Source organism: Melitaea cinxia, chromosome 29 (genome assembly GCF_905220565.1).
Source record: "Melitaea cinxia chromosome 29, ilMelCinx1.1, whole genome shotgun sequence".
Taxonomy (NCBI): Eukaryota; Metazoa; Arthropoda; class Insecta; order Lepidoptera; family Nymphalidae; genus Melitaea; species Melitaea cinxia.
In genome coordinates this window covers 2,009,806-2,153,984 of record NC_059422.1, presented here as the reverse complement: position 1 = coordinate 2,153,984, position 144,179 = coordinate 2,009,806, and the positions used below count along the sequence as shown (strand labels likewise).

At 35.7% G+C, this 144,179-nt stretch overlaps 1 protein-coding gene across 1 annotated transcript; it reads left to right on the top strand.

Moving 5' to 3' along the window:
• Positions 1-29,795: 29,795 nt before the first annotated feature.
• LOC123667826 (R3H domain-containing protein 2-like) lies at positions 29,796-102,095 on the top strand. Its single transcript, XM_045601666.1, has 31 exons — positions 29,796-30,206; positions 73,647-73,962; positions 75,443-75,521; positions 75,934-76,161; positions 76,980-77,137; positions 77,230-77,324; positions 78,105-78,171; positions 78,816-78,871; positions 79,356-79,485; positions 81,602-81,732; positions 81,802-81,895; positions 82,530-82,650; positions 83,091-83,186; positions 83,847-83,949; positions 84,931-85,029; positions 85,623-85,723; positions 87,152-87,226; positions 89,682-89,751; positions 90,268-90,362; positions 90,578-91,087; positions 92,085-92,193; positions 93,367-93,440; positions 95,126-95,225; positions 95,467-95,530; positions 95,936-96,044; positions 97,060-97,245; positions 97,689-98,002; positions 98,996-99,081; positions 100,513-100,622; positions 101,209-101,257; positions 101,814-102,095. The coding sequence occupies exons 3-31, from the start codon at positions 75,453-75,455 to the stop codon at positions 101,864-101,866; spliced, it is 3,552 nt and encodes a 1,183-aa protein (XP_045457622.1). The 5' UTR covers positions 29,796-30,206; positions 73,647-73,962; positions 75,443-75,452; the 3' UTR covers positions 101,867-102,095.
• The last annotated feature ends 42,084 nt before the right edge of the window (positions 102,096-144,179 follow it).

The following is a 144,179-nucleotide window of genomic DNA, read 5'->3' as shown; positions in this document are numbered from 1 at the left end:
AAACACCCAGACCACGGCAAACATCTGTATGGCCAATACAAATGTTTTTACAGTTTACACGGATTCTAATTATCTTTTACGAATATAGTTTTATTAGATTAATCGTCTAGATATTCTGTTAAAGATTACTATTTATTTATGTGCCTTATTTTTTTTTTAATATTTTAACCCAATTCTATCAAAAGAATTTAATGTGTCTGTCTAACGATTGTTATATTACAGCCCTAAACTATGGTCGTATTTATCCTAGAGCCAAAAGGGCCGTCCCGGGGCATACGTACTAGGGATGTGAAAAATTAATCGATTTTTACAACATTGGAAATTAAAAAAAAGCGCAGGCTAAATATATTTCCCCTTGACTTGATTATTTTACAGAATTATGGAATGGGCGGCCTAAAAACGATCAGCCGAAAAATATCACCGAAAGTAATCGATTTTTTACTAACACACTTAAAATGCATACGCTGCTTTTACCTTTTTCTCTTAATTTATGTGGCGGCAATAAAAATAGCCCGCGGTACTGAATTCTGAATTATGAAAGTCGGTTGATTTCTGAATTAAAGCTATCTAGTTTTTCAAATCATTTCATGTTATTTATTTTCATTTTTTTTTTTTTTTTTTATTAAGCCCTTGCTTGTCACGTCTTTCTTGTCTAAGGCGCATGCTGTAGCTGCCTTTAAGAGAAATTACATGTATACTTATTAATACTTAAGCATATAACTTATTGTATTTTTTAATATGTAATTCAGTTAGTGGTTCTTATTAAATAAATAAATGTAAATTTAAAAAAAAATTACAAATTTTTCGAAAAAATTGAAACAGTTTTTAATAGTTATCAATAGCTAAATATTAATTTTCACACTGTTAATTAGCCATTCCCATGGGGTTAGTACCCTGTTCCCTAAACGAAGGGGGTTTCCTAAAAATTCTTTTTAAGATGACGTGTCTTTATACCCGTATCTAGTTTTTTTTTTTTTTTTTTTTTTTTTTTTATAATAACGTCTTTTTAAGATGACGTGTCTTTATACCTGTATCTAGTTGTTTTTTTTTATAATAACGTTTTTTAAGATTACGTGTCTTTATACCTGTATCTAGTTTTTTTTTTTTTAATAATAACGTCTTTTTAAGATGACGTGTCTTTATACCTGTATCTAGTTTTTTTTTTTTTTTTTTTTTAATAATAACGCTTTTCGATTCTTCGCCGCAGAATCTACATTCCAAATCCGAATAAAAAAATTAAAATTGCTTTTGAAAGTTACTCGAATATAGTAGTTTCGATTCTGATTTTGATTTTTAATAAATTTGAAAGTTAGAGATCCAGCACTTTTTGAGATTCTGTCAGTCAGCTAATGAGAGAGTGTTCTTGTATACGTCATTTTAACCGTTTTGTAAGAAAGGATGAGATTCTCAATTCAACTGTACTTTTTTATATCTATTACGTTATAAACTTTTACGGGGTGAACCGATTTGGATAATTCTTTTTTTAATCTTTTGTTTGTAGCTGGTGCTTGTCATATGACTTCATTTTAATTTTATCGAGACCTAACGAGTAATTTTGACCTTATCCCCAATAATGCGTATTTAAATAATTATTTTTTGAACTACCTACATTGTAATGTAAATCGTAGTCGGTTTTTTTTTTTCGTTTGCGAGCAATTACAATTGTACTAACATAAAAATGTATACTATACGTTATATGTAAAACAAATTTTATGTTGAATTCTGTTTAAAATAAGTATATATTGAGGTAAAGGTGTTAATTTTTTGTTGAATTCGTAAAAGCTAGGATGATGTCACCGGAATTTAAAGCGTATTTGTTGTATTAAATGGCGCCGACGAAACAGAATAGTGCTGTTACTAGCAGATCCGGCTAATAACGTGCCGCCATATTTTTTTGGTGTATACACCGGTTTTTATTTTTAATTTTTAACCGTTACTTCGAAAAATGAAGACGGTTCTTAATTCAACGGTACTTTATGTGTGTATTACTTCATAATATTTTACACATTCAGCCTGCCATCTCACTGTTGGGCATAGGCCACTGTCCATTTAGGAGAAGGATTGGAGCTTAACCCACCACGCTGCTCCCTAATATATCTATTCCCTACTATGAGTAACGATCGCTATCAGGTATTTATGACAACAAAGCCCTAAATAAATATTTGTACAAATACAAATATACAACACGAGCGGGAATCGAACCTGCAAACCGTTGTTTTAGGTGACTACTCGCATCACTATAATTTTAACAGGATGTACTGATTTTGATGGTTCTTTTTTAACTGTAAGCTGGTGTTTGTCGTGTGTTCCCATTTCAATTTGATCCCGTTCAATTTGAATTATTCTAAATAATGCTCATTTAATTGAATATTTATTAGACTACCCGTGTTGTTATTATTGTTTTCGCACAAACGAAAAAAAACAACTTCAATTACATCGACCAGTTATATATCGTAGTAGACGAAAAAGTAATCAGGTAATTACGCATTATTAGAAATAACTCAAAAAGTACTCATCAGATTTCAATCAAATCTAAATAAGACCAGACACAAAATAATCACCAAAATCGGTACATCCTTTAAAAAAGTTATGAGGTACCTACAAAGTAAAGCGACGATAAAATAGTCGAGAAAATAAAATACAGTCAAATTGGTAACCTTCCGCTTTTTTGAAGTCGGTTAAAACCACCTACCATCCTACACTAAAACTAAGTAAAACATAACAATGTTACAATAATAGATGAGCTTCGACGATTAAAATTATTTATTTTAATATTTCAAGATTCTGAAATCTTAAAATGATTAAAGCTAATCTAGTAAACCGCGAGAAATTTCTTGTTTAGTGCTAAACCTACACGTAACTGTATTTCAATAAGCTCAATATTATGATTTATTTCTTACGATACCTGTACATAATTTTTTTGCAAATTTTCTGGCCTTTTTTAATTTAATTATAAAATCTCTTTGCATATTTATGTGTAATAAACTTATTTTTTATCTGTGATAGTATTAAAAAGCTAATGAGTACCTATCTTAAGTAGATATCTACATTGCCCAGGTTTTAAAAACGATAATAAGTCAAATTAAAAAGAAATATTACTCAACTATTTATAGATTTATAAGCACTTCTGACTCGTTATTGTAAATATTGTAATATGAAACTTTGAATAGTTACGGTTTTCTGCAAAGAACTTACTATAGACGGCGCCACGGTCGCTTAGACCGAATATAAAATCATCATATCAAATATTTCTTCAATGTTATTAAAAATATTAATTTTTAAACTAAAAATTTATATATATATATATTAAAAATATTTTTACGATAGATTTTTGTATGATGATTGCGGCATTGGCCTATGTTCAGCTGTGGACTGCGATAGGCTGAAGAAAGAAAGAGATAGACAAAAAGAAAGAGAGAGTGTATGATTTTTTAAACTGGTATGAAGCAATGTACGATCTGCCTGATAAACGAATATCGTAGCCTATGGGCACCTATAACGCCAAGAGGATAGCAAGCCCACGCTGAAACTACAGAAACGATCATCAGTGGCGTAGTGTAGGGGGTGCCTCACGAAAAAGGGGCAGAAAAATCACCACAATTTTTTCAATTGACAAAATAAAAAATCAAAATCTCATCCGCAACACATAAAAATACAGTCGAATTAAGAACTTCCTTTTTTTGAGTCGGTTAATGAACATAATGAAAATTGCGCTTTCGATGACTTTATTAAATTAATTTGATGCTAACCAAAAACTCAAACACGGCTAGACCTAGTCTATACTTTTTTTTTAAAGTTTATAACACTTAGTTGGAGGTTCTTGAATGAAAAATTAAGAAAATTACGGAGAAAACTGGAAAAGTTTCCAAAAATGTACGATTATTCACTTCACGCGTTTGACAGTTTAACTGAGGTAGGGCACAGCCAATAATTTCCTGCTCAAAATATGGAGCAGCCCGACTGGGGTAGTACCTCGACCTTACAGAAGATCACAGCTAAAAATAAAGCTTTCAAGCACTAAAGCTTTCAGTCACTAAAGGTTGTAATTTATTAATTAAGGAGAAACAGGTTCTAACGTCCTATTCAACCTCTTTATGTTAAAGTCTAGTCACAGCTTATTTGGCGGATAATATTTATGCACAACTGGTGAAAGAGGTCGTTAGAGCGTGAGAAAAAAAAAGATGAATTACATCAAATAAGCACGTAGTTTTTTTTTTTTTCTCTAAAATAATCTCTAATCGCGGTTTTTCTAGCCAGCTACGTCAGCTGTTAAATAATAAATATTTGTAACTCAATTTGTAGACCCAAACTTTACATAGAGTGTTTATATCAGGTATTCAAGTAATTACTAGACTTCAATAACATCGACCAGTAATATAACGTAGGTAGATGAAAAATAGTCAACAAAATACGCAATGTTAGACATAACTCAAAAAGTATTGACACATCAATTAAATTTAAATGAGAACTTGAGAACACACGACAAGCACCAGCTTTCGATATTTAAAAAAAGTACACACGTAAAAAAAAGTTGAATTTAGAACCTCCTTCTTTTTTGGAACTCTTTGAATTAGCAGATAAAATAAAATTTTAAAACATACTGGATTATAAAATCTATGAAAAATATCTGTAATCTATATTTGTCTCACAGTAGAAAATTTTAATGAAATCCTACTATGGTCTAAAGTACCTAGTCAAGGCCCCCCGGCCTTGAATGGCCTCTTTCTAGGGCCTTACGTAATATACATATATTAATTTTTATTAACATTTGTTAATTAATTTATGTCCGCCTAATGATTTAAATTGCCTTAAAAAAATGTATATATAATTAATTGGACACAGAATAAAAAAGTATGTTTTTTTTAAATTAATAATATTCTTTGACATAAATTGTCCTTTTTTATATAAAATTTTTTTTATCCGTTATTCTAAATAATTCAGATAATAATAATATTTTAGGAAAATATTATTATAATTATTTTAATACTATTATTAAAGTTTATATTTAATTATAAAAGTTATATTTGTTATCAAATCACATAAGAATGGATGATCAGATTTGGATGAAATTTAATACAAAGATAGGTTATAATCTGGAATAGAATTATAGCACTTTTTTTTGAAATAATGTTCTAAATATGCATTATAGCGAACGAAAACGCGGTCTTCACCTAGTAAGTCATTCATTACCTACTAATTACTTCGTACATAAATTACATATGTAATGTTATACAATATTGTATATTATGAACAATGGATCATATTTAAAAAATATTGTATTCATTTTATTTACATTCATATACATTTACATATAAGAAATAAATACTAACTTAACGCCATGCATACATTGTCTAGATATAATAATATTAAAATAAAAACTTTTTTAAATCTAAAACGTCGTGTACATAATTTTTTATAATAAAAAAAAATGTTATAATCACAAATGTACAAATTATTATCATTTAAAAAATGATTCTAAGTTAAAATCTATAATACGTAGCAATTTATTTCAAGATATTAAAGTATAATTTAATTGTTATACGCTCACAAATTACTAGATCACGGTTAGAGAATTTAATTAAAAAAATATTAAGAATCTATACCAAAAATTAAAAAAAAAAAACGAATAAAATTGCAAAAATAAGCGTAACAGATAAAATATAAAAAATACATACCTCAATTCGAATTCACTTTAAAAAATATTAAACATTAAGGCGGCAACACACGTGGCGTACACACAGTATCACATTCATAACTGAGTATTAGCACGTCAAGGCGAGATTTTCAAATCGATACGTCCTCTAAATAACTATGAATTTATTAAAATTATAAACTGGTATAATGTTAATTATACAATGGCGCTTGTGGATGAGCGGGACGTTAGACCGCGGACCGTTGCCGGATTTAAAAATAATATTAAAAAAGAAAAAAAAATATCCGCGCTCAGAGGGATCGCTTGCGTGTGGAGCGATGGAATTTTTATTAATGTATTGTTGTTAATGGTTCCGCATACAAATTAATAAATGTCTAATAATTTTATAGAACATTATATTACACTTAATAATATAATAATATAAACCTTTTACTTTAAATTTAATAAATGTCAAATTGAATGAACAAATTGAAGAAAAAATTGACAGTTTAATTCATTTTCTCATCATCACCATCATCATTATCACATCAGCCTTTCATAGTCCACTACTGGACATAGCCTCCACAAGTTCACGCCAAAAATGGCGTGAGCTCATGTGTTTTGCCTATAGTCACCACGCTGGACAGGCGGGTTGGTGACCGCAGGGCTGACTTTGTCACACCGAAGACGCTGCTGCCCGTCTTCGGCCTGTGTATTTCAAAGCCAGCAGTTGGATGGTTATTCCGCCATCGGTCGACTTTTTAAGTTCTAAGGTAGTAGTGGAACTGTGTTATCCCTTAGTCACCTCTTAGGACACACACGGGAAGAGCTATATTATTTAATGCCGTAACCACTTATTTTATAGCATAGTTTTTTTTTATAAATGTTAAACGCATAGACTGACAAGAGAACAAAATTGACAGTCTAATTTTTTTATCGAATAGTTTACGTAATCCGTCTATAAAGCGTCGAGCTGAAGTATAATTTATACATTATACACATCTTGATACAGTCCAAGGTTTTATTCTAACGATGAGGTTACTTGCTAGATGTTTCGAAATACTGCTTCCGTTGCGAAGTTAACGCTTTTATGGTTAAATATTTTTGTAATCCCACAAACATTATTAAAAAATAAGTTTGGATGGATTTGTTAAACTTTAATGCAAAAACTAATAAATAATGATGTAAAATTTTTCTTGATGGTTAGTAGTGATAATATAGAAAGTATTGCAGAAACCAATTATCTCATAACGAATAACAAGAACAGAGCTTTTTTAAAAAAGTGGTTGACAGAAAGCTTCGTTCAGATTTTATAGTAAAATTTAATGAAACCTCGATTTTCACATTGATTAACACCCGTTTGATAATATAACTGATTTAAAGCAGTTTTAACCAGTTGTAACTGTTAACCGAATTGAATGACGATTCGAAAGTACTTTTGAAACCTACTCGTATTTGAATAAGTTATTTTTGATTTTGATTCTTGATAACCAGTTGGAAACAGGAAGCAACACGACACACGACGTATATACAAATATTGCAGATTAAAATGGACAAAATCACGTAGAAAAAATACTAGATGGAATAAAAAGTATCCTACGTGTTTTTCTGAATCTCAAGCTCTTTATGTGCCGAGTTTCATTACAATCGGCTAACTAATTTTTTCGGCCAACCCGCAGAGATGTAGCGTGATGGATTAAGCTCTGATCCTTCTCCTGGATGGGGCAAGAGACCCGTGCGCAGTCGTGGGATGTTAAACGGCGAAACGCTAATTTTTTATGGAAGAACACAAGTTTATACTCAAACTTTTGCATAAATAAATAAACGCCTTATACTCATTGGCTCTAGTAATATTTAACTACTGTATCGAGAGTTCGGGAAAACAAACAAGCGCTCAGACTACGACAAACATGTATATAACCCAGTGACGTAGCGAGCTTAATTCGCACCCGGGGCACAATTCCCCCCCCTCCTCGAAAACCATATATTATGTCCAGCAATTTTTTGTTTTGTGGACCATTTAGCGGCCCTTTATGAGCTGCGCCCTCCTAGATCCCTCCTAGCTTTGCCACTGATATAACCTATAGAAATGTTTGCCATGTGTGGGAATCGAACACTCGACCGCAAGCGCAGTGTAATTGCTGTGCAAAGTCATCGTCAAATAATATAGAAAATGTAAAAACTATTTTATTATTTCTTTTCAAATTGACGGTTTTTAATTTTTCACAAAGGAACCCCATCTCCCTTCTCCAAAATGTCATTGTACAAGGTCAACGTGAGCGACACTCGACAAATGTCAAATGCAAATAATATGGCAACACAGACACACGTAGAACATATGTATACTTATTTAGTAAATTTAAAGTAAAGATTTTTAAGATAAAATCAATTAGATATTTATAAAAAGAGTATTTTTTTTTTCGAAAGCCGATATGTCGGAGTCTAGATTAAAAACAAATTTAAAAAAAAACTAAAATTCTATGAACTGGAAAAGTATAAGGAATTCTTAAACACAGGCAGACGTGAAACATAATATGCGTACTTATTTATTCATTTAAATATGTAAAGATTTTTCCTTTTTGTTATCATAGACATCTGATGATGATTTGACCTGAGCGATCTTTACTCATAAAAGGGAATGTATCCGCCAATCAGCAATGGAACATCGTTGTGGGCTGACTAATCTCGACTGTACTCCTATGTGGAAAAATAGGCCTATGACCAGCAGTGGAATGCTACAGACTGAATCAAATTTTCATAGATTTAAAAGTTAAATGTTAATGATCAGTACTTCGTTCATAAGAATTTTAAAAAGTTTATTAATTTTTTTAAAGACTTCTTATCTAATATATATCTAGATTTAAAATATATATATATACTTCCGACAGTTTTTTTTTATTATTATAAATAATTACGTGGACATGTGGATGTTGGTCACACAATAAGGAATTTGTTAAGCAGTTTGTCAAATAAAGCGACAAAAAATATTACTCACTTCAGTCTATCACATTCCACTGCTGGACATAAGCCTCCCCAAGTTCACGCCAAAATGGCGCGCGAACTATGGGCAAAACATGAGGTTTTGCCCATAGTCACCACGCTGGGCAGGCGGGTTGGTGACCGCACCCGGCTTTGTCGCACTGAAGACGCTGCTGCCCATCTTCGGCCTGTATATTTGAAAGCCAGCAGTAGGATGGTTATCCCGCCGTCGGTCGACTTTATAAGTTCTAAGGTGGTAAGGTTGTAGGTGGAACAAAGTTCCACTACCACCTTCTGTAATGAAGGTGGTAGTGGAACTTTGTTATCTTTTAGTCGCCTCTTACGACACCCGTGGAAAAACAGTGGATGGCTATATTCTTTATTGTCGTAACCATCCAGCATAAGAAAGAAAAAAAATTATAAATAAATATAGCTTAATTTATATAAACAGGGAAATAGTAAGGACTTCTTTGGTAATAACAAAATTATTACATTATTGAGTTCTGTCCTGATGTTTTTTTTTTTAATTTCTAACAAACCAATAAAACAATTTGTATGATTGTAACTGTACTAGTTAGGTACAGCCTTTGTCTTTTGTTCATCATCTCATCATCATCATCATTCCAGCCTATTGCAGTCCACTGCTGGACATAGGCCTCCACAAGTCTCCAAAAATGAGTGAACTCATGTGTGTTGCCCATAGTCACCACGCCGGGCAGGCGGGTTGGTGACCGCACGGCTGGCTTTGTCGCACCGAAGACGCTGCTGCCCGTCTTCAGCCTGTGTGTTTCAAAGCCAGCGGTTAGATGGTTATCCCGCCATCGGTCGGCTTCTTAAGTTCCAAGGTGGTGGTGGAATCTTGTTATCCCTTAGTCGCCTCTTACGACACCCACGGTAAGAGAGGGGGTGGCTATATTCTTTGGTGCCGTAGCCACACAGCACATCATCTACCTTATCTTATATCTTTATCTGCAGTAAGCTGACGTGTAGTGTAAGCAGCGCCTCCTTTGATAAAAAGACACATATAGGCACCTACTATGAAAAATACACATACAAAACACAAAACATCAGTCAAATAGAAGCAATTGTTTATATTCAGTTGTAAACTTTTTGACTGAAATAAAATGAATAAATGGAAAAGGAAGGATGAAGGAAATTTCCTGCTCAAAATATGGAGCAGCCCGACGGAGTAGTACCGGGGTACTTTACAGAAGATAACAGCTAAATAATACTGCTTTCAAGCAGTGCTGTGTTCTTGTTGGTGAGAAAGGTCCTGGGGAATTGGGTCGGCAACGAGCTTGCGATGCTTCTGGTGTTACAAACGCCTATAAGTTACAGTAATCGCTTACCATCAGGTGAGCCGTATGCTTGTTTACCAGCCTGGTTATATAAAAAAAAATTGTGTACAGTTCAGAATAGTATGTAGTATGTGTACTTTAATATCTCTCGCTTGTATCTTCTCTGGTAGCTAGTTATCTGAAACATAATATAAAAAACATATTTGCCCTAAAGGCAAGCTTAATACTAACAACATCTTACCTGCCTACCTTAGGACGTAAAGAGGATGCTTGTGTCGTTGCTGTGTGTGTGGGTGTAAAAGAAAAAATTAAATGAATAACATAACACATGTATTGGGCATACAGAAAATGCGGAAATATTGTGCCAAATATATCGATTTGTTTGGTGTAGTGATTGTATATCTTACTTAGCCGTAAAACTGGCGACACATCAAAAATACAGTCGAATTGAGAGCCTTCTCCTTTTTTTAATACGGTTAATAATATTAATACAAAGTAACGTTGAACCAGTTAGCTTTACGATCAGTTCGCGCCATTTTTACCATACATTTTTTTCAAAAGAGGTTCTATTACGCTAAAATCAAAATGAAAAAGTTGATCGAACAATGCACAATATTTTAGTATCGTTATTTATACAAATATTCTTTACTTATTTCGATTTATATTTTAGTTAATATATAATGAATACACATTTATTTTTGTAAGCGATTTTGTTAAGTAGTTATTTAATTTCAATTGACGACAATTGACGCAGTGGTCAAATCAGACCACCAACCCAGGATTTCGCTCCTAGGATGGAGGATTATCGGTGTAAGAGGTTATTTAATTTTGTTATTATGTACTTGAAAACAGAAAGTATATTCAATGTATAGCTTATAATAATTCTAGTTTTTCTCTGACTTAGTCGTTAGCGAGTAACGTTAATTGCGCTGTCATGTTTGTTCTATTAATTATTATTAATAATTATCGACCTTATTAACACAATTAGCTAGATTTTATTTGATGTTGTAATACCTATAATGATGTCAAGATTGTTCGATTTTTATGGCTTTTAGTTGTCAATTTTAAATTTAATTATTTTCTCAATGTCACGTAGAGAATACACAGTAAAGATTATTGGGTGCGGTCGGGAATTCAGTATTAATAAAATATTTGGAGCATTTTATTTTTTGTCAATTTCATTATTACCTCACAAATAAAAAAGTTATGAACTTTGAATTATCATTTTACAAAGAAAAAACAATTATATATTATTATAGTTATAAAATTTATAAATTACATTCTTGTCGACCTCCCTCCAGTTTGAAAATAATGTAGGCTTACAGAGAAGACCTGGTAAGAACTTCAACAATTATTAAAAAACAAAAGATAAAACGTAATTAGTAACAATTAAAAATAATTTTTAACAAAAAAAAACCGACTTCAAAAAGGAAACTAAAAAGTGAAAAATAAATTTACTTAGTACAAAGTAATTCGTATTTTGATTTAGTTAATCAGAAATGATTAAATAAATATTTTATAATTTTGAAGTCGGTGCCAAGTAAAACAATAACTACTCCAGTATCTACTCGTAAGTTGTATTCAGTGTTCTTTCATAATTTGTTTCATTGACTATTAGGTTGAATACTGTTATTATTCTGGTATTGTTTTGACATATCTAATAATATTTTTTGTACTTGTTTGTTGTGTGTGTGTGTTGTTTGTATTTGTTATTGTAGCCAGGTTGTTGTGATATTTACTTGGCACCGACCTAAAAATTATAAAATATTTATTTAATCATTTCTGATTAACTAAATCAAAATACGAATTAGTTTGTACTAAGTAAATTTATTTTTCACTTTTTAGTTTCCTTTTTGAAGTCGGTTGTATTTTTTGTTAAAAATTATTTTATTTTACAATTTTTAGTGATGGGTAGACCTAACAAGGATGCTTTTTCTCTTATGTCGGGGGTTCGGAAACATACACAATACACAAGCACAAACACCCAGATCATGACAAACATCTATATGGCCAATACAAATGTCTGTCGTGCGCGGGAATTGAACCCACTAACGCCAGCGCAACAGCCGGTGCTGTGACCGCTGCGCTAACGCGTCGACATACTATGAGTAAAGTTCGCTATCAGGTGTACGTAATAACATCCGGGACTGACAGCCTAGCGTGTTCTCCGAGGCTAGGTTGAGAGAACCACAAGGATTAACAATTAGATCGAAAATAAATATTTGTATAAACATAAATATCCACTCCGAGCGGGAATTGAACCCGCGACCGCCGGTGTTTAGGCGCCGCCGACACGGCACATGCACCATTATATTAAAGCGGTCGTCAAACAGCAAAAGGTAACTGCTGTAAATTGTTGAGAAATTCCCTCGAGTGTTTATGGGCTCCATCATCAAACCTGGTCCTACGACACAGATGATCACACAGCAGGTAATTGCTATAAGCCGTTGAAGAGTACCCTCGACTATCTTTCGTCTCCATCATCAGACTGAAATGGCACTTATAACTCATATATATGCAAAGTTCTCATCAATAGAAACGAATTAAGTTCAAACAGCAGGTAATTGCTATAAATCGTTAAAGAGTTCCCTCGACTATCTTTCGTCTCCATCATCAGACTTTAATGGCACTTGTAACTCATATAGGTGCAAAGTTCTTATCAATAGAAACGAATTAAGTTCAAACAGCAGGTAATTGCTATATATCGTTAAAGAGTTCCCTCGACTAACTTTTGTCTCCATCATCAGACTGTAATGGCACTTATAACTCATTCAGGTTCAAAGTTCTCATCAATAAAAACGAACTAAGTTCAAAGAGCAGGTAATTGCTATAAATTGTTGAAGAGTTCCCTCGACTATCTTTCTTCTCCATCATCAGATCGACTCCAGACCTTTATTAAATAGTAGTGCTTTATAGTACTTAATGAAAACATGATTAAATTTACTAGTCACCCTTACGATTTTTGAAAGTTTCCCTCGATTTCTCTGGGATCCCATCATCAGATCCTGGTTTCCTTATCATGGTACCAGACTATGAATATCTCCTTTCCAACAAAAAAAGAATTATCCAAATCGGTTCATAAACGAAGAAGTTATCTCCGAACATACATTAAAAAATATATATATATACGGTCGAATTGAGTAACCTCCTCCTTTTTTTGAAGTCGGTTAAAAACAATTTATATAAAATATGTTTTCAAATCAAAATAAATAGAATTCGATTTTTAAACTAGCCACGCCCAGGATCTTTGCCCAAATAAGTCAAAATCTCTAAAATTTGTAGATAAACATTTTATTACCGCGGGAGTGATGGTTTTAATCCACCTGCGGATTAGTTACTGGTTATTTATATTTTATACATAATGAGAAAAAAGTTATTAAAAACACTTAATCATTATCACTATTACGGGAGACTAGTCCGTTGGAGCAGTTTGTAATGACCCTGCTTTCTGCTCCGGGGGTTGTGGGTTCGATTACCACCCCGAGTCTGGGTGTATTATATATATTTATTTATATATTTGTGTGTATAATTTATAAGTATGTTTATCGAAAAAAAAACATGTAAACATTTAGCATGTAACTATACCAGTCGGCAGTTACCTATAACACAAGCATTAAGTTACTTACTTTAGGAACAGACGACCGTGTGTGTGTTGTGTAGATATTTATTATTATTTATAAATATTTAATAAATAGCTAGAAAAATCACGTAAATTTTTTATTTGCAAGCGCTTTTTTAACCGCCATTTTGACGTTTTGTAACTGCCATCATGTCTTGTTTTTTTTTTTGAAGAATGAACAAGGTTTTTCCATCACGTTGCAACTAGTCTTTAAAATTAGACGATTGCATTAGTCTACAGATAAAATTAAAGGTTAGTCGTTTGTCTAGGTCATTCAGCGTGGGCTTAATCTAAGCTGTATAGTGTGGGTGTTGGTATTTGAAGGAGTGATGCCAAGCTTTCTGCGGCCAGAAAGCTTGGCATCTTAAATAAGGTTAAGCGATATTTCACGCCTAAACAGCTTCTTACGCTATACAAAGCTCAAATCCGACCGTGCATGGAATATTGTAGTCACTTGTGGGATGGCTCAGCTAAATATCAACTCGCCACACTGGACTCAGTGGAACGCAGAGCCAAGCGGCTTATCGGTAATGCCAGTTTGGTGAAATCTCTTCACACTCTGGCTCACCGAAGAAAGGTTGCCAGTCTAACGGTCTTTTACAGGTTGTACTTTGGAGAGTGTGCCCTGGAGCTGCACGAGCTCATACCCCCATCTCCTTTCTTCCATCGGACTTTCAGACGTACCGCAGGCTTTCATTCCTACCTGATTGATATACCTTTCATACGTATAAAGCGCTTCGAATCATCTTTTTTAATGCGCACAGCCAAGGAATGGAATTCCCTGCCGGCGTCTGTATTTCCGAGTTCATATAACCCGAACATATTTAAAGCGCGAGTGAACAGGCTTCTTCTGGGCGAACTCGCTCCATCTTCGACCTCGTCTGTGCTCTAGGGCTAGACTGAGGTCAAGAGCAAGCCCATATCGTAATAAAAAAAAAAAAAAAAAGAGTTAAAAATATATATGTTCTGGTCAATTTTTTAAGTTTTTAGCACAGATTAATAATTATTATACATATTATTTTATATTAAAAAAAAACAATTCGTATTAGGTGTACCTAATATTAATTTGTATAAAACTAATTCCAATTATATATTTAAAAAAATTATGTTATATAATAAAGAAAAAGAAAAAAACGTTTTATTGTTACTATTTTTTTATATGTGGCAATTAAAATTTATTTCCAAAAATGGCGGTAAATATTGTAAATAATACGAAATAGTGTGAACGTTAGAGAGGACGGATGGCATATTTAAATTCGATCCCACCGGATGGGGCCGAATACCGATGTGTCTTAGGTGTTCTGTTCGGGATCCGCGGCGAAAATTAATAAATCTAGTTTTATAGTAGTATTTTGTCTTACATAGTTTCAAATGTAGTTAATATGTTAATTATAACTTAGTTTAAATTTTCTAATATGAAATTATTGATGTTTTTTTTTCTCTCTATTTATGTAAAAGATTTTTAATTTATAAACTCGTTTTGACATTTCTTAAGCTGGATAAAAATTATTATTTTATTCTTATATAGTAGATTTAAATTTACATGATACATACAGTGAAAGTAAACACCTTAAGGAAACCAAATTTCGAGAAAATTCAAACATTGAATAACCCACACCCGAAAGGTATAAAATTAAACCACATATATCTTCATCATTACTTCAGCCTATCGCAGTCCACTGCTGGACACGGGCTTCCATTACTTCGCGCCAAAAACGGCGTGAACTCATGTGTGTTGCCCAGAGCCACCACGGTCGGCAGGCGGATTGGTGAACGCAGGGCTGGCTTTGTCGTACTGAAGACGCTGCTGCCCGTCTTCGGCCTGTGTATTTCAAAGCCAGCAGTTGGATGGTTATCCTGCCACCGATCGGCTTATTAAGTTTTATGGTGGTATTGGAACTAGGGTTGCCAACCATACTTTATAATAAAGTATTCTACTTTATTTTTGGTAAATATACTTTATACTTTTGCATACAAATAAAGTATATGAAAATACTTTATTTTCAATCTTTACTGTGATGCGTGAAACAAAATACTCATTATGGGTACTTAACTATTTAACGGTACACATAAGGTAAAACGGATGATGGAAAGGATTTAAAATTACTGAACGAAATGTTAGATGTCAGATGTGGTGTTTTGAATGTGACAGGACAGGTGACAATCTGACATTTGTCACAGATGTCACTACTCACTATCAACGATATTGTAGAAAAATTGACCGTTGGCTTTGTTTATATGTAGTTAATAAGGAATCAACGATTGGAAAAATGGTTTGACCTTAGCGAAGATAACTGGCTTTCAATACTTCCTAACGTGTCCTTAAAAAATGCGGTTAAATTTGAACATTTTGAAATGATAATTATAAAAACTAAATTACAAGACGGATTAAATATTAAGATGCAGGATATATATTCCGAATGTATAAGACAAAAAAAATCACTAATGATGATAAAGAATTTTCAGTGAAAAGTACAGTTGAAAAATGGCAATATATACTTAAAAAAAATGCACCTGATAGCTTACCAAATATAAAAAAAATTCTTACTCTCTGTTCCCACTACTTAAGCTTTCACTGAAAGGGTTTTTTTAGTAATGAATCTAAAGTAGCGAGAAGAGAGAAATATAGCGTCAATAAATTTAATTAGAAACGAATTTTTATTTACATAAATTTAAATATTGATTGTTAAACAAGTTTGAAACATTTAAACATAACAAAAAATTGTTAGCATGTGCTAAAGGCACACAAAAATAAGTTTTTAAAGCAATAAAAACATAAAATTTAAAAAAATACTTTTTTCTTCTTCCAAATACTTTATTTTTTCCTATCCAAACCATTTTATACGTTTTTTTTGTCAAAAAAAGTTGGCAACCCTAATTGGAACTGAGGTATCCCTTAGTCGCTTCTTACGACACCCACGGGAAGAGAGGGGGTGGCTTTATTCTTTAGTACCATAGCCACACAGTAAAATAAGTTAGTATGATAAATATCAAAAATGGGAAGTTAGTTGACGCGGCAAATTTCATACTGCCATGTAATTTTTCCTTGGCCTTATACGTGTATTTATATTTTCATTAATTCCTTCTTGCTTGGATACTCCGTATAACTAATTACAAAAAAAAGTTACGGAACCAAAGATAACATTTTTTTGATATTTTTTCAATCGAATACCACAGAAACGTTTTAACGATTTTTATAAAAAATAACAAAAAGAGAAAAATATAATGAAATATGGACGGTGAGTATGTGCAGTACAATGTTGGGGTAATTAAAATGTTTTGTTGCGTTTATTTGCAAACTAGCGATCGATAAGCAATATGCATGCAATAAAGTTACACGTTGGCGCAGCGATCACGGCATTAAGTTTCGCGTTAGTGATCTCTGGTTCGATCCCCGCTCATGACAAACATTTATTTAATCCATACAGGTTTTTTACGTGCTCTGGGCTTTTGTGATTGTGTATTTTTTGTGTTTTTGGACGCCCGGCACAAGAGTAAATTTCTATATTATATTATGTATATAGTATAATAAACATTTATTTGTTTAATTATATATCCTTTTATATTTCTATTAAAATATCGTAAAATCAGGTTTATAGGCCATAAAAAGTCACCCCTGATAAATACCAAATTACCTAGTTTGGGAAATCAGCCGTCATTTAATCTTTTTTTTTTTGTTTATTTTTTTATATTAAAAGTATATATAACTATTTAAAAAATTATAAAATAGTAATAATTATAATAAATATGTCTAGATAGCATAGTCTACGATCTAGTAAGAATGTGTTAGCGCATACATAAGCTGCTGGTTCATAAATAATGTATGTACCCGGATGTATGGAAGTGCGGGAGCTGTATGGAAAAAATTATATATAATCCATTGCTATATATATTTTTTTAATTTTTGTACTTAAACTATATAGCTGATTATAATTAGGTACAATCGTCCAGTCGATTTTTTTAATTTGGGCTTTAATAACGCAAACAATAGGTATGCAACTTTTTTTTACTTTAAGAACGAATGATTTTTATTTTTAATGTTTTTTATCACTGCGTTTTCACAGCTTGATCATAGAGCCAGTTCTGGGTTTCTGGAATTCGAAGGTGGGGAATGATGTCATGTCCACCTCTGAGCCACCTTCAAACTGACGTATTTTTGCATTATTGTAGAATAATTAATAACTGACAATAACAATATACAGTGTAATATGACAAAGGAAAATAGAAAATAATGTACGGACTCATTACAAAGGTTTAGGTTGTCACACTAAAATTTTCAAACCACGAACGACAAAATACGCTGTGAGATAAAAAACAATCAACTACAACACAAGACATTTTTCCAACTTTCATAAACATTATTTTATTTAGACATGAAACGGAATATATAAATACACACAGAAACAAATGTGCAAGAGTAGGTTGCAAGTATATCGAAATATTTATTAATTAATTAATTAATAGTAGCAATAACTTAGTTGACGCGGCAAATGTCGCACTGCCATGTCATTTACTTTGGCCTTATGCGTGTATTTATATTTCAGGATTTCATTTTTATTTACATCGATATCCCGTTCTACAATTTTAGGTTAAACTACATAAACGTTACATTTTTCCCAATCAGCTCCCCGCCTATAATCTCAATGTAAGTTGGCGCGTCGTGATGTCATTCAGGCCTCGCTCGACGTTCACAGACTGACGTAGAACGTTAGACGTCTCGGACATAGCTATAAAAACGTATAAGGCATTTTATAGCCAATACATAAATCAAATCAAAGATTTCGGGTACATAATAATTGAATTTACCTAAATATATTTTAGATCAGTTTCAACTGAGGTAGGGCACAGCTGGAAATTTCCTGTTCAAAATATGGAGCAACCCGACTGGTGTAGTACATTGACCTTATAGAAAATCAGAGCTAAATATGACTGTTTTCAAGCAGTGTTGTGTTCCTGTTGGTGAGTAAGGTAACCAGAGTTCCTGCGGGAATCGGGAATAGGGTTGTAGACGCGCTTGCGATGCCTCTGGTGTTGCAGGCGTCTATAAGCTACGGTAATCGCTTACCATCAGGTGAGCCGTACGCTTGTTTGCCGACCTAGTTCTAGAAATAAAAAAATTGTATTTTTACGTTTTAACTACCATATTATCAATTTTAAACCAGTAGCATTGGGTAGAACTTAACCGACTTTGCTAGGTTAAAAAAAGGTAGGTTAAAAAATTTGGGGCATCAACATAACTTCCACAAACGCTTATACCTAGATCACGTAGAATATCATTGTGACCTATTCATATATTTATAATTAGCTATGCCCGCGTCTTCGTCCGCATGGAATTTAACAAAAAAAGTTATTGTTCAGTTCGCAGAGTTATAAAATAGAAGATAACATAATAATTAACGCTATTCTATTCTGTTCCATGCTAATCTATTCTATTCTATTCTATATATGTTATTTTGTTATAATTATGTACTTTGAATACATCCATATACATTTAGTAAAAGCGGTTATTTTAATATTACAAACAGAAATTCCAGTTTTATTTATTTGTATAGATAAGCGCGAATCGAAACCGCGACAAGGCGTCACTACGCGTCGTTAAAAATTATGAATAAAAAGTTTAGTTTACATTTTTACTCACACATTTAATATAATTTTTTTAAATTTGTAATGCAATCCTTTCTGATCCTACGTCGGAACTGGCGATCAAGGTGTACTGGGTGTTTTTAAGACTGGTTAGATTAATTATTAGTAATAGGATTAATGGGTTTGAGGTTAGATTAAGAGTATAGTGATTTTTTATGAACAATGGGGCTGACATAGTCGCTAAGCGACCAAAGCCTCTTATACAAATAAAGATTAAAAAAATATATGATTTTTTTAAGGCTCAACAACTACTTTTTTAAATTTTTATTTATTTATTTATAATTTAATATTTATAAAATGAAATGCAGGTATAATAACGAGCACAAATCGCTTCACAATGATCATAAAAATCTATATAATATAATTATAAAAGACCATGAGTCTTCAAAATTTATGTGTATACGCGCATAACACTCGAACGAACGTCCCAAGTTGGATAATTCTTTTTATTTTTATTTTTTATTATTATCTGAACAAGGTCTGTAAAAACTAAAATCAAAAAAACAAGCCTCCAAAACATAAATCATACCCTCCAAGAACGTGGCTGTACCTACAAAGTTCTATGGGTCAGTCAGCAAAATATTGTATCGAATTTAAACTAAAACTACTTTAGTCTTTATCTAGTGGTGAGACTAGCGAGCGGAGTCGTAGACTAAAACTAGTATTATAACTTGTTTGTTCTCGTTGACCTCAACATAGTAACTGACGTAATTCTTACCTGAGCTGAGGTTCGCAGAAGGATTTTAACTGACTCCGAATTAGAAAATTTGGATATGGTAAAAATAATAATACTTATTATTGTAAACACGCTGACCCGAACGTTATAATAAAGCTATTTAATTGCTATATTTATTTTCACACCGTCAAAAAAACCGACACCCTGAAGTTAGCTAGTCAACGAAAAGGTAAACAACATGAAACTAGCTAGCCAATAAAGTATAACTTCTTACGTGTGTACATAAGAACACACATACTTTTTTTCTGTAACAACATTCCACGTAATATTACAAAACATAAAATAAAGAATTAGCTTACGCATACACCGACAATCTTACGTACATACTTAGATCGTCGGTCCAGCGGGCCGCAGGACGTCCCACACTGCGTTTGCCAAGACGCGGTCTCCACTCCAGGACCCGTCTACTCCAACGGCCATCGGTCCTGCGACACAGATGACCAGCCACTGCCACTTCAACTTGCTAATTCTGTGGGCTATTTTTATTCATATATTTACATATAAAGTTTTTGTTCCTGTACTTATAAACTATGAAACTGATTTGAACTGAAGTACCTCATAAAACAGTCACAAAACTCCAATACTGGGCAAAGTGACTGCTCTAGTGTGGGTCGATGGATAATCTTCTATCAAAGTAACAATTGTTATCAGATTTATTGATTTACAGGACAGCAAGGAAAAATTTGAGTAATGAATGCCTCTGGAGAGGGTCAGAGGTAGTGTCTTTGACCCACTTGCGATGCTTTTGGTGTTGCAGTGTCTATAGGCTCCGATAATCGCGTACCATCAAGTTGGCCGTACGCTTGCCGTCCTCGTTGTATAAAAAAGTGTGTGTGTACTTATGTACGCACATAAAAAGTTATACTTCATTGGCTACCTAACTTCACGTTGCTGACTTCTTCTTCGTTGACTGGCTAACTTCAGGGTGTCGGTTTGTTGCATCCTAAAAATTTACTCTCATCATTTTTCCCTAACACGCCAAAAGAAGTATAACTTCAAAAATGTCTAATGACAGATCACTTGATAGAAAGGTGATGTCTACCATGACACTAGAGATCAATTTATTGATTATTGTTTTTAACTTAAGGTTATTGTATCACGTGGTTCAATAAGTCCCGAGACTAAGTACTAAAAAAAGGTCTTTTTTATAAAATTAATTTTTATTCATCAACATAGTCTCCTCCAAGAGCGATACAGTCCCTCCAACGCTTTTCTAACTTTTCTATCCCATTTGTTAGAACGATTTGTCTTTGGCTTCAAAATAAGCCTCCGTTGCTGCGATAACTTCACTGTTTGAGTCAAATTTCTTACCCTGAAGCATTTTTTTGAGGTCTGCAAACAGCCAGTAATCGCTGGGTGGCCCCAGTCCCAGTCTGGCGAATAAGGGGGATAAGGAAGCAATTCGAAGCCCAATTCGTTAATTTTGGCCATCGTTCTCACGGACTTGTGACAAGGCGCGTTGTCCTGGTGAAACACCACTTTCTTTTTGTTCATGTGAGGCCGTTTATCCGCAATTTCGTACTTCAATCGCTCCAATAAGCACATGTAATAGTCACTATTTATATTTTGCCCCTTTTCAAGGTAGTCGATGAAAAGTATTCCATGCGCATCCCAAAATATAGACGCCATAACCTTACCGGCCGATTTCTGAGTCTTTGGACGCTTCGGGCGGCTTTCACCAGCCGCTCTCCACTCCGCTGCCTGCCGATTGGATTCCGGAGTGAAATGGTACATCCAGGTTTCATCCATTGTTACATACCAACGTAAAAAATCCTTTTTATTATGATTCATCAGCGCCAAACATCGCTCTGAATCATTGATACGTTGTTCCTTTTGATTAGTTGTAAGCAAACGCGGCACCCACTTAGAAAAAAGCTTTTTCATGGCCAAATTTTTATGTAAAATAGTGAAAACACTACCAGCTAGCGTGGATTCGATGAGGGTCGGATATGATAGAGGTGACGTATCTGATAGGTACGGTTGCCTAATGGCCTCCAAGTACAGTGAGGTCATAGTCTACGAAGACAGGGGGGAGGATCTCGGATATCTAAGACCGAAATCCATAACACCAACACCTCCTGCATCTCCGGCCGACGACGAGTCCACGCTCTGCGGCTCGGAGCGCCTACAACAACGGATCGAGACCCAGAAGGCAGAGCGAATTAAGGCAAAGGCCACACCTGAACCTAAGCCGAGCTCGATGCCATTGGCGACCTTTATCCACGCAACCATCTCCCCAAAACCAGGCAAGCTCCCGCATCACCTCTCTCCCAAAAAGGCTGGACAGGGTGAGCGGCAATCGGCGGCGCTGAGCAGGTTCACCAGAGACAATAGTCCGAGGCACCCGGAGGCGTCACCGGCCGCTCGTACTAAGGCCGACATGGGACATGTAACACCGCCGAGACTTCGACCTGCCTCCACACCGCTACAACATGCGGAGAACGCCCTAATCGAGTTCCTGGCGATAATAAAGGCAAACCGCGAGGTAAGCCTGGCCACCTGCAAAAAGATCATGCAGGCCTACCAGTACGATCACCAAAGATTACTGGAGGTGGAACTCGAGGAAGCCGAAGCGGCCATATACAACAGTGAAACCCGACAAATACTCAAGGGCAAGATGTCGGGTAGGTATATGGCAGCATATAACAGCACAGCAGGCTTCGTGAGCGCAGTCGAGTCGGAGGGGAATGACGAGGAGCCACAAACCTTCGAAACACCTGAAGGGGACCCAGTGGTGGTAGTGGCCAGATGCACGAAAGTAATGCTGGGGGACCGGATGCTACGGATGGCGAAAACCATCTCGGGCGACCGGGACGGCTTACCGACCGTGCCCTGGGAACTACCATCACTGGAGTGGATAAACGGGGTACCGGGATGCGGCAAGACAACTCGCATAGTCGGGGACTTCGATGAGGACACGGAGGTCGTGATTACGACCACAGTCGAGGCGGCCAAAGACTTGAAAGAAAAACTGGCGCACCGCTACGGCAACAAAGCCAAGCAAAAGGTGCGCACTATGGCCTCCGTTCTAGTTAATGGGTTCAACGAGGGTTCAAAAATCAACCGCCTAACGGTGGACGAGGCCCTCATGAACCACTTCGGAGCCATAGTAATGGCCGCCCGACTATCGGGAGCTCAGAAGGTAGTCCTTATCGGAGACATAAACCAGCTGCCGTACATCGACAGGGACAACCTGTTCGAAATGCGGTACTGCAGACCAACCCGGATAACAACCATCTCGTGCGAGTTGTCATGCACGCATCGAAATCCCAAAGATGTAGCCCTTGCCATCAGCGAAGTTTATAAAGACGTATACAGCTCAAGCCCAAAGATCCGATCTTTGCGAGTGGAGAGCCTCACGGGCGCGCGTATTCCTGCAAGAAGAGACCGAACCTTATACCTGGTCTTTACGCAAGAGGAGAAGAGGTTGCTGACTGACCAGGGATACGGATCCGGGGAGGGATCGCGCGTCTTAACCATCCACGAGGCGCAGGGCCAGACCTACGAGGACGTCATTGTCCTCCAGACGAAGGCGAGGAGGCTCAGGATCCACGACAGCGTTTCGCACGCTGTAGTCGCGGTGACTAGACACACCAACACCTGTGTCTATTACACCGACGACCGTGACGACGCAATTGGTCGCTTTGTGGCGAGGGCAGCGGAGACCGCGGATAAGAAAATACTCGAGCACAGTCTCAAGATGGCGATTCATCACAGAGATGCCGCCGTCACTGAGAGTGTGCTCGACATGTTGAAAACTATTGACGTGTGAAGACACTTGTTGAATAAATAAATAGTGTGTATATAAACATAAGTACTAAGTGCTAAATTAAATACGATTAATTATATAAATATAAATAATAATTACTAAATTAAATAGGATTAATTACATATAACATAACGTGTACAAATTATTTATACTTAACATGTGTAACAAATTAATTAAGATTAATTATATAATATTAATTTAAAAAAAAATACATATATGGTGATAAATATATAAGAATATATATAAAAAAGAAACAAAAAACGAAAAAAAAAAAAAAAACTTACTAACAGTAACCTAGGCTAAGTGTATATTGTAAGTAGGCCAGTAGGCCATAAGTGTATATATAAGGTAACTAGGAAATAAGTGTAAATATATGATAACTAGCATATAAGTGTAAATATAAACTTAGATAATAAAAATAACAGTATAAATACAAAAATTTCAAGAAATGTACACAGCTTCTACCCCTGGACAATTGTAAGATAAAAGTGACGAAAAGGAAAAAGTAATAATAAATAGTAGTAATTATATATATAAGTAAATTAAGATAGCATAACTTTAAATTTTGGTCGGTGGACTCACGTAGGATTAGTGATACTAAGCTTAGTTTAATTAGTCTCTAAGTTGCATATGTAGGTGCCAAGGTATCGAGAGTAACAAACAAATAATTGGAATAACAAGAGCACGGGCATTATAAGCCCGTGGATATATATCGTTATAAAAAAAAAAAAAAAAAAAAAAAAACTCTCAGCTGAAACCTTCACTATCTCGGCTATCCCTCGCACTTTTACCTTCCGATCTTCCAATACGATTTTGAGGACTTGGTTAATATTTTGTTGAGTCACTGCTTCATTTGGACGACCTGAGCGTTCCCCATCATTGGTGTCCATGCGACCGCGTTTGAAGTCGGCATACCACCGACAAATGGTTGCTTTAGAGGGAGCTGATCCTGCATAACATTTTATAAGCCATTGCTGTGCTTCAACGGTATTTTTTTCCATTAAAAAACAATGTTTTATCAACACGCGAAACTCGTTTTTTTCCATTGTGTCGAAATTACAACCGTAGCGTCACTTAAATGTTTCAAAATCAATAATTTTATTGTTCCATTTTTAAAAATTTGACACATATTCTTGTATTGATAGCCAGTACTTTTTAAAAATCAAAAAGAGTTTTTAATATATGCGCCATTTCCAGGTTAGTCTCGGGACTTATTGAACGATCTAGTATAACACTGGGTACATTAAGTACTTAGATACCTAACGTTATAACTTAGCGACTTTTAAAATATTATTTGATTTAGCTACCATGACTTGTGATTTTTGAAGTGTAACTTCTTTAGGATCGTTGTGATTCGAAACTCGATGAAACGAAAATGCGTCACAATAGAGAAACAAACACATAAATGTATAGAAGAGAATGAGATAGAATACTTTAATGCTCACAACGCGTAACCGACACATTTTGTATGACGCTTACAACCTGTTTCACGAGACTGTGATCTCTCGCTACTTTCCAGAAGTTTCACTTCTGTCGTGTCTGAATATGAATGTGTTGCTGGCAAAGGCATAGAATATTGCCCTCAAGTGTTGTTGTGTTCTTGTGATACGGAGGGTAGCCTGAGTTCAGGGCCAGACTTGAACTCTAGAGGGCTGAGCGCAACAAAGAAAAGGAACCTCCCTTCCTCCGATTATTTTCGAAATAAAATTAACAACTATTATCACTCGAGTTTCTTGATATTAAAAAAAAGTTCAGTTTGTAGACAATTCTGAGTTAGGGCAAAACTGCGAAAATAAGTGTTAAATTAAAAGATGTTTACTAGTTTACAAATCGGTATTTGAAAGATAAATCCTAAAAATTGATACATATAAGGTATAAAGACGGTCTTATCGCTAAGAGCGATTTCCCAGATCCAAATGAGACCTTTAGGATGCCTTTAGGTATACGACAAATTATTTCAAAATACCGTATCCATTGAAATTATATCGTAGCTCTTCGCGAATGCTCAGACGTCACACAGAGTTGTTTATTAGCATTTTTGGGAGAGACGCGTTGATTTCAGCTTTATATCTACATATTGTTTAAAACTTTACTAATAATAAGATAAACAGTTTGTGAGATTGTTAATACATACTAACTGTAGGTTGTTACCAGTTCTGCTTAAAAATATTTGATTTGGAAAGTACTCGTGGCTTTCTATGCGACAAATCTTAATCTTCTCACGGAGCCGCTTATCTACGAAGGTTGGTGAAAATTGAGAGCGCTTGGTTGTTCATTGCGCGAATTATATGTATTTTCTCCCCACAAACACTATCATATAAAATGTTCTTCATACTTATTTCAATTACTATGCTTAATCTCAAGTCCATAACTTCTATATTTACTGAGATATTAAGGTTTTAATACAAAAATAGAGGTAACTTTGCGATTTTTTTGTATCGAGAAAATTTTATGGAATCATGTTTTCGAAACACATGAAAGATAGTTTATGTCCTGAACTTTACCATACATAAATTTCAAACTTAAATATTCAGTAGTTTGGAAGATATGGACATCCTGCCGAGTGGAAAATAAGCAATTTTAGGTAGCATACACTCTTAATCTTCGAAGCTGCAGCACGGAAGAGAGAGCGAGTACTTAGCTTATACCATTCAGGGAGGTTCTTCAGCCAGGATGTTTTCCTTCTGCCAGGTCGGCGTTTTCCCTCGATTTTTCCTTGAATCACAAGCTGAAGAATCCGATATTTGTGTCCTCTCATTATGTGATCAAAATACTGCAGTTTCCTCTCTTTCACAGTCCTCATTATTTCCGTCTTTTTATTCATTCGACGCAGAACCTCAACATTTGTTATTTTCATCGTCCAGAATATTCGGAACATACGTCTGTATACCCACATTTCAAAGGCTTTCAGTTTTGAACACAATGTCGAGATTAAGGTCCAACTTTCAACCCCATAAAGTAAGGCACTGTATACATGACAGCGCACGAGTGTCATGCGGAGTTTTAGGTTAAAGAGTTTATAGAACCAAATCTTTTTCAGGTTCATAAAGCTATTACGGGTTTGTACGGACTCGAATTTCCTGTTCGCTACTCCATTGTTCATTTATGTAGCTACCTAGGTATTTAAATTTATCTAATCAATTAGGTTATCTTTTAAGCGTAGATGTTCATTAATCACGGGGGTCTTGGATACTATCATAAAATTCGTCTTTTTCGTGTTTATTTTAATAAACTTTTAAATTTATTCTCTTTACCAAGGAAACCTTATTAAGTTTCAAGATAACAAGTATGTAGTGTCGTAGCTAATACACGCAAAGGTTATTGACGCAAATCGTGTTCAGTTTCATTCAATCTCATTGAGTAGTTTCGAAGTCATGCGAAGACAGAATACAAAGAGAAAACGAAAAAAAAAACTTCTCTCTTACTTCGCTCTTCTCTTCTTAGCTATTTTAATTGGAACGAAGTTCCTTACGGCAGGCTTGACATTTGGCTAGGTAACCGAACTGAAAAAAATGTGATACTAAAACCGTAATAAAAATATATAACGGAAGTGACGTAATATCAGTCACATCACTGCATAATATTAAGTTTGTAAAACTAAAATATTACTAGTAAACTTTTTTTAAATTATTTATGTTTTTTTATACTGTCGACAAAAATAAATAAAGACGCAGCATGTTTTTTTATTTCACTTTATAATAGTTTGAATTATTATTATTATTATTATTTTGTTTGATTTATTTCATTTTACGGTATTTGTTATTTTCTAAAGTACTTAATTTCCTAATTACTTTAATGTACTTAATTTAAAACCAATCAACAAAATTTAAAAAAATCAAGAACTAGAAAATATATATAAAATTCAACGTTTTTTATTCAAATTGTGTTGCGTCTATACTATCCAAAGGAACTTCGTTCCTACCTGGTATCCCATGATACTCACACACCATTTTTTATTTTTACAATAGATTTTTTTATAACAAGGAAGTAAAATGATCGGACGAAGCAATTAATGTTAAATGGCTTGTCGCGCCGCCCGGATATCTGCAACGTTCCAGAAGTTGCCGGCATTAAGGGAAAGATGTCTCGTAGGTACCTACACTCGACGCTAGAATTACTTTTAGATACTAACAATAAATACCATTTAGGCTATAATATAACACGTTGCAGCTGTTAGTCTAGTTATAGACGTGAACTAAGGTGATACTGTATGGGGACGCATTTTTACTTTTCCAATCGTTTTCCAATAAGGGGACATCCATTAGTTACGTGAGGTATTTTTCGATCAGTTTAGACGCCACCCCCCCCTTAGGTGAGAATTAGTGAGATTTGCCTGGACCCAGATTGACGTTAAAATATTTTAAACTAAATTTATTTTTATTATCTGGGAAAAAATAAACCATTCATGTATACTATAGTTCAATTAAATTAAATTCAAAGCAAAAACAGATAAATACAACTCTTTTCGTGTGTACTTTTTCGTGTCGTATTTTATTTCTCTTGAAGTTGTGGTAAGATTTCATTGGACACCTCCCCTCCATTCTGTGAGCTCACGTAATTAATGGATGCCCCCTAAGTCAGAATTAAAATAAAATGTTTGTAGACGCTGTATATCAGTAACTAAAATTATTCATAAACGGGATATTTACCATGTTTCATGTCTCGTGAACAAGACATGCCTAGATAATGTCGAAATATCGAGCTCCGCAAAACGAAAACTGAAAAAATGAAAAATGACAAACCTGACTCAAAGCCAAAAATTGATATTTTAGATTTTAATAAGGAAAATTTAGGTACATTTAATCAAAATCTTAGCTGCAAGCTATAATTGTAAACTTAAAAAAAAAACAAGTATGATTAAGACCACACGACTGAAGTACTTACGAAACGTAGCTCTATCTCTTTCTGTCTCCACTAACTCATATCTTCCTCTTAACTTCAGTTCGTCTCGCCCGATCACACTTTTCGTAACGCTCTCGTCACGCATTCACCGCCTTCAAGTCAAGCGTGCCTAAAGAAGCTTTACTTCAAAAGAATTTAATTTTCTACTAATTATCGAGATTTACATCTATTTCTTTTGCCCTTCCTATTCAAAATTCTGGGCACGCCATGATTGTTACGCTAGAGAGCCTCTTTATTACATGCTATAGGATATACAATATAACCACGAATATAACGCTTTGACTCAAAATGGATGCTTAAATTGAGTTGAGTAACCTCGGCAGAACCGTAAAAGAAATTTAGTCACTGTGTTTAAAAGTTATTAAGTTAAGTTGTATGTTTAATCGACTTTAAAAAGGTGAAGGTTATCAATTCGGTTCACTTCAGCCTATCGTAGTCCACTGCACAAATTCGCGCCAAAAATGACGTGAACTCGTATGTTTTGCCCATAGTCACCACGCTGGACAGGCGGTGTGTGCGTGATTTGTAAGGTGACCAGAGCTCCTGGGAAGAATTGGGGTAAGGGTCGGCAACGCGCTTGCGATGTTTCTTGTGTTACAGACGTCTATAAGCTACGGCAATCGCTTACCATTGTGCCGTACGCTTGTTTGCCGACCAAGTTACATACTTAAAACAAATTATCGAGACTTGACGAGTACTTTTTGAGTTATTACTAATAATGCATATTTACTTGACTATTTTTTGGTACGTTGCATTACTTGTCGATGTACCTAATTGAAGTCAGACAATTTTATATTGCCTACTTTTATCTTTTAAAAAGTTTCTTTGAGCACGGTCAATATATTTCTAAAATTTTTAATGCAATAATTTATTACGAAAATTTTTGCATACACATCGTATGACTAATATTGGTCTTTGAATTGACATTGTATTTAAAATTATATTACAATTCCACATGACGTATCAACAAAAAAAATCATTATTGTAGTAGAAAAACATACGTGTATATTGCACTTAGTTACAACTGTTTAGTTATTATTCGAAGAACAAAAGTCAACATTATTGCTTTCTAATTCGTAAATAAATAAAAATCTTTATTAGCTTTTAGTTTTTAATTTTTATTAATTTCGGCCATCTTGTGAGTAATAGCAGAACTAGGTCTATATGGGCTATAAAATAGCTCAAAAGTTAAACAATTTTAAGCAACAGATGTCGCTATCATTTTTGCAATGGCCGGTGTGCGCATGTCAAAAGTATATGTCATTCACATCATTTTATTTTGTGATTTCCTAAAATCGAGTTGAAATTGTGAAAATACACGGACGTGGTTGCTTCGGGCTTGAGCGCCTTTTTACCGCGGACCATTGTGTCCTACGAATAGATTATAAGTGATATCAGATAATATTTTTAAAGTTTTAGGAAAATTCGCACTCAAATTTCTTATTCGATTTTCAGTTTTTCACTTTAGCCTGTTTGAAGCGAAATGTGTATTTTATTGGCTACATAATGAACAAAGTGAAAATTTTTCGTAGCTTAGTGTTCAGTGTTTAGTTTTCTATTTTGGACATAGAAAGGGGTTAAATCCATACTGGGGCTGATGAATTACTGAAAGGAGACGTAGAAATTGCGTAAGTACTAAAATATTTTTCTATAATTACTTTTAGAAAATAATCAATTTTTAAGCGACATCTCGCTTCAACTAAGAATAATTGCACAGGCGTTTTTATTTATAGAAAAAAATGAAAATTTGTCATTTTACCGCCCTTTCTATGATTCTTGTTTACTTAATTTATTTAATAAGATAATAAGAATACTTTTAATACAATCATTAGACAAGTATTTTCTTTTAATATATGGAGAAAATAAAGGTGTGCAGCAATTCTTTATGATTCTATATTATTTTAGTTGTATTTTTGTAATATTTACAACAATATGCTATTTACAGTTGTAACATAAATTAATCAAAATTAGTACATAAATTATATTAACAATTCGGGTGCTATTTGGCCCATATAGGTATATATAATGGTCCCACTAATATTTTTTCTCATATATCTTCCATGTAGAGACAGCGATCCGTTACATTTTTATTATATCTATTGATAATTAACTGTAGTAACATAAATGAGGTACATAATAAACCCAGCCTGAACGTTATTAATAAAAAAGGCAGTTGTACATAGTATGTACATACATAATCTGTACATTCAATTTGTTTCAATATATATTTATATGTTATTTTGTCTATACAGCGTTTCACATACATCGTGTATGTGTGCCAATAAATAGTTTGAATATATTACTATCAGGATCAATTCAAAAGTATTTATGAATGTCAACCGCTTTTACAATTACTGTAGCTTATAGACCTGCAACACCAGAAGCATCGCAAGCGCATTGCCGACCTTACCCCCAGCTCTTGTAAGGAGCTCTATCTTACTCACAACAGTAACACAACACTGGTCGAGATGCTTCTCTAGTTGGGCTGCTCCAGACCACGAGATTTCTTGCCGTGCCTTACATCAGTTAAAATAGTGTATTATTCATTAATTAGGTAATCCTTCACCTAGATAGAGATAAAGGCCTATGCCTAGCAGTGCGATATTTGAGGCTTAATCGATTGATCGAGGTAATTCTCATTTGTATGACAACTATTCAAATGTAGTAATGCTTTAGTCACCTAAGTAGCTTGTGCATTTAGATCATTTTAAATATTTGTAATTGTGTAAATATTTGTTATTAGTCTGTTAGTATGTCTATCGATCTTCTCACTATGCATCATAGTGCATGTAGAGCTGTCAGACCTGGTTGTTATATTATCCTGATATTGATTATTACTCTTTTTAGGAATCTCGATTCAGTCTGTTACACACAGTCCACTGCTGGTCTTTTTCTCTATGTAGGAGAAGGAATGGAGCTTAATCCACCATGCTGCTCCACTGCAAGTGTAGAGCTGATGTAGAGTTATCAGACCAGTTGTTATAAATATTACTTATAATAGGGATATTATGTGTCAATTCACAGTCGAGTAGCCAGGATGATTAGGCTAATGTAGTGTAGAAAAGAATAGATATGGAGAAAAAAAAATACATATTGTGGCAGCGGATCTTTTCTGTGGTTCCAGAAGGTGACTATTGTGATAACAGTTGAGGGTTCTGTCGCTATTCACGACAAATGTTTGTATTGGCCATACAAATCTAATATATAAAATTCTCGTGTCGCGGTGTTTGTAGTTAAACTCCTCCGAAACAGCTTGACCGATTCTCATGAAATTTTGTGTGCATATCTATATAGTAGATCTGAGAATCGAACAACATCTATTTTTTATACCCCTAAGTTATAAGGGGGGGTGGGGGATTAACGGGCTTTATCACATATATGGCAAAACAACGTTTGCGGGGTCAGCTAGTATATGTATAATAATCTCGATATTACTGCTTTTGTTGTGTGTGTTGTATGCGATTCCTTACCCTCTCTTTATTTAAATCTGACTAGGGATTGTGGTGAAGCATTAACTATTGTAATTTTTAGCTATAGAGAAATAGACAGGCACTTGAGCTTATTAATAGGGTCTCATTGGCTAATGTCAAGTGCCAGTACCCTGTTTATGTTTGATATATCTATACTAAGTACTATACTTATAAAGGTGGATAGTTTGATTTGTTTGAACGCGCTAATCTTAGAAATGAGTATTTCGATCTAAAAAATTGTTATTATTATTATTATTATTTTATTATATTACCTCGACCTTACAGAAAATCACAGCTAAATAATATTGCTTTCAAGCAGTAGTGTTCCTGTTGGTGAGTAAGGTGACCAGAGCTCCTGGGGGGATTGGGGATTGGGTCGGCAACGCGCTTGCGATGCTTCTGGTGTTGCAGGCGTCTATAAGCTACGGTAATCTCTTACCATCAGGTGAGCCGTACGCTTGTTTGCCGAACTAGTGATATAAAAAAAAAAAAAAAAAATTCCGATGGGAGCGGGGTATTAACAAAATTTACTGCAAAAATGGCGAAAATTTTTCCTAATTTATTTCATTACATTATTTAAAAAAAAAAATTACATTTGTGTGAACCGGCTGTCACCTATAACACAAGCATTAAGTTGCCTACCAGACGGTCACGTTTTAAACATGTTTATGTTCATTCATTTATTCAGTCAGTCAGTTCAGCCTATGGCAGTCCACTGCTGGACATAGGCCTCCCCAAGTTCGCGCCAGACATCCCGGTTTCCCGCAATCCTCAATCTTGGCAATCTTACGTATTCATTTACTATTCATTTAATTTTATTGTCAATATATGAAATGAGAATGGAGTTATGTTGCTATCATGCTAATTATTATGAATACATGTAATATTTTATAATTTGCATCGAATCACGCATAATTATGCCACAACAAAGCTACAAGCTCGCATATAATTTCTGCTACATTTATTAACCTGCTTTACAGACAATTTTTCTGTTACTAGTAATGTTAATTATTGTATGTAATGAATATTGTTATCTTTTTTATATTTGTTGATACATACTATAACAGCTACAAACTTGAAATTTGGCAAGCAGGCTCCTTATAAGACGTAGACATCCGCTAAGAACGAATTTTACGAAAATCGACCCCTAAGGGGGTAAAACGGGGGTTGGAAGTTTGTATGAAAGTCCTATGTTTTTGAAATAAGAGAGTTGAAATTTAAAATGTATGCTCTACAGATGGTAAGAAGGTTTCTAAATAATGTATCTTGAGAAATCAACTCCCTTTTGGGGTTAAAACGGGGGGTGGTAGGTTGACTCACTCATCACGGAATCTCCGAAACTTTAACAGCCACAAACTTAAAGTTTGGCAGGTACTTTCCTTATAGGGCTTAGGACATCTGCTGAGAACGGATTTTACGATATTCGACCCCTTAGGGGATAAAACGGGGGTTGGAAGTTTGTATGAAAGTCCTATGTTTTTGGAGTAAGAGACTTGAAATTTAAAATGTATGCTCTATAGATGGTGAGGAGGTGTCCAAATAATGCATCGTAATCTATATATATAAAAGAGAAAGGTCACTGACTCACTCATCACGAGAACTCAAAAACCGCTGGATGGTCCATCCATCCAAGATGGACAAAGATGAAATTTGGCGGGGAGGTAGATTATAGTTAGTAGACGTCTACTAAGAACGGATTATGTGATATTCCACGGCTAAGGGGGTTTAATTGGTGTTGATAGTTTGTATGAAACATATATACAGCAGCTATAAGTTTGCCTGATAGGTTATTTATATTGCAGTCTGAAAATAAAACTAAGAATATGGTGTATAGAGAGGTTTTGTAAAAATAACTATTAAATTATACTAAATTGTGCCATTTAAAAAGTTGCTCACTGTGATAAGCCTTTCAAGTGACTGAAATAAAAAAATGATTTGCGTTAAACATCTTAATAGTAATGCATATCTTCATAACCACGCGGACGTACTCGCGGGCAACAGTTAGAGTATTATAAAACAAAGTCTCCAAAAGTGTATGTGATCAATTCCCTCAAAATCTACTGAATGGATTTTCATGCGGTTCAAAAGGGAGGCTTACGGAACGGCTAAGCCGATTTTGATGACAGTTTCACTGGAAGTTTGCTGGGAAAACTTTGTGACAACCTGATTTCAACGCGGGCGAAGCCGCGGGCACAGCTAGTAATATATATAAACGCGAAAGGTCACTCATCACGAAATCTCCAAAACTATAACACCTAAAAACTTGAAATTTGGCAGGTAGGCTCCTTATAAGACGTAGGTATCCGCTAAGAACGGATTTTACCAAACTCGACCCCTAAAAGGGTAAAACGGGGGTTGCAAGTTTGTATGAAAGTCCTACGTTTTTGTAGTAAGAGAGTTGAAATTTACAATGTATGCTCTATAGATGGTAAAAAAGTGTCCAAGTAATGTATCTTTAGAAATCAACTCCCTTATGGGGTTAAAACGGGAGATGGTAGGTTGACTCACTCATAACGAAATCTCCAAAACTATAATAGCTATAAACTTGAAATTTGGCAGGTAGATTCCTTATAGGACGTAGACATCCGCTAGGAATGGATTTTACGAAACCCGACCCCTAAGGGGGTTAAACGGGGGTTGGAAGTTTGTATGAAAGTCCTATGTTTTTGTAGTAAGAGAGTTGAAATTTAAAATGTCTGCTCTATAGATGGTGAGAAGGTGTCCAAGTAATGTATCTTTAGAAATCAACTCCCTTTTGGGGTTAAAACGTGGGATGGTAGGTTGACTCACTCTTAACGAAATCTTTAAAACTATAACAGCTATAAACTTGAAATTAGGCACGTAGATTCCTTATAGGACGTAGACATCCGTTAGGAACGGATTTTACGAAACTCGACCCCTAAGGGGGTTAAACGGGGGTTGGAAGTTTGTATGAAAGTCCTATGTTTTTAAAGTAAGAGACTTGAAATTTAAAATGTAAGCTCTATAGATGGTGAAAAGGTGTCCAAATAATGTATATTTAGAAATCAACTCCCTTTTGGGGTTAAAACGGGGGATGGTAGGTTGACTCACTCATCACGAAATCTCCGAAACTATAACAGCTACAAACTTGGTAAGGAGATGTCCAAATAATGCATCGTAATCTATATATATATAAAAGAGAAAGGTTACTGACTCACTCATCACGAGAACTCAAAAACCGCTGGATGCTCCATCCATCCAGGATGGACAAAGATGAAATTTGGCAGGGAGGTAGATTATTGTTAGTAGACGTCCGCTAAGAGCGGATTTTGCGATATTCCACCACTACGGTGGTAATTGGGGTTCATAGTTTATATGAAAAATATGCAGCAGCTATATAAATAAATAAATAAATAAATAGATAAGTAATATATGTTCGCCTGATAGGTTATTTATACCGCAGCCGGAAAATAAAACTAAAAATGTGGTGTATAGAGAGGTTTTATAAAAACAACTATTACATTATACTAAATTGTGCCTTTTAAAAAGTTACTTAGTCTGATAAGCATTTCAAGTGACTGAAATAAAAAAGTAATTTGCGTTAAACATCTTAATAGAAACGCATATCTTTATAACCACGCGGACGTAGTCGCGGGCAACAGTTAGTGTATAATAAAACAAAGTCCCCAAAAGTGTATGTAATCGATTCCCTCAAAATCTACTGAACGGATTTTCATGTGGTTTCACCAATAGAGCGAGGGCTTCAAGAGGAAGGTTTACGGAGCGGCTAAGCCGATTTTGATGAGAGTTTCGAAGTTAAGAAGCCGCGGGCACAGCTAGTATAATTACATTATTCATCACTTCAGCCTATCGCGGTCCACTGCTAGAAATAGGCCTCCACGTGTTCACGTTCCAAAAACGACGTAAACTCATGAGTTTTGCCCATAGTCACCACGCTGGGCAGGCGAGTCGGTGTTTGTGTCGAGGCGAGTCGGTTGTCGGTGTCGGCTGGTTTTGTCGCACCGAAGACGCTGCTGCCCGTTTTTGGCCTGTGTATTTGAAATCCAGCAGTTGGATGTTTATTCCGCCACCGATCGGCTTTTTAAGTTCCAAGGTGGTAGTGGAACTGTGTTATCCCTTAGTCGCCTCTTACGACACCCACGGGAAGAGGGGGGGTGGCTATATTCTTTACTACCGTAACCATACAGGGAATATTTTGTGTTCATATCGAATATATCTGAGAATCGGTTACTGTGCAGTCCACGATACGCAGCTACTCTGAAAGAAAACATTGATAGTTTTCAGAATAAATATACCCATAACATTGGTCTTCGACCTTGACAGACGTTCAGAAATCATTAATCACCATCCCATCCCCGCTTATGTTTCCCACATCTGTTTCACAAATTGTTTATTGATATTAAACTTGAATATTATAAATTGTATGCATTCTCACGTTTTACTTATTTGTTTCTTTTTTTAACCGACTTCAAAAAAGGAGGAGGTTACTCAATTCGACCGTATATATATATATATATATATATATATATATATATATATATATATATATATATATATATATATATATATATATACGGTCTATATATACGGTATATATATATTTGTATATTCGGGGATAACTCCGTCGTTTGTGAACCGATTTTTGATCATTCTTTTTTTCGTTGGAAATTAGATATCCCTAGTTTGGTACCATGATAAGGAAACCAGGATCTGATGATGGGATCCCAGAGAAATCGAGGAAAACTTTCGAAAATCCGCATAACTTTTTACTGGGTGTACCGATTTTAATGATTTTTAATTTGATCGAAAGCTGATGTTTATCACGTGGTCACATTTAAATTTCATCGAGATCTAATTACAACTTTTGGAGTAATCTTTGATAATGCATATTTACTTGACTATATTTTCGTCTAACTACGTTGTATTACTTGTCGATATAATTGAAGACGGTTTTTCTTCGTTTGCCTGCAAACACAATTATTTGAGTCCAGCGTTCGTTCGGTAACGTTCAGTTTGTAAACCATACTTTATGAAGTAAAACTTCTTTACGGAAGCTTAACTTGGGGAGTAAGCTGGTGAATGCGTGACGAGAGCGTTACGAAAACTGTGATAGGGCGAGGCGAACGGAAGTTGAGAGGGAGATATAAGTTAGTGAAGACAGAGAGAGAGACAGCTACGTTTCCTAAGTTTTACTTCAGTCGTGTACTCTAAAGCACACTCGTTTTTTTTTTTTTTTTTTATACGGCCAGGCTGACAAGCGTACGGTCAACATTTACCGTAGCTTTTGCTCATCTGCGTCTGCGTATGGCTATCGCCAGGAGCTCTAACTAGCTTACTCGCCACAGGAATACGATACTGCTTGAGAGCGGTCCTATTTGCTGTGATCTTCTGTAAGGTTGAGGTCCTTCCTCAGGCGAGCTGCTCCAGATTTGAGCAGGATATTTCTTGATCTGCCCTATATGAATACCCATAACTTCTTAACCCAAATAAAGTCACAAGAAATTGAAATGAAGTAAAATTTTCGAAAAAATGTTTATGATTTCTATAAAATAATCCATCAAAGCCGCAGAATAATAAACGAAATCGCGGGCAATAACTACAATACCATAATTAATGACATCATCCAACCTATAAAACCATGGTAATAAAACTCCATAAAGCAATATATTTTTTTTTATTTAAAACAAAGGTTAACACAACCGTGATTCACATTAAAACAGCTGATTCCCCATAAATAATGGCACCATGACATAACCTTTAGTGGTAATCGTACCTACCCTTGTAGGTGAAGGTCGTTGAGTCACTGCAGGGGTTGATTCATAATTCACCGGCCACTAATAGCCTTAGTCTATAGGCTGACTACTCTTATCTTGATTGCAGTGTGTTTGATATGACTGTTTGGAAATACGAAACGGAACGGCGTTGTTTAGTCACCATTAAGTATAAGTTTCCTACAGAAGGCTTAGAATATTTTTAACCGACTTCAAAAAAAGGAGGAGGTTACTCAATTCGAACGTATATATATATGTTTATATATTATGTATGTTCGGGGATAACTCCGTCGTTCATGAACTGATTTTGATAATTCTTTTTTTGTTAGAAAGGAGATAACCCTAGTTTAGTACCATGATAAGGAAACCAGGATCTGATGATGGGATCCCGGAGAAATCGAGGGAAACTCTCGAAAATCCGCATAACTTTTTACTGGGTGTACCGATTTTGATGATTTTTAATTTAATCGAAAGCCGATGTTTATCATGCGATCACATTTAAATTTAATCGAGATCTGATTACAACTTTTGGAGTAATCTTTGATAATGCGTATTTACTTGACTATTTTTTCGTCTACCTACGTTGTATTACTTGTCGATATAATTGAAGTCGGTTTTCCTTCGTATGTCTGCAAACACAATTATTTGATAATATAATCCGTCATGCTGGTATATTACAGACTAGTTGTACTCCGCTGTTTCAGCCGCTTTAATTTAAAGAAAAATCTTACATAAAAATATCAAATAGCCCTAAAGCCTTCCTCGACAAATGGAATATGTAACACAAAAAAAAAAAAAATCAATTTGAAACTGTACTATCTCAGGCTAGCTCGTTTAAAAAAATGCTTTAGCTTTACAATATAATTATATTCGTGTATTATTCGGTGCAGGATTACATAGTTGAAAAAGATGTGTGGACTTAGTGACGCTGTATTTCATGCAAGATATTACTAATTTTGTACTAAAACACAGTTCATATATTACTAGCGATCCGCCCCAGCTTCGCACGGTTGCAAAAACTATCAGTGTTCCTCTACTAAATAATACATGTATATATATATACATGTATATATATGTATATATATATATATATATATACACACCTTCATCAGAAATCACTCCATTTTACTATAGAAAACCGCATCAAAATCCGTTGCTTAAAGATCTAAGCATACAGACAGCGGGAAGCGACTATGTTTTATTCTATGTAATAATTTTCAAAAGAGTGAGGAGTTTCTTGCCGGTTCTTCTCTGCAGAATCTAATTTCCGAATCGGCGATAGCTTCACTTTTAAAAATTAATAATCACTTTAATATTTTCATTTGTAAAATGACGATTCGAAAGTGCTGTTGAAGTCTGTATGAATAAAATTGTTTTAGATTTTGATTTGATTCTATAAATTGACATCTATTTTTTTTTTTTTTTTATTCTTCATTGTACAATAATACACGAATAGAAGTGTGTACAAAAGGCGGGCTTAACGCTAATGCATTTTCTACCAGCCAACCTTCTATACTCTATACAAATAAATAAAATTGAAGTGTCTGTTCGTAATATTAAAATAACCGCTTTTTACTAAATGCATATGAATGTATACACGGTACATATACCAATATAACATTTTTGTCTGTCTGTCTGTCTGTTTGTTTCGGCTAATCTCTGTAACGGCTGGACCGATTTTGACACGACTTAAACTGTCAGATAGCTAATGTAATAAGGAGTTACTTAGGCTACTTTTATTTAAGAAATTTTATAACAATATTCTTTTAATTCCACGCGGACGAAGTCGCGGGCACAACTTGTAAGTAAATAAATATTTTCACTAAAAAGGATGCGAATCCTATCTTAGGGGTCTCGAAAAGTACACAATCACTAATACCTAGTCCTAGACCACGATCACGTCTGTATGTCCTATACAAAAAAAATTCTTATTCAAGAATAAACCCGCATCCACCGAGTATGTACTCGCATAATTATATTTCCGATTTTTTCCAAACATTTCGGTTTTCAGAAGCTGACTTCCTGAAAAGATGGATTTTAAAGTTTACCACTCACTAATTGCTTGTCTGTGTTTGAGAGGATAGTCTCAATCGATTTTAATTAATTTATTGTACGCTTAACGTATTTTCAAAACCGCTGATAATGTCTACGAAAACTGTCAGTCAGTCAGTCAGTCACCTCAGCCTATTGCTGTCCACTGCTGGACATAGGCCGCTCCAAGTTCACGCCAAACATCCCGGTTTTAGATGCGCACTCATGGGGGTTTTTGCCTATAGTCACCACGCTGGGCAGGCTGGTTGGTGACTGAGAAAAAAAAAACGAAAAAACGAAAACTGGTGATACAAAAATCGAGTGTATTATTTTGGACTGATACGAGTAATGGCTACTTAAATATTGAACGAAACGTTTTATAAATCAAGAATCGTTTTAAATATAACCTAGCTTTTTACTCAATTCAAAAAAAAAGGAATATCTTATTTCGACTGTATTTTCTTTTAATTTGTTTTATTTAGGCTACGTAATAACTTGATGTAATTTGTTCGACTACCCACGTTGTATTAACTGTCAACACATTTATGATGAAACGGCATTGATATGTTTTCAACATTTAATTAAATTGATCGTTCTTTTCGTTAATTTTCAAATAATTCGAATGTTGTTAATACAGAACGATAGTTTCATCTCGTACTTTATACCGTTTCTATAAACGATCGTAAGATTTACGGCGTGACGTCCACGGTACGTTATATATGCAGTTTATTGTGATGTTAAATTAACGACTGTTTAATGGTTACCGAAAATATTTTTCGTCTGTTTTTTCATGAGTTTATTTTGCACGACTTTGAACTACTCAATGAAGGGGTGATGGATTCGGACGAAATGAATTCGTGTAAAGTCTTACTGTTTGACTCAAAATTATGTAAATGTCAAAGATGTGTGCTAGCTTTTATGCAGGACATATGTGGTCATGGGTGAGCTATGTACTGCCGGTTTAAAAAGTAACTATTAAGTTTCTTACCGATTCTCAGCAAAATCTACATTCCAAATCGGTGATAGATAGCTTCACATTGACATATAATTAGTTAATTATATATTATAATATACTTTATGAAGTGCCGAACCAAAAGTAAATTGATCAATTTACAATTTTTTTACATATACTTACCTCACATTTCAGACACATCACACACAATACACACAATCCCCCCATTTCTTAGTATTATACTTTTCCGATATGACGTTGGGTAAAGATGATTGCTGTGTGGTTACGGCAATGAAGAATATAGCCACCCCTCTCCCCGTGGGTGTCCTAAGAGGCGACTAAGGGATAAACAGTGGAACTGTACCATCTTGGAACTCAAAAAGCCGACCGATGGCGGGATAACCATCCAACTGCTGGCTTTCAAATACACAGGCCGAAGACGGGCAGCAGCGTCTTTGGTGCGACAAAGCCAGCCCTGCGGTCACCAACCCGCCTGCCCAGCGTGTTGACTATGGGCAACACACGAGTTCACGCCATTTTTGAAGCGGACTTGTGGAGGCCTATGTCCAGCAGTGGGCTGTGATAGGCTGAAGTGACGATATGACGTTGGGTAAAGAGTTTTGACGCCAAAACCCTTTTAACACTGCCTATCGCTTCAGCTTATAATAACCCACTACTGGGCATAGGCCTCTTTCCCCATGTAGGAGAAGGATCAGAGCTTAATCCACCACGCTGCTTCAATGCGGGTTGGCGGATATATTCCCTACTGCGATTAACGATCGCTATCAAATGTACATGATAACAACCGGGACCGACGGCTTAACGTGCGCTCCGAGGCACGGTGGGGAGACCCCACAAGGACTGCACAAACACCCAGACCACGGCAAACATCTGTATGGCCAATACAAATGTTTGTCATGAGGGGGGATCGAACCCGCAACCGTCAGCGCAACAGGCACAATCCATAGCTGTGACCGTTGCGCTAACGCGGCGTCACCACTGCCTATGTTTTTATTAAAATTGAACTAAAGACCTACATTTTCCAATAGATCACTTTGAGAGACAAACAAAATAGTAGGATCGTAATAGGACCCTAAAAACACCAACACCAGTTTTTTTTTTTAATACCATAAATAATAATAGTCCAGCTATGCTGTCTTTCTAATTCTTCTACTGAATCTCTAGCGCTGCAGGAGATCAATTCAGCTTAAACGACCTAATCTAAAATAGCCAGAACGAATAAAAAGAGTGTTAAAATAACCTATCTATAAACTGTGCTGATGTCTGGAAAAACTTTATTAGTCATAAATCTAAAGCAACAAAAGATTATAAATAAATGTGCGAAAATAATGATTTACTTGTGTGTAAATATCTAAATATTATTTAACTTTTTATAAATAACATCCATAAAATTGGGATATATGATTTTTTTGGTCGGATTTTGTCAGAACGAATATGTGGCGTTGTAGTTTGGGTAAATTGCAGCCAAAACCTGGCATTTGTAGTTTAGAAGAAAAACTTTGTAGTACCAGATTGACTACATTAGAAAATGATCAAGATGGTCTTTTGGTTGTCACACTATACTTACTAGCACAAAGATCGCATGGCTCGTACGACTCGCGCGATGCGACCAAATTTACCTAAACTTGCAGAGCGAAAAATGGTGAAATGGCTCTTAAACTATAAATTGTAATTTATTAATTGAGATGGGTTGGATGTCAATTGGGGTAAAAAAGGCCCCCAGGGCTCGATAAAGGGCAATGAAAAAGGTATCTGATGGCCTATCAGTAACGTATGTGCGAGGTAAACTTTATCAGAGACCTTACCAAGTTGCCTCTAAGAAGTTTGATATCTTGGTATATAATGGTATACATATAAGTCACTGTCACCTACAGCTACGTTCTATAATAATCAGGTTATTTCTTGTACTCTGATGTGGAGATCAGACGGCCTAGGCTACGGCTGTGTGCTGAACTGGCGGACTATTAGGCAATTGTTTTAATGCAATTAAATGCTGTGTATTACATTCAAACAAAGAGGAGTCGCAATAGGCAAATAACGTACAATAATGAGATAACAAATTATGAAGAACAAGAAAAAAAAATGTGAAAAGCAAGCTTAGATGGAAAAAAATATATATTGAATGTGTTTACGTAAAAATAGAACAATTAAACGAGTCTTTTAAAAAAAGTTCAAACATTTTTTTATTGTGTTGGTTCTTTTAATTTTTTTACTTTTTTTTTTGCAAAAATTCAAACTACGGACGAAGCATTTGTAAGATGTCATATTCGAGGAAACTTTCTAACTTTTTTTTTTCATTTGTTTGGCTTCAGTGGCATTGAAAGTTTTCCTAACCAAGTTATTTCACTTTTGGAACGGTTCCATTAAAAAGGGAGAACATTGTGATCGGACGAAAACTTTGCCGCTATTTATTGTAAAGTAAACGACGCGGTGGCGACAGCGCTTAGTATCGCCATTTTTTGTTTGGGAATATGTTTAATTTATTTACTTTTTACACCTTGTCCTAATAATAACGAAATTTTAAAAAATAAAAACTAAAATTCATTGCAGTGTTTCGGAAGGTGCGAGCGTACTTGCATTTCAACGAATCGTTTTAAAATATTGTTTTAGGTTGAAATTTAAAGTTTTGTGTTATATTAGCGTCCGTATTTGTTTGTTTTTAGACGCATTTATTATTTTGTGGCTCAGTACAAAGTTAGTTACAATTTTGTACTAGGATTTTATATATCACTAGCCGACCCGTGCCCACTTCGTTGAGCGTTAATTATTATAATATTAACCAAATAACATACTTTAAAGAACAAATTTTATAGTACTTAAATAAATAATATGTTGCTCCCGTGTATTTGTTATTTTAAATTACAGAACCAAATAACATACTTTAAAGAACAAATTTTATTGCACTTCAATAAATAATATGTTGCTCCAACGCCATCTATCAAAAATCGAGAAAACGTCGTCGATAGACTAAAATAAGACTAAATTAATAACGTCGAAAGAATTATAAATTGTTTTCTAATAGCGATAGATGGCGCTAGTTATTTACCATTTTGATATTATATTTTAATCTTTTTCTTATCTACTGAATTTTTTGTTCAATTACAATAAAATATAGCCTATGTCACTCCTGTATAGTGTAGCTTTCTGTTCGTAAAAGAATTTTCATGATCAGATCAGTATTTGCGAATATTACCCGCTACATACAAACAAAGTTATAAACTTTACCTCTTTATAATATTAGTATAGATTATTATTTTTAGATGTACGCCGAGTACGTCACATATTATTAATCAGAAGCTCACCTGGCGAACTATTATCGCCATTTTTTTACTTTAATAAACCTGACAAAAACCCAAAAATTGAATTATAATTTTTGGTGCTGTCGACGAGATTATTGATAAATTTTAGTTAACGTATTTATTACAACTAGTAGTCGCCCAGTGATCGAAATTCGACCATAATGAGTTTAAATTATAATTTTGAACATTAAAGAGGAGGTATATATACAAGTGTGTGTCAAATACATGGTAGTGTGTGTAATTTTTTTTATTATTTTTTTAATATTGATTTAATGTATTTTTTATGCATAATTTAAAAAAAAATATTAGCATTCTGCACTCCTTTTCTATATAAATAATAAGTGCGCTAAATTTCATTCTCCACCGTCCGCGCAATTTTCGTAAAAATGGGTACAAAGATTTTTCTTCACGTACTAATATATAGATTAAAATTTATCAAATCTTCTGTCTATAACTAACGTAGCTCGTACAACGCAATCCTCTTTCATTTCATTTATATGCAATAATCGTCACTGATCGATCATTTGGACACGATCGAAATACGACTATGGCTGATTTAAAACAGAAGAAATTTCTCTTTGACTAACTAGAATACAGTAACGGATTTAGACTACTTGATGCCATAAAAAGGCATTGCCAATAAACATTTGCTGTACATACTGACGTGTACTGTTTGGCCACGGTACTAAAGAATATAGCCACCCCTTCTCTTCCCGTGGGTGTCGTAAGAGGCGACTAAGGGATAACACAGTTCTGCTACCACCTTGGAATTTAAAAAGCCGACCGGTGGCGGAATAACCATCCAACTGCTGGCTTTGAAATACACAGGCCGAAGACGGGCAGCAGCGTCTTCGGTGTGACAAAGCCAGCCCTGCGGTCACCAACCCGCCTGCCCACCGTGGTGACTATGGGCAAAACACATGAGTTCACGTTATTTTTGGCGTAAACTTGTGGAGGCCTATGTCCAGCAGTGGACTGTATACGCTGTAATGATTAATAGACATTTAACTCTAGGTCTGCAAGTGTCTGTCTCAATAATCTTTCACAAGTCCTCCTTTCCCTCGAAACTCCCTATCGGTAGCTATGTTTGGTTATATGTTTAAAACTTTTAGTTAGTGTGTTTTTATAGGTAGCTTGTATTTAACCAACTTAATTTAGAGAATGGTTTCACAATGCGTTTTGTTACGAATTTTTGGTGTTTTGTGTAATATTTTTATAATAATAACTAGCTGTGCCCGCAACTTCGTCCGCGTGGAATTTAACAAAAAAGTTATTTTTCATTTCGCAGTTATGCGGTCACCAACCCGCCTGCCCCGGTGTGGTGACTATGGGCAAAACACATGAGTTCACGCCATTTTTGGCGCGAACTTGTGGAGGCCTATGTCCTTTTATTTTATAACTGTATGAACTGAAAAATAGCTTTTTTTTTGTTAAATTCCGCGCGGAAGAAGTCACGGGAACAGCTAGTAGCAACTAGCTAGTAGTACAATAAAAAGAGAAATAATATAACCCGACAAAAAGATAAACACGAGTCGAGCCGAGGGCGATGACTAGTAACAAAACAGAAATATCTCATCGTAAAAATATTAGCGAAATGAGCGAATTTCATCGTCCGGTGTTTATATTATGTTACGAGTTGGCAGATGGGCGCACCGTCAAACATCCAGTTACAATAATAGTTCGTACGTCACAGCAGTGCTGCGCGTTACATCACAGCGTCAGTGATGGTCAATGTCGAGTTTAAGTGTGGGGTTTACTGTCGATAGATGTATCTTTTTGGAGTTCAAATTTACCGATTTCAAATTACATCGACAAGTAATACGACGCAAGTAGACGAAAAAAATTAACAAACGAACTTGTCGTCACTACGATTTTCGAGGGCTCCCCTCGATTTCTCTAAGATTCCATGATCAGATCCTGGTTTCCTTATCATGGTACAACCCTTGGGATATCTCCGTTTCAACAAAAAAAGAATTATCAAAATCGGTTCATAAACGACGAAGTTATCCGCGAACATGCATAAAAAATATAATTATATATATATACGGTCGAATCGAGTAACCTCCTTTTTGAAGTCTGTTAAAAACGATTTAAAGCTCGCGGTATGAGCTCTTGAGAGTCGGGGGTAAGATCAGCAACGCGCTTGCGATGCTTCTGGTGTTGCACGTTAAACGCTTATACCGTCAGGTGGACACTTATTTGCCAAATAATAATAATACTTTATTTCAGACTAAATTTTAAGTCCATATTGGGTTAGTACAACAAAACAACATTTAGAATAAAAAACAAAACAAAATTAAATAAAAAAATCAATAAGTAAAAATAAAATTAAATAAAGTAAAAGTAAAATCAAAAATCAATTCAAAAAATCAAAAAAATTCAAAAATGGTGTTAGTAGACAAAAAAAAAAGATAATTAAGAAAATAAAAATAAATAACATGAAAGTTATGAACTAGGTAACTATAGCAATTTTAAAAAAAAAAGGCTAAGCCAAAGTGGTCGTAATAAAAATTAAAAAAATTATGGAGTGAAATCGTATGAAACAACTCTAAGTAGTGACTGAAAGTAACGTTTTTCATTGCTTTTAGCTGTAGCAAGATCTATGTATGACCGTATACCAGTGTTTACCGTACCCATACAAATAGCTAGCGCCCGTTCGTGTCTTGATTTTGATTTTAGACTTATTAGACGTTTTTAATTAATTATTTAACAGCGTGGCGACTATGGGCAACACACATGAGTTCACGCTATTTTGGCGCACAGGCTGAACTGATAATGAAGTGATTATTTTAATTAATTATAATTTAATTCATTTAAAAGAACTTTGAAATGTTTAAATATCATGCGTTCTTAAGGACTAAACCCAGTCACGTGTCGTCCTTTTTTATGATTTTGGCCTAATACAAAGTGGCCACTGAACTTTACGCTACGATGCCACTGAAAATCAGCATAGGCACTCCTCAAACCTTTGGTTACATTTAATACCATTATGCCTTATAAAATGTTATTACGCTTCATCCTGTAATATCCCACTGCTGGGAATAGGTCTCTTTCCCCGTGTAGGAGAAGGTATATATAGGATGCTATTAATGTCTGTTAAAATATCGATGGCTACGGCAACTAAAGAATTTGCCACCCCCTCTCTTCCCGTGGGTGCCATAAGAGGCGACTAAGGGATAACAAGGTTCCACAACCACCTTGGAACTTAAAAAGCCGACCGATGGCGGGATAACCATCCAACTGCTGGCTTTGAAATACACAGGCCGAAGACGGGCTGCAGCGTCTTCGGTGCGACAAAGCCAGTACCTACTGCGGTCACCAACCCGCCTGCTCAGCGTGGTGACTATGGGCAAAACACATGAGTTCACGTAATTTTTGGCGTAAACTTGTGGAGGCCTATGTCCAGCAGTGGACTGTATAGGCTGTAATGATTGAAAATATCGATATTTTAATTTTCAACTCTACACATTTAAACAAAGGAAAATACATGAAAGTGTATCGACAGATGTCCGTCAGTGGGCGATAGTGAATTACGCATTTAAAACATAAACGTTAACTCATTATCTTCATTTCACTGATTTTTTTTTTTTTTTTTTTTTAATATTTTGGTGTAAAGTTTTTGCAGTCTCAACTTAAAAATAATTATCATACAAGATGAATACAACCTTGGAACTTAAAAAGCCGACCGATGGCGGTATAACCATCTAACTGTGGCTTTGAAATACACAGGCCGAAGACGGGCAGCAGCGTCTAAGTGCGACAAAGCCAGCCCTGCGGTCACCAACCCGCTTGCCCAGCGTGGTGACAATGGGGAAGACACATGAGTTCACGCGTTTTGCCATAATAAAATATATGGCAAAAAACGTTTGCGGGGTCAGCTAGTATAATATATAATACTATCTATCTGAATTTCCTGCTAGGGTTTTTGTATTTCGTCAGGATCCGTTTATTTTATTTCAATTCAGATGCGTCATCAATTTGTGAGAACCTGCAATTACCGTTATCTGCCCTTCGGCACTTCTGAAGGCAGTAAGGCTAATAAATATGTTACTCTAATCCCTTACAAAGTGAGTCATCTTGATATTATGAAAATCGTTAATTCAGGTGAAAAAAGTAGCTGACTCATCATCTATAATACGTCGCTTCATCATTTCGTGGTCTGAAACGATCATTGGTGTAGTAAGGATTCTATTGTGTTGGGTAACTACATATGGCGTACGATTTCACTCTAGTAGCTCTCCTATAAGATATAGTTCGATAGATTTCCTAAGGCTGCTAGATATATTTATGTAAAAAGCAATTCCTAAGATAGAGATCTTTATATAGGACTAGCTGCGCCCGCGACTTCGTCCGTGTGAAATTAAAAAAATTATTATTCAGTTCGCAGAGTTACGAAAATAAATAAATTTCTAAAATATAAGTAGCCGAAGTTATTATTACATCAGCTATCTGCTAATAAAAGTCCTGTTAAAATCGGTTCAGCCGTTTCAGATATTAGCAGGAACAAACAGATAGACAAAAATTGTAAAAAATGTTAATTAGGTACATGTACATGTATACATCCATATGCATTTAGTAAAAGCGGTTATTTTAATGTTACAAATAGACACTCCAATTTTTTTTTTTTTAAGAACAGACATCCAAATTGGTGCCGTGTGGCTACGGCATAAAAGAATATAGCCACCCTCTCTCTTTCCGTGGGTGTCGTAAGACAATTCCACTACCTTGGAACTTAAAAAGCCGACCGATGGCGGAATAACCATCCAACTGCTGGCTTTGAAATACACAGGCCGAAGACGGGCAGCAGCGTCTTAGGTGCGACTAAGCCAGCTACCAACCCGCCTGCCCAGCGTGGTGACCCGTTTTTGGCGTGAACTTCTAGAAGCCTATTTCCAGCAGTGGACTGCAATAGGCTAGAATGATGATGATGATGATCCAAATCGGAAAAAAATATTTGTACAAATAATAATCCATCCTGAGCGAGAATTGCACCCGCCAATCATTGGTGTTTTAGGCCTCTACACCAGAGCGGTGGTGTAAGTGTACGGCTTACATAAATTTTAATCTTAAGTGTGATATTGTTTGGTTATTACCATATTCTTGCAAATAAATCGTCTTGCAAATAAACGAGCAAAAGAGTGTTTAGAAATGCCTTAATCTAGGAGCACATTACTTATATGAAAACTATTTTTTAACTCAAATGCTCAAGTTATAATTTGTGACACTTTAATTCTATGTATTTTTTACTTTGTACTCACCTTTTCACTTTATATACAGTATATCCTCCGCCTTGATAATCTATACTAATATTATAAAGCTGATAAGTTGGTTTGTTTCTCTCTCTTCAGCGTGTAATATCCCACTGCTGGACATAGGCCTCTTTCCCCATGTACGAGAAGGATCAGAGCTTAATCCACCACGTTGCTCTAAAGTGGGTTGGCGGATAAAATTGTATGTTTAAACGTGCTAATCTCAGGAACTACTCGTTCGAATTGAAAAGTTCTTTTTGTGCTTGATAGTCCATTCCCCATGGCTAGCTTGAAGCTATTTTTTTTCTTCTTCAGATTAACGCGTGTGGATCCGTGAAATTTTATCTTTTAGATATATAATTTACAACTTGTGTGAGCAAAGTCGTAGTTTGTTACAATAATTGATGTGAGACTGACCCTTACAGCCCGTTACTTTATTGATTGTCTATCACCAACTTATGCGCGAGATAAACTTAAACTGCATTCTGTTAAAATTGTCCTAAGAGATAGTATTATACTTTATGTACGTGAATAAAAATACTCTGTTTACTCCCATTTATAAGTGGAATCTATTGTATCATAATTAATTGTGATGACAATAAAATTGTCACGGTACGGCCCCGCGCCAACACAATAATTGACAACAATTTAAGTTTTAGTCTATGTTAAATATCAACAATAAACACATTACGCTCAACGGCCCCCAGTAAAATTATCTCCTGTGTCGGGGTTCCGGAAACGCACACAATACACAAGCACAAACGCCCAGACCACGGCAAACATGTGTATGTTCAAAACAAATATTTGCCATGTGCGGGGATCGAACCCGCAACGGCCAAAAACCAGTGCTTATAATTAGGCTATGTTAAAATGTAAATACGCTATGCGAATGTTACTGTTGCAACGAATAGTCTTTGTTTTAAAGATTTTCTGACTTCAGTCACAAACGCTTCGCTTCAGACTGTAATATCCCACTGCTGGGCATAGGCCTCTTTCCCTATGTAGGAGAGGAGTCAGAGCTTAAGCTGCTCCAATGCGGATTGGCGGATATATTTCCTACTACGAGTAACGATCGCTATCAGGTGTACATGATAACAACCGGGACCGACGGCTTAACGTGCTCTCCGAGGCACGCTGGAGGACCCACAAGGACTGCACAAACACCCAGACCACGGCAAACATCAGCATGGCCAATACAAATGTTTGTCATGTCAGCCAGCGCAACTGCCACAAACCAGTGCTGTGACCGTTGTGCCAATGCGTTCAGTCACAAGGTTTTATGTTAATAACATGCTTGCGATTTCTGTCATTTTTCGACCGACTTCAAAAAAGGAGGCGGTTACTCAATTCGACCGTATACATATTTTTTATGTATGTTCGGGGATAACTTCGTCGTTTATGAACCGATTTTGATAATTATTTTTGTTGGAAAGGAAATATCCCATGTGTGGTACCACGATAAGTAAACCAGGATCTGATGATGGAATCCCAGAGAAATCGAGACAAACCTTCGAAAATTGTGATAACGACTAGTGCGTTTGTTAATTTATTTCGTCAACTTACGTTGTTATTACTTAATTATTGGTGCAATTGAAGTCGGTTTGTTTCGTTTGCGAGCAAACAACTATTATATGTTCTATTATCTATTATCTACCTAATATACATATATATACCTAATATAAATTCTTTCGGCTATAGTAGTTAAAATCCAAATAGGGTTTCTCACATTTTTTATAAACCCCCTCGAGTCAAAACTAATACTTCCTTGTCCAAGGCATCTTTTTTCGGTTTCAAAACAAAAATAATTATTAAAAAAAATTTTTTTTAATAACACCTAGTTGAAAATATTTTTATCAAATATCGTGCAGATTATAAATTGTAGTCACCCAATTGCTAAAATATACCCAACTAATAACCAAGAATATCCGATATAAAGCCATAAAAATGTCATCAATTGGGTATCCCGATTTGGTTCAACTTATTATTTATTTTTCTTTGAGTATTTTAATTTTGTACAGCTTGTTAATTTGTTTCCGCGTAGAACGGCTGTAAATGCAGGAGCTAATTAAATAGTTGCTCTATCGGGGTGGTTATTTAACGACACATTTCTGTCACGCCTGACCGCTGAGTGAGCGACGTCAAAGATATTTATATCCGGCATAATGTTAGCCGTGACGTACGCCACCCGCTTTCGTTTATAGGTGCTTTTATCTTTTTTAACTGATTGTGACTTATTTCTTTTCTAGTTAACATAATACAAAGTCTTTGTCTATAATCATATATATTAATACGCTAAGGTTAAGATATTTGCCACCCTTTTTAGAAAAAACCCTCACAATTACGCCAGATAAATTATATATCATTCTATACATAATTTCTTGCTCTACCGGCATCCATAACTAAAAAATTTATTACTGCTTTTGTTTTTGTAAATTGTTTAGTTTTTAAAATTATATATATGATGGCATTAATTTTGAAACAACGTCAAAATGATTGATGGTCGGTAATTTTTTTACTTATTTAGAGCTAATTAGTCGCACGGGTATAGCTAGTATTTATTATTCTCAAAATATTTCTATGTTTTTGTGTTTTGTGATAGGTTTTCGAGCAGCTAATTTTTGTCTTAATCTGCCTTATCTTTAGATGATCTATCGATGGATCCAGTAGCTAGATCTACACATTTTATGGTCAAGATTTGTCGTTAACCGTTTATGTTAAAATCTTACAAAATGGAATCTGTCATCTTTTTTTTAAAATTGTTTACATTATTTGATTTATTTTTGATCATTATATTGAGAAAAATTGCCAAAAATCTTTCTCTTGGAAGAAATTACAACACAAAGTTTTAGTAAACATATTGTTCTTATCTGAATCTATTTATAACTATAATTGGCAGAAGAATTGCTTATGCTACGACGTTCCGATCGATATATTGTACCTGTTGTTTATGCAAAAATAATTTCTGTACCGGTACATCAAATGTTCAGTACATTTGATGTACCGGTAATAGCCGAAAAATGTCCCACTGATAGACAAAGGTATCTTCCTATGTACGAAAAGGGTTGGAACTTAAATCCCTAATCTGCTCAACTGTGGGTTACGAATAATATTTCTAAGCATTTTTTTGAAAATCACTTTTGTTCCTTAACGTTTTACCAAGCCAGATCTATACCGTAAGAGTTAATAAGACAGCTTATATCTCACACTATAACGCGCATTGTTACATTTCCCTAATGAATCATAAGCTATCACTATATATCGTATTTAAGTTCAGTTACCTTAAAATATTCTACATTTTTTACAATTTTAAGTAATATTGTGTACTGGTGTTTCAAATAAATATAACAATATTGAAGAAATGGTTAATATATTATCTTGAACGTAGCAGTAAGACATTTCCGGAAATAAATACATTCTTACTCATCGCCATTTCCTTTTCACTTAGTCGATACAAACGCCCGACTAATAATCGACAAATTAATTATAAAAGTCTTCGTTTCCAAGCTTAGAACATCCTTGTCAGTATTACATTCAGCTGTTTCGTCTGTTAGATTAATTTTATTTTAAATCTGAATACTACAGAATCGTATCGTAGGCGATGGAATGTTGGTTTTGCGTGGTTTCATTCAGATCGACGATGACGCCAATGATTTATTTATATATAATGTTTATATGTTTCTGAACAGGAAATACCGATTCATTTCACCGTTGCATATGTACTCGAACTGAGTTATGAAATGATATTTTATTATGATTGGTCGTTTTATGATTTTGTATCGAGAGTCGACATTATTGACGCGTGATGCAAAGTGTATTAAAATACATCTGTTGTACTTATATCATTTTTTTATAATAAAAATGGTTATTTAATAGCCAAGAAGACGATAAAATTATCTAATTTTTTAGGAATCTAGCTATATTTATATTTAAACTAGCGACCCGCCCTGACTTCGTATAGGTGCAAAAACAATCACTGTTCCTCTACTATATTATGCACGTATTATACATACCACTTGTCCAACCATTAGCGATTATGGTCAAGACGTACCTAGTTTTCGTTGCCACACCTGCTAAACACAAGCTTCTCGACCAGCGCTGAAAAATGAACGACGGACGTTCTAGAGAAAACAATCCTATCAATGTCGACTAAAAGAACATGGTTTTGAAATACCGACTAGTAAGTAATTTTTATGTGACGTGGTGACTATGGGCAAAACACATGAGTTCACCAAAAATGGCGTGAACTTGTGGAGGCCTATGTCAAGTAGTGGACTGCGAAAGGCTGCTGTGATGATGTGAAGTAATTTTCAAAGGTACTATAATTCCATATGAATGTGCTGAAATGTGAAAGCTATAGTAAAAACCTATCTATATATATATATATTAGTGAGACTCTGTGATTGAAAAACCTATAACTTACATAAAACCTTGTTAGTCATCTAATATACGAGCACATTGGTAGGAAGAATTTTTCAAGTTTCTTTTCAAGAATATTTAACATTATTCAGGGTCTACCAATTAATTTTATGCTAACATGTAAGGTTGGGAAAGCGATTGCTATCTGACCTTCGCTGGCTTAATAGCATGGTAATAAATTCAAGAATTTTCTAATCCAAAATGATGATAATTATTATAACGTGTTTATGATAACAATCGAGACGCGTGTGTCAATGTGTTTTCTTGTTTTATTGTGGGTAAGAAATCAAACTTAAAACTTTAGCCTAACACGTATTGAACTGAACATTTCTCGATTCGATGATATTTAGTGTAGTGATATTTTTGTATACCGCAAGGGTGTCAAGCAAGCGTACAGTTTACCTGATGGGTAGATAGATACACGCTTCAGCCTGTAATATCCCACTACTGGGCATGGGCCTCTTTCCCCATGTAGGAGAAGGATCAGAGCTTAATCCACCACGCTGCTCCAATGCGGGTTGGCGGATATATTCCCTACTATGAGTAACGATCGCTATCAGGTGTACATAATAACAACCAGGACCGACGGCTTAACGTGCTCTCCGAGGCACGGTGGGGAGACCCACAAGGACTGCACATACACCCAGACCACGGCAAACACCTGTATGGCCAATACAAATGTTTGTTATGTGCGGGGATCGAACCCGCAACCGCCAGCGCAACAGGTACAATCCAGGGTAGATAGATAGCTTAGTCTATAATAGACGCCTTCAACGTCAAGAGCATATTACAGTAGCGTTGCCAACCCTTATTACCCCAAAGGAAAAGTTAAATCGACTTTCCTGTTACCTTTGAGGACTAGCGGATATAGCTGTATCAGTATTTCTTCCGTTACTTATTTCCCTCTACTATAATTTTAGTATTTCTAGCATCACTGCCTCTTATAATAAATAGATGTTTGTACGGTGTACTTAAATGATTAAGTTACTAAACGTTTGCTATACCAGCCATCTAATTAGTTGTAGACTTGCATTCTGCTAGTCTGTAAACCTACCACTTCTGGGCAAAGATCTCCTCTTCATTTTAAAGGCTGCGGATTAGTGACCTACTCCACACTCTGTACCTAGTTTTCCTTTGCTCACCAATGCACGTTGGAAGACTCGCGTTTACCGTAGTTTATAGACGCCTGCAACACCAGAAGCGTCGCAAGCGTATTGCCGACCATATCCCCAATCCCAGAAGCTCTGGTCACTCATACTACTACTCACCAACAGGAACACAATACTGCTTAAAAACACTATTATTTATCTGTGGTCTTCGTCGCTCAATGATAACGAGCCAATAAGATTGATTGGACTGTAAAAAAGTACATTTCTTAATTCTTCTTGAAAGTATAATGGGTTAAATGAAGGTTAAACATAATTTGTTTTACGCCATACGAAACAAACGATATGTTGTAGACGGACTACAATATTTACACCATAAATATGGTGGTAACGAGCATTACCAGGTGGCGTTGTTTTTTCAGGATCGTTTTGACCATGAATTTTTTAATTTCACGTGTGTAAACGTGTTCAAGGCTGTATTTTGATATTATGGTTTATGGTACCACTGAGTTTCATGGTTGGCGCAATGATCATAGAAACTGGCTTTAGCGTGGCGTGGGTTCGATCCTAGATGACAAATGTTTGAATGTGGATCCTAAAATATGTTTTCTTTGGTCTGATGGTGGCCCTTGTTTGTGTTTCCGAACTCGAACCTTTCCGGAGTAGTGGAAAGCATAATCAGTATCAACTGTGCCAACAGACCTTATATTTAAATACGAAAAATTACATATGAAGAACAAATTAAAGTTATTCCTAATCGTTTTTACCGGTTCTATCCTTGACAAAGCTAACTTATCTTTAAATATTAACATGTAATCTATTCATTTGTTAAGTTTGAATGTAATCTGCCACGCTGCTCCACAATAAGTCACCCTAAGCCATTTTCATTTTTAATCTAACACTTGTATATCGTATCAATACGATATCTGTATCCACTATCTAGCATATTAAATTTGACGACTACAGACAAGGTATCACTAAGCCGCCACTGTTACATTGACTTGTAATACCATTACTGTAACACGTATAGCTCTGCATTGAGTTTTTTCAACATTAACATAATGTATTGATTACGCAATAAAGGATCGTCTAAATTTACACTAACGCCGTCAAACACAAATGCAAGTATGTTACCAATACGTACGTATGGAATTCCCTTACACATTCAAACACACGAGCAAAAGTGCAATTTCTACTCTAATTTCACACCAATAAAGTACATTGTACTTATCCTTAAATATTTATTAGCATGTATTAAACATTTCCAACCCAAGGTCTTGGTGATTAAGATAAGTTTTCCTGTACCAGCTTTCTTGTTGCTCGACGAATATCGTACCATTTATCTACGGAGTATTTGTAACTCTATATCACATGTGTTAAAGTTGACAATCGAACGTATACTTCCGGCTTCTCTGTTCGACCGAAGCTGACCCAATAATAAATTGTAACCGTATGCTCTTTAATTAGAGTTGATATTCGGATGCAGGAGTCTGGTTTAGCGCGCGTGTGCGATGTCCCATTGACCTGTTAAACGGACTGGGATGCGTTGTCGATGACGGCCGAACGGTTCCGGAGATGCACGAACTTCGTAAGGGTTTGGCTGGATGTAAGCGTTTTGAGCATTGCAATAAATTTTATCGTCTACTTTTACGTGAGGCTATAAAAAATAAAAAAGGCTTGTAGCTTGTTATTTAATAGCCTATTTTTTGTATATGTGACCTTTTAACCAATTTCAAAAAAGGAGGAGGTATATAAATCCAGTTGTATTTTTGAAGTGAAAACTTTTGGCGCACCGCACACACATTTTTTCGTAGGCATTAAGTTAGCCTGATCCGTCACGCTCTGAGACTCGATCGGCTGAACTCGGGATCGCCGAGTGTACCCGAGCGAGAAAGATACAGTCAGCTGCTCTTCGCTGTTTATTCGCTGTGTTCAGTATATTCACAATAAAATTTTTCACTTCTGCCGTTCGGTCTTAATTTTTTTTTTGTGTGTAACTTTTTACTGGGTAGACCGATTTTGATGATTTTTTTTTAATCGAAATGTCTTGCTTGCTATGTGGTTCCATTTAAATTTAATCGAGAAATAACAACTTTTAAAAAGTAATTTTTTCATTAGAAAGCCCATTCGTTAAGGAAAGTTATAGGCTGTACAACATAACAGCTCAAAGACGTCAAACAAAAACTAGTAACTTCGACGCAAATGTAATCTAATTAGACAATCGCTAAAAGTCCAAGCAAACCTTTACCCGATCCTTGCATTGGCCACGATTATATTCCTCTGCGACCTATATTTGTATTATTTATACATGTACCAGCTGTTACCACTACTGAACTGCTTCAAATTTCGAATTGGCTGGTGGTTTGGTCCAAGTCAAATTACACCGTACTTTGGTCCACAACAAACTCCAGAGTAAACCAGTGACAAAGATGTGTGGAGTTAGTAAAGCTGGAATTTCATGCAGGACGTATTTTAGAATGGTCGATAATTTTATTGACGGTTTATAACTGTAACTGTTGAATGTCTTACTAATTCTTTAGCAGTACCCGAGGGGAATTGGGGGTAGGGTCGGCAACGCGCGCAATGCTGTGTGGCTACGACATTAAAGAATATAGCCACCCCCTCTCTTCCCGTGGGTGTCGTAAGAGGCAACTAAGGGATAACACAGTTCCATTACCACATTGGAACTTAAAAAGCCGACCGATGGCAGGATAACCTCTGGTTTTGAAATACACAGGCCGAAGACGGGCAGTAGCGTCTTCTGTGCGACAAAGCTAGCACTGCGGTCACCAACCCGCCTGCCCAGCGTGATGGCTATGGGCAAAACACATGAGTTCACGCTATTTTTGGCGTGAACTTTTGGAGGCCTATGTCCAGCAGTGGACTGTGATCGGCTGAAATGATGATGATGATGATGATGATGATGATGATGATGAGGTGAGCTGTTCTCTTATTTGCCGACTTAGTTATATTTTTTTTAAAAAGTATCAACATTCCGAATCAGTGGTAGCTTTACATTGATTGTAATCAATTAAAGAATATAATCTACTTACAGCAAAAACGATTCATAGGTGTTTTTGAGTCTATTTCAAGAAAGAAAATTTTAGAATTACACTTAGAATTAGACAGAAGCTGATGCACTTAAGATAACATTGTTAAATCTTCAGTCTCCCTTATCCTAGAAATCAACATACTTTCTTTCGTTATCTGGAATCCAGGAAGTGTCATTATTCCTAATGCGACCATTAAAGCTATATCTTATCAATTTAAATTAGACCTTAAATACAACATTTCAAGGTTCGCTTTAATATAAAACGCTAGTTGCACATGTGGCCTTGAGCCAGCCTCGGATGAGTCAGCGTATCTCGTACGAATAACGACTCTATTGCATTAGGCTACATTTTACTCAATTACGGTACAGTGTAGGAGAATATTGCGTTTACCCTATTTGTGTAATATCGTTCTAAATGCTCCAATTAATGTATATAGTAAATGAGATTTTGTTAGTTTTTTTTTTTTGTAGAGTGGTTGTTGCCTACGGCTATAATTACTTCGAAACTTTCATTCCTCGTATTACCCTCATTGTGGGAGTCAATTTTTAAAATTACTGTTTTAAAAACACAAAAGATATACAAATTAAGTTTAATTTTTTTTTTTTTTTATGTCACTAGGTCGGCAAACAAGCGTACGGCTCACCTTATGGTAAGCGATTACCGTAGCCTATAGACACCTGCAACACCAGAAGCATCGCAAGCGCGTTGCCGACCCAATTCCCAATCCCCCCAGGAGCTCTGGTCACCTTACTCACCAACAGGAACACAATACTGCTTGAAAACAGTATTATTTTGCTGTGATCTTCTGTAAGGTCGAGGTACTACCCCAGTCGGGCTGCTCCATATTTTGAGTAGGAAATTCCTGCTGTGCCCTACCTCAGTTAATGCTATTTTAATGATTCCAGAAGATAATTTAATGATTCCCCCACACACACTTATATCCCTAGTTACATCTCAGGGAAAGAATTTCAAGAAATCTAAACATTTGAATACTTAAGAGTTTATCGTCAATAGTTGTTGCCCTACGATCTTTAATCGTTTAGACACAAACATTATCAACACTGTCATCTGTTCCTAAAGTAAGCAACTTAATGCTTGTGTTATAGGAACAGCCGACTGGTATAGCTACATTTTTTTTCGCTAAATATACATATAAATAATACATATATAAATAATTATTATATATATATTACACCCAGACTCGTGGTGGGAATCGAACCCCGGAGCAGAAAGCAGGGTCACTACAAACTGCGCCAACGGGCTCGCCCTTTGCTCAAAAGCTTTAGTGGACACTTATGGAATAAAATAAATAAATATGATAATAGAAAAAGTATGAATAATTATCAGGATTTATAGATAAGGATAAGGTTCCAATAAAGGAAGGTACATTTGAATATAAGGAGACTATTATCAAGCCCTGCAACAAAGGAAGCAACGGCAAAATTAGGTCACATAGGGATACCTAGATGACCTGGTTATGTCATTCCCGGCGCTCCAGACTCCTGGCTATCGACCTGGAAATAGGTCATACGCTTATCGAACCATTGTTGCGATACACCTATATATTATAATAATCTGTACTATACGAGTAGTTTTACCTTCTTTTGACGCCATTCAAGCTGTTTCTTTTCAACGTACACGGTCGTTTGTTCATATAAATTTTTTATGTTATAGATGTATCTACATATACAAGGTACGAATACGAAATAATGCTATACCTCGAAGCATTTGTCGTTTTCACAACACTGGACCAAAAAGCGGGATCACTGCCGTCTGAACTAACTGGCCAGTCAGCGCTTCGCGTTTACAGCCGTAAATCTTCCCCTATGAACTGACCTTGAATGAACCTTTACTATTTTACCTGGAAAAATCCGTACCGACATATCGTTTTCCTGTTTTCAATTTTCGAATATTTTATTTTACACTAACTTTGCCCTGACAATAACGATCACAAAATCCAATCCAATTTGGTGCACTCATCCGAAAGTTATGCGCGTACATGTCAATGATCAACTTGATATATTAAAATGGAGTAAACATGGTTTTATTATAAGTCAGTTTTTTCTTACAAACTTTATTTGAAACTATTCCGGTCGTTAGATCGGCCAGGTGTTAAAGTTCAGTTAAATATATAACCGGTCCGGGAACTGGGACGGGATTTAATTGATGCCGGAATTATGAAGGGTTAGTTCAATAGAGTAATTTTAAACACAGTAACTAAGAGATATAGTAATGCCAGTCGATTGTTGATTATAACAGGAAAATTAACTCGCCCATCTAAGTAAGGAACAGAAGACCGTCAAAAACCATGAAAAATTAAAAATAAAAGGTCGTCATAATATATACAGGTTGTTTAAAAATACTTTGATTAGTTTATCACGAGATTTTGCTTATATTAACTTTCTTATGAATAATACTTCGCTAGTTAACTTGTCTACTACATTTGGAACAGTATGGATGTAGAACATATTAATATATATTTTTTATACTTGCCTTTACTTACTGGCCTTACTTACTTTACTGGCGCTTCGCTCGCATTGATTTTTTTTAATTAAAAAGTATTCTAAAAATATGTGTACAATGTTTCATGATGATCGGTTACGTAGTTTTCGCGTGAAAGCGTAATAAACAAACTTACATTCACATTTATAATATTAGTGGGGATTTATTTATTTTACACTTTATTGTACACCACAAATACATTACAAATAAATCATGAAGATAGTAACAGACGGTGAAGTACAATGGACTTAGGCTAATTAGCCATTTGTTCCAGACGACCTAGATATAAAAAGGAAACTTATTATCGAAATAGGTTAGGCGGTGTAGTTTGTATAGTAAACTTTTATCGAAAATAAATAAATAATAATAAAGATATGATATATATTCTATCATAAAGTATAAATTAAGTATATTGTTATTATAATAACAATATACTAATATATTTACGACCATTCCGGTATAGTAACACGCAGTGGCAGATAATTGTACATATTCGTACACATATTTGCATTCGTTATACCAACATGTTGAAATGCTTATGATGTTTTTTTTTTTATTTAATTTAATTGGTATTTAAGTAAGATATTCCATATCACACTAAGGGATCCGTTCAAAGTGGTTTGAGATCTTTACTAACAAGAAAAACCATAGCTGTGTTCAAGAAACATAAAAAAATATATACAGAAGTAAATAAAATAAAAATAATAAAAATAATTGTTTTTGCTCGCAAACGAAAAAAAAACCGACTTCAATTATATCGACAAGTAATACAACGTAGATCGACTAAAAAATAGTCAAGCAACTACGCGTTATCAAAGATTATTCAAAAAGTAGTTATCAGATCTCGATAAAATTTATATGTGACCACATGATAAACATCAGCTTTCGATTAAATTAAAAATTATCAAAGTCGGTACACCCAGTAAAAAGTTCTTGTGGATTTTCAAGAGTTTTCCTCGATTTCTCTGGAATCCCATCATCAGATCCTGGTTTTCTTATCATGGTACCAAACTAAGGATATCCCCTTTCTAACAAAAAAAGAATGATCAAAATCGGTACATCCAGTAGAAAGTTATGCGGTATAATACAACGTAGGTCGACGAAAACAGCGTCAAGTAAAAACGCATTATTAGATATAACTCGAAAAGTAGTTGTTAGATCTCAAATAAATTTAAATGGGACCAATTGACACACACCACCTTCCGATTAAAACAAAATTTGTCGAAATCGGTCTACCTGGTCAAAAGTTCTGATGTAACATACATAAAAAAAAGTACAGTCGAATTGAGAACCTCCTCCTTTTTTGGAAGTCGGTTAAAAATAAAAACCCGCCTGCGTGAAGAACTACTAATAGAAAATCAACTGAAAGAGCTGGAACAAGATAAAAATTCAATAATTACACAAAGCCGGCGAAATAAATCGAAACAATAACAAAAATTATGCACTTGTACACTTAAAAATATCAATACGGTAGTTCGGTCTTCGAAATTTAATCCAACATCGTACGTAACATGCAGTCGGAGACATGCACAATGTGAGAATGATTTGACTTATCCTTCAATTTCATGCATTCCTTGGCGGTCGGGTAAAAAGTCTAATTATTCCGATTAAGTCAAAGGTCGTAAATGTCTTCGTAGATCCGCCTAGTGACCCTATATTTGAGCTGACCCTCGTCTATAAATAAAACCATTATGTGCCCAGTTCGCCCCGATACAGACCAAGGCCAAAAAGTTCCCATTAGAAGCTCTTTAACTTTGTCTAGTATGAGCTTATTACTGTTAATGCGAAAAGTTGTATGAATGCTTTTTACTTCAAGCATGGCGGAACAAATCAATACAAATATAACTAATAACTAGCCCCACTAACTGTGCCCCGCGATTTCACCGCGTTCATTTTGAGGAAAGTAATATACTAAATATATTATATAGACTATATGCTAGGTAAATGGACTGTCTAACACAAAATATTTTTTGGAGTGATTTTTCTTTAGGTTCATGAGGGTAAAATTTTTACAGATGAAACGTCAACGTTTTTGTCGATGGCGCTGGCAAGGAAATCTAAAGCTTTAGATTTGTATAAATATAAACGAGACTTCAAAATTAGTTTGCCAAAGAAGTTTCACTTCTGATATGTGTACTTTGTACGCACGCACTTTTTTTATTCGAAGTATACTTAATTCTTGATTAGCTAGTAGATAAGAGCATTTAAACAAACTCGTCAGCTTTATAATATTAGCATAGATAAAAATATGTCTTGTTGGGCCTATGCGGGATAAAAATCTTAAAAAAAACGAGTGTTCGCCTCGCCCGATCACACTTTTCGTAGCGCTCTCGTCACGCATTCACCAGCTTAATCCCCAGGTCAAGCGTGCGTGTAGAAGTTTTACTTCAACAGCAATATCTAATATATAAAATTCTCGTGTCGCGGTGTTTGTAGTTAAACTTCTCCGAAACGGCTTGACCGATTCTCATGAAATTTTGTGTGCATATCGGGTAGGTCTGACAATCGTACAACATCTATTTTTCATCCCCCCAAATATTAAGGGTAGTCCAACCCTAATTTTTTTTTAATTTTTAGATAAATTATTTATTTTTTATTTTATTATTATTTGACGTTGAAAAATCAATCAATCAATCAATTTTTACCCTTCTACCACCAACGCCTATTTTTAAATATCATGGGTTTTAGCGACAAGACAACATTTGCCGAGTCAGCTAGTAATATTATAATAAACTAGCTGACTCCGCAAACGTTGCTTTGCCATATATCTTATTAACCCGCTTAACCCCCCCCCCCCTCTTATAACTTAGGGGTATGAAAAATAAATGTTGGCCGATTCTCAGACCTACCCGATATGCCCACAAAATTTTATTAAAATCGGTCGAGCCGTTTCGGAGGAGTGCAATGTTTAATACCATGACATGAGAATTTTATATATTAGATATTGAAGTAGCTGAGTCCTGAAAATAAAAACGCGCGAAATTTAAATAATCGTTACGTCTTCTGAAGTTTCCTTAACTTCTGCGGAATTTTCTTAATTCTTTGTGCCGTAAGAACCTTCTATAAAATAGTAGTAGGAATAATAGCCTACCGGTTTTACGCTTAAGGTCACGTTTAGATCACATTTTAATTTAGTTTATATCATCATTACAGCCTATACAGTCCACTGCTGGACATAGGCCTCCACAAGTTTACTCCAAAAATAACGTGAACTCGTGTGTTTTGCCCATACACCACGTTGGGCAGGCGGGTTGGTGACCGCAGTACTGGCTTTGTCGCACCGAAGACGCTGCTGCCCGTCTTCGGCCTGTGTATTTCAAAGCCAGTAGTTGGATGGTTATCCTGCCACCGGTCGGCTTTTTAAGTTCCAAGGTGGTAACGGAACTGTGTTATCCTTATTCGCCTCTTACGACACCTACAGGAAGAGAGGGGGTGGCTATATTCTTTAGTACCATAGCCACACAGTACAGTTAGTTTATATAGCCAGATATTATGTGAGTTTGGCGGCTAAAGTGAACTTATCTCAAATAGAGACCCCTTCTAATAAAACCTTATGAGAATAAGTTCCGTATAGCAGAACAAATATTTGAAACACGTCGCCCAAATATCGAGTTTCAAAATGACAATAGCGGAAAGTCCCGCATTGGTAAGTGTTTAAGTTTAATGATAGAATAGAGGAAAGTAGAATTGAGTGTTGATGATGAAAAACCGTTCTGGTGTAGTGGTTCGTGTAATCGTCTAAAACACAGACGGTTTGCGGGTTTGACCCCCACTCGGGACGGATATTTGTATTTGTACAAATATTTCTTCCGATTTTTATGTCTGTCGCTGTGGATATCCCCACCGTGCCTCGGGGAGCACGTTGAGCTGTCGGGTCCGGTTGTTATTATATACACCTGATAGCGATCGTTACTAATAGTATGGGAGCATATCCGCCAACCCGCAGTGGAGCAGCGTGATGGATTAAGCTTCTACATGAAGAAAGAGGCATATGCCCAGTAGTGGTGGAGTGTTACAGGCTGAATGTGATGATCGTAAAATATAAAAAATTCATATCATCATGCTATCAATTTCAAGTCATCGAACCCGCGATGCTAACGTACTAAATGTGTCAGTCTCATAAAGGCATAAAAACATGAGCGCGTCCATAGGAAAGTCAAGGGCGAAGAAGGTTGGTATTATCGCTCCTTAGAAGTGTGAGTGTTATGGAAATGGCTTGTTTAAGGAATAGATATAAGTACAATGATATATCTCTGTCATTTTGCGCATATCTTAGAAATATTATTGAATAGATTATAATTAAGTCCTCTCAGTTTTATTTTTCAGACACTGCTAATGCAAAAAAATATTGGGGTATATTCATTTGATGTTAAGTTTTATAATGTTATCTATTTAGTAAAGTTCCTAGAAATAAATCTTGTAGCAAAGTTTTTGTTTCTTTTTTAGTTAATTTTTTTTTGTTTTGGCACATAAAATAAATTTGTTGACATAATATGTAAATACATTCACATTTTAATTTGAACACAAATTTAATCAACTATAAAAACACACACATTAAGCTTGTCTTATTGTCTGCCTTTAGGCGCGGCTGACACGTGTGGGCGAGTTAATAATAACCATTTAATTTTCGTACTCGATACCATTTACGAGTCGTTACTCTAAGTAATTCCACGTGTCGCGACTATGCTGTGAATTCTTATATACATAGAATACAGATTGTCGTCTATTAAATATGAGTTATTTAGCAATTATGAGGTTACGGAGTTTATCAATTTTAAACAATTTCCTATAAAAATATTTTAACCCATTTTATGTTGTATGGTTTCTTATTTCAATGTTTACAATAAATATTAATTTATTAAAATGTTTTTTTTTTTGTTTTCATACCGTTCAGGTGGCAACGGCGTACAATTAGGGACACGGTATCGAATACAAAGATCGATACTGTACTCTTGAGTAGTATCGAAAAAAAGTATCGTACTCATAAAAGTATCGAAACAAAAGTATCAATATTTCTATGTATCGAGTACAAACACGAAAATACTCGATACCTAGACGTATTTATTGATCTTCTACTTCCAAAAAATAAAGATCGTCGCTTCAAATTATCGTAAAAATTTCAGTCAACCAAAAGAAAAAAAAGGTTAATTTTAATTTAAAACTTTCTATACGATACCTGCCAAAAAGTACTAATTGAGTAAAAGTGTCGATATCGAATGATACTCGATACCACAAAGTATCGATACTTTTTTCGTGTCCCTACGTACAATCGTTTAAATGTTCTACCGCGTAAATATCCGCGTTTTTAACCGACTTCCAAAATATTAGGAGGTTCTCAATTCGATTGTATTCTTTTTTTTTATCGAAAGGTGGTGCGTGTCATGTGATGCTATATAAATTTAATTCTAATTTAATGGACCTACAAGTACTTTTCGAGCTGTATCTAATAGTGCGTATTTACTTGACTATTTTTTCATCGACCTACGTTGTGTTATACCGCATAACTTTACTTGGTACACTGATTTTGATGATGATGATTTGACGAAAGCTGATGCTGGTTATGTGGTCCCATTTAAATTTGATCGAGATCTGTTGACTAGTTTTTAAGATAATATACGAAAATAATAAATTTAGTACTTCAAACTAACAATTTATTAAATTACTAGCTGTGCTCGCGACTTCGTCTGCGTGGAATTTAACAAAACGCAGTTCAGTGCGCAGAGTTATGAAGTAAATAAATTTCTAAAATAAAAGTAGCCTAAGTTACTCCCTACTACGTCAACTATCTGCCAGTGAAAGTTCCGTCAAAATCGGTCCAGCCGTTTCAGAGATTAACCGGAACAAACAGACATAAATTGTAAAAAATGTTATTTCAATATTACAAACAGACACTCCAATTTTATTTATTTGTATAGATTTTCTCAATCTCTTCATGATATAAAGTTTTTTTTTTTTTTTTAAATATGTAATTTAATCGAAACTGTAACTTGTAGACTAATATTATTAACATTTCCTTTAAATTTAAATAAATAAATGTAGATATTAAAAATATGTTAATCGTAATAAATCTTGATTCAACTCGTTCAAGTGTTATCGCGTTTCGAGTCTAAAGCGATTTCCATACAGTCGGTGAGTCAGTGACGCATAGGCTTATGTGTGAACTTGACAGACGTTCTGGGTCAGGGACGGCGGTTCGGTTCCGTTGTGGAGCACGACACGTTATATGAGTCACGAAAAGTTTTATCTAATAGATTGATGTTTTTTTTATGTTATTATTGTTGATTGTTAATTAACATTAAATTAATTGAGTAATTTACGACTTTTTTCACTGGTTGTAGTTTATCTCGCACAAAAGTTACTGATAGGCTATATAAGTAGGATGTAAGACTCTTCGGTCCTCTTTCGATTCAACTAATAACACTGCTGATTTAGAATTAACAAGTTGCGAATAGTACCTGACAGATAAATTGGGTTAGATAAATCTATAATAAACTTTTACGGACGGATGTCAACCCTACTAAACCGGCTACGTACTTATATTGAAGCTAAATATATAAATTTGTATTAATTGTGGTAGACTGTGTTACGAAATTATAGTTCAGAGTGCAAAGTAATCTACAAACTGTTATCCAGTGTAGTAGTTCAGTGATAAAAGTTAAAATACTAAAAATATAAACAATCAACCACATACAAACTAAACCTACCCTAAAGTTATTTAAAATCTAATAAAATAAACCAAACTTGTTTGGGTGTGTTTGTACGAAATCAACATTGCTGGCAGTGCGAGTGAACCTTTATGTAGTGAGTGCTGATACATATGTTATGGTGTGTTAGTCTTCATATCACCATAAAATTCCCCATAAACATACTGGCCCGGATAGCGACATCTGTTGGTCATTTCACGTATTACTGGTTCGATCAGTAATCAATTCGCAACTAGTTTAGTGCGCCATCTGTTGTCCGGAGCTCGAACTCGCAAAACAGATACAGCTTCACGTAATATCCATGGCTAAGTGCAAAGCGTGTGGAAAGTTCCTCTCGTCGATAGATGCCGCTAAATGTGAGAAATGTACATATCAATTTCATAAGTTGTGTGTGGGACTCTCGGGTAAAGCCAAGGTGACTGCTTCATGGCACTGTCCAACATGCGATAAAAGTAATCCTATGCTCGATCAATCTGTAGCATCCGAAGGCACAGACTCCCTTGAAAAAAACACTGACAATGCTGGTAATGGTGTACAACAGTTGTTCTCCGCTCCGGTTGCATCCGAGGGCTCCAGGGATATTGTCTTTGATTTTAAGACTGAGCTTAAACTGGCCACGGAAGAAATTATGAAGAATATGCGTCATGAATTTCGGCTTTTTCGCGAAGAAATGGGGGAGCGTATCAGCAATCTCGAAAGGAGGGTGTCTGCTATAGAAGAAAAGCAGCAACATCAGAACGCCCCATCGATAGGTATGCAGGAGATTATCGAGCAATTAAAAAGCGACTTAAATGACAAGGAACAGGAACTACTGTTAAATGATGTCGATATAACCAATTTGCCTGAAGCTAACGGTGAGAATCCAATACATACTGCGTTGTTAGTGGCTTCAAAACTTGGTTTAAATATAGAAGAGCGTGACATCGTTAGCGCTGAGCGTGTTGGAGCACGGCGCATAAGCGCCGCCGACCCGGTCACGACGCCTGGTCTGCTGCCCATCCGTCCGCGGAGGCTTGTCGTGCGGCTGGCTCGTCGTGATCTGCGGGACCGGATGCTAGCGAACGCGCGGTCCCGACGCGGTGCCACCTCCGCTGATCTTGACTTGCCCGGCCCACCTATGCGGTTTTACGTCAACGAACGGCTAACCAAACAGAATGGGCAGTTGTTTCGTCAAGCACGCGAGATCGGTAACCGGCTTGGCTGGAAATACATCTGGACGAGGCGGGGACGTATTTTGGCCAGACAAAAACCAGGCGACTCCGTTTGTCTTATTCGCAGTGAAGTGGACTTGCGACAGATTTTTGAAACTCCCACAAAATCATGTAAATAGAACGCTGTTTATGTTAAAGTTAAAAGATAACTACAATGTTTTTGGTTTATTAATGTTATTATTATTATTACTTTTCTTTTTATTTCATCCGTTTACTGGCTGGTCTCACTACCTTTGTACGAATGCGCATATTGTGTGTAATTGTTTTCTTTGTACCTTTGTTAAAACCAATAGTAATTTTGTTTTATATTATATAAGGATACATTTTCATTGTGTTGTACAATGTGTTTATAAGTCTCATGTATATCATTGTCGATATAGTTCACTAAGTATAGATAATTACGTGTGCCTCAAAGTCCGAGGTCTTTCATACATAATAAGTTGTAACTTATATGATGTACTTGTACTTTTTAATTTGAAAAAACGAAATAATTTGTGTTATCATATATTGATGTTTATCCTAATGTTTATAGAATATAATATAATTCGAACTTATATATATGCTGTGATATTATTATCATACACTATTGAACTTTATAACACAAATGTTTTATATTGTGTATTTTTGTACTGCATACTTTTATATATATGGTTTATTGTTATATATTTGTATATTCCACTGTATATTATTGTATTTTATATTATTATATTTTCTGGCAAGAATGACTAGATCTAAGACAAATCTTAAAGTTGGATTCCTTAATGTGGGCTCCTTAGGTACAGATCACGAAAACTTTATAGATGCACTTCAGAGACATAGCTTCGACGTAATGGCCCTTAACGAAACTTGGTTGCGGCCCGGAGAAGACGGGCGAGCCCCTGTCGTGCCTGGCTACCGTCTACGTCATAAGCCTCGCCCACCAAGTGTTCGCGGCGGCCGCGGTGGTGGTGTGGGCTTTTATCTGAGACGCGGGCTCAGCGCGCGTACCTGGTCTGCGCCAATAGATATGCGATATGAGTCCGTAGAACAGATGTGGATTACGTTATCATGTAATGGAAGAAGGCTGGCTATTGGTACTGCGTATCGTCCACCTTGGTTGGACACTGACCTTTTTTTTGACGCCGTTTGTGATACAATGACTAGCCTGGGTAGTTATGATCACTATATATTATTAGGCGATTTTAATATAAACTTGATAAATATAAATGGCAACAAGACTAAAAAGTTTTATGATTTTTTAAAATGTTATAATCTGACTCAGCTAGTAACATCGCCTACGCATTTTACAGAAAATAGTGAAACATTGATCGATCTAATTTGCAGCGATCTCCCGGCTAACTACACTACAGTCGAGGCTTTTCGAGCTATTAACGGTCACAGCATTATCAGGACAGAATTCGAGGTTACATGTGATAAGTTTGTTCCTATTGTAGTAACGTATAGACCTCTTAAAAATATATCTAAGGATAAGTTTTCTAGTGATCTCTCCCTGATGTCTTGGCAGGATACTTTACCACAAGGAAGTGTTAATGATATGGTTCACTCGTTTAATAGTCAAATATTAGCACTCTATAATGTCCACGCTCCTATTAAGACACGCACAATTAGGGAGCCTTCATACCCCTGGATAACGGACATTATTAAATTAATGATGAAGTTGCGGGATCGTGCGCTGGCTGCATATCGAAAAAACAAGACCGACTCTAAAAAAAATTACTACAAACAGTTAAAAATATTAGTTGCAAACTCTTTACATAGCGAAAAAGCAGCATATTTTCGCTATAATATAAATAACAAAATTAAAGACCCAAAACGGTTATGGAAAAACTTACGAACATCTATCATATCTAAAAATCATAAACAAGAACTTCCTCCTCATTTTGCAGATCCAGATGCAATAAACAGCACTTTTTTGAGCATCCCGGGAAACCTGACCACCAACATGTCTGTTTTAACATATTTTGAGTTTCATCGTTTTGGCTCAGCTTGTTTCAAAATTGAACCAGTAGTAAGCACGGATATTGTTAGAGTTTTCCATAAATTAAAATCAAATGCTGAAGGGTATGACCATATTACTTTAAGTATGTTATTATTGACACTGCCAAACTCCTTAGAGGCTATCACCGCAATCGTGAATTGTTCGATAGCGACATCTACATTCCCTGATTTGTGGAAGATTGCTGTGGTTCGTCCGATACCAAAAAAAAATGACCCGGTAGATGTTAGAGATCTCAGGCCGATAAGTGTCTTGCCTTGTCTTTCAAAGGTACTTGAAAAAGTCATTTGCCAGCAGTTGACGCATTACCTGGAGACAAATGACATCTTGCCATCATTTCAGTCTGGGTTTAGGAAGCACCGTAGTACTGCCACTGCTTTACTGGACGTAACTGACAATATCTTGGCTGCCCAGGACAAAGGGATGTGCACATTGCTTGTCTTGTTGGACTTCTCCCGGGCGTTTGACTCAATCAATGTGCCTTTACTCCTCTCTAAGCTGAATTATTTTGGTTTTGATAATGCAGCTGTGCGATGGTTTGATAGCTATCTAACAAATAGAAAACAACTTGTAGAACTAAAACTTGGTGATGGGAGGACTAAATCATCCGTCTTGGCACCGTTGAAGAGAGGTGTACCACAGGGGTCCATTTTGGGACCAGTTCTGTTTAATTTGTACTGCGCAGATATAACTGATTGCTTCCAAAAATCCAGCTATCACATGTATGCAGACGATGTGCAACTATACATATCCTTCAACGTTAAAGATCATAAGAGGGCAGTAAAGGATTTGAATGATGACTTGGACCGAATTTCTGTATGGTCGGAGAGAAACGGCTTGTTTTTGAATCCCTCAAAAACGAAATATATGGTTTTTGGAGCCCAGAAGCAGATTGAAAAATTGCCGCCATCGCTCAATATAATGTTATTGGGGAAGCCTATTGACAGAGTTGACGAAGCCAGAAATCTAGGACTACTGATAGACAGACACCTTAGGTATGAGAAACACGTGGCCGAGTCAGTACGTAACTGTTTTTATCGTCTCAGGGTACTTTATAAGATAAGACCTTTTCTCTCTGAGGAGCTGCGAGAACAGTTAGTAGAAGCTCTGGTACTGTCGAAATTGAATTATGGTGACATGGTTTACGGACCTCGTTTATTGGCTCGAACAGGTAAACTGATCCAGAGAGTTCAAAACGCATGCGCTCGGTTTTGTTACTCCATTCCATTCAGAACCCATGTCACGCCTTTTTTGAATAATCGATCGGTTCTTAAAATGAGGGCGCGGCGCAAATACCACCTTGCGTGTCTACTGTTTGGAGTCATTAAATATAGGGTTCCGCCATATCTGTATGAGAAGTTGAGCTGGCTCACTGCGCGCAGACAGTGCTCGCAGCAACTTTCGATACACCCACACAAAACTGCAGCGTTTAAAGGAACATTTCGCTACGCTGCGGCGAAGGTCTGGAATGACTTGCCGCCGCCGATAAGGGATCTCAATACCGTAGATACGTTCCGACGGTGTTTAAAGCAGTTCCTTGTTGTCGAGCAACAGACAATGGATATAATCGCAAACGCCTCAGCCACATAACTTATACTATCTAGTCTTTACTTATGCTTGTATTTGGTCCTCTATATAAATATAGTACGTGTTTATGTGTGTGGTGGTGGTATAACTGTGTATATGTTTCTGGTGGTGGTTGTATAATTTCTGATTTGTTACGTTGTACGTGTGTGGTGGTGGTATAACTGTGTATATGTTTTGGTGGTGGTTGTATAATTTTCTTACGTAACTTTTGTTTTCTTTTTATTATTTATTTATTTATTTATTATTTAGATTTAATAGATTTTATTGGTAGGAAACTGACGTCAGTGACGTACTCGACCTTATGGTTTGGTTGAAAACCGGTGTCAGGTACCATTTTTACTATGGCAATCTGACTAATGCCGAACCGAACCAATTTGGCGCATTCCTGAGGCACGCGATGGTTTGAAGTGTGTAAGAGTAGTATGTGTATGTTGCTTTGTATAGTCATTTTAAACTATTGTTCTTGTCTCTGGTTTGTGATCAAATAAACGTTTTTTTCTTTCTTTCTTCTTTCTTTCTTTTATCTATAATATTAGGTATCCTTAATTTTGAATGGTCAACGTCAAACATTGTAGTAAGTACTGTTATACGTTTGTATGGAAAGATGAGCGACTTGTTTAACCTAAAATTGATTTCAGCACGTGGCGGTTTCACTCGCATTATTTCCGATCCCGTGGGAATATCGGGATAAAAAAACTCTGTTATTCTGGATAGACCTTTATAGCTATACGTATCAAGGCTTCATTACAATGAGTGCAACAGCTTCTGTGTGAAAAATAACAAACATACATCCGTCCTCAAAAACTCACATTCCTAATATTAATTAGATCGTGTATGTACGGTGTCAGTGTTGTGTAACAATGGACATACACACAGATAATGCGATAAGCGTAAAATGTTGTTTCCTGGCACCGAGGCTCGAGACCTTGAAGAATAGGTGTAGGCAGTAAGTACGGAGCTGCATTGAAACTGACGTATAAAATAAAAAATAAATTTAACACTCTACAAGCTTAAAAAATAGAAAATAATGCAAATATATATGAAAAGAAATAAATTATATACTTATTATCCCTGTTTTTGTAATATTTTTCGTTGATAAATAACAAACACACTCTACGGCCCCCGGTAGGGTTTTCTTCTGTGTTGGGGGTCCAGAAACAATACACAAGCACAAACGCCCAGATGACGACAAACATCTATATTGCCAATACAAATGTTTGCTGAGTACGGGGATCTAACGCGTCCGCCAGCGCAACAGCCACAAGGCAGTGTTGTGACCGTTGCGCTAATAACGCGTCGTTGAATGAATGCTATAAAACGTAGAATATTTCAGTTAGAAAAAGTAATTACTGAAATTAAGGCGCTCAATCACACAAATCCTTCAGCTTTATAATATTAGTGTTGATGTATAGTTCAATACAAATTATTTAAAGAAAAATCTGAAAATCTTTTCCTAACATAAAATAAAGATGTAACATCTTAATATATATAAATCTCGTGTCACAATGTTTGTCCTCAATGGACTCCTAAACTACTTAACCGATTTTAGTCAAATTTGCACACCGTGTGCAGTTTGATCTAACTTAAAAGATAGGCTATATTTTATTTTGATATATTATGTTATTATTATATTTCAGAAAAAAATAAGGTGATACGAAGTTCGCCAGGTCAGCTAGTTAACTATATTTTATCTAACAAGAAACTTATCTTTGTTTCAGATAAATGGGTTCAGCAATAGTTAAGAAACATCGCATAAAGACGACCCCCACATAAGAGCAATAGAACAAAATGCGCTCCACTAACCGTCCACAAGGAACTATCTCGAAAAACAACCTTAAATTAAAAAAAAATAAAAACGAGCTTAACACAAAAACAACCCAAACGGGTCTAAGCTTTAACTAGTCTGGACTATTCTTAATAAATTATATAGTTGCCTTTCTAGATCTTCTTTGGTCCAATTTTTGTATAAAACAATTTTAGTGTAGATGTTTAGTTTTAATAGTGTTACTTCGGAGATAATACGGCGTGTGTGAGGTGAGTGGATTGAAATACATAAATAAACAAACACATTAGACAACGGCTGCCAGTAGATTGAAATTCTCTGTTGGGGGTCCAGATAACAACAAACGCAAACGCCCAGATCACAACAAACACATGTATAGCCAACATAAATATTTTATCGCTCTCTACTGCTCCTTTTTGAATAAAAACCCTCAACGTGGGTTGAACCAGAACACAATATACAATCGGCCATACCAAAATACATACATGTCACCCACACAAACATTTTATAACATGATAACACTCGACGACTCCCAAGGGTCAAAAACACAACAAACACAAAGAAAAAACAACACAATACCCACACGACTACAAACACATGCATAGCCTACACGAACAGTTAACATGAGCGTCATTGATTATTCTCATCTATTCTATCATTCGTTACAATCGTATTACGAAGACAAATCATCGCCATCATAATGGTTTCAGATTTTTTTATCGGTATAATACATATTATGCATATTTTATTCAGTGCTTTTAATCCGAACTAGTGGAATACGTAAGTATGATACGACTAAACGAAAAAGACCTTGACCTGACGTTTTATTACTAAGAATGTCAGTGGTAAGTGAAATACTGAAAGTATCAGAATCAACCGTTGTTAAACGAATGATCGGCCTTTGTTGCACAATGGATAATAATAAATAATAAATAAGCAAGTAATAAGGGGTCGTTCATTAATCACGTGATATTTTTTGGCATATTTTATAAAAATAAATAACTTTTTAAATGAGTCTGTACTAACAACTTACGAGCGAGGAACCTCACAAGCCAAGCCAGTTGTGTAATATTTTCTACCAATATATAGTGTGTTGTAATTACGGAAAATCTGATATTCATGATAGATTCATGATAAATAACTGTTTCGATCTTACTTTTTTTCCATTTTACCTAAAATCCCTCGATTTCTCTGGGATCCCATCATCAGATCCTGGTTTCCTTATCATGGTACCAAACTAGGGATATCCCCTTTCCAAGAAAAAAAAGAATTATCAAAATCGGTACATCCAGTAGAAAGTTATGCGGTATAATACAACGTAGGTCGACGAAAAAAGCGTCAAGTAAAAACGCATTATTAGGATATAACTCGAAAAGTAGTTGTTAGATCTCAAATAAATTTAAATGGGACCAATTGACACACACCACCTTTCGATTAAAACAAAATTGTCGAAATCGGTCCACCTGGTCAAAAGTTCCCATACATCTTCTATACATTCATATATTTCTTTATTTATCGTGACGCATTCGTTTAAATCACGACTCTAAAGAAGTTTGATTTCAAAAACAAGCTATATAAATGAAGTTAACTCCTACTTAGGTCAAGACTAGACTACTTAGGAGATCTGACTACAAGCGTTCAATGTTTTGGGCTTGCATATAGAAATTTTTTTTTTTTTCTGAATGATCGTGTAAATATATGTTGTAATATAATTTTTCTTTAATTTTACAGTGGCATTGTAATGGAGCAACCCGAGGTAGAAAAGGGCTGCCCGAGCTCGGAAGATGGCAGCCAGCTGGGCAGGAATAGGGTAAAATTTTCAATATTGTTTTTTTTTTTCTCTGAACGAACCACAATGATACCTAATAGATCGATTTGAATTTTTCTTTCTATAGACAATATATCTATCAAGAATCAATATATGATGTAAATATTCACGAGGATTTTGCAGGTAAAGATGGGTGTCACCGAACTAGTACTAGTACTGCTACTCTTCTGATCTCATATTATGATGTTTATTAGCCTGATTTACTTTTACATAAGTATTAGTTTTCATGCTCTTAAGCATAGATAGTATTAAATATTGACGTAAGTGTAAGACCCATGAGGGTGGCATCGTCAGACTGACCTTCCATAAATAATAAATATAAAAACAAAATTAGTTTTCATATGGCATATTATGCATACTTGGTTTTGTCAACTTTTTCTTCTTATCTTTCCAGAGTTTCAAATCAAAGCAACTCGTCCGCAGCCAAGCGATTCGCGAATCGACATCCCCTCCTCGTACCATCTCGCCCTACGCGAGTGAAAAGGACAGAAACAGCGAGATAGCTGAGAACCTCACGTGTGTGAGCGAGAAGGAAAGCGACGCCTCTAGTCATAGCGATATGTGCAGTGTTATCAATAATGACAGATTGTGTGATGCGAAGAAACAGCCGGTCGAAATTCAGGTAAAGAATTTTAAGATAGCCTCCAATACTTTAGAACACACACATAAATGTATGTCAATACACATGAGACACGTGTAAGTTGTCACACAACATGTGTGCGTGTCCTTGACCATACACAATCCCTCGGAGAGTACGTAAAACTGTCAGTTCCGGTGGTTATCATGACTATTTGATAACGATCTTTACCCATATTAGGGATGATGGATTAAGCTGCAACCCTTTTTGAAGAAAGAAAACTATGCCCAGCTATGGGATGTTACAGGCTGAATAAATCAATCAAATATATTTGAAATTATGGTCAGTAGCCACTGAAATAAGGTCGAATATTCATAATCTTTTCCGGGAATAGAATGGACAGATTGGGGGCTTTCGACTATCACCGATTTTGTCTTATATCAGCATTTTTTATGCAACTAGGTCGGCAAACAAGCGTACGGCTCACCTGATGATAAGCGATTACCATAACTTTTAGACGCCTGTAACACCAAAAGTATCGCAAGCGTCTTACCGATCCTACCCCCAATTTCCCCTAGGAACTTTAGTCACCTTATTCACCACAGGAACACAACACTGCTTGAAAGCAGTATTATTTATTCGTGATCTTCTTTAAGGTCGAGGTACTTCCCCAGTCGGGCTGCTCCAGATTTTGAATAGGATATTTCTTGCTGTGCTATACCTCATTGGCTATACCATATGTATATGAACCTTCAATTGTCCAACTGCTGGGTCAACCTCTCATATTTAGGATAAAGAATAGGACTTGAATTTGTCTGTAATACCATTTTACCATCTAAATGTAGTATAATTCAATTTCTTAGATAACGTCAGGTGCATGGGAGGAAGGTGAAAGTGAGCAAAGGATGCGAACACGTAGATGGCTCGGACACAGACACCACTCGGACTCTTCGCGAGACCTGCTTTCCTACAATCCGCGTGTCGCATGCGTGTGTGGGACATGCGCATGTCCACATTGCAGGTAACATATCAGACGTTTCACATGTTGATTATGACCTGATTTTGCCATAGTAATATGAAGAATATGCTTTATTTCTACATTTCTGTAATCAGAGGTAGACGTCGAAAGCACGCCTGTCCGACGAAGCAAGACTCGGGCATCGTCTGTTCAGACGATTGTCCAGACTGCTCGGATACCGATCATGCTGGTAAGTCTTTAGCATATTTAGTTGGAAAAAAAATTACTAAGTTTATTTTTAAATGGTTGTTTTACATTAATCGTCGATTTTTTTTTAATTCTTAAAAAAAATTGGAGGTTTTGTCACACAGTGACCACGTCACCTCCATCGTTCTTAACTAAATCAACAATGTCTCTTTAAATATATTAGGACTAATTTATACACACTTTGGCAAAAACGCTTTGGCTCTACTTTCCTGATGCGCACAGCTAAGGAATGGAACTTGTCGCCCGCGTCTGTGTTTCCCGAACGATACAATTTGGGTGCCTTCAAGGCCAGAGTGAATAGGCTGTTATTAGGCAGGCATGCTCCACCTTCGACCGCATCGTCACTTAACATCAGGTGAGATTGTGGTCAAATGCCTGCCTATTTGTCATAAAAAAATAAAAAAAAAAACACTTCTAGCCTCTTCAGAAGTTGGAGAAGCCAAGATACTGTTGAATACTAATCGTCGATAAACAGCCAAGTAATTATACTACTCGTATAACTAACTGATTAGATATCCAACGTGGTGACTATGGGCAACACACGTGAGTTCACGCCATTTTCGGCGCGAACTTGTGGAGGCCTACATCCAGCAGTGGACTGCGATAGGCTTAAATGGAAATGGATCTGATCTCTGCAACGTTTACATCATAGTTAAAACATTTAAAAATATTTCATGTGGATCGAACTGTACCACAATTCCTCAAAACTAATTTCATGGAAAATGGCCTTACAACAGTGATAAAACGCCTTGATATTGTACAGGACCGAACGGCGATGGAGCTAGGAAATCTGGTAGTTTTGACTCTGAGGATCAGACGTTTTATTGCAGGTATGTTGTAATCATTCAAAATAGGTGTGTCTATTTGTATGGGTCATACACATGTTTGTCGTGGTCTGGGTGTTTGTGTTTGTGTTGTGTTTCTGTACTATACAAGATCATATCCTAACAATGTAAGTGTATGAATTAGAAAATTATAAATGTTTATATATTGTATTTTATCAGGCTGTAATTGTCTTCCGTAGATAGAAACATAAAAAAAATATATAATTGTAATGTCAGGGTTCCACAGGGTTCCATCCTTGGCCCTCTGTTAAATAACCACCCACCATGCGAGTGTTTATGCGCAAAAAAAGTTAATAGAATAATTGGAAATTACTATGTCACACTATTCATCTGCCTATTTGCATTTGTACATGTCTTAGGAGCTCTTTTAAAATATTTTATTCTCATCCACCATCGAAAAGGGAGGATACTCCGAACAGACGGGTGTTGTATCTGGTGGGCTACTGCACGGTTGTTGTCGGGTTCTTGTATGTATGTTAAATCTTCGGATAACTTTGATATCGCGATGTAGGATACGTCAGTTTTCTCTAGTTTGTATGTCGCCAGATAGATGGCGCCACAGAAGTATACATACATACATACAAACGTTATCTTCCATTCAAGAAATTGGAATTTCCATATTGTTTCAGATGTCCCGAAAGGAAAGAGAAACATAAGAGTGTATCGCTAAGTGGCAACGAATTTGGTACGTATCATTTAGAGTTTAATCGTAGCGCGTTCTCGTGTACATCTGTGAATTTTATTTAATCATTAATATATTCACTGATATTTTAAAGGAATTTTAATATAATGTAAAATTAGTTATTGACAAAGCATTTAAGTAATTGGTCACTGTAGCTGATACTTTGTAAGGTTCAAATAATATAAACGTAACAAATATAGCTATATGCTTATATATTCTCAAAATTTTTGAAGTTAAGATATTTAACCTGAATAGTTAAATAAATGGATTAGGCTAAGGGAGCAAAGGGGTCTCTGTATATCTGCAACAATAGGTACATCATAAGCGCGTTGCCTAACTTACCCCCTCATCATTACAGCCTATACAGTCCACTGCTGGACATAGGACCCCCTACTGCTATTATTTTATCAATATATTTTTTTATTTCTTTGATTGTATATATAGAAATTGTAACCAACGATCTAAACAATACGTACGCCATTTACAGACGATAAAACAGAACCAACCGGCCCCGAACTAGTTAGCTTCATTAAGGAAACCCTAAACAAGAATCCGCGTGATCGCATGACTCTCCTCAAAATTGAAAAAGAGCTGCACTCATTGGTGAATGACAACGGGTGAGTGCTTAGCTGGTGATATTTGTCTAATGAAATCTTATATTCCAGAACATCATTACCGAAGACTACTGTACAGTCAGGGGTATCACAAGGTTCCATCCTGGGTCCGTGGTTAAATATCACTTATATATTTGATGTCTGAAATTCAGTTGGACACACCCTATATAATATTTTTTAAACTACTTATATTTTACTACATAATAACACACTCTTTCAGGTATAACAGATTGCTCTTTCACTTAATGTTCCTATTGGAACATTAAAGAACTTATTATATACTAGCTGTTCCCGCGATTTCGTCCGCGTGGAATTTTACAAAAAAGTTATTCTTAAGTTCGCAAAGTTATAAAATGAATAAATTTTTGAAACATATGTAGCCTAAGTTACTCCTTATTACATCAGCTATCTGCCAGTGAAAGTCCCGTCAATATCGGCCCAGCCGTTTCAGAGATTAGCCGGAACAAACAGGCAGACCAAAATTGTAAAGAATGTTATTTTGGTATGTGTACCGTGTATACATCCATATGCATTTTTAACCGAATTCCAAAAAAGGAGGAGGTTCTCAATTCGACTGTATTTTTTTTTATTTTTTTTTTTATGAATGTTACATCAGAACTTTTGACTGGGTGGAGCGATTTCGACAAATTTTCTTTTAATCGAAAGGTGGTGTGTGTCAATTGGTCCCATTTAAATTTATTTGAGATCTAACAACTACTTTTTGAAGCTATATCTAATAATGCGTTTTTACTTGACGCTTTTTTCGTCGACCTACGTTGTATTATACCACATAACTTTCTACTGGTTGTACCGATTTTGATAATTCTTTTTTTGTTGGAAAGGGGATATCCCTAGTTTGGTACCATGAGAAGGAAACCAGGATCTGATGATGGGATCCCAGAGAAATCGAGGGAACTTCTTGAAAATCCGCAATAACTTTTTACTGGGTGTACCGATGTTAATAATTTTTAATTTAATCGAAAGCTGATGTTTGTCATGTGGTCACATATAAATTTTATTGAGATCTGATAACTACTTTTTGAGTAATCTTTGATAACGCGCAGTTACTTGACTATTTTTTCGTCGATCTACGTTGTACTACTCGTCGATGTAATTGAAGTCGGTTTTTTTTTCGTTTGCGAGCAAACACAATTATGTTAAAAGCTGTTATTTCAATATTACAAAGAGACATACACATTTTATTGAAGTGAAACTTCTTTGATTGTGATTTCAAACCGGATGCAACGGAAAAAACGACAGGTAAGAGACACAAATACAAAAATGTATAGGATGAAGTCGGCAAAGTATGAGAGAAATACACATACTATTTTCAATTCAATATGTGTATAACCTTTTTGTTTTCTTATTTCTTACATTTCACATGTATTAAATTTAAATATAAATAGTTAGCTCTAATTTGAACTGTTTACGGAAACTACCGTGACATTTTAAATTTATTTTAGTTAACAAAAAATCTGTTGTTTTTGGTAGCACCTAGCGTGTACTATAAAAATTACAAAGGTAGTTACATTATATCGATAGTATTACATTGCAATCTAGCTAGATGACGTTAAAATTAAATATTTACAAAATGTCGGTAAAAGAATTTTGACAATATAATTTATAGATTAACATTATTAAACTGAATTTGTATTAGAATAGATACTTAGAGTAAAGCTTATTAAAGAAATTCGAGATACGAAATGTAGGCTAGTTAACGATAGATGGCAGTAAATAGTTCGTACAATTATTATTTTTTTTAAAATTGAATTTTTTTATTACTTTTTTTTTAATTAGTTTGCCAAAGAAGTTTCACTTCTGACATGTGTACTTTGTGCACACGCATTTGTTTTTTAATTTGTATACCCTATTTTTTGTCGTTGTCCATCATCTTAGCCATATCAAAAACTTGCCGAATAGTTTGCCGGTGTGAACTAGTTATAAGTAAAAGTATCGCTACCGGGCGTCGCTTCTTCCGATTTCGCCCTAAGCTAAGAGGTGCGATCTCGTTAGAAGGCACTCTCGGCACAAAATTTCCCTCTTGCGAGGCCTGTTAATAGGCTCACCTTCGGCTGTCGCCGCGAAGGCCGCTATATGATACGATGGTAACCCGCCCCAGGCGCTGCATCGCGCGCTTCCCGGTGATGACGTCGTACGGCCGCATGCTGGTGCACCGCTGCGCCGCGCTGTTCCAGCTGCAGCACCACCTCGACCACGCCAACCGGAACGCCGTGCTGGTCTCCAAGAGCGGTGAGCGCCTGCTGCCCGGCTGCCCTCTGACCGTACACTCTATATTCACTATTGTACGTCTGTGCACAGGTACGAGTGGAGGCCGCATCCCGTGCACCAGTTTCCGCGAATGGTGCTCCGCTAACTTCCCGCGGGAACCCCCGCCTCACGACACACGAGCGAAGTGCGTACGACACTGTAGTCTATACATCATTACAGCCTATACAGTCCACTGCTATACACAGCTATACTATACTGCTATAACTGGATCCATATCCTATCCACTGTTATACATGGATTAAAATGAAAATTAAATTTAGTTTTTTTGATTGCATTTCTGTAACACTTGCGCGTTTACTAAGACGCTTTGACAAATTGTCTTAACACAATTGAAACTTAACATGTCAACGACTCGATAGAATTGTGTGTATTTAACTGAGGTAAGGCATGGCAGGAGATATCCTGTTCAAAATCTGGAGCAACCCGACTGGGGAACTACCTTGACCGTACAGAAGATCACAGCTAAATGATGCTGCTTTCAAGCAGTGTCGTGTACCTGGGGTGAGTAAGGTGACCAGAGCGCTTGGTGTAAATAGGGGTAGGGTCGGTAACACGTTTACGATGCTTCTGAAATTGCAGGCTATAAGCTAGGGTAATCGCTTAACATCAGGTGAGCCGTACGCTTGATTGCCGACCTGGTTGTATAAAAAAAATATCTCAATATACAAACCATGATAATAATAATTCCGTTCAACAAGAGAACAACCCTTCATCGATAACGTAATAAAAGATTGATCAGTCAGTCTGTTGTGCGACAGGTCGATCTTAAAACGTGACGGAGGCAACAACACAGCACCGGCCGCTACCGCTGGCCGAAGCAAGTCTCTGGAACAACGCGAACGAGATTATGAACGTGTTCGTCGCAGGATCTTTAGCACGGTAACACACACACACACGCACACGCGCATACACACACACACACACACACTATCTCCCCGTTATGTTATCGACTTTTGACATTTATTTATTTATTTATTTATTTATTAAGAAAACCAACAGCGTTTCAGTTAATACATACTATAACCAAATTACAAAAATATATTACATACATATCATCATTACAGCCCATACAGCCCACTGCTGGACATAGGCCTCCACAAGTTGACGCCAAAAATAACGTGAACTCATGTGTTTTGCCCATAGTCACCACGCTGGGCAGGCGGGTTGGTGACCATTACATACATATACCATTACAAAAATATATACATAATATATTATAACAAATCACACACACTATCTCCCCGTTATGTCATCGACTTTTGTCATAATATATTACAACAAATTACTCAACCTACAATATATCGTATAATAAACTCTAGGATAATTGTTCCCGCGACGAGTCCCAGTGGGCGTGGCTGGCCGGGGCTCCGGTGAAGCTCTTAGCCCCTGAACCGCCCCGGAACAGATTGCTCAAGGTATTTTTATCAAGTTGCTGATAAATGCCAAAATTAAAACCACTTGTGCAAAGTAAATTTTGTCTTCGTCTGTCTTTTAACGTTCTGAAAGTAATTATCTTAAATAAATATATGTAGGAGGTTGGTATAAATAATATTGTACAATTAGTTTTCTATAAAAAATAAAAATAAAAATGTTTATTCCTCGGACAACAAAGGGTCCATAATTGTTAGTAAAAATAAAAGATGAAAGCTTAATAACTAATGTTAGTACTTAATAACTAAAAGTAACATTGTAATGTCACACAAATGCCTGAGTAGCGGACAGTCCCCGCTATCGGCGATGATTAAGACATTGTTGCGGCTGCCGCGCACTCGCCTTAAAAGTGAGCTAGCTTTTTTGCGCAAAATGGCCGGCAAACTGTCCACGTAAAGATGTTTCTTTATCGAATTTTATGTTAGGAAGCGAACCCCTGTTATATTTAAAAAATATTCTATTTTCAAATAATTTTTGGCCAAGTATATAATTCACATAAGCCACAGATAATCTAACAATTAACAAGTACGAAAAAGCTAAGTTAGGAATCTGATACTTGAATGGTGTTGCGGTAGTGTTATCGTAGAGTACTTATAGTAATTATATCAGGTGTATTAGGTAACCCCCCTTCCCCCCCTTCCCAGGTGCAGTCTCTAGAGAGCGGCGGTCAAGCTCGAGGTGCGGTGAGCAAGTCGCACAGCTTCGGAGGTTACACGGCCGAGCAACCACGACTGCTTAGTAGGCAGGGTTTGTATATATATCAGCCTGTAACATCACACTGCCCTTTCTCCGTGTGGGGGGGGGGGGGAGGATTGGCGCTTAGTTCACAACGCTGCTCTACTGCGGGTTGGCGGATATTCCCCTAGTGTGAGCAACGATCGCTATCAGGTGTATATGATAACAACCGGGACCAAACAGACATCCAAATTAAAAATTTTGTAAGGACATCCAAAACGAAAAAAAAAAGCGAGCGGGAATCGAACATGCAAACCGTCGGTGTTTAGGCGCGAAAATGTCACAGGCACCACTACACCAGAGCGGTTGACACACATGCCATTCATACAAGATGACAGTTTCTTGAAATGTATTTATCATACACACACGGCACATCAAATGCCCTGCCCTAGAGCCAGACCCGGACTCAGAAAACCAGAGACAGACCAGTCGAAGCTGACGATTATGGGTGCTTGTTACAACATTTTTGAAAACAATTTAATTGTTATCACTTTAATTTAAAATATTTATATTTACGTCATTTTTGGCGTGAACTTGTGGAGGCCTATGTCCAACATTGATAATACCACAGTGAAGTTATAGGTATCACTATTAACAGCAGTGATCAAATGATTGGCGCGCTATTTGGAAAAACTAGTCCGCTAAACTCTTAAGCCCTGTTGTTATGTCATGTAACACACGCAACGTTTTCGAAATTGAACGGCTCGTGAGCGAAACGAATCGTTTTCTGAATATAGATATCGAGATGTAGTCAGTGAGTAAGAAATGCTTTTTTTTTCAAAGTGAAATTTCTTTAGAATCGTTGTGATTTGAAACTCGATGAAACGAAAATGCGTCACGATAAAAAAACAAACACATCAATGTATAGAAGAGAATGAGATAGCATACATTAATCGTGCTTACGACGTTTTTCACGAGACCTTGGTTATCGTCTATAAAACAAATGGCAATTTTTTTTCAAACACATACAAATAATACATTCTTCGCCTCCAGGTGACCTGGCGAGCAGCAGCTGGCGCCTGTCCCCGTCCAGCTCTGGTTACAAGACGTTGAGTCTCCGGAGCTCGGATTCTGTAACACCCTCGCCCACCGGTAAGATATGTTTTCTTTAATTGTAATTTTTTTTTTATATCACTAGGTCGGCAAACAAGCTTGCGGCTCACCTGATGGTAAGCGATTACCGTAGCTTATAGACGCCTGCAACACCAGAAGCATCGCAACCGCGTTGCCGACCCTGGGGGGCCAGGAGCTCTGGTCACCTTACTCACCAACAGGGACACAATACTGCTTGAAAACAGTATTATTTGGCTCTATGAATTTTCTGTAAAATAATTTAACTTGCGTTACTATTTCAATCGCATCGAACCTTAGCATAGGCTTCATTCTCCATATAAGAGAAAGCTTGGAGCTTATCAACTACGCTACTACCAGTAACGATCGCTATCAGGTGTACACGATAACAACCACGACCTACGGCTTAATGTGTTCTCCGAGGCACTATAGGTTGACCTACAAGGACAGACGACCAGACCGAAAAGTTAATATTTGTATAAACACAAATATCCATCCCGAGCGGGAATCGAACACGCGGCCGTCGGTGTTAAGGCGCCGCCGACACGGCACACGCACCATTCCACCAGAGCGGTCGCAGTATAACGGTTAACTGTGTTGATGGAACGTTGAAGGAGGCGCCAGTCCCGAGCCGAGCGTCGAAGGCGCGACCCTGGTGTGGGCGGTGACCGACATGTCGGCCGTGCCGCCGGGCGCGCTCGTCATACACCCACAGGTTACGTCTCACATTAGTAATAATCTAATATATAAAATTCTCGTGTCACTGTTTTCGTTGCCATAATCCTCCGAAACGGCTTGACCGATTTTGATGAAATTTTTTGTGCTTATCCGGTATCTATGAGAATCGGCCAACATCTATTTTTCATCCCCCTAAATGTTAGGGGTAGTCCACCTCTAAATTTTTTATTTTTTTATTTTTTAGACAAAATTTTTAATTTCTATTTTTTTATGATACAACATTAAAAAATACATACAACCCTAAATTTTCACCCTTCTACCACCAACCCCTATTTTAAAATAGCGTTTAGCGGCAAGACAACGTTTGCCGGGTCAGCTAGTAATAATATAATAATAATTTAATTCATACATATGTCCATATTGTTAGTTACATTTTTTTTCTAACCTATGTTAGTTTTAACAATTGTGACAAAACAAATTAATTACACCAAATCAAAATCACACTAAAATCAAAATGAATATACTAAAATTCAATCAAATCCAAAATTAAAATCATCACCAAATCCAATACTAAAATTCAATCAATATTACAATATATTTTTTTTTTTTTTTTTTTTTTAATTCCAAATCCATTTCCTTTCCATTTCCAATCCATTTCCTTTAATTTACTAATTCCAAATTACATCTTTGTGCCGTTTGCAGTCGAAACACTTGGACCTTGGAGTAGCAGTGCTAAAAATTTTTTAAATGAGATAACACCTCGCCTTATTGCCTCCACTGGTGACAAGAGGGCTGGTGCATTTTTTGCCCAGAGAATCGGCATAGCGATTCAACGGGGAAATGCTGCCAGCGTTCTTGGCACAATTCCACGCGGACATGATTTATACCAAAACTATCTGTAAATATTTAGTTCGTAAGTTGTGAATTGTAAATATGTATAATATTTTGTATAAATAATTTACAATAATTAAAATTTAAAATTAAAATAAATACTAAAATTCAAAATTACAATAGTTAAAATTAAAAACAAAATCAATACTAAAATTCAATCAAAACTATATTGCCTACTTTAGGAACACGTTTTGAAGTTAAACTTCTTCACGCACGCTCGACTTGAGGAGTAAGCTCGTGATCGTGTGACGAGAGCGTTATGAAAAGAGTGATCGGGCCAGGTGAACGGAAGTTGAAAGGGAGATATAAGTTAGATGGAGCTATTTTTATATGAATTGTAATGTATGAGTTTTATTTTTGGAAAATGACTCTTATCCAAATTGTACAAACTGTAAAACGGTTCCGTTTATGAAGGTTTTATGGCCATATGCAGATAAATTTCGTTGTCTGGGTGTTTGTACTTGTGTATTGTGTATGTTTCCGGACCTCCGACACGGGAGTAATTCCTGGTGGGGGGGGGGGGGTTATTTAGTTATTTACTATTGTACAATTGAATTACATACCTGTTCAACAGACAGGACGGCCTCTTACCAACCCCGACGGATCTCTGTACCACTTCGACCCTCACAACCCGCCCGCCCTACAAGAGGTGAGTTGCTATCGTTGTAATATTTCATATATAACAATTATTTTATTCAATGATTACTGTTGAAAGTTGTAAATGAAAAAAGACATAATTAAGAGTTATTTCACAATAATTGTGTTTGCTCGCAAACGAAAAAAAAACCGACTTCAATTACATCGACGAGTAATACAACGTAGATCGACGAAAAAATAGTCAAGTAACAACGCATTATCAAAGATTACTCAAAAAGTAGTTATCAGATCTCGATGAAATTTAAATGTGACCACATGATAAACTTCGGCTTTCGATTAAATTAAAAATCATTAAAATCGGTAAACCGAATAAAAAGTTATTGCGGATATTCAAGAAGTTCCCTCGATTTCTCTGGGATCCCATCATCAGATCCTGATTTCCTTAACATGTTACTAAGCTTGGGATATCTCCTTTCCAACAAAAAAAGAATTATCAAAATCCGTACATTCAGTAGAAAGTTATGCGGTATAATACAACGTAGGTCGACGAAAAAAGCGTCAAGTAAAAACGCATTATTAGATATAGCTCGAAAAGTAGTGGTTAGATCTCAAATAAATATAAATGGGACCAATTGGCACACACCACCTTTCGATTAAAAGAAAATTTGTCGAAATCGCTCCACCGAGTCAAAAGTTCTGATGTAACATACATAAAAAAAAAAAATACAGTCGAATTGAGAACCTCCTCCTTTTTTGGAAGTCGGTTAAAAATTGATAATAATCCGCGGAATTGAAATATTTTGACGTCGTTAATCTCAGTGTTGGATGCAATAATGTAATTTATATTCTTGAAATATAATAGAGCAACCCTTGTTGTAGTAAAATAATGAGAAACAATTTTGATTTATATTATGTGTATAAAATTATTAACCTTTTCATCAGCCTCCTCCCTGGATAAACGGTCGCAATGTATACTTTGAAGTCCTACTTTTCAATAACCTCTACGTTGAAACCATTTTAAAAAAATATCGTAATATGTGGAATATAATTTTGTTGAATACTAAAACAGATTTTTATTCCATTTGTATCTCTATTAATTGATAAAAAAAAATTAAAGTTACGAATATTTTCCAAATAAGTACAATTTTAAAAGCGATATTTTTCTTAGAAAACTAAGAAATTTTTGCGAACTATCTTCATCAAAGTAAACTTACGTCATTAAGGAAAACAAAAAAAAAATAATTAAAACATGTAATCGTCTTTAATACATTTTATGTTAAATAATAAAAAGATAGTATATATTACCACGCATCAAGATTCAAGCCCAGTAAATCAGTCGAGCGCTAGCGCTCTTAGAGGTAAGGTCCACGCCAAATTCTGCGCAGCCGTCTCTTTCGCTCACACGCGCCAAGCGCCTGTTGTTATAGCGGATAAAACGCATTTGATACTTTCATAATAAAATATAAATAAAATAATATTACGAAAATGACTGTAAAATAATATAATGATAATTTCTGTAAACAAATGTATAATTTATTTATTTGTTTCACATTATCAATAGGCATCACAAATAGGCATTTCAATCTGTTTGTCTTGTTATTTGTTAATTAATATGTTTGTCAGTCTCATTGAGTTTATAAAAAAATTAAAACCGGCAAAATTTGATGGTCTACTTTCATCCAAAACTATGCAACTAACATTCACACACAGATTTTCTGGGGCATAATAAAATGCTTCATTCATTCGTAAGTAGTATTCATTCGTAAACTCAAAAAACTAAATCAATTTAAAAAAAATGTTTCATAAAATTGATTTTTTATTTTTATTTTAAATTTATTGACTGTTATTATATAACATACTTGAAATTTTTAAAAAAATAATTATTTAAAAAACATTTTATACCATAGTTATTAATTTTTATTACACATTAGAAAATGATCAAGACGGTTTTTTTGCTTGTCACACTATACTAAATAGCACAAAGATCGCGCGGTTCGTACGACTCGCATGATGCGACCAAATTTACCTAAACTTGCAGAGCGAAAAATTGTGAAATGGCTCTTAAAGGCTCTAAAGGAAACGAAGCTCTTATTTTATAATTTACTAGCTTCTGCCCGCAACTTTGTTCGCGTGGAACAGTTTCTTTGGGCTAACTTGGGAAGCTCTTAAAAGGAAAAAAAACCCGATTTTGATACATTCTTCATTGGTGCTCCGCTCCTATTGATCTTAGCGTGATGATATATACTGTGACTATGGGCAACAACTAAGCGAGCAAGTGGAAGCCTATGTCCAGCAGTGGACTGCGATAGGCTGAAGTGATTTTATTATGTATATGTGTTTTGTGAAACTAAAAATAAATTAAGTATTTATTAAGCTTTTTGTTTTTACAATAAAACAAGTTGCACAAACAAATTTGGTAGCCATGAAGAAGTTTTAAAAAAAGACGTCTTATATGTAACGCTTTGCTTTTGTTTCAAAGTTAAATTATAGTTGTGTGATTGTTTTAGTTTCAGGTGGATATGAACAACGAAAAGAGACGCGGCAAGCTCGAGAAGCAACACTCCTTCATAGACAACGGTAAGTCTCAGGTGGTCTCAGTGTATACGTACGAATTTTATTTAATCATAGATCCGGACTAGAAATGACGTATTTTTTAACTAATATATATTTTAATAAAACACTTTTTTCCGGATTTTATCGCGGTTTATTATTAAATTTTTTTTAATGTTCTAGAGGCACAAAAAAATAATATATATTTGTATTACATACCTATATTAAAGTAGATAGGTAAATTGAAATAACAATCGTGAACGGCTTAGCTGATAACGTGCAACTTAACACGTTAAATCATCCTTTGTAACACTTAATCGAACTTCACTCCGCAACTTAGTAGAGTTCTGATTTGTCACACTCAACTTCATGGCTATAACTAGATGGCGCAGCTAGCAGTGAACCTGCTTTCGGCTCCGGGGGATGTGGGTTTGATTACCGCCTCGAGTCTGGGTGTGATATATTATGTAATTATCGAAAAAATAACTAAAAGTACTAAACTATTTAATTATATAAATGTAAATAAGTTAATCTATCAAACAGATTGTGAGTGTCAGCCGACAGAGGAGTGTCGTACGAAGTGCTACTGCGAGTGTCGTCGACCCGAAGACACTGAGAGTGTACCCAATGATGAGAAGGTACGTCTAGACAACGTTCAAAATATTTGATAATATCACAATCATAATATGTGTACATACAAGATTTATTTTTTAAAATATTTAATTTTTTTACAATTTCAAATATCTTTCCATTTCTTCGCTGTCCTTTGTGAAAGGGTGGGGGGATAATTAAACTTTATTTTATACAATAAATACTTAAATAACTTGTAAAAGATTAAACTTTTCATCAACAGAATATTCTTCAAAAACCAAAAGCAGCATCGAACCCATCCAGCCCGGTCAAAGACCGTTACGAAAACCGGACGAAACCGGTCACACCGGAAACTAAACCGGATCAAGAGAAAACGGTCGAAGCTAGCCCCAAACACGAGAAATACGAACCGCCGAATCAGAGACCACAAAAGGAACAGAAAGTTCTAGAGGCACAAAAGTTCGAAGCGACCACTCACACGCCGACAAATCAGAGGTTCGAATCGCCAGCCAATCAAAGATTTGAATCGCCAGCGAATCAGAGATTTGAATCGCCAGCGAATCAGAGATTTGAATCTCCAGCCAATCAGAGATTCGATTCGCCAGCCAATCAGAGGCAAGCATTTGAACAGAGAGTGTTTGAACCGGCCAATCAGAGGCCGTATGAAAATCGGTATGAAAGGTACGATGTACAGAACCAGAGGGTAGCTAAAATGTCGCACGAAGAGATGTACCAGCAACAAAATTATATGCAGGGTTACAGGAGCGAGGAGGTGAGGCTTACCAAACTTAAATATAAATAATAAATTCATAGACGCCTAACACTCAACTGCCTTCAATAGGATTTACCCCTGTGTTTCGAAAACACAATACACAAGCACAAACGCCCAGACCACGACAAACATCTATATGGCCAATACAAAAATGTTTGTCATGTGCGGGGATCGGACCTACGACCGCTGACGCAACAGACAGTGTTGTGACCGCTGCGGTTTATCCTTATAACCCCCCCCCCCCCCCCCACGTCTTCTGCATAAATTTTTTACCAATGAATTTAAATGTCAATCAACAATTTATTTTGTTAGGATCCCTCTACCCTACCAAAAAAAAATAGTTCTTAAATGTACTTATCGAATCCTAATTCATTTTGTCAGTAACTCTACTCTTTTATTGAGGTAAGGAAACTTCCTGCTCAAAATATGGAGCAGCCCGACTGGGAAAGTTCCTCGACCTTACAGAAGATCACAGCTGAATAATAGAGTTATCAAGCAGTTGTGTTCCTGTTGGTGAGTAAGGTGACCACAGCTTCTGGGGGGATTGGGAGTAGGGTCGGCAACGCGCTTGCGATGTTTCTGGTGTTAAGAGTATAGTAGTAGTATTCATCATTACAGCCTATACAGTCCACTGCTGGACATAGGCCTCCACAAGTTTACGCCAAAAATAACGTGAACTCATGTGTTTTGCCCATAGTCACCACGCTGGGCAGGCGGGTTGGTGACCGCAGTACTGGCTTTGTCGCACCAAAGACGCTGCTGCCCGTCTTCGGCCTGTGTATTTCAAAGCCAGCAGTTGGATGGTTATCCCGCCATCGGTCGGCTTCTTAAGTTCCAAGATGGTTGTGGAACCTCGTTATCCCTTAGTCGCCTCTTACGACACCCACGGGAAGAGAGGGGGTGGCTAAATTCTTTAGTGCCGTAGCCACACAGCACAGTAGTAGTATTAGTGTTGTATCAAAAAATATTCGGGTAATTAATATTATCTCCTTCACAGATGATATCCTCACAAGCGATGGTGAACTACCATCCACCAGAGGTCGCAGATATGCAAAGTGTAATGCAAGCCAAAGTGACACCGATGCCGATGCCGGACCCAAATATACGTGAGTTGCATTTGCTTTGATACAGCTAATTTTAAGTCATAAGAATTGGCCTTAGTCCGTCTATTGCAGACGATTTAGACAGTGTCAGACAGACACTGTGTCGCCTAGGACACTTTTCAGGAAAACGCAGAGTTACATAAGCTCTGCCTCACCCTCTCGACTTCACTGGCTAGGCCTACAGGAACGACGAGTCGATACGTGTGGAGCCAGTTCGGCCGCAGGAGTCTTTCGCATTTTAGAGCTATGCCACGAATGCTTGACGGAGCCCCCATTCCGGGTTTCAAATGAAGTTTTCCTTCTCCAGGACCCTGATGATTATGAGCCAGGTGTATCCCTCGGTCGCCTTTTACGACCCCCACGGGAAGAAAGGGGGTGGTGCTTTTCTACTCGGCCGCCACCGCACGGCATATAAGATTTGGGGTGTTTTAATAATAGTCTGTTTTTTTTTTTAACATATGAGTACTGAGTATGTCTCTCACGTTTTTCGATATTGACAGAGTGAGATGGGTTATTGTTAGGGGCGGGGCCAACGCGTTTGTTCTTGTTTTGAAATTGTAAAGGCCCGTTCACATTGAACACTTTTAAAATTTACTGTAGAGAAAATTAAATTATTTTTATATATAAATAATTTCATAGATAAATAACAATAAAACAATATTGGATACAGTACATCTATATACAACGACCGCTCTGGTTAAGTAGTGCGAGAAGTCGCCTAAAACACCAACGGTTTGCGGGTTCGATGACCGCTCCGGATGGATATTTGTTTTTTTTTTTATCATCTTGAAACAATTGAAGAAAATAAATATATTTTGTTCTAAAATTAGTCTGTTAACACGGTACTAATGTAATATTTGATAACTTGAGGAAGCGACCGGTTTAACTAATTTGAAATAATTATTTACGAACCGACAATGTAACAGCTTAGTGGATCTGTCCAGCAGTAGGACGTTTATAGGATTATTTAGTTCGCTTCAGCCTGTAATATCCCACTGCTGGGCATAGGCCTCTTTCCCCATGATTAGCGAAATAAATATAACCCGCGACCGCCTGGGTCTAGGTGCCGCCGACAAGACACACGCACCATACACCAGAGCGGTCGTCAGTTCGTATATCAGAACGTTATTTCCTTTCGTAGAATATAAACAAGTTACTGTATGTCCTCTTTTTCAGGTCCGATGTCGCTCAACAACGTGATGTACCCGGGAGTGCCGCCCAACTACCCCTACCTCAACACCTGTCGGATTGTCAGTACCTCTACATATCTTGTCGTACTATAGTGTTATGTAAACCAAAACCAATCTTAAAGCAATGTGCTAAAATTTGAAATCGAAAAACTGATTCCTTAATATAGTACACTAAGGACCTGTTCCACCAGTTGTGGAAAACGGCTATTTGACAGATGACAGTATCCGACAGTACAAAGTTGTTGTTTCATCATTCGTTTTTTTTTTTTTTCGATCGAATTCTACTATAATTATGAGATATTCGCATAATTATATTAACAGGTCCTACTGGCCTATCCTACCTCCCGCTGTCAAAGGCTATTTGTTACTTATTTACATGGTGAAACTGGCCCTTAAAGAGATAAATAGCTGTATAAAGTACAATAATAGTAATAATAATAATTGTTTATTTGCAAGAACATGGTGTTGAAAGTTGTACAAGATTAACATTAGTGTAGTCCAAACATGTTCTACCTTACGGTATGCAGATATTACACGTTGCAACATTGTGTGTCTATGATTCTAAATTCGTTTATTTAGTTAGTGTATCGCGGCTTATACAAATGATAGACAAGTGCTTTACTTATATTATAAATGGGCAAGATGTGAGGGTAGACGGATAATTGCTTATTCCAACAGCAACAACTGAACTGATTTATAATGAAGCTTGATACCTGAACAGCAGGAGATCTCGAACAACAGATAGGCTATATTAAAACAATTTTGCAACTGTCTCAATATAAATTTAAAGTATTTACTAAAAAGAAATTAATAGATATAGCGCATTTTTTGGATGTGTGGACTTATTGACGTCATATTTCATGCAACATGTTACTAATTTTGTACCAAAACACAGTTTATATATCATTTTTCAAAAGAGTAACTGCGGAGTTTCTTGCCGATTTTTCCGTGCAAAATCTACATTCCGGTAGTAACTTCACTTTTAAAAATAATAATCACTCAATTTAATTTGTAAAGCGATGATACGAAGGTACTTTTAAAGCCTACTCGAAAAAGTTATTTTTGATTTTGATTTTAAATCCCGATTTCCCACGGGAGCGGAAAATACACGGGTGAAGCCGTGAGCTGCAGTTAGTAGTAATAACACTGCTATATCTTAGACCCCTTCCACAAATTTGACGACGCCTTGTGGCAGCGGTCAGCGGTCAACAGCCAGTGGTTGCGCTAGCGGTCGCGAGTTCGATCCCCGCATATACTACATACTATTTATTTATTTATTAATACTTTATTGCACAATACATAAAAGAACTGTACAAAAGGCGGGCTTAATGCTAAAAGTATTCTCTACCAGCGAACCTTAGGACGTACAAGAGCAGAGGTTTGCAGGTGTGCAAAATTGGGTATTAGTAAAATCCAGATAAAGAAAAAAAAAAGGGAGAAAATATAAAGTAACATTAGTGGCTTAGTATGTACATGAGCAAATAAATTCACATATATATATATATATATATATACCATAAAAATATAAACATACATAAACAGATACAACGTTGCATACTACTACATACACATACATATACTATTGTGTGTTTCCCAACCCCCAACACAGTAGTAAATCCTACTGAGGGTAGTTGACTGTGAAGCGTTTATTTCAATTTCTCCTTTTCATCCTGACATTCCCACGAGATAGGGAATTAGATGAGTAAGACCGAGAGGTGAAGATGTAATTGCGCCCTCGTCCCCAGGACCAGCCCCTGCAGCCCGCCCCGCTGTACCAGCCCCTGGTGCCCGAGGACCAGAAGCAGCTGACCTCGTCGCCACACAACGAGAACACGTTCAGGATCGGTGAGATTATTGATATACACACACAAACACACACTGCAGCCTATCACAGTCCACTGCTCGACATAGGCCTCCACAAGTTAACGCCAAAAATGGCGCGAACCCATGTGTGTTGCCCATAGTCACCACGCTGGACAGGCGGGTTCATGACCGCAGGGCTGGCCAGCCCGGTGGTCGTTTTAAAGAATTTTAGTAATCTCACTTAATATCTACACCTAGATAAAGTGTTTGTATCTGTTTTCAGACCCCAGCTACCCGTACGCGACAGAGTTGAGTGCCTGTGGAGCCTGCGACATGCAGCCGCGCGGGTAATGCCTTTATACTGTTTATGAAAATTAAAAAAATAGTTTGTTACAATTTTGATTTAGGATTTCTGAATCGTTTTGTTATTATAAGATTCGTGTAAATTATTTATGATAGATAAGTTCTAGCACAGCTTCTGTCTAGGTGAGACCATCATATACATACTTTAAATTTGAAAGTAATATTTCATTCTAAATTTTATATTTTCTGTATTTATGCATAGGTTGTGCGAATAAACTCTTAAAAGTTACTCGTATAACGACATCTATATTTATTTGGACATTTTAATGCTACACAAGCATTCAGTCGCTTACCTTAACAAACCTAAGTACCTAAACAGAGTGTTAATTATATAAAGTCCAGTCTACATGAGAGAGACAGTAACCACCTAACTAACCACCTGTCCCCAGCTACGGAGTCCCGTACGCCGGCGAGCCCGGGGCGGCGCCCTACGGGCCCAACGTGCTGCTGCCGCCGCCCCTGCAGCCCGCCCTGCAGCCCGCCCTGCAGCCCTACCCGGTACTAGCTGTACATATATACGCTTATGTGGGAAAATTATTATACCCACTTAATATAAAGATTGATATCTTTCGAACTCTATTCGCGTTAAGAAAATGTTGACTTGTTACTGCGACGACGTGTAAAAGTGTATGTAGCCAATTAACCCTAATGAGATTTTCTTTTTTTTATACAGGTACATATTAGGTCGGCAAACAAGCATACGGTGCACTTGATAGTAAGCGATTACCACAGCTTATAGACGCCTGCAACACCTCCCCTATCCTAACCTCTATTTCTATCCCTATCCCCCCAGGAGCTCTGGTCACCTTACTCACCAACATTATCACAACACTGCTTGAGAGCAGTATTATTTAGCTGTGATCTTCTGTAAGGTACTGCCCCAGTCGCTGCTAGATATTTCGAGCAGGAAATTTCCTGCTGTGCCTTACCTCAGTTTAACTTTACGCGTATACACTATAAATATGATAAGGGATAACACAGTTCCGCTACCACCTTGGAACGTAAAAAGCCGACCGGTGGGGATATAACCATCCAACTGCTGGCTTTGAAATACACAGGCCGAAGACGGGCAGCAGCGTCTTCGGTGCGACAAAGCCAGCCCTGCGGTCACCAACCCGCCTGCCCAGCGTAGTGACTATGGGCAACACACACGAGTTCACGTTATTTTTGGCGTAAACTTGTGGAGGCCTATGTCCAGCAGTGGACTGTACAGGCTGTAATGAGGATGACTATAAATATGTATACACTTGGCATCAGTCAGATGTGAATTATGTCAGGTAAGCGAAAGTAAGTAGGTGATACTTAAAATCTGGAGTATCCCAACTGAGAAGTTATTTCAACCAGAAATCAACAGAAGATCACAGCTAAATAACACTGCTCTCAATAGTGTTGTGTCCCTGTGGTGAGTAAAGTGGCCAGACCTCCTAAGTTACAGGTGTCCCCATGGCGGTGATCTTGTACTTGCTTTCTACCATATTCATACTTTGTCTAATAATCTGCGAAATGTTTCCAGTATCAAGAACAAATGCCAGTTCAGTGGGCTGGAGTACCGAGTATGCCAGCAGTTCCGGGAGTTCCGGGAGTATCAGCTACGGGAGCTCCGGGTGTCCAGCTGGCACCTCCAAAACTATTGCTGCAAGATTTATACCCGCTGGTCTACCCCAATCTGTACCAGCCCTACAATGTTGTCTACCCTCAGGTAACTAAAACTATTGATGTTATGGGTCCTGTAATTATCTTTCGTTCATAACTTCGGTAACTATAACTTACCCTTACAGTTACTACAGATAAAGATATTCGTTCGTATAGATGTTTCATCAATCAAAAGATAATAGTACGTCTTGTCTTGTCTCTCGTTTTTTTTTTTTTTAAGTATCCTTATCTAGGGCTATTTTCAGTGGTTACCGATGTTCCGAAATATTTCTTGAGGTGAAACTTACTTTGGCACATGAGGGTAAAATGTTCACGGATGAAACGTCAACGTTTTTGTCGATGGCGCTGGAACGGAAATGTAAAGCTTTAGATTTGTATAAATATAAACGAGACTTAAAAATTAGTTTGCCAGAGAAGTTTCAATTCTGACATTTTTACTTTGTACGCACGCACTTAGAACAATAAGTAAAAATTTGTACTTATCTCCAGGTAATACCACAACAATACCCATTCGTGCAACCGATGTACCCGATCATAGACAAACAGACAGAAATACGAAGGAACAGCCTACAGCGACCGAAGCGTAACCCATCCAGACCACAAATCTACGAGGAGAATAAGAAATACGATGAGATGAAAAAAGACGAACGTCATAACGATATAGCGTTAAAGATACAGCAGATAAAGGAGCAAATGGCACAAATGAATACTAGGGATAGGGGTAGGAACGATTGGAGGCGGCGGAACAGCGGTAGCGGGATACTGGGGAGCTACCCAGTGCACTATAATGGGAGGGTTATGGGGTAGGTATTGTTTTATCTCTAATAAATAAATAGTAATAATAACTAGTGGTCGCCCTGTGATCGACATTCGATCATAATTAATTTAAATTATAATGTGGACTTTATTAAAGTTCTGTTATCAAAGATAACACTTCTATGATAAATAAACAAAATACTATATGCGTGTGTGTGTGTCAGATACATGGTGTAGTGTGTGTAATGTTTTTTTTTTTGTATTGATTTAACTTACTTTTTATGCATAATTAAAAATATATATATTAGCATTCTGCGCTCTTTCTCTATATGAACTATAAGTGTGCGAAATTTCATACTCCTCCGTCCGCGCAACTTTCGTAAAAAAAGTGATACAGTTTTTGCTTCTGTACACAGAACTTTAATAATGTTCACACGACCCGTATTCCACTTCGTTGGGCGTTAATTATTATTATATTAACCAAATAATATACTTTAAAGAACAAGTTTTATAGCACTTAAATAATATGTTGCTCCTGTGTATTTATTATTCTAGATTACAGAACGAAAAACATACTTTAGAGAACAAATTTTATAGCACCTAAATAAATAATATGTCGCTCCAACGCCATGTATCAAAAATCGAGAAAACGTCGTCGATAGACTAAAATAAGACTAAATTAATAACGTCGAAAGACTAATAAATTGTTTTCTAATAGCGATAGATGGCGCTAGTTTATTTACCATTATGATATTATATTTTAATCTTTTTCTTATTTACTGAATTTTTTGTTCAATTACAATAAAATATAGCCTATGTCACTCCTGAATAGTGTAGCTTTCTGTTAGTGAAAGAATTTTCATGATCGGATCAGTATTTGCGAAGATTACCCCCTACACACAAACAAAGTTATAAACTTTACCTCTTTATAATATTAGTATAGATTAATTACGATCGAATTTCGACCACTGGGCGACCGCTAGCACTCGTACAACATCAGTATACGATGACGTAGCAGTACAAGTCGCGACTTGTTCCAGGAGAACGGCCGGCGACGAGGCACGCCTAAGCTCCGCCGCGCAAGCCATCGTCAACTCCATACGACACATGCAAGCTAAGAACAACTGTGAGTTTTACAAAAAAACCTTAACTTCCGTTCGTCTCGCCCGATCACACTTTTCGTAACGCTCTCGTCACGCATCCACCAGCCTCCTCCCCAAATCGAGCGTGCGCGAAGAAGTTTAACTTCAATAAATATCTGTCGAAAACGGCAAAATTCTAGCTATCGTTGATATCGTGCGGACAATAGTGGGATAATCAAGCAAAGAAACTACTTAGTATAATCCAAGTTTTTGAAAGGATCGGTGTATGTTTGTTATTCTTTCACGCAAAAAAATACTGGACCGATTTTAATGAAACTCGGTGGCTAAATAGCTGGAGATCTAGAATAACACATGGGCTACTTTTTATCCACCCCCACGGGATCGGAAATTACGCCGGGAAAACCGCGTGGCGCAGTTAGTCACGCTTATCAGCCCCACCCCCTATATGCAAATGTGGACAAACCCCCTTCCCCCCAATCGTGCGACGCATCGTCTCGCCATCTTCGCCGAATTTCCCGACAAGGATTCCATCAAAAACAATAAAACGATTTACTTATGTAACTAAATAATACTGCTAAGTTAGCAGAACTCCTGGTTAGAGGAGGTGGTATGACGTATGGTTGCAGTTACGTATCTTGACGTGTAAATATGAAATAATAGATATTTTACTGTACTAGTACTTTGGGGACATCCATTTATTACGTGAGCTATTTTTCGAACAGTTTAGACCCCTCCCGCCTTAGGTGAGATTTGCCTGAATTCCCCCCCATCCTCCCACGTGAAATTGACGCTGAATATAAGGGCAAAATAAACACACAAAATATATATATTTTGTGTCTTGTAATATTTTATATTTTTTGATTTTTATTTATTTATTTAATTATTATTTATTTATTTATACTTTTTAATACTGTGAGTATTGCGCATGTGTATATGTATGTATTTATATGGATTATATATATTATATAATTATAGATTGTATTATATTTTTAATTCAATAAGCTCCTTTCTGGTGGGTAGTCTGAAAAAGATCACTATCTAGTGATGAGACCGCCAGTTGCATACGATGTAATTTTTTTTTTACCTTTTAAGCTTTATTCTTATGTAATTGTTATATGTTACTGTGTGCAATAAAGTTATTTATTATTTATTGTTATTATTATTTGAAGTTGATGTGTGATTTTTGATTACCCCTCGGTTTAAATGAGATTTGGTGAGATTTCATTGGACCCCTACCCAATTCTGAGCTCACTTAATTAATGGATGTTCCCTTATTAAGTTTTGTAAATAAGAAATTGTAACAAGTAGTGCAATCAGCTGACATATATATTGAAGTGACGTAAGGCCAGATCCGTTTCCTTGCGTTCGAAAACCCGGACTAAATAGTGATGTCTAACATTTAGCAATGTACTTGCCAAAGTTTCTGGTATAAATATTATGTTTATTACTGTCAGACCAAGAGCCACGTCGCTTTGAGCCCCGTACTGAAAGGCCAGAGTTTCGCCCGCGACGCTACGACCGAGAGGAACGACGGGAGCCGCCACGCGCTTGTTTTGTAAGACAGGTGAGTTAACGTTGTTACTGTTGACACAGATATCGGCACACATGTTGAGCGGCTGACCTTTAAAGTTATTACTGAGGTGGGGCAGGACCGCAACCTTACAGGAGATCACAGCCAAATAACACTGCTTTCAAGCAGTGTTGTGTTCCTGTTGGTGAGGAAGGTGATCAGTGCTCCTGGGGGAATTGGGGGTAGGATCGGCAACGCGCTTGCGATAATTCTGCTGTGCCGATGTCTATTCAAAAAGGCCGTACGTTTATTTGCAACTTTAGTCTCTTATCTTAGTGTACGCTTCAGCCTGTAATATCCCACTACTGGGCATAGGCCTCTTTCCCCGTGTAGGAAAAGGATCAGAGCTTATTCCACCGCGCTGCTCTAATGCGGGTTGGCGGATATATTCCCTACTATGGTAACGATCGCTATCAGGAGTACATGATAACAACCGGAAGCGACGGCTTATCTTAGTGTAAAAACAACTATTACATGCCAGTAAATCTTACAAGTGGAGAGTAAAAATGGCGTTAGGACAAAAGAAGAACTTAAAATTAAGAAGAAAGGCGTAGTAAAAGAAATATTATGAAAATTCCAGATGTCCCCGGGAACTTGGTGCAGACGGTCGCCCGGACCTCTCCCTCCAGGTAACTTTAAAAGCCTCACACTCACCCCACTAGGATTAAATCCTGTGTCGGGGGACCCAGAAACACACAATACACAAGCACAAATGCCCAGACCACGACAAACAAGTATGGCCAATACAAACTGTGCCATGTGCGGGGATCAAACCCGCGACCGTCAGCGCTTTTTATAATATAAAAATATTTGAGAGATAAAGTTGTGTTTCATGGCTAAAATAGTTATTTTTTTTTTTTTTTTTTTTTGTTTTAACTACCAAATAATGATATTGCCGTAATTAATTGTGAGTCTATCGCTAGATGTTTGTAGATAACAGTCGAGACCGACTCGCTTAAGTAGATAATAAATAAAAAAAATTATTATTAAGTGTTGTTCAAGGGGAAAATCCACAAAGGGAAACGGCCATAACAGAAAAAATAATCGTCCAGTCAAATATTTGCTCCTACCGAAAATCGAACCTGAAACAGTTTTTTTTTTTTTGACATAACTGCGTATTTTTCCTTTATATATTTGTAGATAAGCGTTTTCGTATATAAGTTAATATAATATATGTGTTTACAGCGTTCAACCAGCCCCGTCGGCCCCAACCGGACTCGAGAAACGGTCGACGCTAAAGACAAACACACAAATAACATACACACACACATATCCAACACTTTGATAGACAATATGTTATCTGTGACCCAATGTTGACTTTTAAAAAATAATAATTTTACCAACTAAAAAAATAGTTTTGACAAAAAAAAATTTTTTTTTTCGTGTGAATTGATTGTTTTTTATGATAATATGTTTTCTATCAAACGTGTACAATTCAATGATAATCGGGACACGCCATAATATATTAAAATACGCACACAGAATATATATATTTTAAATTGCTTCAAAACAAAAGTTATATTTGTATCCCAAATATATGAAAAATGTATAGAAATATTTTTGTTATTCCATAGAAGTAGTTTTTTTTTTTTTTTTTTTTTGTTTTGTTTCGTTAATATTTCGGCGCTTACGAGAAACGCATAAAACGAAAATAAGGGCGAATTCACACAGAGCGTTACTAACTGCTATTAAATTAATAACTTGTACACAAAAATGGTTATACTTGAATTATTATTATTTTTAATCTAAGAAAAAAAAATAACGTAAACCCTCATAACAACCATAAAAAATAAATTACTTCATTATCTGATAAAGCTTTTTTAACTAAGAAACGAAAAAACAGATATCGACGCCCCCGAGGGATAAAATCGGAAAGTGCCATTACCATAGTTTTAATGTTTTTGCATTTTCAGCATCTATAGGTTGTAATACATCTTCTAATTTTTTTGAGACTTTTTTTCTAAAAATCCATGAAGTTATAACAATTTATATTATTTTTCTTCCGGAAATCATATCATAATTATAAACCCATAATAATATCGTAGTCATATAATGTGAAACGAACATCTGTCTCAATAAGCTGATAAGCTGTTCTACCATTTTATTTAAGTAACAATAATAACAGTCAAAATGAATGACAGTTACAATATATTACGATGTTAAGGTTCTGTATATATATTCAAAGAAAAAGGTAATCGTTATAGAGCTGTGCTAAAAAAAAGAATTGGTTGTCTGTAAAGTTGGTTAACGTGACACGTGACGTAACGGACGATAGTTTAACGTGACAACGTCATAACAAAACATCTCCTTGGACGTATTGGCCAATCGAGTGGAAGAGAGATAGATGCGGCGCAAGCGTACAATGATCGTAACGGGACAAATAGCGTAACGGGTCATCCTTTTCAAAAAGTTGGTGGTAATTTTTACAAGAACAGAATTGTATTAGTTAATTACAATTTCATTACAAGAGTATCGTAATGCATGCAAATAGTTATCATTACATTACAACTTTAATGGAATACTATCGTTATGTGCCGTTACGTGATATACACTTAAATATATATATATCTCTCTCTTGTCGGTCCCTCGTGTCTGAGGATCGTGGTCAGCATAAGGGTTGCATCTGGAGCGGATGATTTGCCTCCACCGGTCTCCGTCCATGGCGTCTCTTACGACCGTATAAAATTTAGTGGCAGATGAGTCTTTGACTTGGTCTGTCCATCTCGGCGGTGAATGTCCGCGCGATCTTTTCCCAACCACAATCAGTCTCTCCAGATTTTCATCGCCTCTGCATATCGTGTGGCCGAAGTACGACAAAATGCGTTGTTGGCATATGGTGAACAACCTGGTTCTTATATGGAGCTAGGCCAGGATCGATGCATTAGTGCGTTTCGCAGTCCAAGGTATTCTCAGCACTCGCCTCCAGTACCACATTTCGAATGCATCAATCCTTTGTCTTTCTCGGGCCAGGGTTGTCCATGTCTTAACTCCATACACAAAGATACAAGGGCTCATACCAGTCCGGTCTTGGTTCTGATACCGATTTCTCTTTTCTTGCAAATGTTCAGGCGCGTCATAGCATATTTCGCCATCCCATTACGCCTTTTGGCAATGACTTTAAAATGACACGTGATGTTTAATTTATTTTTGTAGCTACGTTACGTTAAAAATTCTGAAAATAATGATGTATATCATTACAGTCTATACAGTCCACTGCTGGACATAGGCCTCAACGAGTTTACGCCAAAAATAACGTGAACTCATGTGTTTTGCCCATAGTCACCACGCTGGGCAGGCGGGTTGGTGACCGCAGTACTGGCTTTGTCGCACCGAAGACGCTGCTGCCCGTCTTCGGCCTGTGTATTTCAAAGCCAGCAGTTAGATGGTTATCCCGCCACCGGTCGGCTTTTAAGTTCCAAGGTGGTAGCGGAACTGTGTTATCCCTTAGTCGCCTCTTACGACATCCACGGGAAGAGAGGCGGTGGCTATATTCTTTAGTATGATGTATAATACAATATTATATCCCGTTTAGGACACGCGATGTAACAGAAAAACTGTTATTGCTTGTCCTGTAAAATCCTAATACTAAATACTTTTCTCTATAACGATTTTGTTCTCCGGGGCGCGTCGACACGTACACCCAGTCTCGACGTTATAAAAAATGCAGCGTTCGAAATATTGCGTTCGAAACGCTCTGTTTGTAATCCGCCTATTTAAGGATATATACGATAGATCTCACAGAAGCGTACTAGTCATTTGTGTAAAAAAGCAATTTAGGTTTAAAATTATCGATTTAGGTTCTTACATTAACTGTACCACATATATATATATATTTAATAAACGTATACATATGTATAAAATATATGAATTATTTTGTTATAAATATATTAACAGAACACACACACACACACAGAATCGTCACCTAATTGTACTATTGAAGTACAGTGTTTGATGATTGTCGAATTAATTTCTAAACTCGTCTATAAACCGGTTTCTATATTCAAAAAACGATTCGTTTTGCTCACGGACAGTCAAATTCAGAACATTACAAAATTAAATTTCGTAAAAAAATTACATATTATGAATTTAATATTCGATTTTGAATGGTATTAATAAACAATTTATTTTGATTTAAAATACGAAATTTGTACAAGAAATTAATTGTTTCAAAGGAATTAATAATTGTTTATTCTATTTAATTAAATTTAATAATTAAATTATAATTATATTATCATAATAAATTCCTTATAATTAATTGAAATTAAATTTGAAATTTTTTCATACAAAAATATCTCAAACAAACAAAATGAACCACGAAAGGGGATGAAAATAATTAAAAATTAATATGATACAAATAATCTATTAAACTGTATGCAGTGATTCTTCCTTCAGTTACTAGTTGTAATATTTATTTATATATTGTATTAATTATACGATCTTTTATAAGAAATGTATGTTTGTATATCAGTCGGTTGTTACCTCTAACACAAGCATTAAGTTGCTTACCATAGGTACAAACGACCGTGTATATATGTTATAGATATTTATTTATATTATATAAAACGGCGCATGTACCATATACGACATACGACAGATTGACAATTTAGCGAAGCAATATTATCGAAATAGTCTGCCATTTTGACTGAAGCATTTTGAACAAGTGGCGCCATTGTTGACAGATAGTCACGCTTTGACGAATCGTTTATTAATTTACTTATTCAATTGAAAATAATCAACTGTTACAGATACTTGCTCTCATATGTATATGTAATAATTGTACTTTGGTTCACAGTTATGTTAATCGTATCTCATAATGAACTCTTGCTTGTGTGATCGCTCTCCTACAAGTAAACAGTGCTACAGAACACAAACGAACGCTATTAATAAGATATATGTATAATAATAGAAAAAAATAATAATAATAATACTTTCGAACGCTTTATTAAAATTTAATTAATAATAACTGTTGTTATTTGTACGTTTATGTTTATTTTTTATTTCGATTTTTTTATTAGATCGTAAAATTCTATCCGTTTTTCGCAAATAGATGTTTTAGATTAGCGTGTTTTAAGGAATTAGATTTTTTTTTTTCGTTCGGTAAAATGTCCAATAATTGATAATTTTATTAATAATTTATCGGTGTTTAATAAAATAGATTCATTCAAATTAATATTTGTAATACAGTATGTAGGTACAAGTCACTGAAATTATTTATCAAATAATAGTTGTTGTATGAAATGAATAAATAATAATAATAATAATAATAAAATATTTTCCTAAGTGTAATTTTGCTTGTTATAATTTAAAAAGCACACATTAATACCTCAATATATCCGTGTAACTGTGTCTGTACATAGTTTTTTGTTATTTTACAATAAAGAACTTATATATATGAATAACTAGAGTTATTGTAAAGGTTTAGGTTTATATTTGTCAAACGGAAATAGCCTTTAATGCAACGTGTTTAAGGCTATTTTTGTTATTTTTTTATATAAATGGTTGTTAGAAGTTCGCGCTTGACGTCTCGGTGTTAGATTTATTATCTGTTTAGAGTTTCGTTTGTTTAATCTGTGCACACTGGCTACTTCTTGGAACTGTCAATGTGGCAGTGACAGCTGTCAGATTAAGGCAAGTCCCGTAGAGTATTTATATTGAGATTTATTGTAACATGTAGAGTATATTATTGTTAATATTAAAAATTTTAGCGTATACATTGTTTGTTTTATTTATTAAACGTACGAAAATATGATAAAATGGAAGAAAATATAATTTTAAATGACAATATTTAAACGTTTTACGAGCTCAAATTGCTAAAGCGCGACGCCGCCATTTTGAACAACCATATACTGAGGGTGTTTCAATTTTGACAATATACGTTACTGAGAGAAGTCTCCTGTGCAGACCAATTTTCAAAGTTGTGTTTATTATAATAAAACAACTTTTTAGGATTTCAATGCGGGGTACCCGAAAGACTTTTTGAAAAATAGGTATTTGATTAAAATGTTCCTGTCTCGCTGTATAGTGTATGCCGCCGCCGCGCTCCGAGCCAAGAAAGGGACAACTGCAGCTCGGACCGTTGGTAGATAATTATTGACCAAAACAGCATTTCATAGTCGACTATTTCATACCCAAAACATGCCAATTTGTTTTTAATGTTCTCGGATTTTTGTAAATATGCGTAATTTTTCTTTAATGAGTGTCTGAAAATGTATAAAAAATTAGGCAATATTTCTAATTTTTGAAGACTCCTAATCCCTATGATAATAAGAATATGAAAAAAACCAAGACACAGCGGCTTAGTCATGGCAGTTTTATGTTAAGGTTTTTTATAAAAAAAATATTTGATCTAGTGTCATTATCCAAGGAGAAAACAGTCGACTACGTTTGTATGGAGAAAGAGCCGGTACCCTTAAGTTTTTTAAATGCTCGACGTTTCGGATACTTTACTTCAGCCATGTGTGGATTTTTGTTTATTTATGTAAGATTTCAAGCCAAAAAATTGTGTATGTATAATTGTCACATTTGTAATATTAGGTGTAGAACTTTTTAATAAATTAAAATTATTTTTATAACGATAAACTCACGAAATCTGATTTTTCTATGTAATGTTCCCGAGGAGGAGGACGCCACGTTGGCGCAACGGTTACAGCCATGGATTGTAACTGTTGCGCTGGCGGTTGCGGGTTCGATCCCCGCATATGACAAACATTTGTATTGGCCATACATGTGTTTGCCATGGTCTGGGTGTTGCAGTCTTTGTTGGTCTCCCCACCGTGCCTCGGAGAGCACGTTAAGCCGTCGGTCCCGGTTGGATAGCGATCGTTACTCATAGTAGGGAATATATCCGCCAACTCGCATTGGAGCAGCGTGGCGGATTAAGCTCTGATCCTTCTCCTACATGGGGAAAGAGGCCTATGCCCATATTACAGGCTGAAGCGTTCACGAGGTCTCGTGATTGTAGTTAATTAATTTACAACTAATTTTCAACGAAAAACAAATATATATATAAAACACAGCACGGCGCCGTGGCTTTTTGCGGTGACGGCGTCGTGCCGTAACTTTTCACGGCATCGTGCCGTCTCACGGCACCGTGGACGGTGCATCTCGCGCAACTTGACAGTTGATATTTCGCAGTCTGTGTACAAAACAAAATAACAAGAACCGTGTGCTGTGGATATTTAACAAAATAATTTTCAGCCCTTTGCATACTTAAATTCAAATTCCATCAAGCCGATATCACAGAATTTAAACAATATTCAAAAATGCTCTACTAATCTATACAAATTTAAAAAATTAAAGTCTTCTTCTTCTTCTTCTTCTTTGGCTTTAGCACCCTTGCGGAATTGCCAGTATCAGAGAAAATTAAAGTTTGTTTGTAATATTAAAATTAACTGTCATTCACTGAAATAATGTGTATGTCACTCACTGAAATAATGTGTATGTCACTCACTGAAATAATGTGTATGTCACTCACTGAAATAATGTGTATGTCACTCACTGAAATAATGTGTATGTCACTCACTGAAATAATGTGTATGTCACTCACTGAAATGATGTATATAAAAAAAAAAAATAAGGCAACGTGTTACTGCGACGGCGACACGGCGTCGTGCCGTGTGTGCCGGTGCCGGCGCCGTACCGTTTTACGGCGACGTCGCCGTGCCGTGGACATGGGGCCGGGCCCGAAATGCCTACTGCAATTCTCAATTTTTCCCCTTTGAGCGCCATCTATCGAAGAAGTACTGTACTTAGAATGACATGTGTGCTTACCATTTTAAAATAGGTACTTAATTGATACGTTTGCAGTGTTACGGATAAACTTAGTGATAGGATAGATGGCGTTTGAGTACTATTTTGTAAAAAAAATACTTTTTCCCTTTTTATATAAAAAAGACTTTAATTTTATTAATAGGTTCATCATAATATAACCGAGGTGAATTGTTATGTCAAAACAAAAAAAAAATACCTTTCAATAAATTATAATTACCTAAGTTTATGTTAAAAATTAATGTTTGACTATGACGTCAATTTGACTTAAAAGTAATACATTCCGATTAAAAGAAAATACATAGATATGTAGGTATATAATTTTGCACTTAAATAATAATTTACGATTCAAAACTAAAAAACTAACTACATGTAAATATTATTTACAAATAGATGGAAATAGAGGATCACAGCTAAATAATACTTCGCAGTAGATAGTATTTATCTAAGCGATACTACTGAGAAAAAAGAAGCAAAGAAGGAAAGATCTTTTTCAAAATTTAGAACCGCCCAAGTGGAAGTAGACCTTACAGAAAATTATAGCTAAACAGTACTGCTCTTAAACAGTGTTGTTTTCCTGTGATGAGTTAGAATTAGTTCAGCCGGCCTAGCATGCATACAACGAGATATCTCTTGACGAGAGAGAGAGATAATGTCTACATCGAGTATTTTCTCGATTACCCTAACATGCGCACTACGAGAGACAAAATTCTCTTCCGAAGACTTCGCCTTGTCGAGTAGAGAAACATTATCAACCATAATCACAACTGAATATCATTCTTATTTCTTATGTCGTAAAGTTGAATTTACAAGGTTATTGACCAATTTCAAACGAGTGACACATGTTATATTTAACAATGTTCTCGGCCTTTTGGCTAAGATAAAAAGTGTATATCTAATTTAAAAAATCTAATATGGAAAATAAAACGGCGTAAGTAAATGAATTTAATTATATATGTAAAACAATATGCTCGTGTTGTGCTTTATATCTTGTCGCACATTAGATAATTGTAATTCTATCACGCATTGTTTTTTTTTTTTTAATTTTTAAAATTTTTTGAAGTTTTGAATTTTTTTTTTGATTGATTTTACTTTTATTCTATTTAATTTTATTTTTAGTTATTGATTTTTTTAATATAATTTTGTTTTGTTTTTTATTCTGAATGTTGTCTTGTCTTGTTGTACTAACCCAATATGGACTTATACTTTGGTCTGAAATAAAGTATTATTATTATTATTATTTAGAATAAGAAGCAACAGGGCGCAAATACGTTTTTTGTGTCATTATATGGCACACTTCACTCGACTTTTCGCATTTCCCGCTCTTCGTATACCGAAATTATATAATTATAATAGGGAAACGCCATGGTATACAAAAAATAGGCACCCGGTTTTATTTATTTTTTATTTATCGTCTTTCTCGTCGATAATATTGAAGACGAGAAGTTTCTCTTCCTAAAACGACAAAATTCGACAAAATTACGATGTCATGTTAGCTTCCGTAGAGATAAATATCACAGATCACTAAAATTCAATGATTATCTCTTCTTGACGTAACGAGAAGAGTATCGCGTGCACGCATGTTAGCTACTGTAGACATAAAGAGATAATACGAGAAAAGGGGTAGACAAAATTTTGTCGTGGCGCGCATGCTAGGCCTGCAGGTCTGGTTCAGACAAGGATAAGCCTGATGTAAAATATAATCAAGTATGGTAAGGCATACTGGATCAGGACCCGGTCCGGTCCAGATCAGGATAGCCTGATGTAAAATATAATCAAGTATGGTAAGACATACTGGATCAGGACCCTATCGGTTAAAATATTTCAACTTTAGAAGCTTTTTTACCGAATAAAGAGACCTATCTTAAGGTTAAGACGGATAATATTGTCACGGAGCCCCTTAGGAATCTAAAATATACGTAGGTGTACTTCTTCTCTTCTTTATACAGAAGCTTACCCCTGATGGCATGCAGTTACCGTGGTCTCTGTAAACCTACAACACCAGCAGGCCTAGCATGCGCGCCACGACAAAATTTTGTCTACCCCTTTTCTCGTATTATCTCTTTATGTCTACAGTAGCTAACATGCGTGCACGCGATACTCTTCTCGTTACGTCAAGAAGAGATAATCATTGAATTTTAGTGATCTGTGATATTTATCTCTACGGAAGCTAACATGACATCGTAATTTTGTCGAATTTTGTCGTTTTAGGAAGAGAAACTTCTCGTCTTCAATATTATCGACGAGAAAGACGATAAATAAAAAATAAATAAAACCGGGTGCCTATTTTTTGTATACCATGGCGTTTCCCTATTATAATTATATAATTTCGGTATACGAAGAGCGGGAAATGCGAAAAGTCGAGTGAAGTGTGCCATATAATGACACAAAAAACGTATTTGCGCCCTGTTGCTTCTTATTCTAAATAATAATAATAATAATACTTTATTTCAGACCAAAGTATAAGTCCATATTGGGTTAGTACAACAAGACAAGACAACATTCAGAATAAAAAACAAAACAAAATTATATTAAAAAAATCAATAACTAAAAATAAAATTAAATAGAATAAAAGTAAAATCAATCAAAAAAAAAATTCAAAACTTCAAAAATTTTTAAAAATTAAAAAAAAAAAAACAATGCGTGATAGAATTACAATTATCTAATGTGCGACAAGATATAAAGCACAACACGAGCATATTGTTTTACATATATAATTAAATTCATTTACTTACGCCGTTTTATTTTCCATATTAGATTTTTTAAATTAGATATACACTTTTTATCTTAGCCAAAAGGCCGAGAACATTGTTAAATAAAACATGTGTCACTCGTTTGAAATTGGTCAATAACCTTGTAAATTCAACTTTACGACATAAGAAATAAGAATGATATTCAGTTGTGATTATGGTTGATAATGTTTCTCTACTCGACAAGGCGAAGTCTTCGGAAGAGAATTTTGTCTCTCGTAGTGCGCATGTTAGGGTAATCGAGAAAATACTCGATGTAGACATTATCTCTCTCTCTCGTCAAGAGATATCTCGTTGTATGCATGCTAGGCCGGCTGATCCTGATAGAGCTTGCTGTATCTGGCATGCCTCATTCTATCCTGATCCGGTCCAGATATATGATCTGGTTGAGCCTGACCTTTTTTCTAGTCAGGTTCTTGTGATGAGTAGGGTCACTAGAGCTCCTGGAGGAAAGGAAATGGGGGGGAGGTTCGGTAACGCGCTTGTGATGATTTTGGTGTTGCAGGTGTCTGTAAACTATGGTAATCGCTTCCCATTAGGTGAGCCGTACGCTTGTTTGCCGACCTTGTTTTATACTCTACCTTATAATTATATTATTTTGTAAAATGTTTACTAATTGTGTACTCATATTTACTTATGAGTATAATAAAAATGAATAATTTCGTCCAAAATCCCTCCCTGAAGTTCCAGTGGTAACAACAGCACTTGATTAACGATATTGCTATCTCTTTCGCACCTACTACAACATCTCCCATCTCGTTCGTGCACCGCAAGCAATATGGAATCTTAAATTATTTCCGTAAAAATTTTATTATTCTTAGAGAAACGTTTAATCTATAATTATCAGGATAATTATACTGTTTAAATTTTGATTTCATTACAAATTACCGAAAAACATTAAAACTTATGTGTTAATGCAATCAATTTTTTGTTTTCTTTTAAAGACGCTCTTAGGACGCCATTTTGTTGTGTATATTGTTATTTGTTTTTCATTTGTCAAATTGTATTTCAATTAAACTTTACAATTTTTGTTGTATTTTAATACTGTAATATGTTAGTAAAACAATAAAAAAGATATTTTTAGATAGTTTTTGATATAAGAGAACCATCATATTATGTGGTATAATGTTTTATAAGCGATAAAGCTCCCGTGAACAGAGCAAAGCAATGAGCGAGGCAATCAGAATGAATGCTGAGCACGTTATATCTTTAATTTTCTCCATTCCACCCTCTGACGACTTTCCATAGACGGAGAGAGCGCTACCCTGAAACGACATACATAATAATAATATGATAGAAGTAAAATTGTTAAATAGAATAAATCAATAATTAGATTTAAATAATGAGCCTCAAAAGCACGGAATTTCTAAAATTCATAAGCATTTCATTATTTTATTGGAAACATAAATAACAAAATTGCATACAAACAAGCTATAGGTAGAGTACCTATCCTGAACCATAAACTATCTTGTCCTAACTGTTCTATTTGGGTAATATTTTGTCCCTACTTATATAAGTAGCTTAAAAACAGTATGTAGTAAATGTGGTTTAGGATAAAGTAGTTATAAATGCCCTAATTTTTTACTATCTGAAATTGAACTGAGTGGGCACGGCAAAAAATATCCTGCTCAAAATATGGAGCAGCCCGACTGGGGTAGTACCTCGACCTTACAGAAGATCACAGCTAAATAATATTGCTTTCAAGCAGTGTTGTGTTAATGTGGTGAGTAATGTGACCAGAGTTGGAGGGATTGGGAGTAGGGTCGGCAACGCGCTTTCGATGTTTCTGGTGTTGTAGGCGTTTATAAGCTACGGTTATCGCTTACCATCAGGTGAGTCGTACGCTTGTTTGCCGACCTAGTGACATAAAAACAAAATAAACACATTTAAAATAAAATCATATTTATTTATTCGGAACCATATGTTAGTTGTTACAGAAACTAATCAGCTCTTTATTATTTAGTCATTTAGCTAGGTCTTACGTAATTGCAATTCTTTTTTTGTCTTTATATTTTTTTCAAGTATTGAAAAGGAAGTTATTGCTAAGGAATCTGTAAAAAATGCCCCATATTAAAAACATCAAAAAATAATAATAATAATTAAAAATACATAATCTTTGCAAATAGACACCTTTTATAAAATATATGTCCGTAGTGGAGTCACAATTGCAACTATTTTAACGTCAGCTCCCTCTACCGGGTAAACAGAGTCTACCGACAGAGCTCAGATGTGCTTGATCGGTCGGACACACAGAGTACATTGTCGGACAGTTCACTACTAAAAACTGTCACTCGTTCCTGGACTGTTCATGGTAATAGTCAATTGTTATATCAGTGTTAAAACGATTATAATGTTATTTGTAAAGAAATAAAACAATAATAAGCATTATAATCTTTGACTGCAAGTTTGCTTTGTTATTTGAACCAACAGTTCCCGTTACGCCCACAGTATATCACGAGAATAAAATTGAACAGACCATAGAAAATAGAGAAGATCTGATATATATTTTATATTATTTGAAATGTTTGTCGCCTGTTTCGTCCGCGATATCCTACACTACTCGTCCCCCGCTACTAATTGCCACGATTACAGTATACGACGCTCGGGCCGCGCTAATTACTCGCAGAAACGTAAAATGGTCTCAAGTTACGTGACAAATACACGCAAATACTAAACAATACTAAGTTTTGATGTATGGAACTATATATATAATCTATACATCTATATCTATACAAATAAATAAAATTGGAGTGTCTGTTTGTTATATTAAAATAACCGCTTTTTAATACATCCATATGGATGAATACATAAACCAAAATAACATTTTTTTTATAGATTTTGTCTGTCTGTCTGCTTGTTCCGGCTAATCTCCGAAACGGCTGTATCGATTTTGACGGGACTTTCACTGGCACATAGCTGATATAAGAAGGAGTAACTTAGGCTACTTTTATTTTAGAAATTTATTTATATCATAACTGCGAACTCAACAATAACTTTTTTGTTAAATTTCACTCGGACGAAGTCGCGCACAGCTAGTATATATATAAAGTTTAGAAACGGGTCTGTTTGTACGATTTAATATCAGAGTTAAAAAGCTTAAAATGTAAGTGACTATTGTTGGAATGTTTTTTTTTTACAAAAAGTTATTGTCCAATTTCGAAAATAATCTAAAGACCTATCAGCTTTACAAAATTACTACAAATGTATAAGACGTATATACGTAGTATACGTGTTTATGTACTTACTATACTTGTATATACTAGATGAAACCGCAAACGTTGTTTTGCCATATATGTTATTGACCCCCTTAATCCCCCCCCCCCTCCATTGTAACTTAGGGGTATGAAAAATAGATGTTGGCCGATTGTCAAACCTACCCGATATGCACACAAAATTTCATAAAAATCGGTCCAACCGTTTCGGAGGAGTATTGTAACTAACATTGTGACACGAGAATTTTATACATAAGATTTTCCACTGATTTTTTTTTTCAATAACAATAAAATATAGCCTAAGTCACTCCTGAATAGTGTAGGTTTCTGTTAGTGAAAGAATTTTCGTGATCGGATCAGTATTTGCGAAGATTACCCCCTACATACAAACAAAGTTAGAAACTTTACCTCTTTATAATATTAGTATAGATTACTATGTAGGTATATGTTTTATCCGCATTCTATCTTCTTTTATCCCTGCAAGAGGTACTTAGTCTCGCGTTGACATCATCTCTCACTACCGCGCGTTGACCGCTAGAGATAGATTTTAGAGAGATATTCATCCTTGCAAACTTCCCGTGTAATGACAATTCGTAATATTATTTAGTGTATTAAAGAAGTGGTCACCCGGTGGTCAAAATTGGACCATTGGAACGGTATTAAGGTTCTGTTGTCACTATACTTCTATAATAATAAACAAAAGAGTATATATGCGTGTGTGTGTTAAATACATGGTAGTGTGTGTAATGTTTTGTTTATTGATTTAATGTACTTTAATGCATAATTAAAAACAAAATTAATGATTATAATAAATTTTTTAAGTATGCGTGTTTTTATCAAATACATGGTAGTGTGTGTAATGTTTTTTTTTATTGATTTAATATATTGTTTATGGATAATTTTAAAAAATATTAGCATTCTGCACTCCATCTCTATATCAGCTATAAATAATGTGCGGTATTTCATACTCAACCGTCCGCGCAATTTACGTCAAAAGGAGTAAAAAGTTTTTGCTTCACGTATGAATAATAATAATAATAATATATGGAATAATTATATTATTAATTTGCTAACACGTTAATAATGCTTTTTGTTTTCGTACTCGCTGAAATAACATGTCATCCGATACGAATTGTAAAACCGGTAAAGATGAAATGGTCGTGACGTTAACTAATTTTTTTTTTAATTTTTCTTTTCGTAAGAACCTACAGAGTATCAGGAAATATTAAAGAAAAAACTATTTAATCGTTCCACTAGTTAGTACTCTCGTTCTTCTAGTCAGTGGGTAGTCTAATTCGCTAAGCAACGATTTTAATACTTTATTTTATTTTGATATGTATAGATTAATTCAAAAACATAATAAAAAATATGTAGGTAGGTATCTGTTATAAAACTGATAAGTTTTTTTGTTTAAGCTCGCTAATCTCAGAAAGTACTTGTTCCAGTTGAAAAAAAAATTGTGTGCGTACAAAGTCCACATGTCAGAAGTGAAACTTCTCTGGCAAACTAATTTTTAAGTTTCGTTTATATTTATACAAATCTAAATCGTTAGATTTCCGTTCCAGCGCCATCGACAAAAACGTTGCCGTTTCATCCGTAAAAAAATTTACCCTCATGCACCTAAAGAAATTTCACCTCAAAAATTCTTTTTGTATTGGATAGTTCATTTAGAGCGTTCTTCTTCGAGTTCTTTCAATTAACGTGGGTAAATTTGCCAGCACAGCTAGCGTCTGATAAAAATACTAGTCATAAGCTGGGATTGTGCCTGAGACCGTGGCCAAATACTGTGGCTAATATAACAAACAGTCAAGTTTTATTAGTCTGTTTGTTTGAACGCGATGTGTGAAATCACAAGAGACACTAAAAATAAATCTCAGAACTTAGTGAATCCATTTTATTTTTACTAATTTTTATTAAAGGATGAGAAATAGATCCTAGTGACGCGTTTTATTTCCTGCTGATAGCGTATTACTTATGCTTCAGCCTGTAATATCCCACTACTGGGCATAGGCCTCTTTCCCAATGTAGGAGAGGGAGCAGAGCTTAATCCAATACGCTGCTCCAATGCGGGTTAGCTACATGATCGGTGCGTAGGAAGATCGGTTAGGTACATGATAACAACCGGGACCGGCGGCTTAACGTGTTCTCCGAGGGTCGGTTACTTATATGTGACATATATTTTATCTATCTATCTGGTGAAATACGTCTTAAAATTTATTTTGTAGTACGATCTAAATAATTTTTATATTGAATACTTAGCTTGTTACCTTCCTCAATATTCACAGCTACGGTTTTTCTGACGACCACAGTGTAATGTATTACAGCCTTCATTTGCTAGAACTATAACTTCGACCTTACAGAAGATCACAGCTAAATAGTAATACTTTCAAGTTGTTTCAAGTAGTGTTGTGCTACTCGGTCATTCTCCAATTCGGCGTTCTTTGCCTAATTACAGTGACGTTTTTTATTTTTCACTGATTTGACTTAAACACATTAAAATATGAAACAAATCAAAAATACGAATTCAATAATTAATTTGGCATGTAACAGTTAATTGTGGTTTTCTAGATAATGAGACTTAAAAAAATTATGAGTACGGTAATTAGAAAATTTTTATATTTAATGTAACGGTAATTAGAAAATATGCTGTGTGGTTACGGCAGTAAGAATATAGCCACTCCCTCTCTTCCCGTGAGTGTCGTAAGAGGCGACTAAGGGATTACACAGTTCCACTACCACCCTGGAACTTGAAAGTGCCGACCGATGGTGGGATAATCATCCAACTACTGGTTTTGAAATACACAGGCCGAAGACGGGCAGCAGCGTCTTAGGTGCAACAAAGCCAGCCCTGCGGTCTCCAACCCGCATGCCCAGCGTGGTGACTATGGGCAAGACAAGACAAGACACATGAGTTCACGCCACGTTTTTCTTGAAATATATTCTCTCTTGCCAGGACAAATGCGACTGATCTCATCTTGCTCTACAAAAATTTGGACGTCTTGTTTGGTTTTCTCTACAGTAATCCCTATATTATTATTATGTAAATACTTTGGTTCTATTTCTTTATCATGACTTTGTTTTGGTTTTGGATGTAGCGTGTTTTATATTTCAGTCTTAATGCTTGCTTCCTGTACTTTTCTTTTGCTCTTCTTAGCTCTATTGTTTTGTCTCCAATATGACATTTCTTTATTTGTTTTCTATACATGCCTTCTAAATAACAATAAGAGTGAGATTTTTTTACGTATCGGTTTCTCGACAGTTATCTTTGAAGATGGTGAAGTTGGTGTTGAACACAAGGAAGACGCTCGTTCCGTAATATTCACACTTGTATCTTTATTTTCGGTCAAATGCTCATTATTGATTAATAATAAAATAACATACTTTCAGTAGAAGATGATGACAGAGCACTAGATGGACGCGGCGTTGATGTGGTTAAAGAAGGTTTAAAATTTGGTGTCTTTTTCAAGGGAACTAATTCTTTTTCAAAAGAAGTCGACTGCAGAAAAATTTCGTCTTGCTGATTATCTTATTTTTTTGATTTGGGATTTTCGGGACAATTTTGTACTCTTTTAGTGTACTTTTTAGCGCAGCGAATATGATAAATCATTGAGATGTGGTGTGACAGAGTTTCAAGAGGATCTGTTATATTGTTATCAAGCACCTCTATATCTAAGGTCCCTTCTTCCTCGATTGTTTTCAATTTTCCCTTTTCCTTTTGTCTTTTATAGTAAGTTCTGAAATTTTCTCTACTTCTTTTTTGAGTTTTCTTCCGGCTTTTAGTGACATTTCGCAGATAGGCAGTATTTTTTTTATTTTTTTTTATTGTACCCTTCTTTCTCCTTTTTTTTTGATTGCTAATACAAAAAGGGGCATTTTTAATTCGTTCTCAGCGTTGTCGCGCGGCAAGCCTTCTATTTTCTTTAACTTCCTCTTTGGTCTTTTTGGGTTTTCCTATCCTATAAACTAAATAATTTGATGAATGGTCAGCATATAATATAGACATATTTACGGACAATGATAATAATAATCTACGAAAACCGCGGTAAACAAGTATTACTTTTTCATACAACGGTAATTATAAACATATGGTAATTGGTATACGGTAATTAGAAAACGATACATTTTCACAAAAATGTTTAAAACCGACGCAGTATACAAATTCTAGCTTATTACAACGTACGGAGGCCAAAGTACTGTCTCCATTTACATGATCAACTTGGGTCTATCTTAAAAATCTAATATTAAAATAAGAACAACGGTAATTAGAAAAGTTTTTAACCAAGGCTACGGTAATCATATTCGCGGGTAGTCGTGAAGCGTGCAACATAAATATTTTGCTCTGTTATAAATATTGTTTATAAATAGAAAATCTGATTATTAACATTAAATTAATGTACCTATAACTTTGATTTGCCTGCCAGCATCTGAATTTTATATAGAACCAAGTGTCGTGATCCAATAATGGAATCTATTAAGCGCACCATTGACGAGCTTGCGCAGACATTCAATGCGAGGATGAACGATTTCCAAAAGGAGTTAAAATGTAGTACTCTCGCCACATCAAGCCCATCATCCTCCAGTATCAGCGGTCAATTCGATTCCTTCCGTACTTTCGTCCTTGTTGCATTAGAAAATCTCCAGCAACAAGTCGAATATCTATCAAAACAGTACGAAGATTTGGAGATACGGTCTCGGAGGAAAATTCTTCTGCTGCATGGAGTTCCGGAGGCCGATGAAGAAGACACAACAGCATGTGCGACGAAACTACTTAGTGAACATCTTAAGCTCCAACAAGTCACTACTAGCACCCTCAGTATCTGCCACAGATTGGGTCGTCCTACACAAGGCAAACCTCGGCCGATTTTGATTAAATTTAAAGACATTTCTTTGAGATCCCAGGCTTGGTCGTCAAAGACGAGGCTAAAAGGGACTGGATACACTGTATCTGAGTTCCTAACTAAACAGCGACACAAGGTCTTTTTGGCTGCTAGGCAGCACTTTGGCGTTGCAAAGTGTTGGACCAGAGATAGTATTATTGTCGTACTGGATGATAATGGACACAGACACCGTGTGACAACGATGACAGAATTGGATGCAATCTCAAGTGATGTTTCGGCCGCTACCGGGGTCCCAAGTGTCGCTACACAGATAGAAACCAGGAAACAAACTAAAATAACTACAACGAGAGTGAAGAAACCTGTTAAAAAATAAGTGTTTCGAGTGTTGTTTTCATTCCATTGTTTGTTTGGTTTAAGTATGATCTTTTTGCTGTGGGTAATTGATTTAACTGTTGGTGAGGGTAATCTAATATATATATATTGTACTGAATATTATTGTGGGTAGTTATTTTATTACTGTTTTGTTAATATTTTTTATTTTTACCCACATAGAAATGTACCCTCTTTCTTGAAAATCTCAGCCATACTGACTATGACAATTACAGGTTACATTGACAAAGACATATGACTTTGATAGATGCCAGTGGTGACTAAGACAATGACAGATGACATTGACGAAAACAGATGACTTTGAATCTGATACTGGTATACAGGGACATCTGTCATTGTCAAGTGACAATGACACTGACAGAGACAATGACAACTGACAGAGACAATGACAACTGACAGAGACAATGACAACTGACAGAGACAATGACAACTGACAATGACAAATGACATGTGGTTGCGTTCAAATTAATACTAATTTCTGTTGTACGTAAAGTTAAATCCTACAGCAATTACTTTCAAGTTTTAATTATAATTTTTTTTTTTTACTGTTTTATTCATACTTTTTTACCTGAGATTTTTAAACTTTTATTTTTAGCTCTTATATATATCATTAATGTTAATAAACATTGTTGTTAAAATTTTTCATTGAGTTCTATACGAATTATGTGTTTTAAAATGTGTATTTTCGTTTAGTATAGCTGGCGGGTAATTTGATGATTTGAGATTCGGTTAGTTCATTATTTATACATATACTATATAGCATATATATCTGCTTTGTTATATATTTTATTTATTGTTTATTTAGTCTATTGTATTATTTGAAATGAGTACTCATAGTGATCAATATTTTTCCCTCTCCTTATCTGACGGATTGTCCAGTGATGATAGTTACCACAGTACATCTTCTCCCACTCTAAATGTCGCCCTCGATTCACATTTCTCAGACTGCCTGAAAAATTTCAATGTTATCCACATAAATGCTCAAAGTGTTCCGGCTCACTATCTCGATATGCTTGCATCTTTTGACTCGCGCAATATTCACGCCATCCTTGTTTCGGAATCATGGCTTAAGCCTTGTTTGCCTTCCACTTTATACTCAATACCGGGCTTTCAGCTGATTCGTAACGATCGTATCGGTAAGCGAGGTGGAGGGGTAGCGATCTTTTTACGTACCCATATTCCTTTTACCATCATAAGTTCGTCTACTCAACCTCCTCAACCCGATATGGCCGAACATTTACTTATTGAAGTAAATCTTTCCAACTCTAAAATGCTTCTGGGTGTGTTCTACAACCCTTCATCTCTTTTTAACTACTTCACAAATTTTGAAGATATCTTAGAAAACCTAGTTCATAGCTACAGCCACGTGGTTATAATGGGAGATTTTAACACCTGCTTACTGAAAGGCGACACAAACAGTAAAAAACTGTTAGAGATAACAGAATCATGTAATTTGCATATCCTACCTCTATCAGCTACACACCATTCTCCTGGCTGTACCCCCTCGCTTCTTGACCTTATTATGGTATCATCACTAGATTCAGTTTTCAAATATGGGCAACATTCCGCTGATATGTTTTCTTATCATGATTTGATCTTTCTCTCATACAAAATTCGTCCTCCCAAATCCAAATCAAAAACTCTTCTCCAACGTAATTTTGGCGGAATTGATAGAGACCATCTCTGTAACGATGCTCGTCGAATGGACTGGTCTGAGGTTTATGATGCTGACTCTATAGATGAAAAGGTGGAGCTGTTTAATATGCGAATAATCCAGCTATATGACATACACGCACCTATAAGGCCTGTGAGATTAAAGCACCATCCGGCTCCGTGGCTATCTGAGGACCTTAAAACTTTAATTGCCGATAAAAACAAAGCCAAGTATAAATATAAAATCAATAACACTGACCGTAACCGCGATAAATATAAAAAAATCCGTAATCGCTGCAATACATTATGTAGAGATGCTCAACGACGCCACATCCATAAATTTGTCGAAAACGGCGACATTGCTAAAACATGGAAATTTCTCGAAACCTTAGGAGTTGGTAAATCGTCTCGTAAAAACTCTTTAAATATTGACATTGAGCTTCTCAATAAGCATTTCACCTCTTCCACGATACTCAATGATGTTGATAAACAACAAACTTTAAATTATCTTTCATCACTATCAACTTCTAACATCTTACCGTTTACTTTCTCCTCTGTCACCGGGAGTGATGTTAGAAGAGTTGCGCTGTCTGTGGCTTCGAATGCCGTCGGAGCCGACTGCTTAAGCCGTAATATGATCATCCCTATCCTAGATATAATTATTCCTATTTTGTTACACATCCTTAATTACTCTCTCACGTGTAGTAAGTTTCCCAAAACCTGGAAAGATGCACATATTATCCCTATTCCTAAAAAAACTAGTGCTACCTGTATATCCGATTTCCGGCCGATTTCTATTCTTCCTTTCCTCTCAAAAATCCTAGAAAAGTTAGTTTTCCAACAATTAAATAGTTTCCTTTACAAACATTCCCTCTTAAATCCTCTTCAATCTGGATTTCGTTCTGGTCATAGTACGGCTTCAGCTCTGGTCAAGGTTACCGACGACATCCGACTGGCTATGGATAATAAACAACTCACTGTTTTAATACTTTTGGACTTTAGTAACGCGTTCAACTGTGTTGACCACGACATTCTATTGAGTGTGTTGCGCGCTTTTAGCATGTCTCACTCGGTGATAGACTGGTTTCTGAGCTACCTCAAAGGGCGACGACAGCGCATACGCTACGATGATGCCACATCTTCATGGTGTGATGTCCAAGCTGGCGTACCTCAAGGCGGCGTTCTATCTCCATTGCTCTTCTCAATCTTTATCAATTCGATTACTCAATCCATTTCTTCTCTCTACCATATGTATGCAGACGATGTCCAAATTTATCGTCACGCAACGCTTCAAGATCTCCATAGTACAATTGATTTAATCAACAGAGATTTAGCTAATATTTCTAAGTGGAGTAGACGCTACGGACTTAATGTTAACCCGAGCAAATCACAGGTTATAGTTATTGGTAGTCCAAGCTTGATCGCAGCGGTTGATAGCTCAACACTACCTACTATCTTTTATAATGGTATTAGTCTGCCTTACTGTGCCACCGTAAGGGACCTTGGTATACAACTCGATCGGACTTTGTCGTGGTCAGAACAATTAAAAGAAGTCAGAAGAAAAACTTTCGCTGCATTGAGCTCCCTACGGCGCCTCAAGTCTTTTTTACCAATTCCTACCAAAATTATGTTGGCGAATTCTCTCCTCCTATCGATTCTCAACTATGCAGATGTAAGCTATATTAATCTAACAGAGGACCAACTTAATAGGCTTGAGCGTCTTCAAAATTTTGCTATACGGTTTATATTCTGCCTTCGCAAATATGACCATGTTTCTGAATTTCGTTCCAAGCTCAAGTGGCTTCCAATACGTTCTCGCCGAAACCTGCATATTTTATCTCTTCTGTACTGTGCGTTGTTTAATCCTAAGGCTCCGTCTTATTTAAAAGATAAGTTTGAATTTATCGGGGACCCTTCTTCCCTAAGATCTTCGAGGAGACTAATGTTAAAAATGCCTGTTCATAAAACAAAATTTTTCAGTCAGTCTTTCACCATTCGGGCAATTAAACTATGGAATAATTTACCATTATATATCAAAGAAGCCAAATCACTCCCATCGTTCAAAAGATTAGTTAAAATACATTACCTTAATACTGACAGCGATTCCAATTAAATTTATTTGTTTATTAATTTTATTATTATTTTTTTTTTTTTAATTTATTTATGGCGAAATTGATTGTAACTGCTATGAGATACTGTTGTTATATTTATTAGTTTATTATATTATATTAATCAAATGTATATATATGTATTGCTTATAAGTATTAATGTGTAGATATTTGTATGTAAGTTTATTACAATATAACTGCACCACCTACCCGATCCTCAAATAAATAGTATTCAATCCTATTTCGGGTTGTCTGGAAGAAATGGCTAACTAGCCATAAGACCGCCTCTTGTACTACACATTCTTAAGTTGTCTGTATTATTATTATTTTGTATTTGCATATTGTGGTGTACAATAAAGAGTAAATAAATAAATAAATAAATAATTATATACTCACGTGCTTCATTGGTGGTACACTAACATAAGAGTCATACAACTGCTGATGGACCTCGGCACACACTGAGGAGACACGATGCGTACGGTAGTGATGTGCCAAATACTTTTATTTAGGGATATATACTCGAGAACAGCAGATGTTACGGTAATTAGAAGTTTCCATTGGACATACGATTACTTCATAATAATTATTTGTAGACTGGTTCTATTGAGTTGATATTTTGTTATGCGATACACGCTGCTTAATATCGTTTAAAACGTTGAATGGATCAAAGTAAATCTATACGCTATAAAAATTACAAGCAAGTTTTAAGATTAAGTTGGTGTGCGGACACGTCACGGTAATTAGAGAACAGAGGTTTTTTGAACATAAGTTAAATTAATTTAGTCTTAATTACTTAAAACAGAAGCCAATATTTTTTTTACAGCTAGGTATGGATGCTATCTAAAATATATAAAAAAGTGCATGATTGAATATGATGATATTACGGCTTAAACAAGCCCGGACACGAAAAATTTGCTAATCGGAGAATGGCCGTACTGTGGTGAGTAAGGTGACCAGAGCTTCCTGGGGATTGGGGGTCGGTAACCCGCTAGCGATGCTATGAAACCACTTACCATCAGATGAGCCGTACAATTGTTTGCCGACCTAGTCTATTATATATATAAAAAAATGAATGTTTGTCTGTATGTCCTTGCAGAATCCTAAGCTACATATATTTGATCATGTCATGATCTTCAGCAAATTGTTGTGCCACACAAAGGTTTCTGAGTTGGTATGACCAAAAAAAACGTGGCAACGCGCGCAGGGTACAGCTAGTTGTATATACCTACCTATAAAAAAATTCAAAGTAAAAAAACGAGTTAAACTGAGTGACAGGATAAGAAATAGTGAGATAAGGAAACGTTGTGGTCTGAAAGAAGATGTAGTGACAAAAATTGAGAAAGGTATGCTCAGATGGTTTGGTCATGTCGAGAGAATGAGTGAAGAACGATTGACGAAAAAAATGTATAAGGCGAGTGTGAATGGAAGGGTTGGAAGTGGTAGACCTGGGCGGACGTTCCGAGACCAAATAAAGGATGTCTTAAAAAAAGGCCAGGTCAAGAGTACCCTAAACCGAAGAGCATGTATAAGGGAATAATGAAAGTGGACGAAGCGAAAGAAGTATGTAAGGATCGTAGCAAGTGGAAAGAAGTGGTCTCTGCCTACCCTTACGGGAAAGAGACGTGATTATATGTATGTGTGTATGTATGTATGTAAAACGTGATATTATTATATGCTACCAATATTTAGGCACCATCCTTACGTTTACAGTAGGTACATATTCATTAAAAAATAAAAATGAATAAAATTAAAAGCAACAATGTCCGGAATCCGGCACTGTGGCCCATCCAATTAACGATCAGATTAAAGATCTGCCGGGGGAGCCATTACCGTGCGAATTACCGCTCTCAGTCCGACGCCACCCGCTCAAGTCATAGGCTGTAACGGTCTCATAAGACGACGCGATTTTATTCATATAATTTTATTTATGTTAATAATTTAGTACATTCATAGAAGATGGAAGATTAAATTGTATTTAAAATAAATAATTTATTAATATAATTTATTAATTTAAAATAATAATGTTTTTATTAAATGTGTACTAACATTCCAAAAGTAAAAGTGATGAGTTTTGAAAAAAAAAATTAAACCATTGATTGTTTGCTTGTATTTTAGTAAGTTTTTGTAGAGAAAGGATATTGATTAGACTATATAACTGCGCTACTTATGTATAGAGCTTTCAGACTCACGCACAATTTATCGAAATGCCAACAAGAACATGAGGTTTTCCCGCATTTCGAATGTATTTTTTTGACTCCTCTTACCCTAATCACATTCATTATTAACTTATTATGTATTTAATAAATTTATAATTATATTAATAGTAAAAATTATATTTAATTTTACAACAAATTCTAGTGACATATTAATTTTATTAACACATAGTTTATGAAATCGCTACCGCTCACAACTCAACCCCGCCCCCTCCATCTCGAGTTAATTGTTTTAATCGCGCCTACACAGTACGTATTGTGCTATGTACTGTCACTGTGTACTGTTCGCTGTGTATTCATTACTTTATGTGGACGAGACCGCAATTGGAGCTGCAAATCTTTTGAGTAGATTTTTATGTAATTCATTTAAGTATATAATACAATAAAACGTAGTTAATTTCATTAATTATAATATATAATTAATTTTTTGATGTTTTGAGTTTACATACTTACTATTTATTTAGTTGACGATTCATTGACATTTATAAATTACATAAGGAAGTAAAATAAGTAAAAAAGGGGGAAAGGCGGCCTTATCTTTATCAACCTCCAAAAATAGAGAAAATGTTGACAAAATAAACAATGAAGTATGAAAATTAATTATTTAAACTAAATATTATATACAGTACTCGTAAATAAATTAAATTAATATAACTCAACATACGTAAGTACATAAAGATACGCACATACACACATTTCATATAAAAATAAATAAACAATACTTTTCTGCTTGTTTTTTTTGGGTAAGTATTTGTAAATCAAATTGTCTAATATTATATAACATTACCTGTTTTTACTTATATGACATATGTAAGAATCTTTTGAGTTTGTAAAAAAATTAGACAAACCGCCTGATTTCAACCGCATTTATGAAATTATCATCGGGAGTTTTAGTTCCTGTTATTTTAATAGTAGGTATCTTGCAACGAATAACTTACTAAGACAAAGGACCTTTGCTTTTCATTCAGTTCTATAAATATAATTTTAATATGTAAAAATAGTTAATACGATTTGTTAGGACAGGTTTAAAAAAGGTATTCAATATTTTTTTTCAAACCGTTCCTATCGTAGAACATTTTATTTGAATTATCTGTACAAGAGAAGTTGACCGAAGCGTATTACACCACGCTGTATCGATTTGGATCAGTGAATTACAAAATCCATGTTTTGCTTGGTTATAGCAAGCTACATTTCTATCTCGGTTCAGCCTGTATTACCCACAGCTGGGCAAAAGCCTCTTTCTCCGTGTAGGAGAAGGATCGGAGGATCCACCACAGTATATATAAAATAGATATATAAAATGATAAAATGTATGAGTAGATGTACTATTTATTTCTATATAGGTATATATATATATATATAAAATTTAAAAAAATAATGGTGTACCAACAAATACACAAATCAACAGTTACCTACGCGCTGAATGTCTTTCGATTTTTTCTTTTGTCCATCACGCTGCTTTTTGCAGGTTGGCGGATATACTGTCTACAATGAGTAACGATCACATTTATGATGGCAAGCGGGACCGACAGCTTAACGTGCTCTACGAGGCATAGTGGGGAGACCCACAATAACAGACATTCAAACCAGGAACAAATATTTTTAGAAATCCATTCGTGAACCATCAGTGTCTAGGCGCCCACACGCACCACTACACCAGAGTAGTTATTAGAATAAAAATATATTATTTATTAGAAAAAAATTATATCACAAAAAAAAACTTTCATAACAATATTTCACCGCTACAACGTGTAGCTTGCACCACTCACTCCGACCAACCCCAGTTAATTGTTTTAATCGCGCCTACTGTCTGTGGCGTTCGTTTGTTATATACACATTTATATATGTATCTACTTGGTCTTGTATTTACGTACATTAGATAATTAATTAGCGTTATTAATTAATTAAGATGTCTTAATTGTGTTATGAAAGAAAATTACTATTACTTAACTTATATTATAATAAATATAATAAAAATATATTAAGTTATAATACATATTCTAATGATATTTTTAAATATCACTAAGGTGCCAAAAAGGGTACGGCTCGCCTGATGGTAAGCGATTACTGTATTACTACTACGCACTTACTAGCTGACCCGAGCCCACATCGTTGGGAGTTAATTATTATTTTTGTGATTGAAATATATAGTAAAATATTCATCTCGCTAGTATTCTCTGACTTGATGTACATATACTATTATTTTTCACTGAATTTTTTGTTCAATAACAATAAAATATAGCCTATATCACTCCTGAATAGTGTAGCTTTCTGTTAGTGAAAGAATTTTCATGATCGGATCAGTATTTGCGAAGATTACCCCCTACATACAAATAAATTTAGAAACTTTACCTCTTTATAATATTAGTATAGATTATTTTTTCTGTTTTTATGTTATTTGTTTTTCAAATACCTAAATATAGTATATGAATGAATAAAGTATAAGTATTTCACTTTATTTTTTTATCAAACGAACTCAGTAGCTTGTTAAAGTGTGTTTTATTGCGACATTGATACGAATTAATAATATCAAAAGCCGCTAATTGACGTTAAGTGACTCTAAGTGAATGCAAACAGGCCGGTCGCTATCAGCTCGGTAATTATTGGACAAATATATACGTATAGATGAGCTGTTGTGTCTGTTTGTTGCGTGTACTTTTTTATATACAACTGGGTCCGCAAACAAGCGTACGGCTCACCTTGTGGTAAGCGATTACTGTAGCTTTTAGACGCCTGCAACACCAGAACACAACGGAGTTATCCCCGAACATACATTAATATATATAGGTCGAATTGAGTAACCTCCTCCTTTTTTGAAGTCGGTTAAGAAAATGAAATAAATTTGCAATTCTAAGTTGAGATATAAATCGTATTTCTGAGGAATTGTTACTTGCAAGATGCATTTCCCCGTGGAATTAAAAATACGGTATTCTCAGCGAAAAATATACATACACATATTAGCTTCGGTTCGCGGTTTCACCTGCAAAAATAATACGATTTTGACTGGTCTATTGTCTCCCTTTAAAATAAACCCTATGTCACTTAGTGATAATAAATAATAATAAAAAAATCTCCTAATGAAATAATTCTTAGAAAGAGTTTGATAGGCATTGAATTTATCCATTATAAAGAGATAAAAAATAATATAATTTCTTTTCAAATATTACCTTTTACCTATAGGTAGAGTCTTTTTCTTTTATATAACTAGGTCGGCAAACAAGCGTACGGCTCACCTGATGGTAAGCGATTACCGTAGCTTATAGACGTCTGCAACACCAGAAGCATTGCAAGCGCGCTGTTAACTCTATCCCCATCTCTCTGGTCACCTTACTCACCAACAGGAACATCACGCTACTTGAAAACAGTATTATTTAGCTGTGATCTTCTGTAGGGTCGAGATACTACCCCAGTTGGGCTGCTCCATATTTTAAGCAGGAATTTTCCTGCTATGCCCCTCAGTTCAGAAGTACAGATATCATGCTTATTATTTTAATTAATAAACTACACTGTAGTGTTCACAGACTGCGTATAATAATATCAGACATTGAAGTACCTACCTAGAGTTTGATAGAAAATAAAATATAATAAGCTTTATATTGTTATAACTAAAAACCACCGCTCTGGTCTAGCGGTTTGAGTAGTCGCCTAAAACACCGACGGTTTGCGGGTTCGACTCCCGCTCGGGTGGATATTTGTATTTGTACAAATATTTCTTTCCGGTTTGGATGTCGGTCCTTGTGGGTCTCCTCACAGTGCCTTGGAGAGCACGTAGAGCAATCAGTCCCGGTTGTTATCATGTACACCTGATAGAGAGAAAGAGAATATATTCGCCAACCCGCAGTGGAGCAGTATGGTGAATTAAGCTCAATCCTTCTCCTACGTGGAGTAAGAGGCCTATGCCCAGCTGTGGGATGTTGAAGACTGAATCGTATTAAATCGTAACTAAAAATCATCACGCGAAGTTCTGGAGGCCTACGTCCAACAGTGGACTGCGATAGGCTGAATTGAGTGAGTCGTTGAGTGAGATTTTGATTTGAACAACAACCGAAGAAACATAACTTTGAGCAATAATAAAAACTTAACTTATAAATATAAAACTTAAAAATAGTAACGTGTAAAACCAGAGTATTTGTCTAGTTAATAAATTTCGGCCCTCTCAAACAGTGGAGTGGTCACCGTTTTAGGTGATACAGTGCATTAGACAAACTCTTATCAGTAATGGACGCAGAGTGCTACTGTACGCTGATAACGAGCGTGGAGTTGCGCCTGGGGATGATTTTGATTATCACAAAACGACGACCGGCTTTTTATTTTTGATTTTATTGATATTTCAAACTAATTAAATAATAATAATAATATAAGCCTTTATTCAGACGTATACAGTTTCCAATAAAGTTTAACTTAATTTGACGACTGCTGAGTCGTCGACATCGACAGCACGGTCTGTCTGCCTTTTGGCAAAGGCCTCCTCCATTTCCTTCCACTCTGTTCTATTAAGTGCTCTTCTAGTCCATGTTTTTCCTGCTATATTTTTTCAAACTAATTACTGAACTGCTTAAGAAAGTTACACGCTACGCTGGAGGTTTCATGTGGAGTTTGAGTTAAGAAAAACATAATAGGAATTAAAAATAACTGTTGAGTTTTTTCGTGATTCTCCACAGCTGAGACTACATTTCGAATGTGTTGTAGCTTATGTTTTTAATTAAAATTATAATTTTAATTTTAATTAAATTAAAAAATCAAAAATGCTTGTATAGACTTTTTGAAAAAAAAATAACTGACAGATAAAATTTGGGTAGTGAGATAAGTTGACATGAAAATAAAATTTAAAAAAAATTCTCTATTCCATTTAGGTACCTATATAATTGTTATAAAAACTGCATTATATTTTACACGACACTATATATTATCTACAGAGTCATGTGTCGCGTGTCAGTACAATACTTTTTTTTTTATTTTTTTGTCTATATCTTGATCGCAAATCACGCGAAAACTTCTTAATGTATTCATTATTTGTATGCTTTCAACTGGGCAAAATTTTCCATACTACAATCCCAATCCCAAAATATAGTACCATTTTATAGTGAAAAGGATTAATTGAGTTGTATCACTTCAGCCAATCGCAGTCCACTGCTGGACATAGGTCCCCACAAGTTCGCGCCAGATATGGCGTGTGTTGCACACATGAGTTCACGCAATTGAGTTGTATGTAGGTACAAAATTAGAACTCATCAATACGACTTTCGTTTTTTTTTTTCATACCTGTCGGTCGGCAAACAAGCGTACGGCTCACCTGATGGTAAGCGATTACCGTAGCTTATAGACCTCTGCAACACCAGATGCATCGCAAGCGTGTTGCCGACTCTATCCCCAAATCGACCCAGGAGATTTCATTGAATCTTTTTATTTTATCAAAAGAATACACGTTGAAGAGTGTCCTGTCAATATTTTAAGTTGTTCAGTTCGTTATTCCAGATATAACAGACACTATAACTCCATTAATAAGACCAAATAATTTACATGTGGAATCCTTAAAGACTTTTGGACGTACAGTTCGTATTATACTGGTGATTATAATTGTACCTACTAATATCCTATATCCTATACCTAGGCTTAGTAAAAGAGATGTTACCATCCACAAGCGTAAAAGCGAACAGAGTCACAGTTAAGCTAGCTCAGGTATGATATTTATGTCTGAGGTGGCGAATGCCAGCGCGACCCCATCTCGCCCCACCCGGCGGACGACTGCTCACACGTGGTAGTTTTTTAGTCAGTAGAAGTCTGGCATAATCATCATGGATACCCCCTGGCGCCTCCGCGGAGGGTATCCATGATGGATTTTACCGACTTCAAAAAATAGGTATGATGTTTATGTAGGGACAGAAGTACCTAATCTAATTGTTTCCTATTAGTTGTAACAAATTCTACAAGATTTCGCAATAATACCCAATTTAATGATAATAACATGTGGGTTATGTCACACACCACAACATTCCCACCGTATAAAAAAAATTAGTTTACAAAATTTATTCCTAATCAATAAAAAACGGCTCCCAGACGCCGAATCTCACAAACTCAACATTGCTGACACGAGATAACCTCATTTAAACATGTCACCCGATAAAAACGCATTAAAAAGCAAATAATTCATACTTAACTGTCATACCTGTCAACATTCATATCTGTCAGCTGTCAGAAAGTGACAGGTGTCAAATGATTCGACAATTACGGCCTGATTGAGATGTGCTTATCTCGATATAACACCGACAATATTTTTGTAATTCTTCATTCTGTTTACTACGAAATAGTGGATTTATTTCTAAAATATATCTTGTTATCTATTTTAAGTAACTTTTGATAAAATCTCGTGGGTTTACTTGTATTATCAACTACAGTAGATACTTTACATTTTTATATTATGAATATCCTTTTTAACCGACTTCCAAAAAAGGAGGAGGTTCTCAATTCGACTGTATTTTTTTTTTTATGTATGTTACATCAGAACTTTTGACCGTGTGGACCGATTTCGACAAATTTTGTTTTAATCGAAAGGTGGTGTATGCCAATTGGTCCCATTTAAATTTATTTGAGATCTAACAACTACTTTTCGAGTTATATCTAATAATGCGTTTTTACTTGACGCTTTTTTTGTCGACCTACGTTGTATTATACCGCACAACTTTCTACTGGATGTACCGATTTTGATAATTCTTTTTTTGTTGGAAAGGGGATATCCCTAGTTTGGTACCGTGATAAGGAAACCAGGATCTGATGATAGGATCCCAGAGAAATCGAGGGAAACTCTCGAAAATCCGTAATAACTTTTTACTGGGTGTACCGATTTTGATAATTTTTAATTTAATCAAAAGCTGATGTTTATCACGTGGTCACATATAAATTTTATCGAGATCTGATTACTACTTTTTGAGTAATCTTTGATAACGCGTAGTTGCTTGACTATTTTTAAACGGTTTTATTTAGCTCACCCCGTTTGTTTTTTTATTTTTTTATTTTTTCTTTATTTATTCTTGGGTCAAATTTAGTAATTCAAATTTCACCCTCTTCCTGTCAACCGATTAATCTGAAATTTTGTATACACTTTGGATTTTGGTGACAATACAATTATGTTTATTCATTATCATTATAAATTCAAGATGGCCGCCGCTACAAAATGGCGGATAATTTATGTTTTATTAATCCCATCAATATGGGTATCAAATGAAAGGGCTCAACAAGCAGAATACAATATACTTTAAAAAATTGAAATCTAAGATGGCGGCCGCTACAAAATGGCGGATAACGTAGGTTTTATCGATTCCATCAATATGGGTATCAAATGAAAGGGCTCAACAAGCAGAATACAATATACTATAAAAAATTGAAATAAAAGATGACGGCCACTACAAAATGGCGGATAAGGTAGGTTTTATCGATCCCATCAATATGGGTATCAAATGAAAGTGCTCAACCAGTATAATCAATGTACTATATAAAATTAAAATCCAAGATGGCGGCCTCTACAAAATGGCGGATAACTTAGGTTTTATCAATCCCATCAACATTTGTATCAAATGAAAGGTCTCAACAAGTAGAATACAATTTACTATGCAAAATTGAAATCTAAGCTGGCCGCCGCTACCAAATGTCTGATAACAATTTTTTATCAATCCCACCAATATGGGTATCAAATAAAAGGGCTTGACAAGAAGAATACAGTGCACTATACAACCTCAATATTTAAGATGGGCCTTGCAATAATGAAGCACTAAATGAATTAAACAGAATGCGAAATAAAAACTAAAAACTAGAAAATAAAAATAGGTAAAAAAACTTTTTAAGTTAAACGGTTTTATGTTAAACATACATTGCAATGTTTAAGATAAATGTACTAAAAACCAAAAAATAATAAAATAGATACAGTCGTGGGAATTATAAAAATATGCATAGACTAGACTAAAATAAAACCGTGGGGCACGTCAATTGTCTACAAATTATCGACTTAATGTGCGATAGAAGAATCGTTTAATTCGTCGTTAAAATAGGCAGTTGGCCCGCAGACGGTGAGGAAATTACTTACTATTTTCTTGCTCATGGAAATTCCAATAGTTATACACTCCATGTAAATAAAAGAGATGTTTCAACTAGTTTATCGTTGGACATTCACACTGCTGGCTGGCGAGGAATCGTTTCACTGCTCGTAGTTTGTCTTTAATCGACAAAACATATGATAAAAGTACTACTCGCTCACCACTATGAAACCCTAAAACTCGCTTATAATCGAGCTTGCTAGCTTGTTTCCACATTCTAGCCCTACTTATCACACGTCCATCGTTGTCGGTTGAACAACTGCCTAATTATAGTGTAACATTACAAAACAAACATTTTAATCAACGATTGTAGACAATTGACGTGCCCCACGGTTTTATTTTAGTCTAGTCTATGCATATTTTTATAATTCCCACGACTGTATCTATTTTATTATTTTTTGGTTTTTAGTACATTTATCTTAAACATTGCAATGTATGTTTAACATAAAACCGTTTAACTTAAAAAGTTTTTTTACCTATTTTTATTTCGTCGATCTACGTTGTATTACTTGTCGATGTAATTGAAGTCGGTTTTTTTTTTTCGTTTGCGAGCAAACACAATTATTTTGTAATAAAATGATAATATTTTATATATTCGCTAGCTGTAACCGCGACTTTGTCCGTGTAGAATTTAACAAAATAGTTATTGTTTAGTTCGCAGAGTTACAAAAAAATAAATTTTTCAAAAATAAAAGTAGATACGCTAAGTTACTCCTTATTACATCTGCTATCTGCCAGTGAAAGTCTTATACACACCTAACTATTGTGAAGAAAAGTTTACACTACAAAAATATACAAAAGTCATGGCTGTATAGAAATTATATATTTATTTTTAAAACACATTTATAAACGATTATTTTTAAATGTTTTCCCTATCTGCAACGCTTCAGTCTGTAATATCCCACTGCTGGGTATAGGCCTCTTTCCCCATGAAGGATCAGAGCTTAATCAACCACGCTGCTCCAATGCGGGTTGGCGCATCTGTAATAGCAAATCTGTTTCCATATCACACGTAATAAACTAAAAACACATCCAATATCATTGATATTGGATGTGTTTTCCACTGTAATGACCCTGGAGTCTACCTTAAAACCTGGTGAAGATTTCTGATACTGTAGTGTAGTTATTACTTTATCAAAAATTGTAGTAAAATCCTTTATTTCTTCGTTTCGATTACCTAATATGTAGTAATTTTAACGAAATCGTCACAAAGTCGCTTGTACACGTGGGTATATAGTTAGCAACGCAAGTGAAGTTGTAATTAACAGCTACCTCTTAAATAAGTACCTACACACTCTCTTGGCTATCAGTACGATAATTTTTTTAAGAGTTGTTAACTTCGGAGTTTCTCGCCGATTCTTCTCTGCAGAATCTTCATTCCGAATCGGTGGTAGTTTCATTTTTAAAAATAATTATTTCAATTACTAGCCCGTTGGCGTAGTTTGTCACTAGAAACTAAAAACCCTGCTTTCTAATCCGGGGGTTGTGGGTTCGATTCCCATCCCGAGTCTGGGTGTTATATAAATATTTATTTATATATATATATATATATGTATTATTTATAAGTATGTTTATCGAAAAAAAAAAAATATAGCTATACCAGTCGGCTGTTACCTATAACACAAGCATTAAGTTGCTTACTTTAGGAACAGACGATAGTGTGTTATTGTGTAAAAAAAATAAAACTGATGTAATTTTAATTTGTAAATGTTATTATAGTCACCTAATTAATCTCACTCACTTTTCTCAAAGCTGCATAAGTCTACGCAGCTTTAAGCTCGCCATTTGCTCATGTAATTTACAAATGTGTGCAATTAATAGTAAAAAACGAGAGTGCTTTAAACCACACGACTGAAGTAAAACTTACGAAACATAACTCTCTCTCTTTCTATCTTCACTAACTTATATCTCCCCTCAACTTCCGTTCTCCTCGCCCGACCACACTTTTCGTAACGCTCTCGTCACGCATTCAGAAATTTAACTTCAATAGTATTACTGTTTGATTATCTACAAATTAGGCTATAATACATCACGCTGTGGCGCATAAGAGCAGATCTATGATGATAAATGTCAAGTGTTATTGTGACCGCACGCCGCGGGTAAAATTAGGTAAATACAAATTTAAATTCGATTGCAATAAATCGCTAACCTGTTACTAATACTGTCGCTGTCGTTTTGTTTGTGTTTGTATGGATACCATGGTTTATGGGAAAGCGGGGACATGTATATATTTATTGATGGTGTAGATAATGGTGTTTTAATTATTCTTGGTTATATTCATCATTACAGCCTATACAGTCCACTGCTGGACATAGGCCTCCACAAGTTTACGCCAAAAATAACGTGAACTTCACCACGCTGGGCAGGCGGGTCGGTGACCGCAGGGCTGGCTTTGTAGCACCGAAGACGCTGCTGACCGTCTTCGGCCTGTGTATTTCAAAGCCAACAGTTGGATGGTTATCCCGCCACCGGTCGGCTTTTTAAGTTCCAAGGTAGTAGCGGAACTGTGTTATCCCTTAGTCGCCTCTTACGACACCCACGGGAAGAGAGGGGGTGGCTATATTCTATAGTACCGTAGCCACACAGTACTTGGAATGATTATAAGTATTATTTCAAGTTAAATTTGCAGTGTTTGATAACGATGCGTTTATCAAATGCTTTATTATCAGTTCATGTTTGACTTTAATGTATTATTTATTTGTCTAAATATATTGTATATATTTAAGTAAAACTGTACACCTAAACCATCTACATATATACCATTTCCTTTACCCAAAGGTTGCCTGGAGGAGATCGCTCATTAGCGAAATGGCCGCCTTTTGTACTTAACTCCTGTTTTTATTTTTGTAATTTTGCTTACTCTTGGTAAAATAAAGAGTTTTATTATTATTATTTTTTTAATTTCAGTTAATGTTTTACTCTTTAAATGTATTTTGTTTACAGAAATTATGATCATATAAAAATTGAAATGTTGTTTTTATTGTAGTTTTAATGTTAATTACTAATTGAATATTGCCAATGGTATAATTATGAATTTGTCATTCTCTCTTTAACCGATTATTTCTTTAGTATTTTGATTTTTTTATGTTCTTATTAATCATTAATTATTACTATTCATAACGTATGTATTGCTTTTTTTTTAAATAATTAAAAAAAACACTTCCCCGCATTATAAAAACCACGTGAACAAAGTCACAAGCGAAAGCTAGCATACAATAAATCAAATAATTTTAAAACGTGTCCCATAATGAACCCATAGCGTGGCCACCGCGGTGTGAACGGGGTTTATCTGTAACCAAAACACAAACACACATTAACTGATAAGCGTGTGGGAACTGCAATTATTAGGTTATGCGAAAATGTATTTTACAGACGAATCCGCGGCGACATTCATGTTTCAATGAGTACTTTCCTAATGCTGGCTGAGCTTCGCGGTTTTACCCGCGTAATTTTTGATTTTGTGGGAATATCGGAAAAAAAATTACCTATATATTATTCTAGATCTTACGCTATCTATGTGTTAAGTTTCATTATACGTTTCAGCCTGTAATATCTCACTGCTGCTATCACCATGCTGCTCCAATGCGGGTTGGCGGATATATTTTCTACTATGAGTAACGATCGCTATCAGGTGTACATGACAACAATCGGGACCGACGGCTTAACGTGCTCTCCGAGGCGGCACGGTGGGGAGACCCACAAGGACTGCACAAAAACCCAGACTACGGCAAACACCTGTATGGCCAATACAAATGTTTGTCATGTGCGGGGATCGTCGAACCCGCCACCGCCAGCGCATCCGACACAATCCATGGCAGTTTCATTACTATCAGTTTAGTAGTTTTTCGTGAAACAGTAATAAACATCCATCAATTCATCCGTAATATTTTAGACTTATTTTTAATCGAATTCAATCATAAGGAGGAGGTTTTCAATTCGACTGTATCTTTTATCTGTGCTGCCTCATAACTTTCGACTAGGTGTACCGATGTTGATAATTCCTTTTTTAATCGAAAGATGTTGCTTGTCACGTTCCGTTTAAATTTATTCGTGACCTGACGAGTTATGTTTGAGTTATCTATTATAGTGCGTAGATATTTACTTGACCATTTTTTCGTCAACTTCGTAAACACAATTATTAGATCTTTATAACAGTTAATTCCGTGATTTATTAATTAATAAATTCTGAAATGTAGAGTCGTATAAAATTAACATTTTTATTAAAATACTAGCGATCCACCACGGCTTCACACGGGTCCAATACTGATACTAAATATATAAAATATAAAATAAATATAATACACATTGAAGACATGAATGACACGAATGACATCACATTAGAAACCTCTAAAACGATTAGTGTTCCTCTACTATATTATGCATTATACATATAAACCTTCCTCTGGAATAACTCTATTTACTAGAGAAAACTGTATCAAAATCCGTCGCGCAGATCTAAGTATACAGACAGCGGGAAGCAACTTTTTCATACCATGAAGTGATAAATTCTAAAATGCAAAGTTGTGTAACATTAAGATTTTTATTAAAATATTTCTAAGTCACACACTCAACGTCGTAACATTGGCTGATGGACTCAACACTGCAACCCTACTCCCCGTACAGGTCCCGATGATCCGACCGAGAGTCCAAGCCTATCTCCAGGAGGTCTGGTCACCTTACACGGGAACACAGCACTAAATGAAAGCTGTGATCTTCTGTAAAATCGAGGACTTCCCCAGTCGGACTGCCAAAGATTGTAAGCAAGATATTTCCTGTTAACTCAAAGTCATTACCAGAGGTAACTTGACAGATTCTTTACCTATTTTTAATCTTCATTTTTACTTAGTGATACCGCGATGGGCAGTTTAAAAACATGTTGTTCAATTCAAATCAAAATACAGTCATCTTATTTACTAAGATTATTTTATTTATTTTGCTTTAAGTTTACTTCAAAAAAGGAGGAGTTTACTCAATTCGACCGTATATATATATATATATATATATATATATATATATATATATATATATATATATATACTAGCTGTGCCCGCGGCTACGCCCGCGTTTAAATCAGTGTGTCACAAAGTTTTCCCAGAAAACTTCCAGTGAAACTCTCATCAAAACCGGCTTAACCGTTCCGTAAATATAGTATTGTAGTGTAAATATGTTTAAAGTATACTGCATGCAAGCTAGTTTTTAATATGGTTCTACGTAAATATATGCCACGGAATAGCGCAACGCACGCTCCTCCGTGACTCCGTGACAACAGGGGTAAATAAAAAGTATTCTAGTAACGTAAAACGCAAACTCGGCTATTTTCCTTTAAGCCGACCGTGCTGTATATGTTTCATACAAACTATCAACCCCAAATAAACCCCCTTAGCGGTAGAATATCGCAAAATCCGTTCTTAGCGGACGTCTACTAACTATAATCTACCTCCCTGCCAAATTTTATTTTTGTCCATCCTGGATGGATGGACCATCCAGCGGTTTTTGAGTTCTCGTGATGAGTGAGTCAGTGACCTTTCTCTTTTATATACATATATAGATTACGGTGCATTATTCGGACACCTCCTCACCATCTATAGAGGATACATTTTAAATTTCAAGTCTCTTACTTCAAAAACATAGGACTGTCATACAAACTTCCAAACCCCGTTTTATCCCCTTAGGGGTCGAGTTTCATAAAATTCGTTCTTAGGGAATGTCTACGTCTTATAAGGAGCCTACCTGCCAAATTTCAAGTTTGTAGGTGTTATAGTTTCGGAGATTTCGTGATGAGTGAGTGACCTTTCGCTTTTATATATATATAGAAGATATGTATGTTCGGGGATAAGTTCGTTGTTTATGTACTGATTTCGATAATTCATTTTTTTTGTTGGAAAGGAAATATCCCAAGTCTGGTACCATGATAAGGAAATCAGGATCTGATGATGGAATCCTAGAGAAATCGAGGGAAACCATCGAACATCAGCATAACTTTTTACTGGGTGTACCGATTTTGACGATTTTTAATTTAATCGAAAGCCGATGCTTATCATGTGGTCACATTTAAATTTCATCGAGATCTGATTACAACTTTTGGAGTAATCTTTGATAACGCGTATTTACTCACTATTTTTCGTCTACCTACGTTGTATTACTTGTCTATGTCATTGAAGTCGGTTTTTTGCCAGCAAACACAATTATTTTATGTGCGTTACTTTACATTTTATTCTTTTTTAAAAGAAATCTGGTGCTTGTAATGTTTCATTTAAATCAGATTTAAATTTGGCCGATATCTGACGAGTACCTACTTTTTAAGTTATTCCTAATAATTAATACGTAGGTATTTTACTGGTAATTTACTGTTATTTTGACTCTTATTTCGATGTATTAGAAGTCAATTTTTTTTCTCGTTTGCAAGGTAATTCCTCAATTAGGTATTATACCTACTTCCTACAGATAACGTCTAATAATAAGCTATGTTCAGAGTAAACTTTACCGGTTAGTTGTGAAAAGGGTCCTACAATTCTATTGAAGTAATGAAAATTTGTAAAGTAGTATCTCGTCATACTTAATATAATTTTAAGACTATTGTCAAGTTTATACAAAAACAACAAATATATCTATTGAAGCAAATACTTTAGACCTCGACACGTGTAACTTTTTCACCCGTCTTTTCCCAAAAACACTCGATGACTGACCAAATCCATGTCTTTAATTCCGTGCAATAGATAAAGATACACAAAAATACAAAATAAAGTGACAGATAAAAAAATAAGATAAGCGATAACCACACGAAGTACTCGTAATACGGTAATTTGTCATAAATGTATGAATTTAGCAGATTTCCCTAACTCTAATTCAACTGACAGATAAAGATAACAAAGACGTCACAACGTCGAGAGAATAATATTTTTTTCCTTGTTCTTATCTAGAGAGCGTTTGCGAGTTTGCCTGTATTAATTTGTTTTTTTTTTTTTTTTATTGATTGAGTAATATATCTTGTTACCTTTACGAGTAAATGGTAAGAAATTTGTAAGTGTGATTTGAATCTTTATTTTTGTTGCTAAAAAAATTGTTGTCAATTTTTTTTATTTGCACACTTTTTTATAAGGAGGTTAAGGTCATTTATCAATAGGTCTAAATCAGAATAAATTGCATTGTTTAGAAAATAACCTAAAATTTTAATCTTTTTGTAGAGTTTCAATAGTAAATTTTACTGCGAAAATTAATGTTTTTTTTTCGGATAAGTATGCTTAGTAAACATAATTTCGTATCGCTTCATTTGTTTTAATAATAGGTATAACAAAATATATGGTCAATTTTTTTTTTTTTAATTTTGTAATGTCGAATTGGACTTTTGCTCATAATCTGTACATACAAATACAGATTAATAAGTATTTTAATGTCTCTTTTTGTATAATTATAGTTATTTTTTCTGTAGAATCAAACAATATTTATTTTGAGGGTTTGATACCGTCCAAAAGAAATAATTTTATTGCTAATGATATATCAATAAAATTAATAAGACTTACAAGCAACTTGCAAAAACACAACTAACATTACAACACAAAAAACATTACTAACTCTTTTTAAAATTCGGTTTAAAAAAACTTGAAAATAATAAATAAACAAACAAACAGACAGACAGACAAACCGACGTAAATACAACATAATAAAGCACCAAGTAATCACTTTAATTTACCAGGCAAGCATAAGCGTCACGGGTTCAGTTTTCTCTATAAATATGTCAAGGAGACCTTCTTAGCATTCTTTTTCGTCTTCCATCCTTTTCCCTCTCGATCATGATTGGCTAAAAAAGTTCACGCCACGCCCCTCGTTAGGAAACAATGGTTTGAGGAAAAAAGTGATACAATATATCCGTCTCTTTCTAAACGGATGCGTTAGCTAAGTAGGAATTCTTGACGTAATAAAATTATTTGATTTTCGTAGATATGATTCGTTCGAGTTCTAACCGACTTTGCAGGTAATGGGTTTTGTGGGATTTTTTCATTTGGAATATTTTATCGACTTCAAAAAATAGAGTATTGCGTTTGTTGAGTGAAAAATGATTTTCATATATTTTTTTCATTTGTAAGGTGTAGTGCTATGTTCACTTAATTAGTATTGTTATGAATCTTTTTTAATTTGATCTTAATATTTTTTGTTTAAACAAAAACATTTAACTTCCATTAAACTTCACCCCCTCTCATCCCCTTAGGAGACATATTTTTAAAAGCCATTTCCATTCACCCCAGTCAATTGCGTACAGAAAAATGAAATGATTAAAAACTTTTTACTTCAAAACTTACATAAACGTAACAGTAATGGCAGTCTAGGGTAGTCCCATCATTGGGCAAACGCATCTTTTACTAAAAAATAAGCAAAGACAAAGACCCAAAATTTACTACTAACTGAACACTCCCTATCCTTTAAGCTTACAATAGACAACAATCAAAATACCTATAATCTATACTAATATTATAAAGAGGTAAGGTTTGATTGTTTGCATTGAATAGGCTCCGAAACTACTGAACCGATTTGAAAAATTCTTTCAGTTGGGAAGCTACACTATCCGCGGTGACATAGGCTATATTATATTTAAAAAAAAAATTGGGAAAAAATATTTTTAATTTTTTTTAGTGCGAAGCCGGGGTGGGATGCTAGTTTGTAAATAAAGAAAATATGTAATGGAATTATAATTTAATTTCAATAAAATAAATTGACTGAAAATGATAAACTTAATAAATTAATGATATATTCCCTACTATTACTAACTGTATCTATCCAATGTCACATGATAACAACCGGGACAGACAGCTTAACGTGCTCTCCGAGGCACTAACGGCAGCGCTGACTAGACCGGAAACAAATATTTGTAGAGATATAAATATATTTAGTGGGAATCGAATCACGATCATTGGTTCGAAGCAGAGGTTCCTATTAAAAGATAATATAGAAGGTACTTAGATAGAGAAAAAAAGATAGAGAGATTAGCCAATTGGTGAAGTTTGGCTATTTTCTGATTTTCTGTCATAATACTGTGGTTACGTTTACCACTCTAAATTTACCTAGGTGTAATTTTTTAGGTCTAGGTCGGCTCACCTGATGGTAACAGATTACCGTAGCTTATAGACATCTTCAACACCAGAAGCATCGCAAGCGCGTTGCCGACCCTACCTTTAAGGTCCCAGGAGCTCTGGTCACCTTACTCGCCACAAGAACACAACACTGCTTGAAAGCAGTATTATTTAGCTGTGATCTTCTGTAAGGTCGAGGTACTAGCCCAGTCTGGCTGCATATTTTGAGCAGGATATTTCCTACTGTGCTCCTTAGGAACAGACGACCATATACATGTTTATTTATTTCCAATGTTTTTCCTTGTCTTCTTCTGTGGTCCATATTTTACAAGACAGAGTTTTGGACCCTTTGCCCAAAGTGAGACGCTTTCAAAACCAAAGTCTGTTGAAAAAATGTTAAAAAAGCTTCACGACTCAACCAAAGCGTGTAATAACGAATTGACTTTGATATTAGCTTTCATTAGTAGTCGCGGGTTCGATCATCGGACATGGCAAATATTTGTATGGATCATACAGATGTTGGTCATGTTCTGTGCGTTTGTGCTTTTATTGTATGCTTTAACAGACACAGGATCTCATCTTACTGATTTAATGAGTCTATCAGTATTTTAAAAGAACAACTGCGGAGTTTCTTTCCGATTCTGAGCAGTCTGCATTTTGAATCGGTACCTAGTTCATCATCATCATTTCAGCCTATTACAGTCCACTGCTGGACATGGGCCTCCACAAGTTCGTGCCAAAAAATTGCGTAAACTCATGTGTTTTGCCCATAGTCACCACGCTGGGCAGGCGGGTTGGTGACCACAGGGCTGGCTTTGTCGCACCGAAGATGCTGCTGCCCGTCTTCTGCCTGTGTATTTCAAAGCCAGCAGTTGGATGGTTATCCCACCATCGGTCGGCTTTTAAGTTCCAAGGTGGTAGTGGAACTGTGTGACTGCTGTACTGAACTGCTGTGTGGCTACGGTAGTAAAGAATATAGCCACCCCCTCTCTTCCCGTGGGTATCAATACAATACAAATATACTTTATTGTACAACCAAAAACAATACAAATGACATAAAAGGAAAAGAAACAAGCGAGAAATATAATAATAATAATAACAAAAAAGGAATGTACAAAAGGCGGTCTTATCGCTAAAGAGCGATCTCTTCCAGACAACCTTTAGAAAAAGGACATGAATAAGAATAAAGCGGCATAGAGGTGTACTTTAAAATAATATATGTAAACACATACAATTACATAACTATAGATACACTTGAATAGATATAATTACAGGCATGAAACTACATATAAGACAAAGATAGACAAGATAGTACATACATACATACATACATACATACATACAATATAAACAACTAATAGATATTATAAATATAAACGACAGAGTACAAGAGAAATATAGCACTAAATCAGTAACGATATTATAGCAACTTTAAGTAATGGTCTTTCAAATGGCTCTTAAATGACTC

Bases quoted from the DNA above. Each gene is read 5' to 3' on its own strand.
- LOC123667826 (XM_045601666.1), top strand. From the start codon at position 75,453: ATGGAGCAACCCGAGGTAGAAAAGGGCTGCCCGAGCTCGGAAGATGGC. The intron at 81,896-82,529 runs GTGCGTACGACA...GTTGTGCGACAG, and splicing joins CCTCACGACACACGAGCGAA to GTCGATCTTAAAACGTGACG. The intron at 83,187-83,846 runs GTATTTTTATCA...CCCCCTTCCCAG, and splicing joins CCCGGAACAGATTGCTCAAG to GTGCAGTCTCTAGAGAGCGG.